The sequence below is a fragment of the Hoplias malabaricus genome, chromosome 3 (assembly GCF_029633855.1).
Source record: "Hoplias malabaricus isolate fHopMal1 chromosome 3, fHopMal1.hap1, whole genome shotgun sequence".
Lineage (NCBI taxonomy): Eukaryota > Metazoa > Chordata > Actinopteri > Characiformes > Erythrinidae > Hoplias > Hoplias malabaricus.
The window spans coordinates 20,551,693-20,676,389 of record NC_089802.1 but is presented as its reverse complement, the minus strand read 5'-3'; the positions used below and the strand labels follow the sequence as shown (position 1 = coordinate 20,676,389).

General features: G+C 40.7%; 2 protein-coding genes, 1 non-coding gene and 1 pseudogene across 5 annotated transcripts; 1 reads left to right on the top strand and 3 right to left on the bottom strand.

The window, feature by feature from the left end:
* The first annotated feature begins 12,912 nt into the window (after positions 1-12,912).
* hectd2 (HECT domain containing 2) lies at positions 12,913-53,324 on the top strand. Its single transcript, XM_066664168.1, has 21 exons — positions 12,913-13,312; positions 14,791-14,917; positions 19,541-19,679; positions 19,769-19,871; positions 20,656-20,745; positions 20,931-20,995; positions 21,106-21,151; positions 22,446-22,555; positions 23,056-23,204; positions 27,894-28,017; positions 28,688-28,784; positions 32,192-32,299; positions 32,626-32,758; positions 34,254-34,342; positions 39,173-39,331; positions 42,589-42,663; positions 42,818-42,905; positions 43,631-43,737; positions 48,793-48,908; positions 50,220-50,363; positions 50,517-53,324. The coding sequence occupies exons 1-21, from the start codon at positions 13,244-13,246 to the stop codon at positions 50,635-50,637; spliced, it is 2,259 nt and encodes a 752-aa protein (XP_066520265.1). The 5' UTR covers positions 12,913-13,243; the 3' UTR covers positions 50,638-53,324.
* A 25,656-nt stretch (positions 53,325-78,980) lies between these two features.
* On the bottom strand, positions 78,981-83,591 carry LOC136693005 (28S ribosomal RNA; annotated as a pseudogene).
* A 413-nt stretch (positions 83,592-84,004) lies between these two features.
* On the bottom strand, positions 84,005-84,158 carry LOC136692987 (5.8S ribosomal RNA). The gene has a single exon (XR_010802025.1). It is a non-coding gene; the product is annotated as a 5.8S ribosomal RNA (ribosomal RNA).
* A 24,412-nt stretch (positions 84,159-108,570) lies between these two features.
* ppp1r3cb (protein phosphatase 1, regulatory subunit 3Cb) lies at positions 108,571-117,791 on the bottom strand. 3 transcript variants are annotated; one of them, XM_066666493.1, is made up of 3 exons: positions 111,810-112,066; positions 111,186-111,334; positions 108,571-111,029 (listed from the first exon to the last, which is right to left on the bottom strand). In XM_066666493.1, the coding sequence occupies exons 2-3, from the start codon at positions 111,230-111,232 to the stop codon at positions 110,090-110,092; spliced, it is 987 nt and encodes a 328-aa protein (XP_066522590.1). In that variant the 5' UTR covers positions 111,233-111,334; positions 111,810-112,066; the 3' UTR covers positions 108,571-110,089. The 3 variants fall into 3 exon arrangements, with proteins under 3 accessions (XP_066522590.1, XP_066522592.1, XP_066522591.1); XM_066666495.1 differs by lacking the exons at positions 111,186-111,334; positions 111,810-112,066 and adding an exon at positions 117,697-117,791; XM_066666494.1 differs by lacking the exon at positions 111,186-111,334 and having other exon boundaries at positions 111,810-112,059.
* Between the last annotated feature and the right edge of the window lie 6,906 nt (positions 117,792-124,697).

Genomic DNA, 124,697 nt, shown 5'->3' with positions numbered 1-124,697 from the left:
TAAAAAAGGAATGTATTAACTGTATTTTCTTATATGCTGTAACATTGGAAGTGACACAAATCCTCTTTTTCCTGCTTCTTGTCAGAGCTAAGATTAGGGAGTTGGAGAAGGAATCTGATCTAAAAATCACTGGAAAAGTACATTTTGTACCCTGAGCCATATTAGCAGAGCCCTGCAGCTTTATAATCCATGCCTCTTCAATGACACAATTACATCTAAATGTTCAGGCTCTGCTGGGCTGCAGAGTGTGGGACTGTTGGCCTCATATTTTCTCTGTGATTTCATCTGTGGTTTATCTGCCAAAGATAGAATTTCTCCTCTGCTGAATCTAAAATCCAAGTGCTTCTGCTGCCCCTACTTTCAGAAGAGAATAAACCCTTTTGGGATTTTGTTGATGTTGGGTATAGGGAAATATAGCTTTGAGTGTATGGGTTTGTTTATGTTTTTTCCTTGTGAAAATTGTTCTATTTTTTGTACGTTTTGTGATATATATATATGTTTAATTTACACACTGTATTTTATATCAATCTTATATAATATAATAATAATAATATAATATAATATAATATAATTCAAATTTGAGTATTCAGTATATATAACCTTTTAAAGGGATCATAGACAATTCTGGAAAACTACTGTTTTCATTCAGAAGCTCTGCATTGTTTAACATAGAAAGGTATGTTTGAGTATGAAACAGGACCTTAGATTGAACATGTCAGAAGTTTAACTTTAGATTTTATTCACTGTGTGAACTACCACAGAAACTTATTTGTAACTAGAGCTGTTTAAAACCTCTGAAAAAAAACAAAGAAATAAACCAGTGGTATTTTGCGAGGGAGGACATAACATTAATCAGGTCAAACACTATAAATATTAAACATTTTCTTTAACATATGTTGTAGATATATTCCACAAACTAAAGACTTCACCACATATTGACTTTATGTAAGTTAGCTAATTACATTTATCTTGCTATTTTTCAAAAACTCCCTCTCTCTGTAAAGCAAGTTTAAAAAGCATTTGAGAAAAACAATGTAAAGCCTAATGTAAGAAAGGGGGATTGATGAAAATCAAAATCTTGAACATGAGATATAGCCTACAACCACACTAGCACCACACTGCTTCTGAAATACATTTGTGTTACAGGAAATTGCTGGGTTTTTCTTTTTAAAAAAGACAGGATTATACAATCATAAGTGACTGTTTATATACAGCTATATTTTATAGTAAAGAGCTGCTGTAAAACAGTATAATACTGTTGAAAATTGGCTGTTAATTTACAGCAATTTTTTTACAGTGTAATGTAACAACAAAAATCAATAATACCCACCTATGGAGCTGGAATAGGGAAAGATCCTCATATATTTTCATGCTTTTTAACATTTGTTGATTTTTTCCCCTTTTATCGGGCTAGGGATTTGTACAATCCCCAGAGCTTTTTCCAAAAAGCAAACAAACCAGAGAGCTAGAAAATGGTGAGAAAACATCCTCTAATTTTTTTATATAGTGTTTTGATTATAATTTTGAACATCATCTTTAAGAAATATCTTCTTTTTTAGAGAAATTGGATATGCCCATGAGAAAAGGTGAACTTATGTCAATGAGTTCTTTGGGAAGTGCTTTTATTAGAATTTTTTTCTTATAAATTAAACCAATGTATGATCTGTGATAGCACAGTACTGTATATATAATTATTAGTCAAAATCTTGAATTTCCCCTGGGGATCAATAAAGTATCTATCTATCTATCTATCTATCTATCTATCTATCTATCTATCTATTACAATGACCATACACTCTCAGAACATTTGTCACTGTGGTGCTACCCTCAAGGGTACACATTTGTACCTTTAGTTAGGGTGCATAATTGTAGTAGATTTTAAAGTTGTGTTGATTCCATATGCACTGTTTCATCTCCACGACTTATATAATTTATTTATATTTTTGGACACAGTTTTATAATGCACCTTTGGAACTTTACACACTGTTGTACCTTTAAAGGTACATTTACAATATTTGTACCTTTTGTGACCAATAATGTACCTCTACCGTACCTTTATTTCTGAGAATGTACATAAAAAAGTAGGTCTTTTTAATGTCTTGGTCCGTGGGTGGACAAACTATTTGGATAATATTTTTATATATAGATTTATATATAGCTCATCAAACTATAAAAATGTGTGTGTGTCTGTGTGTCTGTCCTGTCTACCAGAAGTGAAGGTCAGACAGTACACAGTACACAAAAAAGGCCCTGCCAATGCATGGCTCCCTCAGTTGGTGGTCAGTTTTCTTTCTCAGTTAATCTGCCTCTGAAAAAGTGCTGCTCATTCAGATAGTGGTTGTCTGGGCATTGGGCAGTGTGTTTAGTAAGAGTCCAGTTTTCTCCAGGACAGCCAGGCCAACAGCTCTGAACTCCATCTCTGCATTTCCACTCCACTCTTCACCTCTGCTGTCACATTTTCCAAAGACACTCTCTTCACAAGCAGAGAAAGAAACATGTTGCTGACCTGAGAGAGACTAATTTATTTTCCATCTGGACAAAAAGAGGAACTCTGTCTTCATTATTTCTCTCTCTCTCTCTCTCTCTCTCTCTCTCTCTCTCTCTCTCTCTCTCTCTCTCTCTCTCTCTTATATTCTTGTTAATCATTTACTGTCTCTAAATCTATAATTTTGTCTCACTTTTTTCCATTCTCTGACTCCCGTTCTCTCTCATCTCCCTCATTCTCTCCCCACACCATCATTCACTCTTTCTTTCTCACACTCCCTCTCTCCCTTTCTCCAATTCTCTCTTTCATATTCTTCTCTAACTATAATTTTCTCTTACTTCCTCATTATCTCTATCATTTTCTTCCTTTCTCACATTCCCTCTACCTCAGCCTTTCCATTCTCACTGATTCTTTTTTTGTCTCTCTCTCTCTCTCTGAAGTAAGTTAGTTACGGTTACAAGTAGCAGCACATTTGTAAACCACTGTAAGTGCAGTCTTTATTTACTCAGCTGTTTTGGTTTGTATGTCTGCACTGACTCAGTTCAGTATGGGTCACAGTTTCAGCTGAAGCTCTGAGTCCTGACTTTGTTGAGTAAACATAATCACGGAGGGAAAAATCCTGGCCAATACATGACACACCATCCCGTGTCTGAGATATTCTCAGTGTAATCAGTGCTATTGTCAGAGTTCATTAATAATAAAAATTGCACTCTCAGAAACACAGTGTACAAAACGTGTACCGCAATGGATCATAACGTCCACCGCTATTTCCTGAGGTGGTCCACTCGATGTCAGTACCTTAATATCTGACAAACAAAAAACAGTTTGAAAAAACGGTTTGTAGTATTTAAATAAATACTGCACAGAAAATACAATAATGTTATATTTGAATTTAAAAATATAGATTAAGATATAACCGCGACCCTGAAATTGATTAAGTGGCAAAGAAGAAGAAGATGATGATGATGATGATTAAAATATATGTTCTGCTCTTAGATCAAACCCTGCAACAAAATTAAGATATATTTCATTACCACTGAAAGATATGTCCTTCTTAAATGTTCATCAACCATGCCTTTATTAACATGACAAAGCAAAAAAAAGAGCGCAGTTCTATGATCAGAGTGTGCCAGAGAATCATCATACGTCCTACTGTCCAGTCTCCTTTTAGAAATTATATCTACATCTAATTACATCAGGCCCCACAATTAAATGTTTGAAAAAAGAATTTGAAATTTTCATGCACAGTGTAAGCAGATATTACACATCATTGCATTCAGTTTTTATAAGCACTTCAAATATGTCTCAAGTTCTTTGGAATGAAGCAGGTAGTGCTGCAGTGTCACAGCTCCAGGGACCTGGAGGTTGTGGGTTCAAGTCCCACACTGGGTAACTGTCTGTGAGGAGTTTGGTGTGTTCTCTCTGTGTTGTGTGTGTCAACTATATACCACACATGCTTTAAAGAAGCTCAGGTGGTGGTGTGAAAACCCACCTGTGTGAGATTGTGAGAGTGTGAGAAGAGGAAGGAGAGTCGTGGGGGAATACATTAAAAGCCCGTAGTCGAGGGATCTGTCCAGGGGTCTGGGGGGCGATGCGCCGCATGCGCAGTGTGTATTAACCAGCTGAAACATCATCATTCATTAAAAAAAACTCTTTTCCATCACCCTTTTGCACTTTAGCGATATCAAAATTTCCAAGCTCTATTTGTGATATTTGGGTGGTTTTTTTTTTTGTTTTTTTTTTCGCGAGTTTTGGCCAACTACATTAACCATTTTTGTGTTACATTTAATTCATATTTAAGTTAATTTATATCACCTTTACATTACCTTTTACATTTACCTAACTTTTTCAAACTGAAATATCATAAAAACTGCTGTTAGGAGAAATAATATTTTCCAGAGTGCAGTCTATTTTGGATACTGTTGCCATGGTTACATATATTTGGCAGTTAGAGAAGTTCCTGGAATGTTTTTTTGTAACTTAAAAAAAAAAACTTTCTGAGAACGTTAAAAAAACTGGACAAATTCACTTTGAGGGAACATCAATATAACGTTTCCACTACCAAAATGGAACGTTAGGGGAACATTCTGACAATGTAATTTGTTAGCTGGTGCATGGTGTATCACCCAGAGTCAGTCAGTCGTTGGGTAAAGACCTGACATTTCATGCAACGACCTCCAAATTAAGAAAAAAAAAGTTCTTTCATTTCCAAAATTCATTTAAGAGGATAACTTTGGTGAAAAAGAGCTTGGTCCATATTAACCCATAGTAACACATATTAACACACAGAGCCCAGTTTTCTTTGTATAGAGATACAGTGTGATCCAGCAGTATACAGCACTCTAGAAATTCTTAATGATATTTAGTGTTGTTGTTAATATATTTCTGAACTAGTCTGTATTGTAATTAGTCATAGAATGTAATGTAACATGTATCTGTGCACATTAGAGATGCAATTTATGACCATTTTGTTAACTCTGCTGATTTATTTTTAATGTCTGTTAAAACGATGATTATGACTTTGTAAGAATCCTGAGAATATTGATTGTCTGCAGAATGTTTGTTGACAGACAGAGGACAAATATATGTTCTTGACTGCTATGATGCCCTACCCTTGGTATATATGGATGACAGCAGACTGTTTTGAAAAACAGTATGAAGGACACGTGTTGTCTGTCCCTTTGTTAGACTGACTGCTCTGCATGTCAGTGACAGGCTGTTTTTGCAAAATTTCAACTCTGATTTTCAGAAGCAAAAACATTCTCACCTCAAAAAGAGCTGATCAATCATGGTATCATAGTATACATTTATTCCTTGGGAAATTGAGAGTTTAACCCTTTCAACACTTTGTCCCAGCTGTTTTCTTGCATGTCTATGCTGTTATGTGAAATCTTGAAAGTGTAAACGAATGTATCGGATTTAACAAAATAAATAAATGTTGTTTTTTTTTTTTATAATAACTTCAACACTTGGCTTATTTCAGTGATTCTTTCCTGAACTCAAATGTCGCAAAATCTCTTTGTGCGAGTCGGTGGGGTCATCTATGTTTACTTGACTAATCTGTCCACTGTGCAGCTAATATCAGCCTGGAATGCAATTTTTTTCTCCTTAGTTTAGCCAATGCCAGCTCCATTCATAAGCTAGCTAAGACTCTCTCACCATACAATGATACCCAGCTGTAAGGGTGAGACTAAAACATACTTCCCCTGAGACATGTGAAATTCTAAATGGCCTCTTTTAGGAATGCTGCTAACACATCAGTAAGAGGATTTATTCAAAATAACACCAGGGTCAAACAACACAGCATCGTTTTCTCCTCTCTAAACAGCCCAGTTACAGGACCTGATATTTTAAATGAGAATGAGTCACAGGTTAGTTCAACTCAAGACCCCAGGAGTGAGTAGCGAGGTGCTGGAGCTGTGGATTTTAGCTATTTTTTTTCATTCTCGTACGTTTCTCTTCCTATATTTTGCTGTATATAACATTTAAAAGCTCACTAAACACAGTGTTTTGCACTCACATAAACCTGGGTCCGGCGTTGTCATTGCAGAGTCTCAGTCAAGGAGGTGGGACAATACTGAAGTCTCTGCAATCCATTTAAGTGCAGCATAAAATAAGAATAGCTTGTTTTATTCCATGTTTACTGACATAGGCATGCACAAAAACTCCCGTCTTAGCAGTGGTATTAATACAATACTAACTCTGGATTATTTGGGGAGTTGAAAGCAAGGGGTTACAAAAATGACAGAGGTTACTATATTGTGAATCCTAAAAAATTATATTTTGTTTTCATAATATTGCTGCCCTGCAAAGGACTAGCACCTGCTTCAGGGAGTGTTCCCGCCTTCAATGATTCTGGGTAGGTTCCGGACCCACCACGACCCTGAACTGGATAAGTAGTTACAGACAATGAATGAATTAATGTATGTTTTCAAAATATGTCCTCTTTTATGTAACTTTGGGGGTTTGGAGACCTCTCAGGTTGAAATGTGTAATTGCATTTAAACATGTAGAAAAATAACTTGTAGCATTGGTTGTGCTTCGGCTCTTATCAGTGAATGAATTTGCTGACTGCAAAGGTGTAGGAAGAGCCTTCTAAAGAGAATACGATGAAGGTCTTCAGTGAATGCAGGTGAATGATGTACTACACTCAACATATCTTTGTATATAAGACCCCTAATATACACACGTACACAGCTCATCAAGCCAGACCTTCTTTTAGAGCTGTGTTTGACATTTAGAATCTGAACCAACACAGGACAATAAACACAGCAGATATTAGAAGGAGGAAAATGCTTTCAGGAACAAAACAAAAGAAGAGAGAACATTTCAGTTCAGCTGCTCAGGCTGTGAGAACTGGCCAAGGACAAGGAAAGCCCTGTGATCGGTTGCTCACCAATCACACACACACACACACACACACACATTTTCTGGCCAAGTCTGAACTGACTGGAGCACTGTGTCAATGGACTCTTTATGCTGCACAAATGATAAACAAACAGAATGTGAGATGTGACAATTTACAGATTTGTTCTCTGATACCAGGGTTTAATACAAATTCAAGCAGTGTGTACTTGGGAAATGGAAAGAAATTTTAAAAGATACAAACTGCAATTATTTATTATTTTTCACTATTTTAAAAGAACATTTATTCCATTAAATTTCTTTAAGGAAAACCATATGTCCATAAATGTAACTTTAAATAAACTGTGTTCTGAAACCGTTTAAATAAAAAATATTACATTAGACAGTTTTTATTAGTCTGTAAACAGCTGGCATATTTAAATTTTGTAAAAAAGAGATACAAGGTTTTGTTCTGATTTCTTTGAAAGGAATTATTCTGAAGATTGTAAACTGTTTTGTTTAAAATTTTGACATAGTGTAATCTACTTTAGAATTACAGCAGTAATTTAAAAACAAACAACCAACACAGAAGAAGTTATATGCTTTAGACTTGTGTGTAATTGTTTTAGAAAAGGTGCAGTTTTGGAAACAGAAATGTACATTATGGAACAAGGCAAAGCACCTCATGGAGTTGTCCTGTAACTCACTTACTCACTCACATAGATACATACCAGCTGTTTCTCAGTCTCAGTCTCAGCAGCTGCCTAACTGGGCTGCATTGATCATTGCATTACAGCCTCCTTTTACAGAGATTTGGATGATGTTCCTGGTGTATCCTAAACATGCTTCACTTACCCCAAATTCATTGTCCATGAAGAAAAACAACCCAAAATGCTTCAAACCAAACTCTCAAAATTTTGTCTAAAAAAACCCAAAACAATTTTTATGCTTTTAATCAGGTTCTTTTTTTATTCATTATATGTAACCACTTATCCAATTCAGGGTCACAGTGGGTCCAGAGCCTACCTCGAATCATTGGGCACAAGGTGGGAATACACCATGGAGGGGGCGCCAGTCCTTCACAGGGCAACACACACGCAAACCGGAGCAAACCCACACGGACACGGGGAGAACACATCAACTCCTCACAGACAATCACCCAGAGCGGGAATCGAACCCACAACCTCCAGGTCCCTGGAGCTGTGTGACTGCGACACTACCTGCTGCACCACCGTGCTGCCCTAGTACTCTTATGGTTACAATATTAACATAATCAGGACAAAATACTTTAACAAGACAGTATAAATCCCATTAAAATAATAATAATAATAATAATATTAAGTCATTAATATAATTTTAGGCTTTAAATATCTTTGCCTTTGGACTGGGGTTATATTCTCTGAGCTCAAATTGAACTCACATTGGACAGACCCTTGCAATCACTTGTCAGAATAAGCGTCTCATTCGCATGTTGCTTCAGCCAAGAACATGGAAAGCCTTGCTATGTTGTTAGAAGAAACTGAGTGTCTCTGCACATAAAGTAGAGTTGACTCTCAATAAAACAGGAAAACAGGAGATCTAGACTAAAGAGGACTCCTGATGTTGGCTGTAGACACTGACATTTGCTGACTTTCATGACAACTCTCGTGAGGTTTGTATGGTTAATGAAAATGTTATGATTGGGTTTCATTTACTGCAGAGTGTTAAACCAGTTTTAATGTAAAGCTGAGCATAAGACTCTGTAGGTGATCTTAATGTCAAGCTGACAGATATAGCATGTCCTGAGAGTGTTTCCTGAATTGCAATATCAAATAGCTGATTTGGTGTGAGCATAGTGGTTTGGATTGGCCAGTAAACTCCAGGTGGATGCTCCACATTGGCGAGGATTGATGTTTGAAATGTCTGAAAGACAATAAACTGCTTTGGTTGTATAGAAATGCGCAGTTTAAGTAAACAACAGAATCTTTACAAGTGGAGGCCTTAAACTATAAACAGATCTTCACACTCAGAATTATTCACCGAAACGTTCTTAAGGGAACCAAAATGTGTTCTTCTGTGGCATTCCTCCAAATAATCAATTCTGGCGTATTTATTCTCGGAGACAATGGATTTTGGATTTTAACACTCGACGCAGCTTATAATAAAACATGCTTCCAGCAAGACACGTGAAATCATTCACTGCATCTTTTCAAGTTGCTGCCAACACAAAATTATTGGAACTTAACTTGGAAGTGGAGGAGAACACTAACAGCCCAGTTAGCTGGAACTCATAATCGCCCTATGATAAGCCCTAATATTAGAATAAATACCAACGACATTACTACAATATGTAATGAGAATGTGTTAGTTTAACCCTTTTTCCAAGCCTCTCCTTGTGGCAGTCCAATATTATTTGAGGCTATCATCCAATATCTAGTTTTATTGGGATACCATTTATTGGGATTAATAAATACTAAATTATGTTAAATCAGGTGTGCAACATGTGATATCTGCCAAGCTATACGAACTTTCACAAGATGCTAAAACCTTACAAAAGATGCTACATTTCTGTGCTAATATGACTGCATTCAGCCAAAGGAATATTTGTGAGGTCACATATTGATGTTTGATGATTACTTCTTCATCATAAATGCCACTCCTGTTCCATCACTCCAGGGAATGTGTTTTCACTGCTCCATAACCCAGTGCTGGGTTACTTTATAAGTCTCTGGTCCACACTTGGGCAAGCTGGCTGTGAAGGGGACATCTACAATTGTGGGGAGATGCTGTTTTCTCTGGTCTGTTTACATTCAGAATCTATGCGTCTTTTAAAGTGGAATGGCATGTTTGAGGGGAAAAAAACGACTGTTATTTATACATTGTTGAATTACACAGAAGCTCATTTGTAACTCATCTCTCAAATTTAGAATAGAGGAATAGAGTGCTTTTCAAAGTTTGGAGTTCTCTCCATTGTCTAAAAAACTCCACATGCTCTTTCTTTGCCATGAGCAAAAGCCTAGCATACCAGAACGAGACACTATGTTTTTTATTTTTTTTTTACCCATTTACTGACACTGGGGCTTCATAAATACTGAACTTTACTTCCAATGTCTTGTGCATCCTATTCTATTGGTCAACGCTATTCCATGGATATAATACACGCTACATATTTGAATGCTTAAAATCCTTAAAATAGATCAATTCTATAGGTACATTGAGTATTTGAATACTTTTGAATAGTGTGTGTTAATTTTGCTTGTAATACAGAAACATAACTGCAGGCATACAGACATATATGCAAGACAATGTTTTTGGGACTCTTGGAATGACCTACCCTCCATTGGTTTGAGAGTTTGTGTGGAGCTTTTAACTATGGTCTCTCTCTCCATCTGCTGGCTGAATATGTATAGCAATTATAGAGCAGAGAGTACAGTACTGAATTGTCATTAATTTAGGAAAAAGTGTATGAAAAGCAATCAGTAATTGGGAAATTATTTTTTGATGTTTGCTTATTAATAATAAACAACTTGTATAACATACTGAAGCTCTTTAAATAGAATGGTATGAAATAATAACAACCACACAACAAATTGATGTAATTCCCCATTAAACAGCAATTAGACTTTTGTTGTTATATTTGCTAATAATTCAAACTTATGCTAACTACTGCTAATTAAACTAATTAATACTAACACATTTGTGTTTACTTCCCATGCATTGTAAAATAACAGACGAATATTCCAAAAATAAATAAATAAGACATACAAATTAAAATAATAAGAATAAAACAGGTGGCACTGTGGGACAGATTGCTGTTACACAGCTCCAGGGTCCTGGGGTTTGAGCCCTGTTCCAGGCAACTGTCTGTGAGGAGTTTGGTGTGTTCTCCCTCTGTCTGTGTGGGTTTCCTCGCACGGTAAAAAAAAAACCCATACTTTGGTAGGTTGATTGTCAACTCGAAAGTGTCCATAGGTGAGTGTGTGAGTGAATGTGCGAGTGTGTCACCCTGTGAAGGACTGGTGCCCCCTCCAGGGTGTGTTCCTGCATTGTGCCCAGTGATTCCGGCTAGACTTCAGACTCACCGTGAACCTGAGCTGGATATGTGGTTAAAAGTGGCAATGTATCAAATTGCATGCAAAAATTTGCAATTATTCATAGAAATCAATGATTGGTGCACCACTGTCTTGAATACTGAAAATATTGCTGTTGATTAAAAGTGGTTTATCTTTATTTATAACAATTGTTTATTACATTGTTGTTGGCCTAAATCCTTGCATCACTAATTTTGTGGGTTTTATATAATTATGTTGGTATAAAACAAAACTAATTAGTGCAAAGCAGTTAAAGGAAATGAATTAATGAATTACATGGTATATAATGGCATATAAAAGGTATTAATTTGTCTTTTGTAATTGATCAGTGTCGCTGTGGGTCCAGAACCTACCCAGAATCCTTTTTGTTGTACAAAAATGTTTAAAAATATTTTTGTGCAACATAATATTTTAATTAAAAATTCAAACATTCTCCCATTCATTTTAACTGTTGTGTAGTGTTAAAAATTACATTCAACCAAAAAAAAATCCAAAAAATAAGTATTTTGAAAATGGCAAGTGAAAAAGGAAAAAGTGCTTCACAAATGTGCATCGATTTGTTCGGTTCTTAGGGATGATATTGTATAAAAGTATACGTGTGAGTTTTGGTTTAGAAGTTTTAAAGAAACACTAGGTGGTAGTTTTACCTTAAAATTACAGGTTCAAATCATTGTGATGCTTCATTGACTGTATTAGGGAGAACAGAGCTTCTGTCATCAAATCATACCATTCCTATAAAGATGATGATTTCGATGTTATCAATTGTGAAGGTAGGATAGTCATACTTAATTTTTTAGGGTTTTTTTTTTAATTAAATGACAATGAAAGCACTCACAATCATAAAAACTCTCTGATCATATTTCTCTCTATTTTAATCCTCAAAAGTGTGTCATCAAAGCATTATTTCCTTTGTTTGCCTTAATTACTCACTTCTGTTCCTGTTGTGCACTCATGTATTGGCTCCTCCCTATAATTAGCATTATCTTTTGTAAATGTTTATCTCCATTCTGTCTGAAACTGAAACTGAGCTAGCTTAATTAAGTTGATTTTAAATGCATGCAATGTGTAAGAATATCGTTTTAGTTATAACATAACACATTCAATGTATACACACAGGAGAATTCCACCAGTTCTGTCAAGCCCTGCTTGACTGTGTGATGATACTGATCTCAATCTCCCTTTTGTTATAAGAGAATTGTTAACATGAAATGCAGGGATCAGTAATATTGTATTATTGTATTGTATTATCAGTAATATTGCACTGTAATATTTCCACTGATAATAAATCAAAAAATGAACAGCCATCATAATATAAACAGCATTTAAGCTTTAATCATTAAGAGATAGTCAGACCTAAATCAGCAGGTGTTTATCTGTCCTTCCAATGAGAAGAAAACTCAGCGCTGTAAGTCTGAATAGTTGTGTAGTGGTAAATCAGATGCTTAATGGAAATAGACAAACAAAAAAGGAGAGACCAGGAGCTATTCCACAAAGAAGGATTTCTTAGTTAGCCAGCTAACTTAAGCCCAAAATCAAGCCTGTTCAATAGGAATCGAGCTAAGAGTGATACCTATTGAACAGTTCTTAACTTTGAGCTTAAGGTTGCTGGTTAACTGAGAAATCCTGCTATGTGGTATACCCCTCTGATTATAACATCTTTGCATGACCAAACATCTGATGACTGAAAAATTTCACAAAATGTCACTATGTCACAAAAATGAAAGCTGTTCTATAGACAATGTGTAGTCATATTAAATACTAAAATAAGATACATTTCTGGTACATTGTGCTATACTGTTGCATATATGCAACACACACAAGGGAGAGAGAGAGAGAGAGAGAGAGAGAGAGAGAGAGAGAGAGAGAGAGAGAGAGAGAGAGAGAGAGAGACCAGCCCACACTCACACCCTTACACAGCTTTTACAGTTCCATCCTCCTCACCAACATGGCGCCAGCGTGCAGCTGTCTCTTTCTCCCTCACACACTCTCTGAGGGCAGCTCTGAGTGTCTGAAATGAAGTGAGTGGTAACTGCGTGTTCGTTTTTTTTTTCTTACCGTTGTTTTTATCTCGTTAGTGTTCTCACACGAAGCTGGACTCTCGTGTATTTTTGATGGTGAAAATCACGCAGTTACTTTCGTTCTTCTTCTGGAAATTGTAAAATTCTCACCTGCTAGCTCTCTACTCTCCATCTGTTTACGGTATTCAGAGGGAGAGAAACTAAGTGTTACTGAAGACGGAGCTTTCTACATTTCACTTCAGTATTACCACGGACTTTCCCCCGAGCCGAGCCGTGTGAAGGAGAAGAGAGTTTGAAGAAAAGAAGCTCTTCCAGAAGCAGAGGACATGCGTCTGAAGATGAGCGAGAATAACGAAGAGAGGGACCGGGACAGACTTCCCCCCATTCTCAACCATGTAAGACCCACTTTACCTCAGGTTTTACATCAGTCTTTACCTCAGATTTCCACAAAGTAACTTACAGCGTTAACGTTAGCTAAAACATTGCTCTTCAGTCTCGGTCTTTTCACTGTTTTCTTTTCTAAGTAGATTTTTACAAAGTCCTCAAAAAGGAAGCGAATATAAAAGAGCCACTGTTGGTTTCCTACAAAAAAACGTTATGTGGAGGGTTCTTTAAAAAAACGTTAATAATGAGCCAATGGAAAACTAAACAGTTTCAACTAGTTTTGCTCCAGATAAACATTTTGGCAGTTTCCACTTTTTTTTTAATTCTTATATCAGTCCAAAATGCTGTGTACTATTTTTTCAAAGATTAATTACTAACTGCTGCTATTAAAAGTTGTATATATATCATACTGTTATATTCAAATATGAATGTCTTGTAACTTGGAGGAAATGTCAAGAGTTTAATTAAAAAATGCAAAATATACATTTATGTCAACATTTTGAACATTACACATTAATCTAAATATATGTGTATTTTACCGTATAGACTCCCAATGATTCACTTTTTGGAAGATCAAACCTTTTGAAAAGGTTTTAGAGTTTACATATTTTAAAACAATATTTGCTAACATATATATTATAGTTAAACAAGACATTTCATAGAGGACTGGTCTCAATCTTATAAAATATATATATATATATATAAAATACTGGTCCATGATTTCTGTGCATTTGTAATAATAATACAAGCAAGAATATTAAATGTTCAACACAAAAAAAAAAAATATTTAGAAGAGAGTAATTTTCATACCTGTAGCAGCCCAAAGTGCTATAAGACAGGTGATATAATTTAACAGTACCAAAATAAAATCAATTATTTAACTCTAAGTTTCTCTAAAAGTGTACTACATCACAGCATCTAGAGGTGTTTTGATGTACTAGGTGGTTGTAGTTCCAATACCCTGACTAAATCTTCTAAATACAATTTAAGGCCAGGGTAGATTATACATCACCCATTAAACTGTTGTTTTGCTGCATAAAAACTTGTGTTACTGATTAAACCAAAGGGTGGGACCATCTGGCTAACACTTGATTTATTCTGTTATGTAAGGCAGCGTTGAGAGTATCTGCTTCTGATGAGGGAAATAGGTTTAAGGGTTTTTTGGTGCTCCACTGTATTTGCCTCAGGCATTGCTCTGTTTATCTGCCCTGAACGTGATGCTGAGATTAGAGGCCCTTTGAATTGAATTAACCACTCCTGGTCACGCTCCACATCCCACTCACAGCACTACACTGCTTTCAGGCTTTGAGGTGGTCCTCTGTGCTGCGCTACACAAAGTAAATAAGGGTTTTCCACTCAATTGCTGTGTTCAAGTTCAGTCCCATACTTGTAATTTGTTGAACCTGTTGTTTTTTGTTTTGTCATAATTCAAGTGTATTGTCTCAGCTTGTTTGTGTACATCATTTAATATGGATTTGTCATCTTACAGGGTCTGGATCGCGGGCCAAAGCTACCTTTCTCCTCGTATGGAAGCCTAATCTCTACCCTGAACCACAAGAGAGAATCAGGCAGTCAGAGTCTGTCCACCCAACTCCTCTTACCTGCAGTACGGCAAGGTAAGATTAAAAAGCTTTGGAGAACCTTCCATATCTCGATAGTGGCGATATACTGATTTGTTTACGTTATGATGTCAGGCAGTTATGCACAATATGGCTTACGTTCATTACGTGAGTCATTTAGGCACAGCAACAAGTACAGTGGAAAGTGGCTCTGTGGTTTAAGAGAGGTTTGTACAAGCCATGGTATATGTAAGATATGAAAGAAGCTGGTGGAAATGGGTAGAAATTAGTGTTGGGCAGTATAATGGTAATAAAGTATACAGCGGTATTTAAAAATGTGGATGGTATCTCAAAATGAGGACGGTATTTATGATGTGTGTGTGAGTTGTGTTTCTGTTCTGTGGCTTTAAGTACAAGGCAAAAGAGTGCATTTATGTGCATTTAAGAGAAGCACTGGGAGGGGGGAGCTGTGGGTGCTGCTGATGTCGCACTCTGAAAATGGATTGGGAAAAGACAAGCCCAGTGTGCGTTTCGTGTTGAGTTTGTGTTAAAGGGAGAGGAAGGAAGCTGAAAACAGGCAAATACTCAGAATACCCTTCACTCGACTTTGTGCTCACAGGTATGAGGCTTTATCCTCTAAATATGTGAGATTTGAACTAGAGTTTGCTGGAAAACCCATCTGCTGTGGTGTACTAAATCACAAGTCCCTGTTAGCTGGCCAGCTGTATTTATAAATAGTGTAGAGCCTGTCTTATTTTGCTTATTTCCAAAATGTTCCTCCAGCACCTGTCGCTGCAGTTTGCTCTTAGAAATATTTTTTTTGTCGTCAACACGTGTCGGGCTATGCTGAGCTGAACTACACAGTGCCATTTTGGGGTCTTTACATAAAAAACAAATGGAAATGAAATATATATACCGGTATATATCCAGCATGCACCGCGCGCGGAAGAAAATGAAGTAGGCGGCTGCTTACCGTAGTTGCGAGACCTGGTGTGGCTCAATATTGTTCCATATATAAGGCGCACCGGATTATAAGGCGCACTGTCGACTTTTGAGATAATTTGAGTTTTTTAGGTGCGCCTTATAGTGCGGAAAATACGGTATAAGGTATTACCGTGAGGTGAGGGTAGGGGTGCACTGTCGGGCTGCATGAGCCTCACATTTGAGTGAAGGGACAATATTTCTCTCTCCCTGAGATCAAAGATGCAGTGAGAGACTTGAGGATCAGTGCAACACATAGAGAAGCGGCCTATCAGGTCTTACATGCCCCTTCGTTGCTTAGAAAAGGAAAGGAGTCCAATGCCCTAAATGGTCAACCTTATTTATTCATATGAAACAAAAATGAGATTTTGATACCTATGTTGCATTTATCAATTAAACATTAGGATATTTTCCAATATATCATAGTGATACTGAACGTATTTAGTGCTGGATAAAAATCAGAAACAACCTTATAGGATTTTTCCTGTCGTATCAGCAATTGGAAACTTGTTTTGGAGCTTTTTCTGAGGTTAGATATTAAAAGATTAATAAATAAAAGAAAAAAGTTCATGTATAAAATGAACTCCTGAAAAAAAAGACTCCTGAAAACTGCAAGGCCCATCAGACCACCAAATTAAAATTTTCATCTTTGAGAGACAGTAGAAAAGAAAGATCTACTTTTCCCTCATATCTCAACAAATCTGGGTGTTTATTGTTTGCACTTCCATATGTGAGAAGACAATCTGTTCTTTGTTCTTAACATACATTCTTTGTTTCTTAACATACACTACACATGGTATATCAGTCACAGACTTTGCTTGTTAATTCACTTAGAATTATCAACAGAATATGATATCCTTTCTGTGTCATTGATGGTGAAACAAGTGAAGTGAATGAGAGCAGTCTTTTTGTGTGTAATCTGTGCTCGCTCTTAATGCCAGCATCTTGAACTGAACTTACTTGTCTGCTCTTGAGTTAAGAGGGCAGTTATTTGGGTAGGATGTGTGCTGGAGAACAGAGGGGAACTGTTTCAACTCTGATTTACTATTTGCTTGCAGGGTTTGTTTTTTCTTTGCAAAAATATTTAGCATATTTTTTTATTGTCCACATTTTTGCAATATAAATAACATTCCTTCTGTTCACCCAGTGAAAATGAAGGGAGTAGCAGTAACAAATCCATACACTTGAGTATGAGATGCTGGTGGTACAGTAATTTACTGTAAGTCAATAACAAATAATATCAGCAAATCTATCAGCAATAGCATTTCTTCAGAGATTGAGACCCAGTTCATCCCATCAGGACAGTTACATACTATAGGAACTTACTGCAAAAGTGTGAAGAATGTATGTGAACTTCATAGATTCACAGCAAATTTAATAACATATTGCAATTTATCAAAACAGTGTAAATGTAGTTCTGTAAAATTACAGAAATGTTTAGTAGGGTGCTATCCACATTTTTCATACGTTTCATACGGAGGTGCACTGTCAGGCTTCATGAACCTAATCTGTGAGCACAAATATTAGTGAAGGGTTTTTGCATTGTGCAGTTCAGCTCAGCAGAGCTTGACAGTGCACACCGACTGTCCACTGTTTAGAAGCATAGATGGCCAGACACCGCAGCAGAGGGGTTTTCCAGCAAATTCCAAATATGTGTGTTCAAATCACACATATTTAGAGAATAAAATCAAGTGAAGAGTCTTTTGCCTGTTTTTAGCTGCCTTCCTCTTACTTTTAACCCAAACACAGCACTAAACCTGGAGGGCTACTGGGCTTGTGTTTTTTTCCACACCCGTTTTCAGAGTGTGACATAAGCAGTCAGTGAGCTCCCACTGCGCCCCCTTCCTGTGGTAGTACTTAGACACAGAACAGAAATTTGACACACCACACATACGTCATCATTTTAAAATACTGGCGTTATTTTTTTGTCCACAGTTTGAAATGCCCTACCCTAATGTTTAGAGTGTATATTCAGAAATAGCTATGGACTTCAAAAGTCAACAATAGCGTGGAAATCGTGTTCCCTCTGGTTTGTTTACACTCAGAAGCTTTTAAGATTTTGAAGTTTGCGTCTCTTAAGGTGTAACGGTATGTTTGAGGACATGGTTGAAGTGTAACTTCTCTGTACATTTTTATTCAATGTTTGAATTACCACAGAAACTAATTTGTAACTCAAGTTGTTTAGTTCTGTAGCACTTTCTACAGTTACTTTCTACCGTGTTTACTTTCTTACAGTTAGCTGTTTCCTGAATTTGGAGATATTTCCACATTAAATAATCTAACACAGCAAAAATTCATCAATATTACCCACTTATGGAGTAGACAAAGAGAGAAAGCCTAGCATAGGACAGAGACACTGCAGGTTTCATAAACACATTGGACTGATTTTGAGGAGGCAGAAAGAGTGTAGACCTAGCAAATGGTGAGGAAACGTCCTCTGAGATTTGTACAAAGTGTTTTTGATTTAAATTTTGAACGTTGCATTTAAGAGAGAGAGCATCACATAGGCTGTGGTATAAATGTGTGTATTTATGTATTGATATGGAATGACATACAGTCAGAAAGTATTGAAAGATAATTTCAGAGAATTTATTTTGGGTATTTATTTAATTACAATGGATATGACATACATGTTCACTGGAAATGATGTACATGTTTTGAATTTCATCCGTTCATTGTGTCATCAATGATGTAGAATCCAGGCTGTTCCTCTTGTTGTCGATCCACACTGCATCTGCTCATGACTCAATATGTGTTATTGGACTCTGTCAGAGTCACTGATTAATGTCAGGTGATGTCTTTTGGACCTGTTTTTTTTCCATTGCTGAGTCCTAGCCTGTGTAATATTTTCATTTTGTGGAGGTGGTGGATCATGTTCGGAAGTTTAATGAGTTTCTGCTGAATTAGAGAAAATGTTTAGTGCGTTGGGAAAGCACTTAATTATCACCAGGAGACCAGAATGCGTGACTCCTTTTAGTGGAACCAAAATCCTATAGACTGCTAGCCCTAGCATTAAGACTTGCTTTCTGATTTAGGTAGTGGAAATAAAATTAAATTAACAAGCGCAGGTTTTTTTTATGCTTTCTACAAAAAATATTTTAATATGCTTATAATTAAAATTAAAACTTGTTGAACAATGTGTGTGTGCATTATGGCTTATTGCCATTGTTGACATGATAACGTATGTGATATACCTTAATAATAGAGGAATGAACAAATATTTGTATATGTAAAAATACATGCAGTGATAAGCAATAGATAATGTGAAATAAAATTAATGGCATCATAAGGTGCCATTGCTTTTTGTACTGTTATTGAAATAGTATATATCAGTTGAAAGCCAGTTCACGTGTTCTTTAAAGCTACCCTAGCTTTATAATGGCCTTTTTTTTTACTAACGTACTTAATTCAACATGAGTAGTCTACCTTATCAAGAAAATGTATTCAAAAAGGTGCAATGGATTTTTATATTTGTAATCAAAATATCAATTAGAAACAAGTTATCAGACACCAGGTGGTCTTCAGGGTCTTGCATGTTTGTTTTATCTATAATCTATACATTTATTTAAACACTTTTGGAATTTCCAGTGTTCACTTGATTTTTCAGTTTGTTTACTAGTAGAATATCTATTCACAAATTTGTCATGAAAAAGTTAAAAAACTACCAAATGGCTATTTTGATTTTGTTTTTGTCTACAGTAAGAGAACTCCCCCCAATCTGTCCAGATGTTAGACAGAAGCAGCGGATTTCTATTGACGTTTTGCCTCCGGAGGTTAAAGCTCGTTTCGCCTCAGACCCCATCATACCCATCCGCACCAAAACTGCCAAAGAGTTTCAGTATGGACAGTTCTTTCAGCATCCTCTCATTACACCTCTTTTCATTCTTCTACTATGTCTAACGCTAAATCATGTTTTTCTGAACCCAGGGAAGACATTGAAAAAGCAACTATCTCAGGTGACTGGAAACAAGTCCATGATTTCTACTTGACCACGTTTGAATCCTTCTTGGAACTCAATGCTGCCTTTAAGGTGAATATATGGTCAAAGTGGAATGTTGTCACCAGCGTTATTGTTTATTTATATATATATAAATTTTTGCTTTATTAATTTCATTTATTTTAGTTTATTTAATATTATATTATTTATTTATGCATCAGCCTTCCCAAAGCCAGGTTAAAAAAATCTAAATCACAAATTCTATGTTCTTTTATTTATTGTTATTTATTAATGTATTAATACATGTATTAATTATGGTATTAATGTGCATTACTAAAAAAATGTGCACACTTTTCACATGAAAAAACATCAAAAATAAGTATATTTTATTCATGTGTAAATTATGTACTCGTCCGTATACTGTAAACTCAATAAACATTCTTCAATGTAGTACTTAAATAAGTGATTATTTACACAGAAACTGTTTGATCTTAACAGATCTGCTGAAGTTCAGACCCATGTGTAACAGTAACATTGGGAAAAGGGGAAAACCAAATGTTACTTTTCAGTCTCTGGATGAATGAATGAGCTCATTCAGAGAGAGTTTGGAGTGGAGGGGGGGAAACACCTGCGTATGGTTACTCGAGCGGTGAAATGCTTAGCATCCACTTCATCAATTATTACAGCATTCATAATAAATGAATATATGAAGAGTATAATGAAGATTATACTGTTGATTTTGCTCTGAGACTTGTACACATCTATGGCAAGAGGACTTTTACAGGGAGCATTTAAGGTAATAAATAAGTGAACACTTTATTAAACAGTGAATTATGTGGATTTGAGACTGATTGTGGTGTGTTTTTCTGTTTCTCAGAAAGAAGCAAATGCTCCATTCAACACAATCGAAGACTCAGGAATAAACACCAAATTTGTCAATGCTGTTTATGATGCCTTACTTCATACAGTACGTACACAACATGAGTAAACAGAAGATCTTTGCTAAAAGCTAAAAGTCTTCTGTTTACTACTGTGTTATTGGGATACAATGTGTGCTATTGTGTGTCGTCATTTATATTTTTTACATATTTAGTTCATTACTTCAGTAATGTTTATCTAGAGAATGTCTGTTCAATGTTGTTGTTTTTTAAGCCTCCAGACACCCAGAAATCAGTCCTGAAGGGAATCATTAATAGCTTATTAAGGGAATGGAAAGGGTGAGTGCCGTTTTGTTTTCACTCATTGAACCCATAAAAGAGGACATTAAACCTGCAGAATGCTGTTTTTTAATGGTAAAAATTTAAGCTGGGTAATTTGTGTTTTTTAGGCCTCGGACAAAAGACGACCTGAGGGCGTATTTCATTCTTGCGCAGGTATTGCTCTCTTTTTGGTGCACAAGTATTGTTGTTCAAATTGTTTGACAGTTTCAGTAATGTTAAAATATTAGTTTTGTTTCTGACCAAAAAACAACACTTTTTGCCGAAAGTACTCTATATAATTATGAAAAAACATTTTTGTCCTTTGTAGAACACTAAAAACAAAAGGTTCTTAGAAGATGTTTTTCAATATGGGGAATAGCAATTTAAGCAAACAAAGAACCATTTGTGGATTGCAGTGATTCTTCTTGTGTTCATTACTCTATATAGAAAAACTGCGTTTACTAAAGAACCCCTGAAGAATGACTTTTTTCAATACATTATAGTTTACAGCATGAATCTAGTTGAGCTGTCCTAAAGACCAGAAGAATGCTATGAATAGAAAAGTGCCTCCATTATATAACCTAAGGACATGTGGTACTTTTCAGTAATAGCTGTAATTTCCTGTCTTTAAATCAAGACTCTTATCTTTGCATGCTTATAGACAAGCATATGTGCAGCACAATCGGCCTAATCTGGATTAAACTTGGCCTTTGTGAAAACACAGACTGAATGCAATGCGAGGAAAGGAAGTCAAAGCTGTGCAGGAAACTCTTGATCTCCTCTCTCACCACATGGCCCATTGAGTCCAGCCATAGCCTCAGTCAGTGCGGCTGCAGATATATTATGAGCTAAGTGTTTACTTCACACATGAGCAGCATAGACTGGTTCTAGGTTGTCCAAATAAGGCCACAGCCATCGGGCTTCACGTCTGGGAAATGCTGGCAACAGAAATGAGCAGACGTGAGCGTCGCCAACTTACTAGGTCTTGGATCCATTCAGGGATGTTTTGTGTCGATTTGGTCCATTTATGAGTTATTATTTATTTATCTATTTATTTATTAATTAAGTAGGATTGAGTGTTATGGTTAGGAGATTTGATCGTTTTCATATTCTGAGGTCGGCCTGCTCCCAAATGAGCTTCTGATGCTTGTTGTCCTTAGGCTGTTGATGGGTGTCCTGACCTACATATCTCGCAAAGGCAAGGGGAAATCGAAAGGCGAGCAGCACTTATTTGGATGATGTGTCTGCTGCTGACAAGAGTCAGCCTCTGCTATTATTTTGCCTTTTACTCCGGAGCCGGAGGAACCAATGATGTCATGCTGGAGCAAGGATGGCTGGTTTCCGCTCAGATGCCACTCTTTATTAAAAGCCAGACTTCTTCCTCGGCTCGCGGATGAAAAGTTATATTTCCTTTTTGAAGTGTGTTTTTAAAAAAAAAAAAAATCAAAAAAGACTTTCTTTGTTGCAGAACCCCCAGTACACCAGCACAGCCACATATGTCATCTATGCACACTTACTGAGGCAAATCGCAGCTCTGGCTGAAGCAGACCACCATTTCCTGATGCACTGGTTTAAGAAGTGAGTCTGAAACGTTCCCTTCTGTCACCACAGCAGTCTCAGTCCAGCCTGCTTAAGGAAGTAATTCACTAACTAAAACCATAACTACAAATAGGCCCCTATAATAATGGGATCTTTTATTGGACTGTTTACATTTACTTGCAAAATTAACTTCAGTAGCTATTTATGTAATGAAGTATAATTACCTGTAATAATGGTAATAAAAAGTTTTAAATTTTACATTATTACTTATTTTATATTTGAATATACAAAGGTGTGATGGGATGGGAGTTGTAGAAAGTGTGATCATTGGAGGGGTTTTGCTGAAAATATGTGTAACAGGAAGTTTAACCCCTTATACCCAAGGCCTATTATTCACTTCCAAGACTTATTACTCTGCTGCAGAACTATTATAGCCCTAAGATGGAGAAAATAAAAAGTGTGAGGTTAACTCTATGTGAATGTAAGCCTTGCAGTGTTGTATACCTTTGGTTTGACTGAAGAGATTTGTCGTCTTTCAGACTCTCACAGAAGCGTTTTAAGCAGCTGGTGGAACGCCTACAGCTCTTCATCACCACACGGATGTTCCCTGCCAAACCAGAGGAGCTGCCGCCCATGGCCAAGTGCTCTTGGTGGATCCCGTCTGCCACTAAAGTCCTCTCACTTCTCAGTAAGTCTGAAAGCCTGCATGCACAGTGGCTTCAATAACACTGCAGGAGTGGAGAAGATATAGGGGCATGAAAGATTATATTTGCCTGTTCTAATTCCTTTTATTTTTGTATATAAATCCCACTTAACTGTTTCAGATATTCAAGCTAAATTTAAAATAAGACAAGAGACAGTGGCAATATGAAATATACTTTTTGGCAGTAAGCACCAATCAGTCATAACATTATGACCACCTCCATTTTTCTGCACTCAGTGTCCATTCCACCAGCTCCACTGAACATATAGAAGCATGGGGTGGTAAAGACCACCACAGAGCAGGTATGATTTAGATAGTAAATCGATCTCAGCGCTGTAATGTCACTGACATGATGGTGTGTTGTGGTGGTACCAGTGGATTAGACACAACAGTGCTGTTGGGGTTTTTAAAGCCCTCAGTGTCACTGCTGGACTAAAAATAATCCACCAACCAGAAATATCCAGCCAACAGTGTCTTGTGGGCAGCGTCTAGTGTCCGCTTATGAAGGACTAGAGGACGACCAACAAAAACTATGCATAAACTTTACATCTTTATCTAATCCATAACCAATGAATTACATTTTGTAATTGAGAAAATGATCATTAATATTGAAAGTTATAAAAACAGGTTTGTAACAAGAATATTTCTGTATATCATCATCTATTTTGAGTTTTATATTCTTGAAGAATCTGTTTTTGCTTTCATTCTGCCTTTTCTCACTTGCACTTCTCCCAGTCTCGCTTTCGCCTCCAGAAGTTTCTTGCTTTTGACTTTTGATGGTGTCGGGATCTAGACAGTCATTGGCTGATGAAGTTAAGCCCCGCTTACCCAGTCCATTCTGCACACCTTAACCCTGATTGGAAAAGACTCTAAGCTTCTATGACAAACTGTGCATTACTAAAAGACATAATTGATAAAAATATTTGATATGGTTTACTTGTCTTTGCCGGTCTGTCATTTTCCAATCAGGGTAAGATTGGTGTGCTCTCGCTGATGTAGCGGGGTGTGCAGAATCGGCTGGGGGGCGGGGCTTAACTTCAGCAGCCAATGACTGTCTAGATCCCGATCCCCGTCAAAAGCGAGAAACTTCTGGAGGCGAAAGCGAGACTGAGTGAAGCGCAAGTGAGAAAAGGTGGAATGAAAGCGAAAACGAGTTCTTCAAGAATATTAAACTCAAAACAGACTGTTATATACAGAAATATTCTATTTACCAACCTGTTTTTATAGCTTTCAATACTAATGAGAGTTTTCTCAATTATAAAATGATATTTATTGGTTACGGACCCTGTTTATTGGTTCTCAGAACTTTAGAACCTATTTTCACACCATATAGGTGTGTCTAATATAGTGGAGCGTTTAACATTGTGTGGACAAGTGATTTACAAATTCCAGCAGAGCTGTTCTGTCAGATCCATTCAAACTAAGTGTGCAGAGCAACAGATGGACTACTATCTGTAACTGTAGATGTAGTGTGCTCAGTTGAGTTGAGAGAATGGACACTGACTGTAGAAACTATGAGGTGGTCTTAATGCTATGGCTGATTGGTGTATACATTCTCCAGCAAACCACAATGAGAGCCATCATCTCCAAATGGAGAAAGCTTGGAAAAGTGGTGAACTTTCCTAGAAGTGCCCAGCCAACCAAAATTCCTACAAGAGCAGAGCTTTAATTCATTCAGGAAGTCACAAAAGTACCTAGACAAACATCCAAGGAGCAGTAAACCTCGCTTGCCTCAGATAAGGTTAGTTTTCATAATTCCACCAATAAAAAGAGAAAATGCACCACTGGTGTCCAAGCGAGAACTGCAAGGCAAGCTCAACTGCTAAACAGCTGTTTGTTCCAAAAGCATTTAAAACTTGTCTCATATTTGCCAAAAAATAAACATTGAAGAGCTCATAGCCTTTTTGGATAATGGCCTGTAGGGTTTTGTTTTGAAAGTGGAACTGTTTGTAAAATGGGCCTTAACTTAATGGTGGCCTTAACTTCTAGTGTAAAGCTGTACTATTCCACAGTAAAAACATCATGCCAAGAGTCAAACACGGCTGCAGTTTGATGGGGTGTAGATGCTTTGCTCCTTCATGGTGTTGGTGACTCAATCAGAAGTTTACAAACTGCTGAATGGTCCAAAAGAAACAAAAAACAGATTTGGCAGTACTTGCCACAGGGTTAGCACAGTGAGGTATAGGAACGTCTCAGAACTTCCATAGCGGGTCATAAGGAAATAAAATAATTCCACTTGTGTAGCAGACACAGCAAGGTTCAGTCACTCCATGGAGCTACTGTAGTGGTCCTAGCAAGGTTTAATAACTCCACAGATATAATGAGCATAAGGTTTATGGAATTTACATAGCAGGCATAGTGAGAGTTAATTGCTTTGCAGAGCTTGCATATGATACATAACAATGTTTAATGGTCTCCCATAATGGGCATAACGAGGGTTAATTGGTTTATGGAATTTACTTAGCAGGCGAAGTGAGGGTTAATCCCTTGGCAGAGCTCACAGAGCAAGTATGGAAAGGTTTAATCATTCCACAATATATGAGCAAATCATTCTTTCAAGAATTTTCTTCACACTGAATCAATTGAATGAATACACAAAACAAATTGAATCAGTTTTTTTATGTGGACTTTTTGCAGTGTATAGATCTTTTCTGGTTTAAATAATTCTAATATAATGTGAGTGACTGTTTCACACTGTATCATATACTGTATATTCTTCCTCTTAATTAAAATCTATGGCCTACATTTTCAGGCTTTGGGAAAAAGCCGTGTCCTTTATAACGTATTGTCACATATAGTGATGCTTGGAACATACCAGATGGCACATTTTATGCCATTTTCTGAAACACAGGATGTTACAAAACATATCTGTATTACTGTCAAGGATTAATCAGGATTAGTTCCAACGAGAAGAATGTATATTTTGGACCCACATTAATGACCGCATATCCATTACTGAAATACTCTGTGTGACAAATGTTTTTGTAGCCCATGTTTCTCTAGTGACATTAGGCTTGCCAGCTCTTATGTTCTACGATGCCTGAGATTTCATGATATTTTTGGTCTTGGTTGGAAGTTTACACTTGTTGGCATTTTTTATAGGAAGCACAGCCACTTTAAGTTTTCATGTGCTGACTGTAGCTCACCTGTTATTAAAAAGCTTATCTGTCATCCTGTCCGTTAGTGAAGGGACCAGTGTAGGACAAACACTTATCTTTTGTTGTCTGAGTAGGCCTGTCATCATAGACATTTTTTATTGTGGTCAATATATTGTCCCAGAATAGAATTGCAATAAACCATATTATTGTCATTTTAAGACCATTTTATGACATTGATATAATGATAATATAATAGCATAATAATGCAGTCACTCTCCTTTAAAGAGCAATTAAGTTTTTTATTAAGGATATTCAGACGTTGAATTGGGAATATAAAAACTTATTTAAATGTTCTAAATAAATAAATCATGAATAAAATAATAGCACCACATTAGTACACATTAATAGCACCACATTAGTAGCTAAAATATTAGGGATGTTCATTTTTAGGTAAATACAATACCTCAGGCGATACTGAGGGCAGCAAAAATGATTGCAGTAATGTCCATATATTGAATGATAAATTGATAATATAATTATTGCGACAGGACTATGTAATTTCTCAACACAGTAGTGATAACAAAACTGTTGTAATATCTTAGAGTGAATCAGTACTTTTGAAATTATCGCAGGTTGAAAATGGTGTCTAATCCAAAATGCCCCATCATGATTCTGTAGTTAGAAACTGAGCATTGATGTTAAATACAAACATGATGAAACATGGATGAAAAATATAATTTATAACCTTTAACTGTACATCAGCCAGTGGCCAATAAATGTAAGGATTGCTTAACAGAAGGGTGTCCATGCAGTAACACATGGGACACAATCAGTAACTGTAAAACTACAGTTATAACATTATTATAATCATTATAATATTATAATTATATATACACTTGCGCTACTGTTTGAAGGTCAGAGTCAAAACACCCCTTAGCAATTTCCATTCAAAACAGAAGTCAACAGAAGTTGAAAAATCAATTAAACTGAATTTAACTGAGATTTAAGCATCAAAAACTGAATATAATATCGGATTTTCCATATCTAATATGTTTACTTTTAGATTACAACTTTCATTTTCTTCAAACAGACCTCTTTTTTTCCACATCTTCAAAGATAGCTTCTTCACAGCTTCATCTCCTTTCAGACCCACAGTGTTTTGTTGTCTTCTCACAGTGGAAGGATGGACAGACAAATCTATGGAATTTTTCAGATCCGAAGCAGGAAGAATCTCAGGGTTCTTCTGTTTTTTAAAAGTAAAAACTTAAAGTGCTGTTTTCCAGATGAGATCAATACTGGTAGTCTATCAAGTCTTGCATGCTAAGGTTTTTAAGAATACTGTTTTCTCTTTAAATATTTTTGAAGTCCAGCTTTATAAGCTTTGGGTTTTATCATGTATTTTACTTAGATTTTATTCTCTATATTGTCTCTATATATTTAATCTCTATCAAAAAAAAAAAAAAACAATGACAAAAAGCTTTAATTTTTAACTGAAAGTGAAAAATTAAGGGGGGTCTCAGAGGGTTTACGAAGGGAAACATGAGCTGTTTCAGTTTTTTTCTCTGTCTTTCCTCAGATGCTGCAAACAGCATTTCTTCTCCTCCCATCATCCCCTTCTCCGATTTCTATAATCTGACACTGGACCACATCGACTTCATGGAAGACTACCAGACGTGGCAAGCTCATGGAAATTCCAACAGGTGTGGCACGAAAAATATAATTCTGACCAAGTGCCTTTTTTTTGCAGAATTTTCTCTCTGCCCACACAGTCCCGAGCTCTTTCCGCTCAAGATGTTTTCTTTAGCCTTTAGTCTAAGACACTTGTGGAGAGTAACGAGAATAAGAGCTCCCTCCTGTGTTTACCTTTAGCACTCAAAATAAGATCTGTATAATGTTGGTGTCTTCTACAATGACATTTCAGATTAACTTGTTTTCATCAGACTTCAGCATTTGAGCAGAGGTTGTAGAAATAAATTGTATAACATCCTCAAATTATGTTCAGAAATATTGTCATAATCATCATACAGAAAAAAAGGATTTTAGTATTATAATACTTTTCCACAAAAATCATTGCTGTCCAAATATAGGTTCATAATTTTTTTTAATGCAAGATCATGTTAAAATACTGTTTCAGTTTTGGAGCATTTTTACTGGTCCATCAGTTGTGACATATCTATATGCTTATTGTTCAAATAATGTTGAAAAATTACAACAGAAAACAATGCAGATATTTGTTTATTTTTTTATTTTTTTACTGCAATGATATTTATGATAATGATATATGTATTAACCAGTAACTCGGTGGCATATTATGAATTTTCATATCTTATTTGTCGTATTGTATTGAGTCTAACCTAATGTTGTTTGTAGGTTCACGTTCTGCCAGTTCCCCTTTATACTCTCCACTGTGGTGAAGAAGGCTATCATCCAGAGGGACTCAGAGCAGCAGATGATCAGCATGGCAAGGGTGAGCCTTCAGTTTGTTTGGAGTTATTTCTCAGCTCTTGGCTCATGGCTGCTCTGTGGAGCTGCCAGAATGCACAGGGAACATTACTGTGGAAACTCTGGATTAAGACTATTTGGTGTGTATGGGCCTGGTGGGATGCTTACTCTATGGCCATCTGTATGACTGTCCTGAGACTGAACTGTTTATTTAAGCCTTCTGAGCTTAGAGACTACACAGTGAAGCACGGTGATTCTTGAAAAACACTCTGATCTAAAAAAAAAAAAAAACTAAATCCCATGAATCTCTTGAAAGCAGTGTTACTAAAGCATCAGTCATAGATGGAAAAAACTAATCTATTTAGTTTTAAATTCAGTAGTAACATATATTTTATAGCATATTTGTTTTGTACAATATAATAAATCTAATTTGGGTAGAATTCTGGTGAGTTTTTTTTTAGAAAAAAAAAATACTTACAGTAGCTTGTGAATGGTTTTGTTGGGGCACAGATACAAAAGAACAAATTGTACTCACATACAACTTCTTCATATACAGCATTTGTTTGTACCAAACAGAATATGTGATATGCTCATTTCCTTGAAACTTAACAGAAACTTTTAACATTTTTAACTGTAAAAGCACAAAGAAAAATATCCAATGTTTTGACTGAACAACAAGTTAAATGAATAAATATGAACTAATTAAAAATTTGATGTCTATGTTTGTAGAATATTTAACATACATTTGAATCTTAAATTATTCCATAGTATGCAGCTGAACTGGTTACTGGTGAGAGTATAGTGATTGGGTAGGAGCTTCCACCAAAGGCTCACTCTTTGCAAGCAAAATGGTTTGTGGCTCACCACTTTGTACCAAACCTGGTGACATTTGAACTGTTCATTGCAAAATTTCAGTATATTTTACCATGTACTAGGATGTCCATTCCAAATAATTTGAATATTTGAGGAACAATAACAATTAATGAACAGTTTGTTTAACTGGTAAACCTATAGGTGATCCAATACACGCTCAACAATAAAAACTCGTAGTTCACATTCCTCCAACAAGGGGGTACAAATGCTTAACTGTTTTGTCTTTTGAGCCTCACAGATGCTCTTATGTAATAGGAGCTTAATGTGTAGCGTTGTTATTTCAAACGGAACAAATGCAAAACAAATATTTCCAGTTTCTACTCGTGTGACTGAAATAGAACTCTTCAAACTTTTGTTAGCAAATTTGGTGCTGCACAGCATGCTCAGCACGCTGTTCTTTTCTAAGTCAATATGCTGCCATAAACACCTATTGTCTTAATGTAACAGATACTCAAATAGTGATTTTTAGTATTTGAATACTGACATCTAAATGGTTAACCAAGTACTAGAGTACCAATGCACATCCCTACCATGTGCTGTATATAATATTGTAAAAAGATTGAGATAATCCAGAGAAATAATTTTCTGTGTAGTGCAACAGTGTTGGAAGTGCATGATGCTTGAGCCCTCAGACAGCATTGCTTGGGAAACTGCTACTGTAATGTACAGTCATATGGGCTTGGGAGCAGTTTGGAAATCACTTGCCACATAACACAGTCCACCACAATATTACACAAGGAAAAAGCCACACATTAATTCTATGTACAAACACTAATGACTTCTTGCCCCAGCTCAACTCAGGTGGTTTCAAAGACAGTAGAAACATGTGCTGTGGTCGGTGTCGGTGTTTCAGCTTGTTTTCATTAAAAAATGCATGTGTTTTCCTTGCAAATTATGAAATGGACCATTGACACAGTTCTCAGCAGTTCTAAGTCCAAAAGCTAAACCCAGTTCAGATCTGTCTCCTATGGTGCATCATGAAAAGAAAAAATATCAGGCAATGACAAACTCCGGCTGCATCAAGCAGCAATTCTACATGAAAAACTTTAACAATTGGTATACTCAGTTCAGACATTATTTCGAAGTCCCGTCCCTAATTTTTGAGTGTTTTACAGGCAACAAATTTTTAATTTATTGATATTTTTAAAAAAACGTTTTTCACTGAAAAATTGGATTTATATTCTTTCTGCTTTTATCAGTCAGATCATTCCTCAAGTGAATTAGTAAATTACAGATTCATCTTTTGTTGAATTTTACCATATGAAACGTCTCTGGTAATGTAGTTTGTATATATTCATGGGTAACCGATGTCCACAGTTAAATTCAAAGAACTATTTATTTCAGTGCTGCAGGGAAAGTCTTATGATAGCACCCTTGTGTAGGGTGGGGCTGCATAAATAAGACTTTTTTCTGGTTGGGATCCTGTCAAGCTCCCTCCCAAATGTATGTGAATGGAGAGAGAGGCTAAACAGACACGTGGCTGTCAGATGCAAGACAATTCAGTTTGGCAGCAATGTCCATAGCCATCTCCTTAAAGGCACCATGGGAATAAACACACTCTCCTATGTTCTTCTCATCAGCAGAACCTCACAGAGCCTCACAGATATATCCTAAATCCAAAGGTAGCCAAACAGCAATTTATACATTATCACCAATACCATTAAAACAAGCGAAGCTGAATGTTTATTTTTTTTATACTCAGATGGAGAAAATATACTCAAATCATACTTGGGTAGAACTGTTGCTACTTCATTTAAATAATGACCAAAGTACAAATTACTAACAGTATTAAAAATACATCAGGTAAAAAAACCTTAGGTGGGAACTGGGGTTGTAACTGGAAGGTTGCCTGTTCGATCCCCAGAGCCAGCAGGTCATGACTGAAGTGCCCTTAAGCAAGGCACCTAAGTCCCTGTGCCATGGCTAGGGCTGCCCACCACTCGGGGCATGTGTGCTCACTGCCCCCTAGTGTTCACTAGTGTGTGTGTGTGTGTGTGTGTGTGTGTGTGTGTGTGTGTGTGTTTTGTTGCACGGATTGGGTTAAATGCAGAGAAAAAATTCCTCTGTGTAATTCTGATTCTAATTCTCTAAGCCTAGGAACTGAAGTTTCTTTTTCCATTTTTAAAATACAACTCTAAAGTACAACATTTTAAAATAGTGCTAGCAACAAAGATTCTGAGGTTCTGAACACACAGGATAATGCAACACTAAACACAAGAAGTAATTAAATCCAATATATTAAAGTATACTTGATTAAAATGTAAATTATCTTCCATAGCATTTGAAAATGCAGGTCTATCGGAATAATATGCAGCTGAGTAAATGTGTCTAGTGCCACAAATGTAAGTAAGTAAAAACGTTTAGTAAGATAATCAGGTTCCGTTTGAAAATGGCTTTATTGATACAAAAACAAAATCTTTGTTTTTTGAAAATGCAATAAAAATGTATACTCTCCCTGGCATTTATAAGTAAACACGTGCCATGGTATATCTATGTAAACAAGGTTCTAGCATGTTAACAGTGATTGACTAAACACATCGCTGTCTATTTCGGCTACAGCAAACCCTGGTGGACAAGGTTTCTCGCAGACAGAGGGTGGATATGAGTCTGCTCTTTCTCAACATTAAAGTGAGGCGTCTGCAGCTGGTCAGTGACTCACTGGATGAGGTAATAACACTTGCGCCAAGTATGTGAACACAGCTACATGGACAGCGCCTGTCTGTTCCTTTCAGTTGTTACCGCTCAGTTCTGTAGTATTGAGAAATATTTACAGAACAGAAAGCTAATGTACTATCACTTTTATTTTATTTTTTATTTATTTATGCTTTTAATTGTTAAAACAGTTGTAGTCAGCATTATATTTTCTGAGATTAAAAGACGGTATATTTGACCAAGGGTAAGTATAGTCTAGTCCGGAAAGTTTAAGTCTGGCTATGGCTTAATTTGGAAAAATGGCCCCATATGACCATAAATGTGTTACTTTTTTTAAATAGCTTTCAAGAAAGAGAGCAGACTTGAAGAAAAAGCTGAAAGTGACGTTTGTTGGGGAAGCGGGCTTGGACATGGGTGGACTCACAAAGGAGTGGTTTCTTCTCCTGATTCGACAGATTTTTCACACTGACTACGGTGAGACAGACAGGACAAACAGTTTTGGTCTCAGTGGCTGCCTGCCAAAAGCATGCTTAGATTAAAACCTGCTGCGCATGCGCTTGACCATGATTTGTGTTCATTTAGAAAGCCAAAAGAACAGTACTTCAGCCATAGAAGTATTACTCATTCTTTTCTTACCCAGTGAAACAGACTGCCTTACTATAAAACCACAGAGATTTCATTTCCTATAGTTTTGCCACATTGTATTTCTGATGAGCGTCTATGGCAGAGATTCAAACTACAAAACTGACTCAGCTTGGACCATAACACTTGGGACTCGTGGCTTGATTTGGCCTTGCATGTGATGACAAGAAAATTCAGGGCTCATATCTGCTTATAGTTATATTTTATTGATCCCTCTAATTGTACAGTAGAGAGCCTTTAGATAGAACACTTTGATATTTTTAAACAAAGTATACAGAGCAAAAGAAGGCCAATGTTCTGTTATATTACAACTACAAAGCGTTTCTGTAAGGTCAGTGAGGATGAAAGGGTGGACAGTGAGTGTAGAAGCTAGGAGGCCATCTTAATATGTTTTATTAGATTGCATTATTTTTATCATGCTGAAATATGGATTTAATCTCAAAACTTGTTCTCATTCTTACTTTCTCTCTCTTTTTTCTTTTTAATATGACCCACAACATAGTTAATTTAAACACAGAGACATGTGTTTATTGCCTCTCATAATCTACACGTGTATCTGTTATAAAGTTGTTGAAGCCGGAATATGGAGGTATTTTATTGACTGAGCTGTGATCTGCGCGCTGAAGTTGTCTCAATTTTTGCTTGTGTTTGAGCTTCGATGTGCTTGATGTTAACTGTCTCTCTGAAATATTTACTCCACAAATTGAGAGGTTTTAATTCAAATAATCATAAAAATCTACTCTAAAATATTATAATGAAGTAAAAAGAACTGTTTCCTCTAGCACATTTGTCACGCATATCACTCTACACATTTGTTTGCTTTATCTCCCTTCCAATACTAGCATTTTAATTTGTGATTAATCAAGATGACACCACTAATACACACACACACACTGAAAATACAGTTAGTATATACAGGCTTTGTTACAGCTACATAAATATTGGTCATATATCAGTAAGTCAAATATCCACTTTGGTCCTTTTTGTGTTTGTTTTTCTTTGTTTGTTTGTTTTTTCAGCCATGAAAAAACTTGAGCTGTATAATGGAAACTTGCTAAAATTATGATGTCACATGGTTTGACCTCTAATCAGTGGCTTTTTAAAATGAGCATGCTGTCATGAAGGAAAGAGTCTTTTGGATTATGTTACTATGCTTTTTAGCTTTGAAGATGTTGGCTCATTTTTGTACTGTGCAATTCACTAATGTCACTAATTGCAGTTTGGCATCATCCACTGGCACATTACTGCTATTTTCTATTTTATTTTATTTTTTGTTAAACTTCGACATTCATGCTTAAATAATATGAGTTGTATTTTTCATTTGCAGGCATGTTTACGTATGTGAAGGAATCTCAGTGTCACTGGTTCAGCAGCTGGAAATGTGACAACTGCTCAGAGTTTCGTCTGGTTGGAGCCGTATCCTTTCATTTACTGCATAGGTGGATGCATGTGGCTGCTCAGAGCCGTAAATAACCCATAACCATACTGTTTGCTTCCACTTGGTGGAATCTCACAGGCATTTATTCATGGCGTTTGTGAAGATTTTATCTTTCAACACAGGAAATCACAGAGGCTTATTTTACAGTATCAATCCACTGCATGCGTCTGAGGCAACGAAATGTGGGGCAGTCTTCTAAATCATCAGTATTATCTTTCACACAGAGACACACATTACTATTCAAAAGTTTGAATCACTGTTTTCAGTAACACTTAGCCAGTTTTGTTGCATGCCCATGCATGAAAAGTCTATAATATTTCATAAAGATGTGAAACGTTTAGGAAATTTTAGAAATGTAGTGCCCCTAAAAAGATGAACAAAGATGTTGATTAGATTAAAATGACAGTAAGCTATATAGAATTGATATTGAAGCTTTATTATTTAATATTCATAAAACAACAGAGACTTTATTGACATAATTTAGCTGTTAATGCAGAAAAGAATTTGTTGCATTCAATAAAATATTCAGTGCCACCATTTAGTGTCCACATTGATAATAAGATGCAATAGTATTCCCCACCTCCAATCCAAAGCCAATTATAGTCATACACAAGATAAGATGTAAAATATCCTGTGCCAATCCATTAGAGCTTCACATAGGGCCCACCCCACCCTTTTCCTACCAACAGCCACACAATTTCTATTGTTCCAATTCTACAGCTACATGGTTGCTGTGGCTGTTTATGATCCGATCAGCAACCAGCTACCCATAACATCTACGGTTACTCATTGAGCCCATCACATGAGTACACAAACCACCCACTGCATCACTAGCTCTTCACAGGGATCATCAAGTAGGCATCTCCCCTCGTCAGTGTTTCGCTGAATTAAGCCCACAACAACAGTGAAGTCTGGCGTCCTAGACTCACCCCCTCCAAGCTAGCTTTACAGTCCTACCTTACCCTGTACCTAGCCCTACTGACACCATTTAATGCATGCTTAGTGCCACCATTTCCGTGTGATCTTTACATGCCACAGCACCTCTACAGTGCATTTCTGCAACTAGTCTGTGTTCTCCTCATTCACAACCACTGACTAGACCATTCAGCTGTTTCTGATAACTCCTTCACCACTGCCCTTAGTGTCCGGCCTCTGATGCCGAACTGCACAAGCAGGTATGTGACAGACTTAGCTACAAATCCCCTAGCACCAATCTTTTCTGGTGTTACATGTGCCTGCCACCCGCGTTCCCTTACCTTAGCCGCCAAGTCCGCATAATTAAGCTTTTTCCATTCTACTGCATCTTCAAATGGAACTGTTAACTGTATGAAATAAACTATTTGTTTACTTTCAGAGTACAGCACCATATCAGGCCTTGTGTATTTAACGCAATGCACACTGGGTCCTGCAGTTTTGTTTCTAGGTCCACCAGCAATTTCCAGTCTCGTCCTTCACTCCATCTACCAATATTTATGGCCTGTGCACGCTCTCGAATACATTCCGCCTCATGCACAAACCTAATCACTTTATTACTAAAACCACTCGTCAGTGGTTCTCTAGATTCTCCCAGCAAGGCCACTGGCCTTGTTTTGCCTGTGATGCTGTTGTTGCACACCGTGCCTTCTCTTCCTAATTGCGAATAAATCTAGTCATCATTTGCCTTCACTCTGGTCATGTGGCCTTACTAAAAGCTTTCCACAAATCACCGGACCCAAGGATTGCACTTGGCCAATCATGTCCCTTAGCTCTAATCAGGCCCTTTATACCTGCTCTGCCACTCGTGGGTTACATTTCCTTCCTGCTTTTGTGACTAGCACTGGTGCTTTAACCACTACATCCATCATTCCTGCCAAAATCTTCTCGCAACTCACCTATGCACATTTAAATTCCTCAACTAAACTTATGAGTGGTAGCTCCAGTACCCTTCTCCCCTACCATGCCACACTACTTAAACACTGTGGCACCCCTGGCCACTTCCTTATAGCCTTGTTCATAACCCTTTCCATCCTCTCTAATTCTGTGATCGAACAACATAAATTGTCAACAGCCATCTAATACAAGGCAGTAAGCCAAACTGCAGACACCACAATTTCAACTTCCCTGGCAGACATGATCTATCAATGATATTAATAGCCTTCAATAATTCAGCCTTTATTCCCACAACTTGGTCGGTATCATTTAGCGATGCACCTTAGATTATCATTTATCTTCCCAGCAACCATCGTGTGCAAGGCACAATAGTCGTCAGGGTCATCATGTCGTCCATGTAAGCCCCGATTGGGTTGCATGATGAGTACCATCATGCAACCTCTCCCCACTTACGACCCACTTAGAGGCCCTGATTACTACCTCCATCACCATCGTAAATGCTAATGGTGAAATCGAATATCCAGCCATTATACCTACTTTTAACTGATGTCATGACATAACAAATTCTCCTGAATGTCTTCGAAATATGCTTTAACAAGCCTAATAACCTTATCTGGCATTTGGAAAAATTCAAAAGCTTTCCATATAAGTTTATGTGACACTGAGCCAAATGCATTCGAAAAATCTAGGAAAACGACATGTAGATCTCTACACTCTTATACTTGTACACCTTTATTTTTTATGTATACTTGTACTTTTTTTAATTCTGTGATATGTTTAAGAACATTGAAAATGTGTATTTATAAATATTTACTATTAAATTAAAATTTGAATTGTGTAAGTTATAATTGTTTGTAAAACTAAGAATTTCTTTTGAACAGTTGCATTAAGGCTGGGAAATGTAGACTGTGCTTCAGTGCATAAATAAAGTAGTAGATGTGTATTTGACTGCATTTATCAGTGATGTTAGGCTGTGTGGCCTTGGCCGTTCAGTTGGTGCAGAGCTATGTCCGAGGCAGAAGTGGAGACACAGTGGCAGCCAAACGCTGCCATGTCCTGCCATTACCCTTCTAATCGTTCCTTCTGGCTCTGAAAACTCAGTCCAGCCCACTAATGGCTGCCAGTCCAGCTCTTCTGCACTCAAAAAGAGATTTGTACACCCTTCTTCCAGCAGCCCAAATGCAGTAGTGTCATTTCAGCCAGCGATGTTGAAAGAAAAGTCTCTTTTGTTTTGTCTAGACCTGGAGCTGGTCTTGTGTTGTCTCATTGCTCCAGTCATCCAGTCATTTTTCTCTTCATCCACTAAAAGCCAGCTTCTCCCTCTCACCCTTACTTTTTCCACTGCTTTCTCCCCCCTCTCTGGGCATATGTGGAGCACATGGAGCTCTGCTGTCAGCTGCAGCTGTAAGCACTTAGTGAGCAGCCTCTTCACATTCTCCTCTAAATGTATTATACACCTGTTGGGCGTTCTTTCCCCACATCAGAGAATACTGCTCTAACGTAAGGCTATTGTGTAATCCGCTGAGTAGCTGATCTTTCAGACTGCAAACAAAGGATTCACAGTTGTAGATTTACTGAGATTTACTTTAGTAAAATATGAGAATAAAGGTGAATTTTTATACAAATTTAAACTCACTCTAGACTCTAGAGTTATTTTATTGGCTTGACCAATAAAATAAGTATTAAGTTGCAGCTTTTAAAGGGGTCTCATTAAAATCCTATCAAGTAAAAGATTGATGGCTTATTTGTTTACGTTCACAAGCTCCGTGTCTCCTAAGGTGGAACAGTATGTTTGAGGAGAAAAACAACTGTTGTTTGTACGTGAATGAATTTTAACCAGTTACCACAGAAACTCATTTGTAACTTGAGTTGTTTAGTTTTCTAGAACTTTCTTGGTGCTCACTTTCGTGCAGTTAGTATTCACCTGAATATAGAGTCAGTTAAATTTAAATAATGTGACCCACCTATGGAGTAGGGATAAAGCAACATCCTCATCTCTTATCATAATTTTCAACATTTGGAAATTATGGCGAGAGAGAGTTAGCCTAGCATGTCTGACCAAGCCCCTTTTATTTTTTATATTTTACTCATTTACTGACATTCGGGATTTGTAAATGGATTACTCCCGTTTCTAGTGCACAGACAGACTAGAGAGAGATGGTGAGGAAACATTCTCTGAATTTTATTTTTGAAATAGTGTTGTTTTTTTTTTGTTGTTTTTTTTTTAAATTAAAATGGTGATCATTCCTTTAACATTGCTGTGCTATAATACAGAAGTGTAGCCATGTATCATGATATGTGTTTCGCAGTGCAAAACTGTAACAATATAATTTGGAGAATTTAATAATTATACTATTTAATGCAGTATCATTGTTTAAACCATTTGTTGTTTAAATATTTTCTGCAGCACCTCCCTTCTGTAGATGAGAATGTTTTCAAGGCCTGCCCATTCGGACCCATACAAATCTTTTACTTCCAGATATAATTCATACAAAACTGCAACTTCTTATTGAAGAAAAGAAAAGAAAGCAACAAACCCCTTTTACAGAGTTATTATTACAAGTGACATGCATTATGTATCTCATTCATTTGCTTTGCTGTGCCCCTCTGCAGTAGTTAACATCAATTATAATATTGATCGATTTTTATCATTTTTTTGTGGACTGAATGGCATTATAAATAAACATTGCATCAAGAGAAATATAAATGATCTTTGTATGAAGAGAATTTATTAAATTTGACAATGAGGATTTAAGACAAATACAGATTAAATAAAAAAAGAATTAGCACAACCCCAATGACTACTAAAAAAAACCTACTAAAGCCTGTTTTAAGTTTAAGTGGAGGCCTTATCTAAATATTCAAGCTGAATGTTGTACGCGTAGGAGTTTTGTATGTACACTTAGTGCTTTTACATTGCTTTCTTAACTCTGTGTAAGCTGATGGGTCTGGCTGTGTATAACAGCATCACCCTGGACATCCGATTCCCACCCTGTGTCTACAAGAAGCTGCTGACCCCTCCCATCGTGCCATGTGACCCCGACGCCACCGTTGGCATGGCAACCCTCACCCTGGACGACCTGCTGCAGATCATGCCAGTATGTACACAAGCTGTGACACGCCATTCTGCTTAGCACTCTATCTGTTCTCATTAAGTCCAGTGTGCTGCGTTTCAAGCACAAACACACACACCCTCATCACTCACACATAACAGTGACAGTCAGACCCCTGAGATTACTCCCTCTTCCAATGCAGTATCTAAGTTTTCACTGTCATGCAAAACATTAATCGTCATGTTTTGTTGTGGTTGCCTTCAAGTATTTATTGTTTCCCAGAAACCCCAGTGCAGTACAGTACTTAGAAAACCTTCAAAGTTCAGTCTCAGTTTGGATGCACGTTCTGCTTTATTGTGGTGAGGTCTGGGTTCTGGAGTAGCTGGTTCCTTCTATATTGTCTGTTTTCTTTTTCTTAATAGAAGCGTATTGACAGCCCCTCGTCAGTTCAAATTAACAGTGTTGGATGGATTGAGAGCAACTGTTTTGCAGAAGTGAAGCAAATGTGGAGCCTGATTTTTGTCTAGTCTCGTGTGTGTGTGTGTGTGTGTGTGTGTGTGTGTGTGTGTGTGTGTGTTTGTGTGTGTGTGAATGTGTGTATACTTATCGGGTCAAATCTGGTCTCATTCGAATAAGTCCTATATGGATATGAATTAAATAAAAAGTGATCTCTGAGTTTTGCACTATACATGCACAATATGTGCTGAAATTCTAGTCAACATTTCAAAACCTTGTTTTATTATGTTTGTTGTAATTGACAATTATAGGAATCATTTAAAGTGATTGGAGCTGTCACCATTCCCTTACTTTCACCAAACCAGTGTGAACCATTCGGGTGATGACACCTGTAAATGAATCACGATACATTATTATTTGTTATATGTTAATTCATTATACATTTTTAATATCTAATGGGTTGTATGGTATATGGGCTATAAATGTGCAGACATATATTAAAAGTGCAAAAACAAAATCTCATGAAGAAATGTATCCAGGATTATGTAGCAGTATTTGAGACCGTCTTTGTGAGATATGTTCATATATAATAGTAAGGCAGTGCCTGTGAATATTGTATTGGCCTGAGAGAAACAGCCTGAGTCATGGGCATTTAAAATAGCACCTGCAGTATTGTTTTGGCTCCCCCTGTGTGACTGTGTCACTAGACAGAGCAGCAGTGTGAGATTAATAAGCGTCCACTCCAGATGGTGCATTGTGGCTGCAGCCCTGAAAAACGCATGCTCTTTAGATTGCTGCAGATAAATTGCTGTCCTTTCCTCTTTCATGCTCAAATCACATGATTAACATGAATCACTTTGTTCTGTTTTAGCACTGCAGGTGTGAAATATTGTACACTGTTTTAAGTCACACATTAGGACATATGAATTAGCATTTTTATATTCTAAAAGACAATCTTAAATTAAGGGCTGCATGGTGGTGCAACAGGTAGTATCGCTGTCACACAGATGCAGGGTCCTGGGGTTGTGGGTTCAAGCCCTGCTCTGGGTGTCTGTCCAGGTATAGAGCTTGTTGTGTTCTTCCAGTGTCTGCGTGGGTTTCCTCCTGTGGTCCAAAAAACACATGTTGGTAGGTGGATTGGCGACTCAAAAATGTCCATAGTGACATTTTATATGTGAGAGTGAATATATATATATATATATATATATATATATATATGTGTGTGTGTATGTGTGTGTGTGTGTATGTGTGTATGTGTGTATGTGTGTATGTGTGTGTATGTGTGTGTCTGTGTGTGTCTGTGTGTGTTGGCATCCAGTGATTTTGAGTACACTCCGGACCCACCGCAATCCTGAACTGGACAAGTGGTTACAGACAATAAATTAATCTTAAACTAAAACATCAAATACATCAATCTGATGAATGGAAATATCAATAGTGATGTTGATACAAAGGTGCTAAATTATTTTCGAAGCAAGTACTCACTTGAATATTACAACTTTATTTGATTATTATTATTTACCTATAACTTAAATTCAGCTAAAATATAATTCATATTACTTTAACTTACACATAACCCTGGCCCTAACCATACCGCTTTCACACGTACAATTCCTAATGTCTCAATTCTAAACTTAAACTTAACCCCAACTCTGGTTCTAACCCAATCTGTAAAGTTAAAATGCTATTATAGAAATGAAAAAGTGTTTTTCTATGTAGATCCCTAGTGTATATAATATACCATATAGCGTAATCAGATCAAAGCTTTACCTTATAAAAGAATCTAAATGAAATGTTTTAGGGTTGTGTCTATAGATTTGGCTGGTAGTGTATATTCATTCATGTATCATCTTGGAAATATAGTAAATGAGTTCTGTTAATTAGAGATAAAATTAATTAACTGTATATTATACCATTTTACCATGAATTCAAGTAGCCCAATGTGTTTCTTGTGAATTATTGGAACATAGCTGAGATCTCTTGTGATACCTGTTTTGAAGTTGTCCACTAGAGGGTGCCACATCATTAACTATTATATGACCTTGCTGTATCAAATCACCTTCACACAAGTGATGAAGTGAATACAGCATGCTAATATTGGGTTTTAATGTGCTACCTATTTACATATACGTAAAGGCTGCTGCACAAGGAAAACTGCACAATGGACCCTTCTTATTAATTTCCAGTGGCTTCTGCTGAGTCAGGCTTGAGTGGACCAGATGTTCCATTTTAAAGGAGACTTCTGGCTTTCTCCACACTTATATAACCCACTGCTTTTGGGCGTTGTTTGCTCCCATGTTTTAAACTTTTTCCACAAAGTAATGTGAGGCTGGAACCACTAAAATTGCAGAAGGATTTTTAACGAGCAAACGAGAACACATACATCTGCAGCTTACGTCAAACATCATGTTGTCGTTCACTTTTTCCTCTCAGTCTTTAGTTATGAATGGACTTTATTGGTAGCACAGAGGTGTGGATTAAAATGACTCCATTTCCCTTTGTCGTAAAACAGTGAAAAGTGTTATTATTCCGAACAGCCGTGTATTAGTTTAGCTTTAAAATGGTCACATTTTCCTAATATGTCAAATCCCCAGTGAACATGTGAATACATAATTAGTTTCACTTGCAAATATGAGCCTGTTTGTTTCCTCTTCTTTTTTGCATGCACACAGTACTTACTAAAAATAAAGTACCTACTTAAATTTGACCCCACTCTGCTTTATATTTTCACCTATAGGTTTGGTAGAGGCATATTGCCTGGATTTATTCTTGTTTTCAATGACACATACTCTGAGAAGTGTGCCTCTTTACTTTTGGTTAATATCAATGGCGCGTTTGTATTTCAGGATCTCGCTCATGGCCTTGGGGAGCTGCTCAGTTACGAGGGAAACGTTGAAGAGGACTTTTATACGACCTTTCAGGTGTGCAGCACACACAATGACATGCCTCTGTGCAGAGTATGAATAGTGCTGGGTATCAATAAGAATCATCTTCATTTTATCTTCATCCTCAGTAGTCTGTTGAGGGAAGCTGAAGGCAGAGATTTGTGCCACTGGTTGTATATCTCTTTTCTAGGTTTTCCAGGAAGAACTTGGAGTGGTCAAGTCATATAACCTGAAACCAGGGGGAGATAAGATCCCTGTCAATAACCAGAACAGAAAAGGTATGTTCTCAGCCAAGCTTCCAGCACACACTCTTTTCACAATATATGCACAAAGAAAGTTATTGAGTCAAAAACCAAAAACAGGTACTACCACATTGCTGTGATCATTACCCAATAATAGTACTACTTTAACTACCTAATAGTGTAATACCTTGTACTCTTCTGTCATATTCTAATCCTAATTCAACTCAATTCTAATATATTAAGGTTCATAGCATTGTTGTACCACACCTATTTTTACCCCTGTAACCCACGTTTATATCCCTGCTCTGTTTATTGTCATCTTTTGTGCACTATGTAACACTACAATTTCCATTGGGGTCAATAAAGTCTTATCTTATCTTATAAAGGCCTATGCATGATCATTATCTAAAAATAGGTTTGTACTACAGTCTGTATCTGCAATGTAGTGAAAGACAGGAATAATTTCTTTTGCATCTATTTTCCATATTATAATTCCTTTACCAAAGGAATTCAAACTTCTCTCTCTAGTGAGTGGGGAACAGTGGTGTTATCCACAGTACTATTCATTTTATTGGTTGTTAAAAACTAAAATATTCATGACTATTTATTTTTCCAAATATCAGTGCATATGCAAGCATGTTCCATATTAGACAAATATTTTTTCCATTAATAAAAAAAAATCCCATTAGTCAGCCCCTCCATGTTATGCACAATGTTAGCAATTGTCTATCCTGAATGATTCTCTCTATATCCCTCTGCAGAATATGTCCAGTTGTACATCGATTTCCTGCTGAATAAGTCCATCTACAGACAGTTTGCAGCCTTCTACCATGGATTTCATAGTGTGTGCGCCTCAAATGCTTTGATGGTGAGTTTTTTCCATCGTTTGCAATTTAGGGTTTACATACATATTGTAATTGTCACATATTTAGTGCTAATGTTAATCCAAAAGGCCTCACAAAGCTTGAGAACCCCGTCACTCTCCATCTAATGGACAGTACTTAAAGCGTTCATATTTGAGAGAAGGAATAAAATGGAGCTTAAATTCTGCTTTGTGAGAAGAAAACTCAACACACTGTCTGAAAGGAGGTGTAGCTGTCAAAGAAAATACTGCCCTAGAGCCCACATCTCAACACAGTTTGTGTTCGGATTCGCCTGAATCGTGAGAAGCAGAAACCAAGTTCTAAGGCTGAGCTTTGTAAGTGTAGAAGAATGGCCCAATAAATGTCTTTGCAAAATAGAAAGTCTTGTAAAAAGACTGGATGCTGTTACCAAGGCAAGGTATGTACATTCTGTGCTTCTCTGTCTGGCACACAAAAATAATTATTTCATGGCTGTTTGAATAGAAAGTGTATTTTCTTTTTTACCTTTTTTTTGTTTTTTATTTTATTTTTTTTTTTACAATTAAATAAACAGATAATGCGCCCAGTGATTCTGGGTAGGCTCCGGACCCACCGCAACCCTGATTGGATAGGCAGTATGAATGAATAAATAAATAAAATAAATTAATTATTTAAAGCCAAGAGTCAACAGTTAGTATTAATAACTGTCATGCCTATTGGTGCCATGTACTCTTAGCCACTTGTTAACATTATAGTTGAGGCTGTTATTTTATTGGTACGTTGGTAATTATATTCTCTTTGTTCTGGAAGCGGAAACCAAACTTTTGAATGTTGAGGTTGGAGTCTAGAAAGTTCCACTAGTTGCTGTGAGACAGAAATGGTGTCAGTGGAGAGGCAAAGGGCAACATTGGCTGCTCTGTGTGTGTGTGTGTGTGTGTGTGGGCTGAGCCTATTTTGCACTTCCCCTCCCCCTTCGCTCTTGGCAAAGCTTCATGTAAAAGGGGGTGTGTTGTCTGCTCAGCCTGTTGCGGTATCCAGGATTTTGAGCCAACAGGAAAGAATATGCAACCAAGGCCTGTAGAATGAACACATGCAGAGGCATGCATAGAAAACGGCAACCCCCATGTCCTACCTTGCATTTCAATTAGAGCCTTCACAAAGTAGTTGGTGTTTTTTTGTTTCTTTTTTCCCCTCCCCCACAACTCGTGACATGTATAACTTTTGACGTGCCACCACCATTCAAGGTGTTTACTTTTTCAGTTCAGTTTAATGAAGTGCCAGATCGAATTTTGTGCCAGAGCTGTGCACTGATGGATAGCCAGTACTGTTCCATTACCTTAAGTGGGATGTTAGCAAGGGTGCTTTATCAGTAACCTTCTGCAGCTCAGTACGAGTCAAACCTAGTGTTGGAAATTTCCTTTAGTTTGTCTGTCAGCACCTGGTCATGCTCAGAGATAACAGCACCTGCAAAAGCTGGTTACTAGGTCACATGCATTACATCTACAGACACATCATGAGTGGCCATCTCAGGTCCTTTCCCCTTCCATCATCAAAAACCACAAGCATTGATCGGTATGTTCCTAATTATTGAATGTAATTATTGAGTAATCCAAAGAGGTTGTTGATGATAAATAATTAATTACTTTTTAAGCATTAGCCCACAGTCAAGATTTATCATTACATTATTATAAAATAAGCATTTATTTGATATTATTTACATTGTGTGAAGCAGAAAATGAAACACCTCTGTGTTACATACATTAATTTTGTCTTAAAGGCTGACCTCTGATTATTTATCACTATACTAGATTTGCTTAATATTAAATAAAGATAAAGATAGGATTTTTAATATTTAAAATGAACATGAACATGGGTTTTTCCTAATAATTACATTATAGACTTATTGTACAATGTAATGGACATTTGCTCAATAATTTTTGCTGACCTCAATATCGCCCATGTTGTTTATTTCAAAGGTTTGTTGTCATAAGAGTGAACGTCACCGATATTACAGCCAGTGGCACTGTTCTGTTCTCATGTTTTCTGTGTTCCTTCTATCCTAAGGACCATGTGTTGATTTGTTTGAAATTGTTTTATTTATGTTTTATTTATTTAGGACATTTAAGCATTTTATATTCAAATTCAAATGTCTGAATATTCTTAATAATTCTTACTTGTGGCTAAACGTTAATTTCTCTTTAATGTGATGGAATTGCATTTTAATTCTATTATATTATCATTATATCAGTGGCATTACATGCCCTTAAAGTGATTTTAAAGTGATCTTAAAGTGAAAGACACTACAATAAAACAAAATGGCTGTAGTGACAGGCCTATATGAACGCATGAATGTATCAGATTTTCAGTCATTTTAAAAGTCCATCAAGAGAATACTAAATATGTAATATGTAATTTTGTTTTGCAAACTGCTAAATAATCTGTTTTTGTCAAGATAAATATTATTTGCAGTTATGTTTTTTTTATTCTATTTTCTTTACTAATGCTTGAGCTGCAGCATGTTGGAAACTTAAATCTGCAGGTTGCTCTTTGTGTTTGTCTGCACTTCAAGTGCTTTGGAGAAAAGCTAAATTTGCACACATGTTTATCTTGGCCACGTCAGGCTGAACATTATGCTTCCCAATATGGTAGAGTGCTTCTGCTCTAGGCTCACTTTTCCAAACACAGCTAAACACCAAAAAGAGAGGGAAAGGCAGAAAGGGAGAGTTGTGCAGTTTTCCTGAGCATGTCATGGAACCTTCTGGCCTTTTGAGATATTGTTCTGAGTCATTGTTTATCTGTCAGTCCACTGAATCACCAGTCACTTGTCTCTCAGCTGGCTTTGGACCTTGTGTGTTAAGGACAGCCTCTTGTATGTACACAGCTGCTCACTCCATACGGTCACACAGGCGAAAGTAAGGGAAGAAAAAAGCAAACTTTCAGACTGTGTCTGACCTACTTTCGGTCAGTGCAGTTGGTTCTGAGCCCACCTCCTGCGCCCTTGCTTATGCAACAGTTGTCACCGTCCCTGGATGCTTACATAAGAGGCTTGGGGGCTCTAATAACACTTTAGTGTTGGGAGGGTGTTCAGAGTGCAGGAAAGTCACTGATGGGATTGTACCATCACACTGTCCTTTGCAACTTATTCACTCACTCTCTTTCTGTCTCTGCCTTATCATATCCAGCTCTAGCACTGCCTTCAAGTCAGAGTTTAATCAGCTGTGGTTAGGGTTAGCTCAAACAAGGTACACGTCAGGGTGTGGTAGTAAAATGTTTGATAAGATGTACAGTAAAATAAATAAAAGGCTAAAGTAAGAATGACCAAGCAAATATAATTTTATATAATTTTTTTTGAGCACAGTAGAAAAAACAATGTGGATTTAATCTGTTAACCTAGTGAATTTAAAGGAGCACTCTTGCCAAAAATTAAAAATAGAATCCTTACTGTGTTTGTGATAGTATAGCCTGTTTACCTCCTGCAGTTATATTTCTTAATTTTTTTTTTTGTTTGTTTGTGTATTTAAGTCTAGGAACATTGAATGTGTGGAGTATGGAAAACCTACAAATGCTTTGGGTCGACGCATAAGGGTTGCACAACTTTTATTTTATACTTGTTGACTCGTTATTCAGAAAAGTACTTGACTTGTCGTAATTTCCCTAGCTGTTAGTCCTGGATGCTTAATTTTGAGTTGGATATGCAATGCATAAATATTATGGATTCATACTTGAATTAATCTCTTCTGAAGTATTTCCAGTTTACAAAAGTTTGTTTAACACTGTTTTGTGGAAGAGCTGCTTTCTTTGCTATCTGCCTGCATCCTTGCTATAGTTTGTTTTTTGTTTTGTCATCCTCCCCCAGCCCCCCCCCCCCCCCCCCCAATACTCGGGGTTTATGGCCCATGGCTTTTAAAAAAAAAAATTCAGAGAATGAAGTCAGAATTCTGAGAATATTCTCGGAATAATTCTGTCTGTGTGCCATAGGGTGAGTTGTGAAAGAAGCAGTCAGTGAAGTGAACAGAATTATTTATTAAACGCATCCACACGACATGGCGACCCCGTCAGTGCAGCCCCTGACTGCGATGCATAAGGCTTTAGTTTATTGTATGAGCCGTAATGCGATGGAGCCTCATGGCCACGCCGGAGTTCCACTCACTCCGGATCTATCATTTTCGTGATCATTAATTGTATCATGTGATACAATTACACTGTGGTCCTGATGTGGAAGAGAGCTGAGCGTTTATTCCTGAAATCTATACCATAGCATGACTTAAGTAACACACTGCATTCCACAGTTACACTGTTTGTCTGCTCCATTATCGCAGCGAATTATTCCGAGATTTTTGCTCAGAATTATTCTGAGAATATTCTCAGAATTCTGACTTTATACTTGGAATCTTTTTTTTTTTAATGCCGTGGCCTAAAACTCCATCGTAACTCGACAGCTCCCCACTGCAGCCGACTAGTGGATGTCTTAGTCAGCAAGTCGATTAGTCTACGCAGCCCTTATCAAATAAGGAGTCAAAAGCCAGACATCTGACATTAGTGCTAGGAAGTCAAATAATTTCTCTGTTCTGTTTTCCTTAAAGGTGCATCGGGTGATTTCATACTATTTTGTAATGAGCAAACATGATTTTAATGTAGTTTCGCAAGAGCATTGTTCATTATCTGCCTGAGAAAACCTGTTCTGTGCCAGAATCCATGTTCAAGTTGTTGTGGTTCCCTTGCTTGGCTGCAGGAGATCACATGTCCACATTCTCAGATGGCTAGTTAGGTGAACTACAGTAAAAGATGAACATGCCTCTGAAATAGACTAGTGCACCTTCAGCACCTGGGAATTTTTTTATTGTGTTGTAAAAACATGCAAAAAGAATACAAAATTAAAATCTGTAAAACCGATCAATGCTGAGATCTTGCATATTCCATAACAAGTATAATCTGAAATTCTAGTTGATGATGCCCCTTTGATAACTTGAGATTAAGATTTTGTTTGGTTTAAACTGTCCTAATCTCACTGGTGGCAATGTGAAATAAAACAGGATCACAATGGCTACAAATCTAGTTATTCTGATTCATTTCTATTGTAGCTTTTAAGACCAGAGGAGGTTGAAATCCTGGTTTGTGGGAGTCCCAATCTGGACATGAGCTCTTTACAGAGGGTGGCACAGTATGAAGGATACAGCAAGACTGACCCCACAGTCCGGTAACAATTCTGCAAGCATCCCTGACATTACACTCACTAAATACAGCTACTTCACAAAACTCTTCAGTTTACTTTTAACACCACATTTAATTTTGATTCACTTGATATGTTTATTGACTAGCATTGCATTAGTTTTTTATTTAATTTATTTAAATGCCTTAAAAAAAATAAATAAATAACCACCTGCAGCTGACTGAACACAGCACAAACCTTGTGATTATTCAGGGGATCATTTGCAAATAGCAGCATTATGTGATATGAGTATTACAGAAAAATATATATCACAAAACGAGTTTGTGCAGTTTATGATATACACCATATCACAAGACCCAAGACCTTGTATGTCCAAAAGAATCAAATATCAATTACCAGGGCTGGGTAATTAATCTAAAATTAATCGAAAGCACCATTCAGAACTTTTAATTGACATCATCTTGTCTATATCAATAATATCAATTATTTTTATTCTGTTATGTCCCCACTGTGTGTTCATGTGCTGTTCCTTTAAAACCATGCTACCAAGCTGTAGTCACATGATTCTGCCCCTCTCTGCCACATGGAAGCAACTTAAACACAGAGGCCGACCAAGAGACTTGAGCAACTCGTACCAAAAAGAAAACCACAGCGTCTGTGGTGTGGGCGTGCTGTGTTTTGACTATAATTAAGACAACACTGAACAAAAAGATGTCAAATGTAAACATTGAGAAAAAACGACCAAAGCACAGTCACACGCCAAATATAAACAGTGCTCAAAAAATGAGAAGGAAAATAGAGGAACAAACTCCCAGCAACATTTGGAAAATATCCCATATTTAATACTGGAGCAGATTTACAGTACAAGACTCGTCAGTGTACTATGAGGGTCAAAAATACACAAACAAATAACCGTTCATTAATCATAATGGAGGTAAAATGTACAATTAATCGTGATATTGATTTGTGCTCGTATCACCCAGCACTAAATATAATCATTGTAAAGAGAATTTATTTGAACAAAATTTAGGTCATATATATTGTCAATTCATTGTTGCATTTATTCCTGATTAAAATTTTAATTTTGTGCATGATCAGCCCAGACTGCTGCAGTTTAACACAGGGATCTGAAGTTTGCTTCTTAAGATTTGCACTGGAGGCTTATGTAGACAACAACAAATAGAAATGTATATCATTCAAATTATTATTTTTGCATTATGTAGTGGCTTCATTGTTCCAGTGCCATTTGGGGTTAGAGGTAAAAACTTAAAAACTCAAATCTAAAATGGATTTTTAAGTGAAGTCTTAATTTGATGAATGTGTTGTTTGGTGATGCAGTGCATTCTGGGATGTGGTCCTGGCCTTTTCTCTAGAGCTGCAGAAGAAGCTTCTCCACTTCACTACAGGAAGTGACCGTGTTCCAGTGGGAGGGATGGGTGACCTCAACTTTAAGATCTCCAAGATTGATGTCTCCACGGATTGGTAATGAACTCCCCTAAAGGGAGGGGTCATTAATGTTTGCATGTGTGGGAGTGTGTGGGAATGTGTGCGTGAGAGAGAGGGAGATAGAATGTGAGTGTGTTTAGATTAAGTCTAAGCTGTGGGTCATATTAACTGCGCTTTTCCTCTGTTCAGGTTGCCTGTGTCACATACGTGCTTCAACCAGATCTGCCTACCCCCCTACAAGAGCAAGAAAGAACTAAGGCAAAAGTTAACCATTGCCATTTCAAACGCTGAGGGCTTTGGCTTGGAGTAAATCACAAAGTTCCAGTGGGAAGAGTCATCTTTTTATTACTTTGAATCAGAATCAGATTCTTTTATTCACCAACTACAAAATACACAAGCAGTTTACCAAAAAAAAAAGCAAAAAAAACCCATTAATATTACAATTTTTTTATTTATATTGACAGCTGCACTAAAACCAGCAGGAGCCTTAGACCAAATAAAAAGATTCTGATTCTGATTGAAGTCTTTGAGGAATCATATTTATTTGTTTGTTACAGGAAGTCACAATAGGCCCCAATAAACACATCAATTTCACACTGTAGTTAGGTCTGTCACAATTACAACCTAATTGCCTATTCACAGTTTTTTTTGGAGGCAGATGACTTGGGTGTGTGTTCAGGAGAATAAATGTATAAGGTGCAAAAATTGTTTTAGTTTAATGTATAATTGTAATTACAATTTCAAACATTCTCCTGCTCTTTTTTCATTTTACTGTAACCGTTATCTAGTATTTAACATGACAATTGTCAAATCATTTTTTAAAATATTTAAGTTTAAACACACTACATTCACAATAATTAACATCGGAATCACCCTCTTTAAATTGTCTTAACCAAACCTCACACATACTTTTGGAGACAGTTTTATTCCCAAGAACAGAACAAATCTTTCACAGCACATTTCCTTAAAAGTACTCCTAATGAATGCATAATGAATGTATGAATTTTTTTCAAACTATTTCATTCATTCATTTATGAACATAAAAAAAATAAAAAAAATAAATAAATGTAAGGGCATAAACATTTAAATTAAGTTATTATAATGACAAGGGAAAACTAAATATCAATATACATACACTCATACATATATACATACACATGTATACACATATGTACAGTACATACATATAGGTATAAATTCTCATATAATAGTGCATAGACAAAGCTGGTCAGCTGCTACATTATAAAGATTAGGAATTGGTTGATGTAATAAATGTGCCTAGTTGGAGGGGAGGGAGACTCTTTAATTTCTCAAATTACAGTATTATGGGATCCCAAGTTTTATACAATTTCACAAATTTTATAAAAGTTCCAACATTTTATAAATAAATAAAAAAATAATGAAAACTTAATCTTCTCCTGCTTAAGGAAGCACATAAGATCACAGAGCCACTGTGAAGCTAATGGGGGGTGGATTTCCAGACAATTGTCATATTATATACTACGCTACACAAAAATACTTTAAAACTTATTTATGCACCTAATATTTATTGACACACAAAAATTACAGGAAAATATCTATAGTAGGCAGCTTATTTATTTAATATTTGTTAATAACACATTTAGAGGACAGCAGTGTCCTTGTGCACGACACGTAACCAGTTTAGGCTTTGATTTCAATAGCTACATACACTAAACAACATTAATAGTTATATTTCCACTCGCACCTGTGGACACATTTGAATATACAATCCACCTAACAGTGTGTTTTTGGACTGTGGGAGGGAATCAGAGCAAATGCAGGAAACTTACACAGACACAGTGGGGACACACCAAATTCCTCACAGTCAATCCCCAAGGTTGTCTGTTGTGCCAAGTTACATTTTGAATCGTAATTATTTATATGGCAGTTAAAACCTAAGAAAACCTTCTGATTGTGACAGTCCTAACTGTAGTTGGATCTGTAGATTCTGTAGGACGTAGCCATTACATATGGCTGTGGTGTGATGTGTTGTGATAATGAGCAAAGGTTCTAGGAAGAATCCATGTGAACTGTACCGTATACCTAGAGGCTTTCCGGTATTGGACTCAGCACATAAAGGACCAAACCTTGGGTTAGTATGTTTTGTTCTGTATGAATTACCAGAATATCAGTCTCTGATATGTTCAATATGTAAAACAGTAGCCTACTTGGGAATGGTAGAGACTTGTTTTAATGGTTTGTGAATTTGACAACTCCCACAGTGGTGCAGTGAAGTGGCTCAAAATAGGCCAGAGAGAAGCTTGGTCTGTGTGAAAATAGCTTGGCAAACAGTCTGTCACTAGCAATGCTGTGCTCTGCTCAGGGTGCTTAAAGTGACAGTGCTCCGTCTCTCAGGCCACACTCTACTTGGTATCACAAAGCCTTTTTACCAAATATTCCTCCGTTGTTCCACAGTTTGGCCATTTAAACTGTTAGTGGTTCTGACATTGAATTTTAAATGTATTTTTCTCAGAAGTGGTTTCGTTATGTATATAATTCTGAAAAGTGCTGACGACCCTTTCTTAACTTACCAAGGGAAAATAAACAAGCTAATTTTGTCTGCTTCTGTGACTTTTGCCATAATGAAGACTGAGAGCTAATATCTCTGTGCTAGATGTCCGTTGTACGAGTAGAGATCAGACGCTGAGGTGTATGACAGCAGTGAACAGTGTGGAGAAATATTTATTTTGCAACTGTCTGGCCTTCTTATGACCAGGTTTGTTTCACTGTGTCAGCTAACCATATAAAAAAACAAAAATGAATGACGATATGAACGACAAGGTATTAGTGATAATAGTTTATACTGTTAGTATGATCACATGCGATCTTGCTAATAATTACAGAATATCTTTTTCTAGTGGTGTCTTATGTACTGTTTTAATCACAGTTTTCAACCACAATCTTGCAATGGGTTAATGATTTGTTTGACTGAATACAGTTGTATTTACTATGTATTTATTTGTTTTTGTTTTAGTTTGCTCATGCTTAATGATTAAAGTTATACAGCATCACTGTATAAAACCTGCCATTATTCATGCCTTTCTATTAGTGTGTGTGTGTGTTTATTAATTATTTATTCATTTATATATATATATATATATATATATATATATATATATATATATAATTTTTTAATTTTTTTTGAGACAAGCCCCTTTCCCTTTAGAGCTTATTTACAGACACCCAAGCCTTGAATACACACTGCTGTTATGCAAAGAATGTGAAAGTCACACATGCTTGTATCACCGAGAGACATGTAGTTTATTTGGGGCTCTTGCCAATTTTGTGTGTGTGAATTTTAATCCATTGTCTAATTGTACATTGTATGATTAGCAGGGTTAGACTTCATTAAAAAAACATTAAATGAGGCTTTATGTAAGTTGATTCAGTAGAAGCACACTCAAAGCCTGTCGAGAATTTATTTGGGCCAATTTCTAACGTGGCTGCAATTAAATTTTAAGTCATGCTTTTTCAGTTTTCTGTCATTTTAGCCTTCATTTTGTAAACTGCATCATAAATTTTCATTTAAATTGCTTGCTGAGTTTATTCAAGTGGGAATATAAAAAATTGAAGGGGTGCCAATCATGACTCCAGAGCAATATTACCATTTATTAAAGCAGTGGTTCACAAATTGTGGGGGTGGGGGGTGCAGCCGTACAAAATAATACATGCATAATGTATGTCACATTAAACAAATCACCTCAAATAATAGATACATTTGCAGTATAGTGCAATATACTTATCTACAAATAAGGAGGGGGCGCTCGAGAAAATATTTGGGAACCACTGGATTAGATAGAGCTCCATAGGTATGTTATTTAGATAGCATTATAATTTGACTTGCCATTGACATTTCATGCAAAGCTGTATCACCTCTGCTTTATTTACCGCGTGTCCTGATGCTATTCTGGCATTCTCTGTAATGGCTTTGTAACCAGGCATGGTGCTATAACACATTCCCCCAAAGTGATGATCCGGTTCCAGGGCCACCAGAGCCCTGTCTATATTTACTGAGTCTTTACCCTGTCTATATTTACTGAAGTCTTTTTTGGGATGTGACTCAGGTGACATTGGTCTGAATGCCTGATCTCTAGTCCAGGCTCATGGTAAGCACACTGACATATACAGCAATTTGCCAGTCTCGTTGCCATTTGGCCTCTCTTATCACACACCCCCTGTCCACAGCTGAGGGTGAGACCAGGTCAAGGGGAAAAAAAGTAGGGGCACATGTGGATCAGCCAGTATCTGAATCAGCTGATGTTTGTCAGTGAAAGGTTGTCAAGTATAGGCCAAAATAAAGTAAACTGTCAAGTTATTTATTTATTTTCAATACTTGAGAAATAACATGAGGCAGCAGGTCTGTTTACCAGTGTGTTCAGTAAGTTGGCTCTTTTTAAGATTTAAGAAAGAGCAAATATAAATTGGCCTACTAGCTTTGTGGCTGTTACTTTTTTTCAAAATGGTATGCTGGCTAAACTTGACCTGTCAGTTTGTGCACACACATTGTCATTGATTTGAAGCACTGAAAATACCCCTTGTCCATTTTGCAAACCATGAGTGAGAGTGAATGTGAGGGATTGTGCTAGTAAGAGTGGACCTCAATAAAATAAAGTACAAAAGAAATGTGAAACAGGCATTTTAAGTAAGTTCTAAAAGTATATTGATGGGACATTGCATACACTGAATCAGCAGGAAGTAGGGATATGAAAAATACAGCTGGAGAGGAGCCAGGCCGAGCTGACTGATGTAAAAGCATTGGCTTTAAATGCCCTGCTGTGCAGAAGTGCTGCGCTGATGTTTGGAAGTCAGTGGGGGATCTGGGTAAACAGGTGTTCTCTGTGCATGTGAATATGTTAGAGATTATGCTTTTAGCCTAAAACAAGTTCAAGAGAAAAAACAAAATACACTTTGAAATGATTTATATTTCTTTTAACATTTAATCTGAAATTTTGATGTCATAATAAACACAAAATAAATTTTTCACTTTTCACAGATTTTCACTGAAAATATCAATTGGATCCTCCCTGACTACAGAGCTTTAGACCATTTGCCCTTCCTCCACCATGTTTCACAGCTGGGGTGCTTTATTATCTTTAAAATAGTGCTAAAAGTGCTCAGCCTTTGGCCCAATGATTCTGGGTAGACATTGAACAGGATGAAGTTGTTTCAGAGGGTGAATTAATAAATTCAAAGCTGGCAAAGTTATAGTCAGTATTTGTTTATTTATTTATTTATTTATTTCAATTTTACTGTCTACTGTCTACAATTCTGAAAAATTCCCAGAGCAAACCCCTCCAGTCAGTGCCTCAGAATCTACATCCCCCCAAAAGCCAACTGTATCTTGTTTGTGATTAAAGTTGAAATTCACTGTAAGTTTTAAATTGGTTTTAATTACCACAGAAACTCGTGTGCAACTCCAGCTATTAGTACTAGGTGTGTACTTTTATGCAAAATTGGCCACAGTCGCTCAAATTAATGTAACATGCTGCATTTTTAAAGGTTTTTCTGAGTAAGAAGTCAAGTTGTGAAACAGCAAAAATAATGAATGGAACCAGGAATAGAGCAACATCCTGATCTCTTTAATGCTTTTCAAACTTCTCATTGTCTTCCCCCGTCCCTTTCAGGAATACACCAGCCCCAGTGCCGTATACTGCTATGATGCGAGCTAACATTTAAAACAGCTTTATTGAAAACACTTTTATAGGACTACACATCACTTGGGCAGGTAAAATCTTTAATCTTTCTGTAAGTGGAACAATGATCAGATACGTTAACTAGCTAGCTAGCTACTTTAGCAACCAGGTAGCTGCTATTTTAAATCAAATTCTGTCCTGCTAACTTGTGCTCTGTGGCTATGTTTCAGAGTTAGAAAGTGCTTAAGCTCCTACTGAAACCTAAATAAATGAAAAATAAAGAATGCTAAAAGGCAACACGATATGAAAATGAATTGCTCACAACATGACACGACTAGCTGGAGATTGTATGTGCCTTTTGTATTTACTCAAACCATGTGTGAATAATTTATTGCTATGAATGTGCAATTACCATTTGAATTTGCAGGGCTTTGCTAATTTAAAATTTTATTGTGTGTGGCAACAGCCCAGTAGCTCTTTGGTATTCTTCCATGAATACCACTCTTGTTGAGTGTGGATTCATGAGCTCAGACTTAATCAAGTACAAGAAATGCCTAAAGAATGTGCAGCTCCTTAATTTTCACCCTGGGTTTGTTCATCACTGCCCTTACACTGGTTTAGGACTTTCACTTCAGGAGTGAGCAGCAACATAGCATGCATGATTTAAAGTGGAATTCCACCAAGCTTTCACTATTTTTCATCATTAAATTGTTAAATATACACCTAGACCTAAGCATTCAAATCCAAACCTGAACACGTTAATACCAATGAGCTGATTATCTAGATATTTTCTATTTTCCATTTTGTTCCTGAAACGCTCCGTTCAATAAAAATGTGACCATGCAAAATCTCATGACTTCATTGGGTTATTGTATTGTTTGAAGTTTAGCTCACATTTTTGGGGCTATTTTGAAGTTCTGTAATACTATCATTTAAATAGGAATATTGGATTATTAATGGGTCTGCTCTGAACTGTTTTTTAAAATAATGAGTGAATGGATGAATGCTCTTAACTGAGAGCCATGATCAGTGTTTAGATTTACTATATACTAACATACTAATGTTTTTAATTAAATTTACTGTTACTTCTACAAATATTGTTAGCACTTTAAGTGCATTTTGTGTTGCAACTAATCCACCTAAATAAAAGCAGCTCCAGAGAAGCATTTTCCTGTACCCTATTCTTTAAATTATAAGAGGTATATTTATATCAAATAGCTCCTATGACACATAGGACATTTTTTGAATGTAAACCATTTAAGAAGTTATGAGCACTGTTTAATATGGTGGAAGAGCTTTGAATTAATTCCCTTCCGTATTTCAAGTCTTTGTTGTTCAAAATGACCATCACAGTTTGTACACCCAGTGTTTAACAACCACACTACACAGTTTTTTTTAATGAGTTTACCTTAAATTGCTTTAGTTGATTAAATTAATGGTTGAATGAAACATTCACATGTAAACAAATGCAGTCAAGACTGCAGTCAATTTTAGCCAGACCTCCCAAACAAATAACTAACTAAATATATAACTTATTTCAAGAGGCTTCTTTGGAAGAGGAGTCATTGGATGCTGAAAGCAAGTTAGTGACTGGCAAAGAGTTACACTGCACAATGTTACATTCACCTTTTTCTTGATTAATCATGAAATACTGTTTGAACTTCCAAGGAAATAATCGCATTTCTCTCCTAGCTGTGTCGAGCTAGCTCATGATGGCATGTTAGCAGGAACTGCTTTTTTATTTTAATGGCTTCAAGGAAAAACAGTGCTGTAATTTAATTTGATAGTAAATTAACATGTTGAAGGGATAAATTCCTTCAGGTCATCCATTAATTTCACCAGTGTAACTGTATCAGAATACAGTTTTGTTTGTAATCTAAATACGTAACGCTGTTGAATGTGTTCCCTTCCTCCCAACACATGACATGGTGTTATGACAGGAGCGGCTCCAGATCCAGTAATACAGAGGTATTTCCAGTCATTTCTACTTATCATTGTTCATAGTTGCCAACTGAATAATGTCAGTCTATAATAAGAGCCCTGACCTTTTGCACCTCCTGAATCTCAGAACTAATTCCAATGACATAATATCTGATGTGTGAGTAATGTTTGTCATCACTGCACTGTCATTGAAAGCTTGTCATAGTCTGTTCTATCCATCAAGCTAATAGCAGACATAACTTTGGCATTAATGTTCTGTAGAGGTTTTCTAAATGTTAGTAAAGAATGTTCTCAATTTAAATTCTTACTAGAATCTTGGATAAAGTTCCTACAATCTTAATAAATAATGATATTTGTATAACAATTTTTTTAACTTTGTCCTTTGTTCTTATATGAAATTTGATTAACCTAATTGATGGAATTTATAAAGTTACCTAGCCACTGCGTTGCAATGGCAGTCCCAAAGCCCTGATGAATTGGGAGGGTTGCGTCAGGAAGGGAATCCGGCGTAAAAGCTGTGTCAGATCGATGGTGGCGATCGTGGTTGATCCACTGTGGCGACCCCTGATGGGAGGGAGCAGCTGAAAGCCGAAATTTTTAAAGTTACATTTTAATATGTTTGTCTATTAAAATAAAATTTGGGAGAACATTTCAACGATGATTAGAATTATTTAAGAACAGCCCATAAGTATTTGCAGAAAAACATTTAAATGCAACATTGTCTCTGCAATGGTAACTTTCCTGAGAATTTTCACCTAGCCAAAGACAAACATTATAAATAACCCATTAACATCAAAACCATTAGGTTGGTAAGTAAATTTTTTTGCTTCTCAAAAGTGTCCATAGGTGTGAGTGTGTGAGTGAAAGTGTGAGTGTGTGTTGCCCTGCGAAGGATTAGCGTCCCTCCAGGGTGTGTTCCCGCCTTGCGCCCAGTTATTTCGGGTAAGCTCCTGACCAACTGTGATCCTGAATTGGATGAGCGGTTACAGATGATGAATGAATAAATTAATTAATTTATTTTACTGGATAAGACAAAAAGAAAGGACTTAAAAAGCAGAAACAAAATACATAGATTTTGTTTATATATTCCCATCCATTATACAGACTGGCATTTTTAACAGTTTTTCAGTGGCTGCTTTCATGGCACCACTGATTTTTACAGAGTTCAAAAAGCAGTCAATCATATTTTCTGTAGTTTTTCATCACATCACGAAACTGGCACATATTAGCCAGGATGTAACTGTACTTAATCTATTTTAAAAATGGACGTCCCGTGTGGGGGACCCGCTCTGGGGAACATACATTTTTTCATGCATGGATTACAAAATAACTTGATTTTTGTACTTTATAGAAAAAAATATGACAAATAAACTAATAATACTTCTAATAGTAATGACTTTCACAAATAGTGTTTGCTACTCTATGTGTTAAAACTGACTTACTGCTACTTTAATCCCCCTGTGTGTATGGCGCCAGGACCCGTTGCTGGGCTGCCTGCTCCAACTATTCAGAATGACCTGGTTATGTCTAACTCGCATGGCCTGGCAAGAAAGCTGACTTCAGCTTCCAACTCTTGTGTGTTTCAGTGGTCTGGGGATATAAGCTCAGCTCTTTTAAAACAGGGACTGGATTTAGTTCATTACTGCACGAGGTTGCCCTATCCTTTATCTCTGAAAATAGTTGGCGGGCTGAAAGAGAGCTTTAGTTAAAAGCCATTGGTTATTTAGACAGAAAGTGGCCTCTGGCTCATATATTTAGCTCTGCTTTCTGCTCAGTGTAGGCTTTGTGGCTAAGCTGTCTTCTGGCCTCATCAGATGCACATCTATGAACAGAACTCTTTATGCTGACTCAGCAAGACCTCCAACACAAGCCCAGAAATTCAGTGTATAAATCAATTTAAATGAATGTAGCATGTCAATATTAAGCTATTAGATGAAGCTTGATATCACTGTAGATGTATCTGCTTGTATACTCATAATGTAGAGTACTGTGGGACAATCGTAGTTCGGTAGACGTTGGAACATACCTGTGAAACTGGAAGGTACTCCATCCACATTTATTAATGATTTCACATACTAAATGCCTCACCAACACATTCCAAGCAAAAAAAAAAAATAGTTTGAATTACTACGTTTTCATAAGTATTCCAGAAAATCAACTATGACCATGAAAACTCTGGTTCCCTGAATGTGTGTGATGTAAAATTGATCCTATACCGAGCTGAAAATAACCCAGAGAACAGGCTATGTGCACATTACCAGACTGAAGTTGTTGAAATCTGATTTTTTCCCCCTTTTGCCATGAAGCCATGGTCACACACAAAATTCCATTTATTATAATGAGATTTTAGACAAATTCATGACTAATAGCACTGCTGTTTGGGCTGTATGACCTACGATACGCCCTCTGCTGTTTCTGCTCTTTCTCAGCCAACATGGAGGAAGTGCAAACCATTGCTGTTTGAAAACAGGAAATATTACACCACTCTTTTTGTGCATATAAAATATAACACAACCAAGAGTAACGGTAAAAGCAAAGCTAAAAAACATTTCTCGGAAAACTCCTCATTTTTACTGCTGCTGCTGCTGGAACACCAGTGCTCTTCAGCTCTGAAAAAGCTAAACCAAAATGGAGGACTGTTTAGAGTGTTGATTTCTGGCCCCACTTTTAGTTACACCCATTTCACAAGGTGAAATGCAAAAAAAAAAAAAAAAAAATAAAAAAAAAAAAACAGTAACAAGGCCTTTAATATGAAACAGATGTGATTTTTTTCAGGGTTGTGTGGACGTGTTAAATCTGACCTTTCCAAATCAGATATGTGTCACTTTCATGTGTGGCCCTTGACTGGGTACGTATCTGATTTTGTGCCTGTATTCATGTGCCAGTATCGGCAGAGACATGCAGGTTGTGTCTCAAACTGGTCTGGAAAAATCTGAATTGATTAATGAGGCTTGTTATGTGATCACTGCCTATGTCCAGAAGTTGATAGGTACACCTTATAATGATTAATCTCCAAATCTTGAATAATCTCCAAAGAAATGTATGAAATGAAATGGGAACAGTTCTATATCCGTGTAAGCTCACCACTTTCAATGTGATATATTATTAGAAGGGTATAAATCCATCCAGCACTAGGATGTAGAGCAGTGGAGCTGTGTTCTCTAGAGTGATGAAGCACCATTATGTACTACAGGAATAAAATATAGTAGTGTTTCAATCCAAATGAGTAATCCAGTATCAGTACCTGGCTTCATTAGTGTTCTCATGGCTGGAGGTTATGCACTCACAGAAATGTTCCACCTAAACTAAAGAAGGAAGAGAAGAGGCAAACACTGCAGCAAGAAGGTCAGGTTCCCTACTGATTCACGTGGATTTCAAAAGTAATGTTAGATGAGTAGGTGTCCACCAATTTTGACCACAAAATGTAGGACTCTGGGAAGTTAGAACCCTGGGAATATGGGACCCTGGGAACCTATATTTCTCTTGAGCTATGATAACCCTACTCCATTGAGCTCTTATGTAGTGAACACCCCCACCGCTATTCTGTCTCTATATTTAGTGTGGTCTTGACAGGCCTTTACTAGCGCATGCCTTCTGCTGCTGGAAAGGTCAGACTTGTGGGCTGCACATGAAGACATGATGCACATATAGCAAGGTGAGGGAGGCACAGGAGAGGCACATAACTCCATATACTCATTAAATACACTGACCACTCATATGTACTGTGTGTCTCTTGAGCAAGCAGAGGACTCAACTATTGTCCAGAACCGTGTTGTTTGTAATATGTAAGTAACGTTTGCAAGGGACTATACAATACGTGTTCGAATAGATCAAATAAGACTTAACAGATTGCAATTTGAATTTACTTTATAAATAAGCACGTTTTAAGTGGGTTACTAGTGTTGTCTATTTGCTGCATTTAGAAGAGAGGTGATGGAAAAGAACCTCCGTAGGCACGGTTAAAGGTGTAAATACATCTTTATTTACAGAAACGGCGTCTTACAGGTTCATTAGGATCCCGTGAGAGAGGTGTCCGTTATAGCGCGCGCTCAGCTCTCTGTCCCATTCTCTCCTTTCTCTATTTTAACTCTCCCCTCTCTATTTTCTCTCTCCCAGCTCTTGGCTAGGACCCCAATCTATATGGTTCTTTCTCCTTTCCAAATATGGTGAACTTAAAGGTTGGTCTACATTTGCATGTTTAAGGGACTAAGGGAGGGGTAACATTTATAGTCTCCTATCCTCACTGACAGCTTATCCTAAACATTTCTCTCTTTGGAGCACAGACACAGAGCATACGTCTAATCATATAGAACAGTGAACATTTGTTAATACTGCACTTAAGGCCTTATGTTTAAATATACGTCACTAGCAAATAGTGATTGGATGATCGTGACTGGTCAGCACACACTGGGAGATTTTCAAATACAGCACCATAAATCAGTAAAGGTCCACCTAAACCTCTTTGGTTTGCCTGTTCTGACTGTTTTTTTATGCTAATGTTTTACAAAAATGCCTCTGCTTAATTACATTTGTGCTGCCTCCAGAACCAGTAGTGTTTTTGCACACAAGCATTTTGCCAGTATCCACTCATTGGTTAAGACTTTCAGGAGCTGCACAGAAGATCTTATTATGTACCATCGTAACCACTCATTTTGGGTGTGCTTAATTTATGTTGCTCTTTCACTTTTTATTTTTATTCAGCAAGCATGGCTCTGACTTGAAATGTAGCATGGTCTGTATAAATATAAAAAGACAAATATTATGTCATGCTTCAGTAGCTATACGTATTGAGGACATAAAGTCACTAAATAGCAGTGATTTGACATGTTTTCCCACATCACATTTGTTATGCTTTCTCAGTGAGTATGGCCAGACTGGATATTTTCATGATTGGGCCAGCTTGACTTAAGTTCAATGAATCCATAAAAAGACATTGTCGTTGGTTCATTTTCCAAAAAATCTTCATTAAGTCATCGTTCCAGTAGCCATCAAAGAATAATTTTGTGGGATTTCCATGTTGTAAAGAGGCATCTTGTATATAACATTGAATTTCTTCATGAAAAGACGTATTCAGTATTGTCATTTTCAGCCCAAATCATCTGCTTCTCATTTTAAACACTTGTTTTCACTGTGAGGACACATCCTTGCTATACAGCAGACTGTATACTGACACCTAGTGTCTTGGATGTATAAGAAATTCTGTACTGAATGTATTTTAAAAATAGGTGAGTCATTTGTGGAGCAGAAGCTGGTTCATCCAGGGACTACTTTACAATTTTTTATCTCATGTGAGTGCTAATTTATTGATAAAAAATAAGAATAATAAAGGGTAAAACTTTAAATTACAGCATGCTAATTACTGGGTAAGTACGGAGTAAGTAAGCCTATATGTGTTAAGACTTATTATATGTATATAGCTGACTAATGATGAATGGGTGTTTCTCTTCTGCTCTTCTTCCTTATTTGTAAAATCTGTGTAAAATACCAGTAATAACCACATATTTCAACTATCATACCCTTTACTTACTCAGTACTTATTTTATCTTACGGCTTAATTAACAGGTACTTACTCTGTACTTACCCAGTAATTAGCAGGCTGTAATTTAAAGTGTTACCTGATAAAGAATTACTCTCATTAATGTTGTTTGTTATTATCTGATGTCAAAAATGATTTATTTCTCTTTAACAAGATACTTCATACTCTGTGCAGTAGGTTATTCTCAGCACTTGTCGTTCTGGTCTTAATCTTAAGTAACTGCAGTGAGCACCCTCTTTAAAGAAGCTTATTAATCAGGTTGCTCAAATCCAACTGGCTCACTTTAAATGGTCCTGACATCTCCGTCAGAAAAGAGAAAAATTCACTCCACCCTTCTTTCTAGAGAAAATTCATTCCTGTGAATCAACATCCTGAGGAAAGCACTAAAAAATGTTTGCAATCTGCCTGCAGCGAGGTGGAGATTATGAGCGGATATCCAGGTTACATGAATGCAGATGCTTGAAGACTTCTGGGAAAATACTGTAATATCAAGGAATACTGAAGAAATACTTTGTGATGGTTAAATTCTTCCAAATTTTTCTCATTTGGGACCACATTTGCTATGTTAATTACAAGACATTTTCAGCACAAATAATCATTATGATGCACTGGATATATGCAGTAGCCCGTAGGAAAACAGAAGTGTTATTTGATGCTGGTACAAATCCTTGTATCACTTTTTTTCTTTCTTTTTTTTTTTTTTTAAATAACATAAACTGGCAGATTAATGGGCAAAAAAATCTGGCTGTTTCACCCCCTCACGGGTTCAGCCAATAGTGGAGCGACAACTTTTCACAAACCAGATTAATAAAATGATTCAGACTAATAAAAGTACAAAGACCAGTTTTTAATTCCCCATCCAGGTAAATGTTCCAGTTTCTGAGCAAGTTCTGAGCAAGACTCCTAAGACTACGACTGCCTAGCAAGGAATGTTTTCCTTCTGCAAAACCTTGCTCTAAATAGCAGTGACTCAGTTATAAAGCATCTGTTGGCTTGTTCATTGCAATGCCATTCAGTCCATTTAACATGTACATCTTGTTGTTTTCAATCACCAGCTTGGGTGAAGTAGTAGTAAATATGTAGTCTGGTTTGTTCTTTCTTTGTCTGCATGGGTTTCCACCACTTGTTCAAGTCTCCAATAAAATAAATGAATTAATTAAAAAAAAACGCACGTAGATGTTGGCTGAATAAAAAATTCCCAGATGTGAATGTGTGATGCACTGCAATGGGCTTGTACCCTTCTGTAGTGTGTGATACTGCCTTGCATCCAAAGATTCTGGGTATAGGCTCCTGACCCACTGTGACCCTGAACAGGATGATTTATGGATGAATGAATGAATCTTGTTCTTACATTTTAGGGGGTTTGCAATGGCCTAAAGTCCATCAGGTTGACAACTTATACTAAACATACAATAGAAGACTTTGAAAAGTGACACCCTCTCACATCTAAAGACAATGTGAAGTTTTTAGTCACAAGCTATGATTTTGCAAAGACTGAGAGTCTTGCAGCATCTCTAATTACAAGCCTTTAATTGCAACTAGATTCCTCAGTCTTAGAAAAAAAACTCTGGTCTGGAAAAATCTGAATTGATTAAGAAGTTAAGAAGTTAATTAGAAGTTGATAGGTACACCTTATAATGATTAATCTCCAAATCTTGAATAATCTCCAAAGAAATGTATGAAATGAAATGGGAACAGTTCTATATCCGTGTAAGCTCACCACTTTCAATGTGATATATTATTAGAAGGGTATAAATCCATCCAGCACTAGGATGTAGAGCAGTGGAGCTGTGTTCTCTAGAGTGATGAAGCACCATTATGTACTACAGGAATAAAATATAGTAGTAAAATAGTAAAATAATAGTAAAATAACTCTCACTGTGGTGGGATAGTCAAGGGTACATATTTAGTACTTTTAGATAGGGAACATAATTGTACCATATTGTGCATTCAATTTTTAAGGGTGTTGATTAAAAACTCCCTATTTCATCTCCATGACTTATATATAACTTTAATTTACACAGTATTATAATGAAATCTTGCAAATATCTTCCTTCTGGAGAGGAGAATGTAATGAACCTTTAGGGAACAGAACTGGACTTTAACCCCACTGTTGTACCTTTAAAAGCACATTTATACTCTTTGTTCCTGTAGTCTGTCTTCACTTTCTGTGAAGGCTTGCTTCTCTTCTGAAGTCTGTAAAATGGTGTAAAAATAGGCAGTAATGAGAGTTTGTGAACCATTTTGGTGTGCCTCATTTTCCGAAGGTGGAGTCTCAGAAAATTGCTGTGTCATCCCTCATTCATCAGAGGCTCTGGGTGTGATCCAGGCTCAGTGAGAGTTTGTGGGCTGCAGTCAGATCTGATTATGTGTGACAGCTCTCCGGAGCAGAAGAGCTGAGGAACAAAACCGTCTCGTGGCCTTGGGCAGTGGCTGTGCTCAGTCACAATAAGCCTTGAGAACCAATGCTTGGCTTCTGTCAAAGCCGCTCAGCCTTCAGTGTGTGTCCACTATCAGTGAGCTTCCACCATCAGTGTGTATCTGTTATTATTGTTTATTCCTGCTGTTAATGTGTATTTTGTTTGTCTGGGTGTATTCTGCTTTTGGCTGTTACTGGTGTGTACCTGCTGACAGTACGTAACTTTCACCAGTGTGTATCTGCATTCTGTGTATATTTAATGTAAGTGTGTAAGAACTAACAGTGTGTATATATTCCTGGTGTGTCTGCAACAAGTGTGTATATGCCACCAGTATTTGTCTGCCACCAGGGTGTACCTGCCATCAGTGTGTATCTACCACAATGCAATGGGTGTGTGTCTGCAACCAGTGTGTCTGCCACCAGAGTGTACCGGCCATCGGTGTATATCTACTACCAGTGTGTATTTGCAACCGCTCTGTATCTGCCACTAGTCTGTATCTACCACCAGTGTATGTCTGCAATCAGTGGCTATATGCCATACGTGTGTATCAACCACACATCTGTGTCTGCCACCATTATGTGCCTACAACCAGTGTGTGTCTGCAACAAGTCTGTGTCTTACACCAGTGTTTCTGCAACCAGTGTATCTGTCACCAGTGTGTGTTTGCAACCACTCTGTATCTGCTGTCAGTCTGTACCTACCATCAGTGTGTCTGCAACCAATATGTAGCTGCCATCAGTGTGTATCTAACACACATTTGGGTCTGCAACCACTGTGTGTCCGCAAACACTGTGTGTATGCAACCACTGTGTATCTACCACACGTCTGTGTCTGCAACCAATGTGTAACTGCCATCGGGGTGCTACCAGTGTGTATTTGCAAGCACTCTGTATCTGCCACCAGCATGTATGTCTGCAAGCAGCGGGTATCTACCACACATCTGTGTCTGCCACCAGTGTGTGTCGGCAACCAGTGTGTTCCCGGAATTCAGAAGGCTTCAGCTGGGGGAAGAGTTTTTTCTTATAAAGCCCTGCAACATTAGAATGATCTTCCAGAAAATGTTCGGGACCCAGACACAATCAAATCTTCAAATCTAGGCAGAAAACTCATTTGTTCAGTTTAGCGTTTTGGTAGTTAATGTTCCCGCTTAGATAAAGGCGGCACATCCAGGAGTCTATGGACACAGGGAATTATAGTAAACTGAGAAGGGATGAATGGGAGGATGCCAATGTTTCAGGATGCTCCCGCATTTGTGTGTCCTTCTGGTTCTCTCCTTTTAGTTAAAGCTGTTATAGTCAGATCTGACAGAGCCATTAGCCTCACATTTTCTGCTTTACATACACCCAAACAGATCAAAACGAATTCCATTTCTCTAACTTTTTCAGAGTAAATGACCACACACTTGTCCAGCTGGACACTGATGGATGACTGACTGCTGAGCTCCTGTTCCACACTTCAGACCAGCTGCCCACGCTCCAGCCACCGCCACTTGCCTTGGACTAGCTGTCCACCCTATACTGAAGTTTTCATGGACTCCTAACTATTACTAGCAATAATATTAACAATAATAATAACATCATCATCAATGCTTATAATGTAATACTATAATTATATCAGTACACATGAGCATAATGGCAGACCACTGTGTGTCTGCAACCACTGTGTGTCTGCAACCAGTGTGTGTCTGCCGTCAGTGTGTATCTACCACACATTTGTGTCTGCAACCAGTGTGTTCCTGAAACAAGTGTGTGCCTGCAACCTCTGTGTGTCTGCAACCAGTGTGTCTCCAACCAGTTTGTGCCTGCAACCAGTGTGTGTCTGCAACCACTGTGTGTCTGCAACCAGTGTGTGCCTTCAACCAGTGTGTGTCTGCAACCACTGTGTGTCTGCAACCAGTGTGTGCCTGCAACCACTGTGTGTCTCCAACCAGTGTGTGTCTCCAACCAGTGTGTGTCTGCAACCACTGTGTGTCTGCAACCAATGTGTCTCCAACCAGTGTGTGTCTCCAACCACTGTGTGTCTGCAACCACTGTGTGTCTCCAACCAGTGTGTGTCTGCAACCACTGTGTGTCTGCAACCACTGTGTGCCTGCAACCAGTGTGTGCCTGCAACCAGTCTGTGTCTGCAACCACTGTGTGTCTGCAACCAGTGTTTGTCTTCAACCAGTGTGTGTCTGCAACCACTGTGTGTCTGCAACCAGTGTGTCTCCAACCAGTGTGTGCCTGCAACCACTGTGTGTCTGCAACCAGTGTGTCTCCAACCAGTGTGTGCCTGCAACCACTGTGTGTCTGCAACCAGTGTGTCTGCAACCAGTGTGTGTCTGCAACCAGTGTGTGTCTGCAACCACTGTGTGTCTGCAACCAGTGTGTCTCCAACCAGTGTGTGCCTGCAACCACTGTGTGTCTGCAACCAGTGTGTCTCCAACCAGTGTGTGTCTGCAACCACTGTGTGTCTGCAACCAGTGTGTCTCCAACCAGTGTGTGTCTCCAACCACTGTGTGTCTGCAACCACTGTGTGTCTCTAACCACTGTGTGTCTGCAACCACTGTGTGTCTCCAACCAGTGTGTGTCTGCAACCACTGTGTGTCTGCAACTACTGTGTGCCAGCAACCAGTGTGTGCCTGCAACCAGTGTGTGTCTGTAACCACTGTGTGTCTGCAACCAGTGTGTGCCTTCAACCAGTGTGTGTCTGCAACCAGTGTGTCTCCAACCAGTGTGTGCCTGCAACCACTGTGTGTCTGCAACCAGTATGTCTCCAACCAGTGTTTGTCTGCAACCACTGTGTGTCTGCAACCAGTGTGTCTCCAACCAGTGTGTGCCTGCAACCACTGTGTGTCTGCAACCAGTGTGTCTCCAACCAGTGTGTGTCTGCAACCACTGTGTGTCTGCAACCAGTGTGTCTCTGCAACCAGTGTGTCTCCAACCAGTGTGTGTCTGCAACCACTGTGTGTCTGCAACCAGTGTGTGTCTCCAACCAGTGTGTGTCTGCAACCACTGTGTGCCTGCAACCAGTGTGTGCCTGCAACCAGTGTGTGTCTGCAACCACTGTGTGTCTGCAACCAGTGTGTGCCTTCAACCAGTGTGTGTTTGCAACCACTGTGTGTCTGCAACCAGTGTGTCTCCAACCAGTGTGTGTCTCCAACCAGTGTGTGTCTGCAACCACTGTGTGTCTGCAACCACTGTGTGTCTGCAACCAGTGTGTCTCTGCAACCAGTGTGTCTCCAACCAGTGTGTGTCTGCAACCACTGTGTGCCTGCAACCAGTGTGTGCCTGCAACCAGTGTTTGTCTGCAACCACTGTGTGCCTTCAACCAGTGTGTGCCTGCAACCACTGTGTGCCTTCAACCAGTGTGTGTCTGCAACCACTGTGTGTCTGCAACCAGTGTGTCTGCAACCAGTGTGTGCCTGCAACCACTGTGTGTCTGCAACCAGTGTGTCTGCAACCAGTGTGTGCCTGCAACCACTGTGTGTCTGCAACCAGTGTGTCTCCAACCAGTGTGTGCCTGCAACCACTGTGTGTCTGCAACCAGTGTGTCTCCAACCAGTGTGTGTCTGCAACCACTGTGTGTCTGCAACCAGTGTGCTTCTGCAACCAGTGTGTCTCCAACCAGTGTGTGTCTGCAACCACTGTGTGTTTGCAACCAGTGTGTGTCTGCAAACAATGTGTGCCTGGAACCACTGTGTGTCTGCAACCAGTGTGTGTCTGCATGCAGTGTGTATGTAATGTCAGTGTGTAACTACTAACAGTGTGCATATATCCATGGTGTGTCTACCACCACTCTGTGTCTGTCACCAGGGTATACCTGCCATCAGTGTGTATCTACCACACATCTGTGGGGGATGTAATTATAGTTTTACAAACTAAATGAAACTGGGCCAAATTTAGATGGGTTACATGGAAAGAAAATTTCCCCTCGTCCTTTGTTTTATGGTCAATGTAAAACAAATTCCATGTAATGTCTTTCCAAAACATTAACCATATACTTCTTTAACCATTCTATGGTTGAACAACTTGTGTGCTTAATGTCAGCAATGAATGAAAGCCATTCGGGACCAGGTAAAACAAGCCCAAACTCTGAGACTACCACCACCATGTTTCACTGACGGGATGAGATTTTTATACTGGAATGCAGTGTTTTCCTTCTTATTTCTGTGTAAATTCCTGTGCTTGTCTGGGTAATATTTAGAAAATTGCAAGTGGGGAGTAATGTTCTTTATGGAGAACAGTGTCTTTTTCCTTGCAACACTGCTACCAATGTTTTTAACTGTTCTTCTGATTTTGGACTCTTGAACATTATACACATTTTCCAGAGTTGCTTGGGCCTTATTTAAATATCTGTGGCATGCTTTGAAACAAAACAAGCACTTTTGTAACCAGCCCTGTAATGACTGTTTTCCATGCTTTACACTTTAAATGAGAATGTGTCTCTGTTTTACTCCAAATGCCAGAATGCCCAGCAGTGAGGATTAGAAACACTGGCTTTTTTTTTTACTGATTTTTGCATTGGCTTTTTAATGTCTATTCCTGTTTTACTCACGTTCTTGTGAATGAGATTTAACCACGTCCCTTTATTTTTGATGTGTTCCCTTTTTTCTTGTCTGTGATCTCTTATTTAAACATCGGTCCAGCTATGTGATTAGAGATCATCAGACTGCTCCAGCTCTGTGATAGAAGCAACTCAGACATAGAGGCTGGAAAACTCTGACGTGCCTGTAACAAATGCAAGACTCGGTGCAACATCAGAATGACTCATTTTATCCCATGCTTTCAGACACAGATTGAAAAAAAATGACTGGGTTTATTATTTCACAGTTTATGGGTTGGAAGGAGCAACAGGTCCACAAATATATGTACTCTTAAACTGAATATTTTTTTTCTAAATAATATTCCCCAGTTTAATATCAACCAATGTGAAAGAATGCTTAGAATTCACCCACAGTTCTTTTATGACCTTACAGACTATTTAACACCTTGGTAGACCACCCCTGGTGAGGGTAACAATAATACTGAATTGCCTCCATTTGTCCTCAATCTAACGCTTTGGGCCCAGCTTCCCAAAAACATACTAATGTTAAAGTCCTCTTAACATGGAGAGAGAGATAGTGTTCATTGTGATGCTCAGCCTACCACTTAAGAATCTTCATGTGTTAAGATGCTTTTGTTAAACCCAGACCTGTTCTTTTATTCCAACATGGCATCCATTCACACTTGATTTTGATGTTATAGTGGGAAGCACCTTATTCTAATATTATGTTCACATCAACTGCTCATTCTAGAGATTCATATACTTTTTGCCAGTCATATATCTGCAATATTGGATCATTTTCCTGAATAAATGAAATGAAAACTTTTGTCTTTGGTTGTTTGTGTTCTTTTTATTTCATTTTTTTTTTACTTTTGTGAAGATGGTGATGTTTTAAACAATTTTTTCATCTACAGAAATTTAGAAAATTCTTCAGGGTTCACAAACTTTCAAGCACCACTCAATGTAATGGTCCTTCATTGATCATCCCCCAACCCCCTATCTAGTAATTTACATAAACTATTTTACACTAATTTACAGTCCCAGGGGCTGTATTAGTCTTTCCTGAATTTGTCTTTCATGTGCTAATAAGACCAAATGCCCCCCTCCTGACTGAAGGGAAGACATCCTGGTTGGGGACCTTTTATTGTGTTATTAGTGTCATTGAGTGCAGCATGTAAGAAAATTACATTTGGGGGGCATACAATGATTCCTAAACTGCTGTTAATATATGTACCTGCACTCAGGGTCTTTGTCTATTATTATTATTATAAATGATTTCCAGTATATTCACTTACCATATTTATTTTATTTTCTAAATATGAACACATTTGTTGAACAAAGTTGATGTCTATAACATACTCTGAAAAATTGGGTCATAGGCATGTTTACCACTGTGCTACATCAATTTTGCTTATAATAACACTTTTAAATCTGTATAGAAATGAGTGTACAAACTATTAACAGCAGTTTTGCAAGAGGAAACGCAGGCCAGTCTAGTACAACTGCTCTGTGCCTACAAAGCCATGCTATTGTTGCATATGTAAGAGGCCTGGTTTGCCTTACTGAAATAACCATGGATTTCCCATGTAATAATATAATGTTTATGGCAGCATATGGCAGCATCTCTAAGATCCCAGTATACACCTCCAAGAAAATTGTACTCTTTCCCACATGCTGTGAACCCTCAAACCATGACAGATGCTGGGTTTGCACCTTTTTCGCTCTATGAACATTCTGAATGGTCCCTTTACTCAAGACAATCTGGAACATTGACAGACCACCACACCATTTTCTACTTTCAGACAATATGAGATGAGCTTGGACCAAAAGAACTGAGCAGTGTTTCGGCAAATAATTTATGTATGGACTTATGTACTTATTTAATAATATTTTAAGTTGAATTTATTGAAGTAGCTGTGTGCTGTGTTAAGATACATTTTCAAATGTGTTTCAAAATACTCCCAAGTTTCTATGGTTATATTTTTGTTACAGTAGCAACAGTAGAATTTTTTTCATGCAATGATTTCTGAGGACTTGAAATACTCACACATTCACCTGTAGTGTTTGGCCTTGACCTGTATGGAATACATTTACATCTACATTTACAGCGTTTAGCAGACACTCTTATCCAGAGTGGAGTTACAAAGGTGCTTAGTGTTCAGACAGAGGTGGTCTGTCAGTGTTCCAGCTTGTCTTAACAAAAGGGACCATTCAGAGTGTTCAGAGAGTGAAAAAGGTGAAAAAGCCAACATCTGTCATAGTTTGGGGCTGCATGGCATGTGTAAACTGCATATGCGAATATTAGAGACATCCCATACTGGGATTTTAGAGACATATGCTGCCATCAAGATAATATTATATTATTAAATGGGAAGTCCATGGTTATTTCAGTGAGGCAAACCAGGCCTCTGCACATGCAATAACAGCATGGCTATGTAGACACAGAGCAAATGTGAGGACTACAAGTTCTCCAGATTTCCTGAATTGTTTCATAATAGTATACACATTATCTGGGATACAGCCTGCCACGCCTTGGTCTTGTCATATGTCTGTTTTTCCCACCATATGCTCTTGCACATGGTTCTATTTATTATGGTTCATGCCTCCGCCCCAGTCCCACCTTAGTTCCACCCCCTTGTCAGTGTCCCCTTTGTAATCCTGCCTCCTCGTTATCTGTTCCAGGTGTCCCTTGTCTGTGTTATATATTTAAGTTCCTTTGTGTGACTTCTTGGTTGTTGGACATTCTACTTTCACTCATCTATCACTAGTCTCTTCCTTGCTTTTTGCTTTGCGTCCCTTTGTTTGTCAGTCTGGTCTGTCTGTTCCTTCATTGTGCTTCATGTTCTCACTTGGTTTGTCTGTTTGTACCTTTCTTGTCTATTAGTCTGTTCAGCTCTCCCTCTGTATGTGTCTGTCTCCCTGTCTAGGACTGTATGTATCTGTCTGTCTGTCTAGGTCTGTATCTGTCCCTAACTAGGATGACGTAAAGATCCGGGGACTTTAAAAGACGGAAGACCGGCTAGGTTCATTACTCTCACCCCGGGGGTAAACAACAATGGCTCGGCGGCGTTGCTCTCTCTGCGAACAGGCGGTTTATGGCTACCGGGATCATTTACGATCGTTCCATCGACTAACTGCGGATGAGGTACAGTTTATTACTGCTCTTGATCGTTCCGGGGACGGTCGGAAAGGCACGGACTGTCCGATATGCAACGAAAAAATGCCGGTTAGCTTAGCGGCTCACCTACGCTCTAAGCACTCGCTCGAAGGCCTGGCCTTGAATGTGGCTTTATCTGCGGCAAAACGCACCAGAACTCTGTCTCTCTTGGACACATTTCGGGGGACTGGCCCTACCGATACTGACGAACACCCATCCACCTCTGGCCTCGACACCGGTGATCGCCGCATTGCGACCCCGACCCAAGTGTCTTCCAAATCCGCCACGGACGCACCGCTGCTAACCAATGTTCCCCCTAAGGGGCGATTGATACTCCCAAGCCGATTTAAGGACACCTTTGTCGGTAAGTCAATCGCTGAGTTTGCTTCATATCACCTTAGGGCCAATCCGACCGCTAAGGACATTGTGAACGGAAAGCAACGGGAGTCGCATGCGGTCAGGTTCCTAATTCACTGTGCCCCAAAACTGTGCGCATATTCGGACGTTAGTTTTGTGAACCACCGTAAGGTTCGGAGCTGGCTGGAACAATTAACCTCTCTCGGTTACGCTGACACCTCGATTAAAATGCTGCTATACGACGCGAAGGCGTACATGGGGTATCTGTCCGCATTTAAACCCAACAGTGCCGGACTGACGGCCAAGGAATTTGAACGCATTAAGTTAAGTTTCACCAAGGCGAACCGTGACATAGCTAGGAACATAACCGGCCATCGGCAGCGCTTTAAGCGGTTCAAATTGGGAATCATTCCGCCCTGCGATCATTTCAGAATTTTCTTAGCGAAGGCCGACAAGATTATACCAAGACTATTGGCTAAGGAAACGCCGCTACGCCATTCCACCATGAACCTATTGCAGGGCTTTCTGATGGGAACCATAGCCGTTATTAGCGGCCACAGATCAGTTGTGATTACCAACATGTTAGTGGAAGAACTGGAAAATGTGGAAATGTTGGATTCGGGGTGCATCATTTATGTAAGGACCCACAAAACTAACGCTGCATTCGGGGATGCACCTGTGGCTCTGTCGCCTAAGGAGATTTCGTGGTTGAACTGTTTGGTACAAGCCTACGAGGTCAAGCCTCGCTACGTTTTCGAAACCCGGGGGCGGCAAATACGACGACCGAACACCATGCTGAGAGCAGCCTGGCGGAGGGCAAGGCTCAATGGCCCAATTGGTTTCAATTTGATTAGGACCGCCGTTTCGAATCAGGTAATGTATCTTAAATGGCTATTCGAATCTCAGTTTCAGTTCCTGGGGCTAAATTTGCTTATATTTCCCCCACAGATTTCGTCACTACCGCTAGACCAACGGACCAATATCACCACTGCCATGTGCCATGATCCCGCAACGGCCCAAAGGTTCTACCGCGATGGATTGACCGGCTCTCAACTGTTGGAAGCACGGATGAACCGGCTGTCTGCACTCGATTCAAGCCGGACTTGACACCCCATTGAACCGCAATCATTTTCAATAAAATGCCGTTTAACCAAATTGTGTATTCATTCATTCTTTACCGCAGAAATGTATCAATCCATTGCCTAGGAATGAACCACTCTCATTGGGCATGAATTTCGCCTCGCACCGGGGTCTACGAGGGGTAAGTCGTACTATAACTTACAAAATTTCACCCGAAGGATCGCCACTTCCTTCGGGCTTCAGATGTAAGATCGTTCCGTCCCATACCCCCATCTCGGTTCCAAGTACCTCTTTCGATTTTCACTTAGCCCAGAAGGCACCACTCTTCGGGCATGTCACTTCGCATCACCGGGGTCTACGGAGGTCTCCACTTGGAAACATCCGAGGGTATGTCGTACTATAACTTACAAAATTTCACCCGAAGGATCGCCACTTCCTTCGGGCTTCAGATGTAAGATCGTTCCGTCCCATACCCCCATCTCGGTTCCAAGTACCTCTTTCGATATTCACTTAGCCCAGAAGGCACCACTCTTCGGGCATGTCACTTCGCATCACCGGGGTCTACGGAGGTCTCCACTTGGAAACATCCGAGGGTATGTCATACTATAACTTACAAAATTTCACCCGAAGGATCGCCACTTCCTTCGGGCTTCAGATGTAAGATCGTTCCGTCCCATACCCCCATCTCGGTTCCAAGTACCTCTTTCGATTTTCACTTAGCCCAGAAGGCACCACTCTTCGGGCATGTCACTTCGCATCACCGGGGTCCATGGATGTCATTTTAGACCTCCAGAGAGTGGGGCCAGTCTTACCACCACCCTTAGCCCAGAGGTGTGTCACTCCTCGGGCATGTCACTTCGCATCACCGGGGTCTATGGAAGTCATTTTAGACCTCCAGAGAGTGGGGCCGGTCTTACCACCACCCTTAAGCCCAGAGGGCGTCACTCCTCGGGCATGAAATTCGGATTACCGGGGTCTACGGATGTCTCAACTTAGGTTTTGAACACATCCAGAGAGTGGGGCCGGTCTTACCACCACCCTTAAGCCCAGAGGGCGTCACTCCTCGGGCATGAAATTCGGATTACCGGGGTCTACGGATGTCTCAACTTAGGTTTTGAACACATCCAGAGGGGGTGGCCTCACTTACCACCACCCTAGCCCAGAGGGCGTCACTCCTCGGGCATGAAATTCGCATCACCGGGGTCCATGGAAGTCATTTTAGGCTTCCAGAGAGTGGGGCCGGTCTTACCACCACCCTTAGCCCAGAGGGCGTCACTCCTCGGGCATGAAATTCGCATCACCGGGGTCCATGGAAGTCTCGACTTAGGTTTTGGAAACCTCCAGAGAGTGGGGCCGGTCTTACCACCACCCTTAGCCCAGAGGGCACCACTCCTTGGGCTTTAAATTCGGATAACCGGGGTCCATGGAAGTCTCGACTTAGTTTTTGAACACTTCCAGAGGGGGGGCCGGGCTTACCACCACCCTTAAGCCCAGAGGTGTGTCACTCCTCGGGCATGGAATTCGCATCAACGGGGTCTACGGATGTCTCGACTTAGGTTTTGAACACATCCAGGGAAGCAGAGCAGACATTCCCATTATTTCAAGCCCATCGGGAAGCCACTCCCTTGGGCATAGCGTTTCGCATCGCTGTTACCCAAACTTGTGTCTGATTTAATGCCTCCCTAATATCCCGACGGCACCAGGCTGAAAAACCATATGCCCACAGGATTCGAGGCATCTGAACCCCTTTCGCATAGCCGACAACGATGAACCTCCCTCGGACTCGCTACAAGGCTCGAGGAGGGTCCTGATTTTCTTAAAATCTCAGGTGCGGGACTTAGAAAAATTTCACTTTAAAACCACAGACCTCCAGAGGAGAGACCGGGCTTATCACCTCCTTAGCCCAGAAGGCACCACTCTTCGGGCATGTCACTTCGCATCACCGGGGTCCATGGAAGTCTCGACTTAGGTTTTGGAAACCTCCAGAGGGGGGGCCAAGCATACCACCACCCTTAGCCCAGAGGTTCATCACTCCTCGGGCATGAAATTCGGATAACCGGGGTCCATGGAAGTCTCGACTTAGGTTTTGAACACTTCCAGAGGGGGGGGTCGGGCTTACCACCACCCTTAGCCCAGAGGGCGTCACTCCTCGGGCTTCAAACTCCCATCGCCGGGGTCCCATGGAAGTCTCGACTTAGGTTTTGAACCGTTCCGGGGGTCACCTCCAGTGAGATAACGCGGAAATCTCACTATATTCATGCCCACAGGCGAACCAGAGCCTTGGGCTTGTCATAGTTACATACGGTGTACCCAAACTTTCGTCTTTTCTAAAGGAACCCTAATGTCCTGACGGCACCGCACTGGAAACCCCCATGCCCTCTGAATTTTTACCTCTCCGAGGTGCTCCGTTTTGGGCTTGCTACCTAGGGCGAAGAGGGTCAGAAATTTTTCTAAGTCCTACTTTAAAACGTCACACTGGGAGACCACTAGGGTTAGCACTTTGCCAAAAAATCACGGCTGAATTGATATTTCACTCCTCGCACCCTTTGTCCGTTTACATTTAACAAAAAAATCAACCGAACCCCCTTTTTAACAACGCTTTGCCGAATTTAGCTCACTTTTCCCGGCCTGGAATATCTCACGCTTGCCCCCCACGGTACTTACCTCCGGGGAAGACACCCCCGTCGCTCCCCGGGCTCGGAGCACTTTTCTCGGCCATGGGACCTCCAGGGGGGGCCCTTCATGGCTCCGTCAATATTCCTTTAAGTCTCACTCCGCCCACTGGAAGACCCGAGCCCCAAACCCGCGCGCTTTACGGTTCTCTATCTCCCCGGGCTCGGAGCACTTTTCTCGGCCATGGGACCTCCAGGGGGGGCCCTTCATGGCTCCGTCAATATTCCTTCAAGTCTCACTCCGCCCACTGGAAGACCCGAGCCCCAAACCCGCGCGCTTTACGGTTCTCTATCTCCCCGGGCTCGGGGCACTTTTCTCGGCCATGGGACCTCCAGGGGGGGCCCCTCATGGCTCCGTCAACATTCCTCTAAGTCTCATTCCGCCCACTGCGATACCCGAGGTCTTTAACCGCGGCGTTCACGGTTCTCTATCACCCCGGGCTCGGAGCACTTTTCTCGGCCATGGGACCTCCAGGGGAAGCCCCTCTTGGCTCCGTCATCATTTCTCTAAGTCTCACTCCGCCCACTGGAAGACCCGAGCCCCAAACCCGCGCGCTTTACGGTTCTCTATCACCCCGGGCTCGGGGCACTTTTCTCGGCCACGGGACCTCCAGGGGAGGCCCCTCTTGGCTCCGTCAATATTCCTTTAAGTCTCATTCCGCCCACTGCCATACCCGAGGTCTTCAACCGCGGCGTTCACGGTTCTCTATCACCCCGGGCTCGGAGCACTTTTCTCGGCCATGGGACCTCCAGGGGGGGCCCCTCATGGCTCCGTCAACATTCCTCTAAGTCTCATTCCGCCCACTGCCATACCCGGGCTCGGAGCATGTACTTCGGCCATGGGACCACAAGAGGGCGCCCTTCTTAAGAAATTGCTGACATCCAGGACCATTCAAGGGAGCGACCTGCCTCCCTATGCCCGCCACCGGCTCCCTCTAACCGGTGTACGGACTCTCGGGGCCCGCGCCCCCAGAGAACCAGAGTTTCGGAAATTGCACTAAGTCCAGACATCCAGGACCATTCAAGGGAGCGACCTGCCTCCCTATGCCCGCCACCGGCTCCCTCTAACCGGTGTACGGACTCTCGGGGCCCGCGCCCCCAGAGAACCAGAGTTTCGGAAATTGCACTGTCCGATTTTCGCCCACTACGAGACCTAAAACCGTCATCCAGGATTTCACAGGGGAGTACCCACCTCCCCTATGCCCGCCACCGGCTCCCTCTAACCGGTGTACGGAGTCTCCGGGGCCCGCGCCCCAGAGAACCAGACCTGGACCGCTCCGGAGGGCCGGGGGTTTGCTTTCGCCTTCCCCCGACAAATGTTTGAGTGGACGGGATGACTTTCAATGGATCGCGGTATATGCACCCGCTCTGCCACTTATGACACCCGCACTCAGAATCAGGTCGTTTACGAGTCATTTCGCACCCCGGATCAAGGGACATGCGCTTAGGGACGGAAGGGTGGACCGAGGTGTTCATTAGCCCCGGCCCTGGTTCCAGTCTCGTGCGGTTCTGGTCACCGGCGGAGTGTGGCGAATCCCCCGCGGCTATCCCAGACCAACCGTATCGAACCTTGGGCACGGACGTATCGCTCCTTCTAGGCGGGATTCCGACTTAGAGGCGTTCAGTCGTAAGCCCTCGGATGGTAGCCTTGCACCATTGGCTCCACAGCCAAGCGCGAATACCAAGTATCCGAACCCGCGGTTCCTCTCGTACTGAGCGGGATTTCTATCGGAGCAACGGCACATCAGTAGGGTAAAACTAACCTGTCTCACGACGGTCTAAACCCAGCTCACGTTCCCTGTTAGTGGGTGAACAATCCAACGCTTTGCGAATTCTGCTTCGCAATGATAGGAAGAGCCGACATCGAAGGATCAAACAGCGGCGTCGCTATGAACGCTTGGCCGCCACAAGCCAGTTATCCCTGTGGTAACTTTTCTGACACCTCCCGCTTAAAACCCGTAAAGCAGACAGAAGGATCGTTAGGCCCCGCTTTCGCGGTCCGTATTCATACTGAAAATCAGGATCAAGCGGGCTTTTGCCCTTATGCTCTACGGGAGGTTTCCGTCCGTCCCTGAGCCCGCCTTAGGACACCTGCGTTACTCTTTGACAGGTGTACCGCCCCAGTCAAACTCCCCACCTGTCACTGTCCCCGGAGGAACTCGCCCCAGGGAGAGGAAGGGCCAGCCCCGCGCGAGCTTGCCTCCGACCCCCCCCGCGAGGGGGGGAAGGAGGACTCAGCGCCGAGCGACCCCCCCACCCGGGGCTTAGCACCTTTGAACAAGGAACCCCCAGCAAGGCAAAGGTTCCCACCGACACCCTCACCGGGTTAGTGAGGTAACGTGTAAGAGTAGTGGTATTTCATGGACGGCCCGCTCCGGTGCTGGCGAGCGGCGGGCCTCCCACTTATTCTACACCCCTTAAGTCGCCTCACAGTGACAGACTAGAGTCAAGCTCAACAGGGTCTTCTTTCCCCGCTGATTCCGCCAAGCCCGTTCCCTTGGCTGTGGTTTCGCTAGATAGTAGGTAGGGACAGTGGGAATCTCGTTCATCCATTCATGCTGGTCACCAATTAAATGACGAGGCATTTCGCTACCTTAAGAGAGTCATAGTTACTCCCGCCGTTAACCCGCGCTTCGATGAATTTCTTCACTTTGACATTCAGAGCACTGGGCAGAATTCACATCGTGTCAACACCCGGTCCAAGAGCCTTCACGATGCTGTGTTTTAATTAAACAGTCGGATTCCCCTTGTCCGCAGCAGTTCTAATTCGGCTGTTAGGTGCCGGCCGAGAGACCCGGCCCCGGAGGTCTCCCCCCGAGGCGAGACTCATAAGCCCGAGAGATCCACGGAGCCTAGGCTCGGCGCGCGAGGCTCCAGGGACACCGCCCCGACCCACCGAAGCCCCACCACCGGCGGCCTGCTACGAGTCCACACACGCACGAGAGACCGCACCCCCCACGCGGACCTACGTTCCATTGCGTCCCTCCGCGTCCCATCGGGGGAGAGCGAAGGGCCGGACGCTCGAGCTTAGCCGGGGGCGGCCCACCCGGCGACGGGCGTCGGGAGCCCGGCCCGGCTTAGGTAGGGAGAGGAGGCCGAAGGCGGTCATCCGACGGAGGTTAGTCCCGAAGGACGCTCCCCCGCCGGCATCCCACCGACGACCGGCTCCCTACCGTCGACCTGACCGAGGCCCCCTAAGCGCCGCCGCCGAGGGGGGACACGCACCGGGGCTTAAGGTCTCGCTCGCCGCGACCCACTCTCATCGACCCCGACAGACAGACGGAGCCTTGTTCACGGGGGTTTGGATACTGGGGGGCAATCTCTCGCCGTGCGCTTCCTCGCGCGCAGGACCCAGTGGGGGGGGCCCGAAGGTGGACCGGGAACAGCTCCCCGTCGCACGGGCAGCACCGGGCTTTCGGACCCCGCATCAGCAGACACGGGCCCGACCGAGCTCAGCCATTAGAGCCAATCCTTATCCCGAAGTTACGGATCCGTCTTGCCGACTTCCCTTACCTACATTGTTCCAACACGCCAGAGGCTGTTCACCTTGGAGACCTGATGCGGATATGGGTACGGCCTGGGGGGAAATTCACTATACCTCCCCCGGATTTTCAAGGGCCGATGGGAAACGTCCCGGCCGTCGCATAGTGCATGCGACGCCTTTCAGAGCGTTGAGCCCCTATCTCGGGGTCGAACCCATTCCAGGGCGCTCCAGCTCTTTAGCAAGGAGAGAGAATCCTCCCCGGGGTCCCCACCGGCGTCTCCGGGTTCGTTTGCGTTACCGCCACGGGAGCGCCTCTCGGCGGCTCGATCTCCACCAATCCCAGGTACGGGGATATTGGCCCGATCCCCTTTCGGTCAGCGCGAGGCAGACGAGACCATCGCCCCAGCATTTTCCGAACGGCGCTCGCCTATCCCTTAGGACCGACTAACCCACGGCCAAGCGCTGTCGGCGTGGAACCCTTCTCCACTTCGGCCTTCAAAGTTCTCATCTGAATATTTGCTACTACCACCAAGATCTGCACCCGCGGCGGCTCGACCCAGGCTCGCGCCAAAGGCTTCTGCGCCACCGCGGCGCCCCTCCTACTCGTCGCGGCATACGGTCCCATGAGTCTCGGTTCTCTCTCATTCTCGCTGGCTTTTGGGGGGGTGGGAGACAAGTACCGCCAGCGACGGCCGGGTATGGGCCCGACGCTCCAGCGCCATCCATTTTCAGGGCCAGTTGATTCGGCAGGTGAGTTGTTACACACTCCTTAGCGGATGCCGACTTCCATGGCCACCGCCCCGCTGTCTATATCAACCGACACCTTTCTTGGGGTCTGATGAGCGTCTGCGTCGGGCGCCTTAACCCGCGCGTTCGGTTCATCCCGCAGCACCAGTTCTGCTTACCAAAAGTGGCCCACTCGGCACCGTCAATTCCATGCCCGGCTCCAAGCCTGCGAGCCGGGCCTCTTACCCATTTAAAGTTTGAGAGTAGGGCGAGGCCCGTTTCGGCCCCGCGGCCTCCAGTCATTTCTTTACCGGATAAAACTTGAAGTTTCGGCGCCGGCTATCCTGAGGGAAACTTCGGAGGGAACCAGCTACTAGATGGTTCGATTAGTCTTTCGCCCCTATACCCAGGTCGGACGACCGATTTGCACGTCAGGACCGCTGCGGGCCTCCACTCAGGGTTTCCCCTGGCTTCGCCCTGCCCAGGCATAGTTCACCATCTTTCGGGTACCACCGCGTATGCTCTGGCTCCGCTCTCCGCACGTGGGAAGAGCAGGCCGGTGGTGCGCCGCCCGCCCCCTCGAAGGGTTAGGACGGATCCCACCTCAGCCGACGCGCGCCGGCCTTCACCTTCGTTGCGCCTCCGGGGTTCTGGGCCCCTTCGACTCGCATACGCGTTAGACTCCTTGGTCCGTGTTTCAAGACGGGTCGTTCGGGGTCCGAACTTAGCCGCTGACCTTAGGCGTTCGGGTGCTGTGGGCCTGGATCGCCCCCCGCATCGCCGTAGCGGGCCTAGCCCGGGGCTGAGGACAGCCCAGCCGGCCCGCTTCGACCGAACGATCGGGGGGGGCCCCCATCCCCATCCCGGAGGAGGGGAGAACGCGGAAAGGACATTGCTCCGCGGCCCCGGCGTTATCGGCGAAGTCGGAGCGAGGGGCTGTAGCGGAACGCCCGTGTCCGGGGGCCGCGTGGGGCTCCCTTCTCCGGACGGACCTACCTTCACCCTCGGGCCCTTCCAAGCCTAACCGGAGCCGGTCGCGACTCACCACCACGCGGGGAAAGTACACCGGGCGGGGCCGGACCTCCGTACGCCCGACAGGCCCGAAGTCCAGAGGCGAAGCGCAGAGCCGAAGCGGGGAGCGGTGGAGTCGGCACCCCACCCCTCTCGCCCGGATACGCTCGCACCCCCGGCCTCGGAACCCGACGAGCGCGGGGCTGTCCGCCCGGCTGAATCCCCCGGGGCAGTCTTCTCGGTCCCCGTACGTTTACCTCTCAACGGTTTCACGCTCTGTTGAACTCTCTCTTCAAAGTCCTGTTTCAACTTTCCCTCACGGTACTCGGTTCGCTATCGGTCTCGTGCCGGTATTTAGCCTTAGATGGAGTTTACCACCCGCTTTGGGCTGCATTCCCAAGCAACCCGACTCCGAGAAGCCCGACCTACCCGGGCGGGAACGCGGGACTCGCTACCGGGCTTTCACCGTCTATGGGAAGAAGCCACGTTCGCGAGGACTTGGTCCCGCGTCCGCACCGAGACGGATCTTACGGACTTCCGTACGCTACATTTCCCGGCCAACCCCGGTCAGGGGAAAGTGGGATTCAGCGCTGGGCTCTTCCCTGTTCGCTCGCCGCTACTAAGGGAATCCTTGTTAGTTTCTTTTCCTCCGCTTACTGATATGCTTAAGTTCAGCGGGTCGTCTCGTCTGATCTGAGGCCGCACACAGAGGTTTCTTATGCGGGGGCGAGGGCGGAGGCGGAGGGCCGAAGGCTAGGGGCGAGGGGCGAGAGCCCGGCCTGAGGCCGAACTCCGCGACACCCTCCCCCCACCCCGGCCGCTCGCCCGCCCGCCCGCTCACTCGCCCGCTCGCTGGGTTTAATCGGCACTCGCCACCCCGCGTCCGACTGCGCGGAGCCCCGCTCGGGACTCGGGGAGAGACCGTAACGGACGTGGACCCGGACCTACTCGGCTCTCCCTCCGTCCCTGTACGGAGCTCTCTCGCAACACGGGCCGCGTGGACTGGCTCGGAACCGAGTCTTCGTTTGGGAAGACGAAGGGCCGTTTTCAGGCCCTGCGAGCTTCCAGCCGCGGTCTCTCTCAGCGGGGGCGCGGAGACCGATCGATGGGTAAAGCGACCCTCAGACAGGCGTGGCCGCGGGATGGACCCCCGCGGCCGCAATATGCGTTCGAAATTTCGATGATCTGTGTCCTGCAATTCACATTAGTTAACGCAGATGGCTGCGTTCTTCATCGAAGCACGAGCCGAGTGATCCACCGCTAAGAGTCGTATTGGGTTTGTGCCCGGCCCGTTACAGGCCGGGCGAAGGAAGCCATTCGAACAAGAGACAATTTTTGCCAATATATTTCAAGCCGGGTGCCTTCCACCCCCGTGCAGGGGGGAAGGTCATTGAACCTGGGCGTCACCACCGGACCGAGGAGTTACGGCCCGGGGGACGATCGCCCGAGTAGGTGCCCGAGACTTACGTGGTTTAGGAGACCGGGGTCTAGGCACCCGCCGTTCCCGGCGAGGCCCAGGGTTTGGTTCGCTGCGTTACGGGTCCCGGTCTAAGGCATTCAGGCGTGCGCTCAAAGCCAAGCTCTCCACCCCGGAGGGTATGAGCGAGGCCCGGTGGTACGCTCCCAAGTCCCCGCTTAGGGGAAGCGCTGGGTAGATCCCACCTAGTCAGGACCGGCGGGCACCGGCCGTCTCCTTCGGATGTTTAAACGCATCCGGGGTTCGTGAGGCCCCTTCAACTCGCGCACCGGCCTTAGACTATTATACGGTCCGTCTCTGCGAAGCCAACTTTGGGGTATTTGCATGCGCTCTTAAGCTCCGCTCTAACCCCGTGAGGGGAAAGAGTTTCGCCCGGCGGTACGCTCCCGTCCACCACCACCCCCTGTGCCGGGGGGATGGGTTCAGGGAGATCCCACCGAGGCCGGCGAGCACCGGCCAACGCCCTGGGGGTGAGTAAGCCCCTTTGACTCGCGCACGCACAATCAAGCCTTCAACGATCAATGGTTTTTTGGGTTTAACTACCCGGCGGGCGGCTCCGGCGCCACTCTTCCCCCCGCGAACGGGAGGGGCGGACCGGGGTACCTATGCACCTAAGGCGGTCCTCGCATAACCCCGAGTTCCGAAGCCGGCTCGCTACGTCCACCCACCCGGAGGGGGGAGAGACTCACGTCGGCCGACAACGAGGCTTCTGCGGTCCATACCTTGAAGGTACCCGCCGGGGGGGAGGTTCGGCCTCTCGAGTCCGACTCGACAACCGGCACGGACGGCGGGCGCCGACCGCGGCCAGGTCACCGTTATTGATCCTTCCGCAGGTTCCCCTACGAAAACCTTGTTACGACTTTTACTCCCTCTAGATGTCCGGGTTCGATCGACTTCCCATCGCCCGGAGGCGACCCCCGTTCGAGGGCCGCCCCGGGGACGGTCCGAGGACCTCACCGAGGCATCCGATCGGTAGTAGCGACGGGCGGTGTGTACAAAGGGCAGGGACTTAATCGACGCGGGCTGGTGACCCGCGCCTACTTGGAATTCCTCGTTCGAGGGGAATAGTTGCAATCCCCTGTCCCCAGCGGGGAATGGCGTTCATAGGATTGCCCGCACCTCTCGGCGTAGGGTAACTTACATGTTGAACCAGCCATTGTAGCTCACGTGCGACCCCGGACTTCTAAGGGCATCACAGACCTGTTATTGCTCCATTTCTCAAGTGGCTTCTGTGCCACAAATCGCTCTAAGAAGTTTAGCCACCGACCGCTGATTCCCACCGGGCGAACCCCAACCTTCAGGCCCGCGGTAAGCGGGAGGGCACCGGGGAGGGGAGAGGGAAGGCGAAGGACGGACAACCCACACCCGGAGAGCGGAACGAGGTGCGGACGGCATCGGGGAGGGAACCGAACGCGAAGGGGAGAGGCCGGAGCCACCCACTCGACGCAGAACTGAACCCCCGTCAACCGCATCACCCCCCGAACCGATCCGGGGTAGAACCGGACCCCCGCCAAAACCCCCACACCCCCACCCCGATGGGGACCCCCCGCGAACGGGGACCTTCGGGGATAGAGTCCGACCCAGGAGAGGGGCCGTGTAACTACTTAAAGGATGGGATCTCGTTCGTTACCGGAATTGACCAGACGAATCGCTCCACGAACTACCAACGGCCATGCACCACCACCCACAGAATCGAGAAAGAGCCGTCAATCTGTCAATCCTTACCGTGTCCGGGCCGGGTTAGGTTCCCCGCGTTGAGTCAAATTAAGCCGCAAGCTCCACTCCTGGTGGTGCCCTTCCGTCAATTCCTTTAAGTTTCAGCTTTGCAACCGTACTCCCCCCAGAGCCCAAAGACTCGTGGTTTCCCGGACGCTGCCCGGCGGGTCATAGTCGTTAACCCAACGCCGCCGGATCGCGGGTCGGCATAGTTTACGGTCGGAACTACGACGGTACCTGATCGTCTTCGATCCTCCGACTTTCGTTCTTGATTAATGAAAACATTCTTGGCAAATGCCTTCGCTTTTGTCCGTCCCGCACCCGTCTACGAATTTCACCTCTCTCGGTGCGGTACGAATGCCCCCGGCCGTCCCTCTTAATCATGACCTTTGGTCCGTCAAACCCACGAAATAGGACCAAGAGAGCGGTCGGATACCCCCCCGGCTCGGGGAACCGTGCGGCGGCCAGAAACGCCGGGCGTCACACCCGGACGCCCCCGGCCCCACCCGGCCGCCTCGCCGAAGAGCTCCGACTCGCCCCCCATGGGAAGGCCTTATTCCATTATTCCTAGCTCAGTCCATTCAAGGCACGCTTCGGCCTGCTTTGAGCACTCTGTTTTGTTCAAAGTAAACGCACCGGACCCTTCCGCCCCCCACGTATTCACCGCGGCGGACGACCCAGCTAAGGGCCTCTCCGCGGAGGAAGGGAGCAGAGGACACCGGATGAGTAGGGACAAGGTCCCGCGACCTCCACCCAGAGACCCGCGGGGGGTCCCCACCCCGGAGAGGGGCAGCTTCCCACCGCGAAGTCCGGACGGGCAGAGGCCCGGCAGCCGGGACCCGTCCCCGGATCCAACTACGAGCTTTTTAACTGCAGCAACGTTAACATACGCTATTGGAGCTGGAATTACCGCGGCTGCTGGCACCAGACTTGCCCTCCAATGGGTCCTCACCCACGGACGTAGATTGAGTTCATTTCGGTCCCGAAACCTTCAAACGGGGCCTCGCACCGATATTTTTCGTCACTACCTCCCCGTGTCGGGAATGGGTAATTTGCGCGCCTGCTGCCTTCCTTGGATGTGGTAGCCGTTTCTCAGGCTCCCTCTCCGGAATCGAACCCAGATTCCCCGTTACCCGTGGTCACCACACGTAGTCCCGTAGACTACCGTCGAAAGTTGATAGGGCAGACACTCGAATGAGACGTCGCCGCCCCGAAGGGCTCTGCGATCGGCCAAAGGTTATCTAGAGTCACCAAAGCGGACCCGACCGGAGTCGGGAGGGGGTTTTTTGGTTCTGATAAATGCACGTATCCGTGGGGGGCGCCGAGGGGAAGGTGAACCAGTCACCGACCACCTCGAAACGGCACCCCCACTTCCAACGCTTCGTTTGCATGTATTAGCTCTGGAATTACCACAGTTATACCAAGTAACGTGTGGAGCGATCAAAGGAACCATAACTGATTTAATGAGCCATTCGCAGTTTCACTGTACCAACGCCCGTGTGTACTTAGACTTGCATGGCTTAATCTTTGAGACAAGCATATGATACTGGCAGGATCAACCAGGCCGATCCTCTGGTACTCAAACCCGGCTTGGGGAAAGAGAGAGAGTCGGTGGCGCGTGGAACTCGACCCCCACGAAGGAGGAAGAGACACGCACCGCGGAAAGGCTTTTCGAATGAGACCCCCCGGAGGTGGGTCTGCAATCGGGGGTTTGACAACTTGGAAAATGTACGATTCAAGGCCCGGACGGTGCAGGCTAGGGGCCGGTTCCTTCCCTCAATAGGATCCCGACCCTAAGGCACCACCGACTCGGACCTTTTAACGGACCCAAACTGTGGTGGAAATTAGACCGACGGATCGGCTAAGTCTCCCTCGGAACGATTCTGGGACAAGCGGACCCCCTATTACGGGGGGTCCCCGAGCCATAGAGGCTGGAGCACGTGGCGGGGAGGATCGTTCTAAAAGCCGGTATATTTCGGATTAGAAGCCTGCCCCTGGTGCTCCGGGTATGCCGCATTTCGAACGGGCGTAAAGGACGTCCGTTTAAGGGAAGAGAATGGAAGAGAATTTCCTGGCCCCCTCAAAGCGCGAGGAGGTCGGCATAGGTTTTACGGTACGCCCCCCCGGAGCCGTCTGATGTTCAGAAGACGAAGGGTTTTGCCCCCAATCTCGTAAGGTCGAGGGCTCACCACCGAACTTCCAGCCGCGGTCCTTGGTAGGACCGATACGCGGACAAGCCGCAAATCCTGGCCCCCTCGCAGTGCGAGGAGGTCGGCAAAGGTTTTACGATTCGCCCCCCGGAGCCTACGGTTAGTTTTCTCAATTTAAGAAGACGAAGGGGGTCGGGCCCGGGAACCGTAGACCGAGCGCCTCTTCCCCTGCGAACTTCCAGCCGCGGTCCGTTTAAAAAGACCGATCCATGACACCTCTAATGCGCTCTTTGCCTCCGGCCGTTTCCAGCGCGGGGGCCCGGTGGTGCGCTCCCAAGTCCCCGCGGAGGGGAAAATCTGGGAGATCCCACATTAGACCAAGCGGAACGCCGGTCTTCGCCTCAGGGGTTTGTATGCCCCTTTCGACTCGCGCACGGGCAAGAGTTAGGTTAGAACGGGGACAACTGCCGGCGGGCGGCCCGTCACACCCACCCCGCAAGTGGGCAGGTGGTCGGTGGCCTGTGGACCCGCCGCTCGGATTCGTTTAGTAGGAACCATACGGGGTACAACCCTCATACGCTCGACCCCCTCACGCCCAGGGAAGTGCTCACCTCCCTGGGCATATATCGAACGAATCATCGGGATTGAAGGGGAGGCCACCCAAACCATCCCCTTAGCCCAGAGGGGTGCCAGTCCTCGGGCTTCGGTATTCGCATCACCGGGGTCTACGGAGGTCTCGACTTAGGTTTTAAACACATCCAGAATGGGGGGGCCGGATTAACCACCACCCTAGCCCAGAGGGGTGCCAGTCCTCGGGCATGTCACTTCGCATCACCGGGGTCTACGGAGGTCTCGACTTAGGTTTTGAAAACCTCCAGAGGGTGGGGACATATCTTATCCCCACCCTAGCCCAGAGGGGTGCCAGTCCTCGGGCATGTCAATTCACATCACCGGGGTCTACGGAGGTCTCGACTTAGGTTTTGAAAACCTCCAGAGGGTGGGGCCTGACTTACCACCACCCTTAGCCCAGAGGTGTGCCACTCCTCGGGCATGGAATTCGCATCAACGGGGTCTACGGATGTCTCGACTTAGGTTTTGAACACATCCAGGGAAGCAGAGCGGACATTCCCATTATTTCAAGCCCATCGGGAAGCCACTCCCTTGGGCATAGCGTTTCGCATCGCTGTTACCCAAACTTACGTCTGATTTAATGCCTCCCTAATATCCCGACGGCACCAGGCTGAGAAACCATATGCCCACAGGATTCAAGGCGTTGGAACCTCGTTCGCATAGCCGACAACGATGAACCTCCCTCGGACTCGCTACAAGGCTTGAAGGAGGTCCTGATTTTCTTAAAATCTCAGGTGCGGGACTTAGAAAATTTTCACTTTAAAACCACAGACCTCCAGAGGAGAGACCGGGCTTATCACAAACTTAGCCCAGAGGGCGTCACTCCTCGGGCTTGAAACTTCGCATCACCGGGGTGTATGGAAGTCTTTGGTCCAGTTCTGCCAGTGCTCGTTGTCGAACTTAGAAATATTTCTAATTTTTTTAGACTTCCAGAGGGGAGGCCGAGCATACCAACCCCTTAGCCCAGAGGACGTCACTCCTCGGGCTTGTGTATTCGCATCAACGGGGTCCATGGAAGTCATTTTAGACCTCCAGAGGGGAGGCAACCCAAACCATCCCCTTAGCCCAGAGGTGTGCCACTCCTCGGGCTTGTGTATCCGCATCAACGGGGTCCATGGAAGTCATTTTAGACCTCCAGAGGGGAGGCAACCCAAACCATCCCCTTAGCCCAGAGGTGTGCCAGTCCTCGGGCTTTAAATACGCATCACCGGGGTCCATGGAAGTCATTTTTGACCTCCAGAGGGGAGGCAACCCAAACCATCCCCTTAGCCCAGAGGTGTGCCACTCCTCGGGCTTGTGTATTCGCATCAACGGGGTCCATGGAAGTCATTTTTGACCTCCAGAGAGTGGGGCCGGTCTTACCACCACCCTTAGCCCAGAGGGGTGCCAATCCTCAGGCATGTCACTTTAAATCACCGGGGTCTACGGAGGTCTCGACTTAGGTTTTGAAAACCTCCAGAAGGGGGGGCCTCTCTTACCACCACCCTAGCCCAGAGGGGTGCCAGTCCTCGGGCTTCAGTATTCGCATCACCGGGGTCTACGGAGGTCTTCACTTAGGTTTTGAAAACCTCCAGAAGGTGGGGCCACTCTTACCACCACCCTAGCCCAGAGGGGTGCCAGTCCTCGGGCTTCGGTATTCGCATCACCGGGGTCTACGGAGGTCTCGACTTAGGTTTTGAAAACCTCCAGAAGGGGGGGGGTCCGCTCTTACCACCACCCTAGCCCAGAGGGGTGCCAGTCCTCGGGCTTCGGTATTCGCATCACCGGGGTCTACGGAGGTCTCGACTTAGGTTTTGAAAACCTCCAGAAGGGGGGGCCTCTCTTACCACCACCCTAGCCCAGAGGGGTGCCAGTCCTCGGGCTTCAGTATTCGCATCACCGGGGTCTACGGAGGTCTTCACTTAGGTTTTGAAAACCTCCAGAAGGTGGGGCCACTCTTACCACCACCCTAGCCCAGAGGGGTGCCAGTCCTCGGGCTTCGGTATTCGCATCACCGGGGTCTACGGAGGTCTCGACTTAGGTTTTGAAAACCTCCAGAAGGGGGGGGGTCCGCTCTTACCACCACCCTAGCCCAGAGGGGTGCCAGTCCTCGGGCTTCGGTATTCGCATCACCGGGGTCTACGGAGGTCTCGACTTAGGTTTTGAAAACCTCCAGAAGGGGGGGCCTCTCTTACCACCACCCTAGCCCAGAGGGGTGCCAGTCCTCGGGCTTCAGTATTCGCATCACCGGGGTCTACGGAGGTCTTCACTTAGGTTTTGAAAACCTCCAGAAGGTGGGGCCACTCTTACCACCACCCTAGCCCAGAGGGGTGCCAGTCCTCGGGCTTCGGTATTCGCATCACCGGGGTCTACGGAGGTCTCGACTTAGGTTTTGAAAACCTCCAGAAGGGGGGGGGTCCGCTCTTACCACCACCCTAGCCCAGAGGGGTGCCAGTCCTCGGGCTTCGGTATTCGCATCACCGGGGTCTACGGAGGTCTCGACTTAGGTTTTGAAAACCTCCAGAAGGGGGGGCCTCTCTTACCACCACCCTAGCCCAGAGGGGTGCCAGTCCTCGGGCTTCAGTATTCGCATCACCGGGGTCTACGGAGGTCTTCACTTAGGTTTTGAAAACCTCCAGAAGGTGGGGCCACTCTTACCACCACCCTTAGCCCAGAGGGGTGCCAGTCCTCGGGCTTCGGTATTCGCATCACCGGGGTCTACGGAGGTCTCGACTTAGGTTTTGAAAACCTCCAGAAGGGGGGGCCTCTCTTACCACCACCCTAGCCCAGAGGGGTGCCAGTCCTCGGGCTTCAGTATTCGCATCACCGGGGTCTACGGAGGTCTTCACTTAGGTTTTGAAAACCTCCAGAAGGTGGGGCCACTCTTACCACCACCCTAGCCCAGAGGGGTGCCAGTCCTCGGGCTTCGGTATTCGCATCACCGGGGTCTACGGAGGTCTCGACTTAGGTTTTGAAAACCTCCAGAAGGGGGGGGGTCCGCTCTTACCACCACCCTAGCCCAGAGGGGTGCCAGTCCTCGGGCTTCGGTATTCGCATCACCGGGGTCTACGGAGGTCTCGACTTAGGTTTTGAAAACCTCCAGAAGGGGGGGCCTCTCTTACCACCACCCTAGCCCAGAGGGGTGCCAGTCCTCGGGCTTCGGTATTCGCATCACCGGGGTCTACGGAGGTCTCGACTTAGGTTTTGAAAACCTCCAGAAGGGGGGGGGTCCGCTCTTACCACCACCCTAGCCCAGAGGGGTGCCAGTCCTCTGGGCTTGAAACCCATCACCGGGGGTCCTCCGGATCACATTTGACCTCCAGAATTGGAAGGCCGAGCTTGTCACCATCTTAGCCCAGAGGTTAGTCACTCCTCTGGGCTTGAATATCGCATCACCGGGGTCTATGGAAGTCTTTTCAAGGAGATCGGAACCAGCTAGAGCGCACCCCGCTCAGAGCGCACCTTCCTCGGCTACGGGTCCTTTAAGAGGCCGCAAGAGCATACTTACAAATAGGGCCCTTTAAATTTGCAGATTGAAACCGGGCCCGCCCTATCCCTAGTTTAGGTCTCTGTTTAGCTCTCTTTTTCCAGATTAGTCTCTTTAGCTTTCTGTCTGTTTAGCTCCCTCTGTCTAGGTTTCTCTGTCCGGTTACCTCTCTAAGTCTCTGTTCAGGTCTTTTGTTTGAAGTTTTGTTATCTTTTGTATAACTAAAAGTCTGCTGTGTTAAAGCATGTGCGTTTGCCTCCGTCAGTCCACCCGGTCCTGCCACAGCCAAAATGTATAGGATTCTTGCATTGAAAAATTCTTTTTCATTCTTAAAGTTTGACACATCTCTTACTAAGTTTTTCAAAACATGGAGAGCCTTGACCAATATTTTCTCACAGAAATGGTTGTGACTGTGGTGGATGCTCATTTCATAGCTGTTTCTTTCACTTGCTTGTTACATTCACTAATTCATTACTTGTGGAATTTTTTGTGTCATTTTAATTTTTTTATTAAACTTTTCACTATTTTTAGACATTGAAATATAAAATTAGTAAAATTATGATATAGTCAAGTTTGTCAGTTAGAAATATTTTCTTTGTGCTTTTCTTGGTTAAAAAGATTTAAGAGTACTGCATTATACACATGTCTGGACATTGGGTTTATCTATTAGTGTAGTTATTAGTGTGCATTTTACTACCTGTGTGTGTATGTGTCATCACTACCTACCATTATTGTGTATCTGAAGTTAAGGTGTACTTACTATGCATGTGTCAATCTGCTACCAGGTTGTATGTGTGCTCAGTATATATCTGCCATCAGATTGTGTGTACTATCAGGGTTTATTTGCCACCAGTGTTTATTTGCTACACTATATGTGTCTATGTGGGGAAGCACAGTGGCACCACAGGTTGTGTTTTTGCCTAGAGCTGGAACCCTGGAGCTGTGGGTTCCAATCCTGCCTTAGGTGAGAATCTTGGTGTGTCCTCCTTGTCTCTGCTGGGGTTTCCTCAGGGTGCACCATTTTCCTCCAACTATCCCCAAACAGTTGGCTACAAAAGCATCCTTAGGTGTGTGTGTGTGTGTGTGGTGGACTGGCTCCTTGTGTTCCTGCCAAGCACTCAGTTATTCTGTGAAAGCTCTGGATAAACTTTGACTCTGAACAGAATGAAACAGTTACAGAAATTAAATGAATGCGTGATTGACTGTATATTAGTTTGAATATTTTAGTGTGTATTTATTCTCAGAGTATATCTGCTGTTGGTGTGTGTATCTGCCATGAGTGTTTATGTGCTTTCACAGTTTATGTGCCATCTTTAAATATCTAACATCAGAGTGTGTCTACCTTTAGTATTCATCTGCCATCTGAGAATATTTGCTCTCTGGATCTATCTGTAACTGCTGTTGGTGATCTGCAGCCAAGGTGTATCTTCTATTGGTGTGCTTTTCAAATGAGTTGTCCAGGATATATTTACATTTTTGTGTAGTTTGTACCTGTCATTTTGGTGTTTGGTGTTTTAATTGTTATCAATCCTAATTTCACAAGGTATATGACTAAGGGTTTTGCAGCGTTGTCAGTTTTGAGCTAACTGTAGTTTGTGTTTGTTGTTCCACATGAGACTGAGACATCTAAAACTAGTAAGAGAAGGTTGCATGTGTCTGGGTTTTGACTGGAATTTGATGCTGTTCTCAAATAGTGTAAATAAACAATTATTATTAAAAAAAACTTGTATCTTTATATTTTTTGGGAGAATGAAAACATACCTCTTGCTGATTGGTGGGGGAATGACCCCGTTGGTAGTTAACAGCCCATACGTAATCTGCAGTTAAATTTTAACATGTAGTTTTTCCTTTTCTTGCACTTTGGCAATGAATGAAGCAACTTTCTGTAACACAAACTCTTGGAAATATCTGGTGTTGCTTTCAGATAAATACACTCTGTCAGCGTTTGCTTTCATTTTGACAAATTTAATATTACCCTGGTGCTAAATATATGTATGTGTGAGAAGGAGTATGTGAGACTAACCAAAAGCACCGAAGCAGCACAAGCTTCACATAAAGGACCAAGGAACATTTTTGGTGAGAATGTATCATGCGGAAGAAGCCAAACATGGCACTTATACTTTTTCCATTGTGATTTTACTTTATGTAAGCAGAAAGATTCCTACAGTGCAGTCACTGTTGTAATTTTAGTCAAATTACTTGGTAAAATTAACTAATGCTATGTACAATGCAAAAATACTTTAGAATACTTCAGAACATTCCTGCTCTTTTAACTGCCTGTCTAGCTTGGATCTGGACATAAGAGTCCTTGAGTGGTTTGAGATTGGTCACGCCCGTTAAAGTGACATGTGTTGCTAACTTTCTAAAACATAAATCAACATTCTGTAACTGCTTTGAGAATAATTATAAATTGTTACTGTCCAATGAAAAAAATGTATCTCCTTATTTTTTATTTTGTGGATTTATAGTTTACTACAACATTTGAACACAGCAGCTGTTCTTCACATTGTGTGGAAAAAAAATGCTTTAAAATTACTTGGAATGATATTTTTTTAAACTGACTTCCACTGAAAATTGAACACTAATGATGCATCATAGAAAAACTTGCCAGGTTTTGCTTTCATTTCTTCTTCCTTTTTTAATTTTTTTTTTTCTGAATCAGATTTAATAAGATTTTTTTCCCTTCCAAACTGTTTTGACAGTTCTTATTTGGCTTGACACATGGCATTTTCATAAGTGGGTGAATCTTAGAAGTAGGAGCTTAACTTAAATCATAATTGACCAACTGAGTTTGGAGTTGCAGGTTCTCTGGATTGTAACCACATACGTTTTTAACTATGAAAACATATTTACATTGGAAAAATTTGGGTCAGAGTTTTTAAAATGTGGCTGGAAGGAATATAGATCAATTTAACTAACCTTTAACCAACTCACCTTTACAGAGATATGTGGACTAGAATGTTAAAAGATTACTGCTTTTAAATAAACTTATACTGTAGCCTGTAATTAATCTTATCCTGTAAGACTACTACTAAAAGTTAACCCTATATATACATAAAAGTTAACCAACATAATGTTGACCAATACTCTTGAAAATGAAACTTACCACATTTGATACATTTTGCTAGTGTGCTAGTTAGTCAATCATGTTGAAAGCACAGCAGCATTAGGTTGGCTGTTCAGTAGAAGTTGTGAAAATATGAGAGAAACCATACACTGTCAAAATGTGTTACAAAATGGCTTACAGACAAAAATGGCTTACACCCTGCTAATGTGGGCTAAAGTATCACTAGCTACTGACAACACAACCTCTGGGGTGTGTTAGCATTGTGTATAAAGCTAATTGGTGGCATTTCTATCTTTGTAATTCAATGAAATAAGCAGCAGCTCTTGGGTTAAACTCTTCCTTCAAATATATAGCTGAACTTTATCAAAATAACCTTTGCCATGGCATATGTGTGTGTGTGTGTGTGTGAGACACAGTGACACAGCCTACATTCCTTTATGGCTATAAGTGGCAGATTGGTGGGTGTTAAGGGTGATTGCTTTTGGCCGCTAGGCCAATGAACAATAAGCAGCCTTCAGAGACTGACCTTATGCCTGACCTTCCCCACAGGGACTCGCCTTGTCTAAGTACAGCACAGTCCGGTTTCCCTGCTCTTTTAACTGCCGGTCTAGCTTGGATCTGACACAGAGTCCTTGAGCGGCTTGAAAAGAAACATACCGTCTTATGTTGAAATTTGGTCACTCCCAGTCAAGTGAGGTGTTGCTGACTTTCTAAAACATAAATCTAAAACATTATTTACCCGTTCATGTCATTTTTAATACACATTTTTCTACACATGTTTGACATGAAGAAGATGGGTTTTAATTTATTAATTTCCTCTAAAATCTTTATTCTGATGAGGGTTGCAGTGGATCCAGAGCCTACCTGGAATCACTGAATAAAAGCAGGAAGGCCCCCTAAATAGTCCATTCCCACTCCACTCAGTCATTCTCTCTCTCTCTCTTTCTCAAACACACATACACATACACACAGTCCACAAACCAACATGTGCTTTTGTGTTGAGGAAGGAAAGCAGAAGACGTGAGGAAACCCACACAAATGCAACAAAGAAACTAACGTAGGGTTGAACAATATAACGATAATACCGTATACTGGTATTTAAAAATGTGGATGTTATCTCATAGTGAGTGTGGAATTTATGATGTGTATGTGTCATAAGTATGATGGTATAAAAAATGTGGCTACTGCCCATCCCTACATAGAAGACAAAATCACTATTCAAAGTGGTTCTGGAGGCAGCACTGCCTTTAAGTGAAACAAATGGAATTGGTTACCAACCAACAGGTGGGAATGAGCATGCCCCATAAACCAGTAAAGTTCCACCTAGACCTTTGTGTTTGTGTGATATTTCTGCCAGAAACCACTCTGGATTAAATAAGTGTGTGCAATAAAATTGTCCTTTTCTTTTTACTTGACTTAGTTCTGTTCCGTTTTTTGTTGGCAGTGGTAAAAAGGAATCTAAGTATTTGTTTTGCTTGAATGGATGATAATGTAACTCTGAGGATAACTCAGAATGTTATAAAGCTCTGCTGTCTCAAGAAGTATTTTCCTGCACATTTGAGTTCTGAGTGCTGCCTCTGAGGTCCCTGGAACTCTGTTTCCTAACATTTTACATTAACCATTATTTTTTTTACATTATTTCTGTAAAGGAGGTGTACATATTTATTTTAAAAATTACAGGACCTTACCAATGCAGGAGTCATTTAGCTGACAGAATTGGGCAGTTAGTGGTGTCCTCCAATCATGTTTATCTGTCCAGTGATATTTTATTAGTGTCCGTTCATAAAGAACCAGTAGCTGGTTTCACTTGTCTTGTAGTAAGCATGTTATTTTGGAAACCAATTTAGTGGTTGTTATCGGAAATAACTAAAGTGGGTGGGGGGTGGGGGTGGGGGGGGGTGGGGGGGTTGGGGGGTTGGGGGGTGGGGGGGTCTGGGGTGGATCAACAAATATGGTAGCTGACCAGGGCCCATACGACTTTCCTTGCAGATCTCCCAGTTATAAGTGAGGGAAGGTCTATGGAATGTCTTTCTCAGTGTGCCAGGATGATAGAAACGTGCTTGAATGTAATAAAGCTCAGCACTCTATAACCTGAAGGGTAACCCTTGACCTCTCTTGCCTTTGAAGATACCTGGATTCCCTCAGCCACAGCTCCGAGGTTGTTGTTAGTGTTGGTATGATTGTTTGATATTGCCTCTAAGCCTGTGGTTAGCTTGACAGGGAGAGATTCTTGCACCCTCATATTTCCATAAGCGTAAAAATCCAGCAAGGTCTGGCCAGGCCGTAGCCGAGCGTGCCACTACAAAGAGGAGGAATAAGGGATGACTTTTTCTGGTGAGCTTTTTAATTTCCGTCTCCATCTGTTGAAGTTTAACCCTAGCTCGCTTCTGCTTCTGTTTCTTGGCAGATGAATCCAACTCAAATAACTGGATCTCCAAGCTGTACTACTGCTATTCTGCCATAACCTCTTCACCCCACCTCTCAGGATAAAGCTATATTAATGTCTCACTTGGATTTCACAGAGCAGGGCTGCAGCTGCATTCCATCAGCCTTTTTTAAATTTATTTATTTTTTAAATTACGGTACATATATCACAAATCCAATTTACAAGGCTTTGTCTGAGTTTTTCTATAAGAATAGAGCTTATTTAGGTTACAATTTAGGCATCCGAACTTAAGTGCGATCTATAAGATCTTCTAAAACTAAACAAACAGACTTAACACTTCGGAAGTTAAACTGAGTGGCATAGCAAGGTCTATCCTGCATGCAATATTGAATTATACTCCCTGAATCCCAGCCAGAGATGTAATCCCCAATATACACAGGTAAAATATGAGTATGAGGTTATGTAATACTATAGTACACGGCTGGTACACTAGTAAGTGTTTTCCCAGTGGCTGTATCTGAACTGTATGACTGTATGCATTCACAGATGGGCACGTTGTAAAAATGGCTGGGTTTTTATATATAGTGACAGTTATTTTTAACTTTGCTATAAGTGTTCAGAATGAGGGTGAAAAAATAGATATAACAGCACAGCATTTCTCACTAATTAAATTGTTCACTAATCTAATTGTATAGATTATAGGAGCGTTATGAAGCCACAGAAATGCACTGATTGATTTTCACTAATCCATAAGACTGTGGAAAAGGCCTGGGGTTGTGGTGCACCGAATATAAGCTGGGATGAAATAGCCCATATACATAGAAACATAGTAGTATGAGATTATGCAATCACTATTTCAAAAGCTGATACAGAATGTAAGTCAGAATTTACATTTACGGCATTTAGCAGATGCTCTTATGCACAGCGACAGTTTGTATCCTAGCTAATATAAATAGGTTGGAGACTAAAACATGCTTGAGCTCAGACACTGTCAGAACAGGGCTAGAGCTGATACCTAGAAAGAAACATAAAGAATTAAACACAGCATAAATACAATGTCTAGCAAAACCTACTGAGTGTTTACTCCTATGTGTTCACACCTAGAAAGAAAATAGATGTTCTTATTTTGTGGAGGTCTAGCACATTTTATTAGAGCATTGTTTCATTTTTGGTCCCTGTTAAGATGTAGGGCAAGACTGACTACAGCCACTGGCAATCAGTCCTTGTTAGAGAAGTGGTGCACTTTATATATATCTGATAAAGTGCTAAATCTCAAAGATAAATCTTTCTGTTTTTTCATGGTTGACTCCTCTCTGTTCACTTAATTGTAAACTCTGCAGTGGAACAACTGCTGGTGGGAGGGGCAGTCACACTTTGCCCTATCAGAGGCTCACAGTAACTGGGTATCTAATATATATTTATATATATATATATATATATATATATATATATATATATATATATATATATATATATATATATATTATATCCAATATATATGTATCTAAAGTTATTCACTAGGAAGCAACTTTTGTTCTTCACACTAGTACACAACACATTTTACAAAAGTAAAATTCATTCATTCATTATCTGTAACCGCTTATCCAATTCAGGGTCGCGGTGGGTCCAGAGCCTACCTGGAATCATTGGGCGCAAGGCAGGAATACACCCTGGAGGGGGCGCCAGTCCTTCACAGGGTGACACACACACACATTCACTCACACCTACGGACACTTTTGAGTCGCCAATCCACCTACCAATGTGTGTTTTTGGACTGTGGGAGGAAACTGGAGCACCCGGGGGAAACCCACGCGGACACGGGGAGAACACTCCTCACAGACAGTCACCCAGAGCGGGAATTGAACCCACAACCTCAAGGTCCCTGGAGCTGTGTGACACTACCTGCTGCGCCACCGTGCCGCCCCTAAAGTAAAATACTACTATAATTCTGTATTTGTTTTGTATTTAATGTACATATATAATATCATTCTAGACAAGCACCGCACTTACTGAGAGCATAAATTATTTTACAACTCCAGTTGGGACACTGTGTATAATATTAATAAATGTAAATAATGACACTGAACTGGATAAGCGATTACAGGCAATGAATTAATAAATGACTAAATGATTGAATGTAAAATAGATATGACAATGCTTAGGCACCTCAGAGCAAACATATGTTTTTATTGATTTTTTTATTTATTTATTTATTTTATTGGAAATAAATAAATGTTCTCTACAGAAAACAGAACACTGTACTTCTGCAGGTATTATTGTTTACTTAAATTTACTTAAATTTCACGTTGGAGTAAAATAAAAGTATTAGAACAGTTAAAAGAAAACCATGTAATTCTATTCATTCATTCATTCATTATCTGTAACCCTTATCCAGTTCAGGGTCGCGGTAGGTCCAGAGCCTACCTGGAATCATTGGGCGCAATGTGGGAATACACCCTGGAGGGGGCGCCAGTCCTTCACAGGGCAACACAGACACACACACACACACACACACGTGTGTTTTTGGACTGTGGGAGGAAACCGGAGCACCCAGAGCAAATCCACACAGACACGGGGAGAACACATCAACTCCTCACAGACAGTCACCTGGAGCGGGAATAGAACCCACAACCTCCAGGTCCCTGGAGCTGTGTGACTGCGACACTACCTGCTGCACCACCGTAATGCTGTAACATGTGACCAATAGAACTGCTCCAAAATTAATTGAAAAAACCTTTGCATTTAAAGTAAGTTTAGTAAGATTGATACCTTCCTCTGTAAAGTTTACCATTTTGGAGAGAGGATTTTAAGTGATGATTAAATATTGTATTTTTCACCTGTATTTTAAACAAAAATAAACAGAAATAGCAAGAATTTGCAGAAAAGTGCCAGTTTTAAATTTGTGGTGACGTCTCATAGTTTCACCTGTTTATTTCTTCACAATTTTTATCTGACTCTGTAAGGCCTGTAGTTAGTGTTTAAACAAGTCAGATTGTGTTATTTATAATAACGGAAAAATAACATAAACGACAGGAGCTGTATAATCTCAGCGTACATGAACAATCTGGAATCTCTGCCTGAGCCACAGGAGTAAACAGCACTGGATTGACTTTGGCTAATCCATAAGGCTGTGACGCACTCCAGGCCACGTGGCTGGGCCTGTGCTGGACCTCTGAGCCTATAGCAGCACTGCTAATGACAGTGATATCCGCTGTTACAAGAGCAGGACTCCTGCATCCTCTCTTAATCCCCCCCTGGGCGTCCCACTTTAGCCCTGCCCCTCCTAAGCTGTTATCCACTGCATCATTCCATGGTAAACAACACAAGGGGACGCGATCCAGCTCTGCGGTTATACTCGCACTGACATAGCAGCTATGTCATTATAAACAATGGGAGGCCTTTGTGTTGTTGTTAATAGTTCAAAGTTATAGCAAAAGTTTTCTGTGGTTATTTTGTAAACTGTTCATATACAGCTGAACACCTCTCTTTTAGCATTGGGGCACCTTAAAGTAGCCAACATCACTAGTTACAATGCATCTTTACAGTTTTAAATATACAGTGTATCCGGGCTGTGTTATGGTTACTGACACAATTATTGGAGGAATATAGGGTAATTGTTGTTTTCAAAAAATGTTTTTACAGCATTTTTGAATAAAAATCTTCATATTGTATCCAAAATGTTTTTAAAGTTTAATGTGAATTAATGTAAGGAGGGTGAAGGGTAGTTAAAGTGCAGTGGATGGGTGAAAAAAAAAAAAGAAACCAGAAACAATGGAAATACATAATTTTTTTTGACCATGTATAAAGCACTGTAAGGCAACTAGCCTTTTCAAAACTAGAGGCATGTTAAAATAGATGATGACTAAATAAACAAACAAGAAAGCAAAAAACAAAAAAAGACTTATTTATCATGTGGAATAATGTTGCATATGTGCTCTTTATTACAGCACAATATCAGTGAGCACTTGTCATGTTTACATCACTGCAATGCCAAGTCACATTGAGAGAGAGAGAGAGAGAGAGAGACAAAGTAAAAGAAGAAAATGTCAGTATTGTTGTTAGTGGTGTGCTGTGTGAGAGTGAGAGAGAGAGAGAGAAAGAGAGAGCGAGAGAGACGTGCTGTTTGTATGTTGGGAAATGGCTGACTCACTACACAAACACACACACACACAGACACACACAGATCACTGTGGGATGGGAAGAGTGACATATCTGCTCATGCTCAGGGCTGCATCTGCTCTGATATTAACACTTCTGACACCTAATGCTGAGATCAATGCACAGAGCATGTCACTGCGATCTCTTACATTATACTCCCATTAGCCACAAAATGCTGTGATAAAATCAGGGAAATTAACCATTGCACACATAACTGAACACTCTCCACCACACACACTTTCTCACACTCAAAGTCTGCAATGTCCTGCTTAAGCTGTGGGGCACCATTGTGACCCAGGCATCAGCACCTGACTGTTGGTTTTCCTGGTTTTTCCTCCCTGTGTTCACTCTTGTTTTCATCATCCTTTTTTAAGAAGACAGAACACTATTAGAAATGGGGATAAAATATGGATTTTTCTCATTACAGCACATCTAAGCCTGCATAATTGATATATTTTATTATATAATACAAATAAAATCTTTTGTTTACTTATTTTCTAGTGAAAAAACTAGAAATTCTTTTATTTTACTCTTCTTTTATTTTCAAAATCTTGCTTTAAGTTTTTTTTTTTTTTAATTTTGTGTTTATACACACTTCCAAAGTTCAGTCTCAGAATTTGTTTACATTTACTGATTCTCACTATCAAAACAATATCAAACACATTCACTAAATTTGAGATCTGGAGTGAACCCTCCATTGTTCTGAGAACACCAGCATTTCTCCTTTTCTCAGTAATGGCATTATGACTGCTACACAATCTTTCAGATCCACAGTGTTGAACTGATATATCCCAAGGTTTTTTTTTCCAGATCTGAAGCAAGAGTGGAGCCTGATTTACTCCTGTCTCTCAAAGATGAGCGCTGGAGATACTAGCATTGCTCTATAATACAAGCACAATTACCTGTCAGTATGGAAAGCTTATGAACTAGCTTATAACGAGGAAAAATGCCTATAAAATGACCAAATAATCTTGTAATATACTTACAACAATCTTGCTTTCAGTTGCCAGGGGATCATTAAAACCCTCTGTTATGTAGAGCTGTATTATTTATATCATAGTGAGCTGCGGTTAGTTTTGCTTGATGTTTAAAGCAGTTGCCACTGTGCCAGGGATTTCTGTTATGAGCCAAGGAATGAAAGTGTTTGTGAGGAGGTTAAATCTGCTGAGGAACCGCACAGTGCAGCTGAGTTCAGCTCGAGCCAGACAGCTGCTGACGTAAGTCTGAAGATGCTGACAAATGTGGACTTTGTGTCATGGACTAGAGGCCATTATATTTCTTCTGACCCATGAGGTTCTAATGAACTGGAATTCACTAGCTTAGACTGTATAACTGTGCACTGATATTGGTCAGTGTGTAATAACAGAAAAAATGACCTTGTAAAAAACCACTTTTCAGACAAGGTTAAAGGCAAAATAGACGATTCTGGGGTACTATAATTCTTAAAGCAAAACAAATTTCCCTTGTGTTTGTGTTTATTCATAATACCTGCCTCCCTTAAGGTGGAACAGTATGTTTGCATAAGAAACCGACTGTAGCGTGCATGTGACTGAAAATAACACGTCTTATTATAATAAGATTTGTTTAAATCACTAAAGAAACTCATCTGTAAATTGAGCTAGTTAGTTTTGTAACACTTTGGGTATGCATTTACTTTCATGCAGTAAGTAGTTTCCCAATTTGGAGTCTGTTCCACCTTAAGTAATCTTTAACAGAAATAAATAGCCAATGTTACTCACCTGTGAAGCAGAAATAGAACAGTATCCTCATCTCTTTTCATGTTTTTCAACATTCTGAACTATCTTCATCATCAAAATGTCTCAAGATGTCATTTCTCGCGGCTCAGCCAGCGATGGACAGGGAAATTGTGAGCCATTTTGGACCGAAACCATTTGTTTTCCCCATTTACTGTTAGGTCTGTGTACAAACAACAGATCTTTTTTCCAGAAATCTAGCAAATGTACAGAAAACAGGCTCAGAGTTTTATAAAAAGTGTTTTTTAATTAAAATTCTGTACATTGCCTTTAAGCCTGTTACTGTAGGCCTTATCCATTTTTTTAGCAGATGGTGCCAACCAACAATATCTAAAGTAAAACAATGCTGTAACTTTACTGTAAAACACAGCATAAACTTGACAATAACGTGCAACATGCTGTTTCGTACGTTACATTGTGTTATGGTGTTTGCTATGAATTCTGAAGCTGGAACTTCACATATATTTTTAACAGTTTCCTGTAAAATTTACAGTAAGTACCTTGAACAAAAGCAGCTACATGCTCTATAAGTTTAAGGTCACCATGTTCAGTGCCAAGTATGGGCTGCATGGGTATAAAATCGCAGCATTGAGCCATCCAATACCTTTGGGATGAGTTGGAATGGTGTTTGTAATCCAGAACTAATTATCCAACATCACTATCTGATTTCAATAATGTTTCTAATATAGATACTATTATTATTATTATCATTGTTGCAGGTCTTATGCCTTAATATGTATAAGCTAGGCACTTTCCTTGCATAACCGACCAGGATACTCAGCATCGCTACTTCTGGCTACATCGATATTTGCGTTAATTGGAAATTCAACTCATGTTAATGTATTTGCTCCACGGGATCCCTTTTGGGGTTCATGCTGAGTCATTGGGAACTTCTGATTTGGGAGTTATGCTCACTTTTAAGCATTTGCACAGTCCCTCAGGTTCTGGTTGGAGGAACATACACGGGTTTTATGCGGGTGGGTTACATTTTCTCTTTGTTTTTTTTTTTTTTTCTCCTTCTCTCCTTTTCCCCTCATCAGTTGGCACAGTTTGAATATTATTGAATATTATTTAACACATATTGAATGAATAATTCTAAATTCGCTCCTGGTGCTAATCTTAATTTTTTGACATGGAATGTTAAAGGGATAAATAATCCAATTAAACGCTCTAAAGTATTTGCTCACCTTAAACGTTTAAATGCTGATATTATATTTCTACAGGAAACGCATCTCCAGAACAAAGATCACTACAAATTAAAATGCTCTTGGATTGACCACATTTTCCATTCAACATTTAATTACAAAACTAGAGGAGTGGCCATATTGATCAGGAGAGCGGTCAAATTTACCTTAGAAGATACTATTTCGGATGTGAATGGCAGATATCTGATCACGCGTGGTACCTAATATCAAATTACCTGGTAATTACGTGGTACCTAATACCAAAATTAACTACTACCAAAGTAATATTGGTAAATATCTATGTTCCAAATTTTGACAACCCAGAATTCGCCCACAAGTAACTCCAATCAATTCCCTCATTACACACTCACCTTTTAATACTAGGAGGAGATCTAAACTGCACAATGGACCCAAATCTTGATAGATCAGACTCTTGCTCAATGCCCTGCTCTTTAATATCACAAGCTATCGCTGACTTTATGTCAAAAAACGGTTTTGTTGACCCTTGGAGATTTTATAATCCCTCTGCCAAAGTGCTTTCTTTTTATTCATATCCGCACAAATTATATTCACGTATTAATTATTTTTTTTATTAACAGTTCTCTTATTTCAAAGGTTAATAATATTAGCTATCATCCAATAGTTATCTCAGACCATGCCCCTGTAGCTGTTAACATTACTTTTCCAAATTGTCACAGGTTCATAGTTCCTTGGAAGTTTAATCATCTTCTTCTTTCTGACGATGCTTTTAACTACTTTATTTCTTCTTCTATTGATGAGTATATAACCCTCAAAAAAAAATGATTCCATCTCCTACTCTCTTTTATGGGAATCACTCAAAGCTTATCTACATGGACAAATAATATTTTATACGGCCCGTCTTAACAAAACTCATAAGCTTAAACTACAAAGTCTGCTCACTGAAATTACTAAAGTAGATGAACTCAATTCAACTAGTCCATCACCTCAGCTATTAAAAAAACCATTGGAGTTACTAACTGAATTTGACTTAAACACTACAGCTGAAGGTGAGAAGTTGTTTCTTCGTACGCGTAGCACTTATTTTGAGCAGGGGGAAAAACCATCAACACTTCTGGCTCATCAGTTAAAAAGACAAATAACATCCCGGTCAATATTTCACATCACAGACTCTAATGGCACACTCTCCTCTGACCCCCTATTTATTAATTCCAGTTTTAAAACATTCTATTCCTTACTATATCAATCTGAATCTCCGACTGATGATACAGAGATGTCCTCCTTTGCTGATAATTTGGAACTTCCCTCCATAAATTCCCTTATTGCAGATGATCTTGACTTCCCTTTGACCTTAGAGGAGATATTTCGCTCCATAAGCTCCATGCCAACCAATAAAGCACCTGGTCCTGATGGTTTTACAATAGAATTCTTTAAAAAATTCAATTATGAGGAATCTTTGTTATCAGGCTCCCTCCCTCCAACACTGCAAGGGGCATCCATTTCTGTTCTTTTGAAAAAAGATAAAGACCCCACTACATGTTCTTCATACAGACCTTTATCTCTCTTAAACGTAGATCTCACAATCTTGGCCAAAGTCTTAGCTTTTTTTTTAGAATATGTCCTTCCAGACATAATATCACAGGACTAAACTAATCCACAGCAGCAAACATGGAGAAGGAGATACAGTGAGAGAGAGAGAAAAACAATTCAGTGTATTTACAATGCTTTACATTTATATAAAAAAAAAAAAAAAAAAAAAAAAAAAAAACCACTGAAGAGATGTATGAAAATGTGCATGAACGGAGAAATTTTCATTTAATGGCCAGCAGTGTTTTTTCTATTGGTTTCAGTAATGCCTAAGTTTCAGATTATTGCTTCATCTGGAAAGTGGCTGATAAAATGGTACCACAAAAATAAATTAAACTTCAATGTGAAGCATCTTCCTGTTGTACCAAATTATCCCACTTTCACATTCTTTGATTAAGAAAAGGCATCTTAATCAAAAGGACCCAAATGGTTTTGTTAAAGGTCGGCATCTTTTCTTTAATGTTCGAACCCTTTTAAATGTAATTCATTCAAACCATTCCCGTTTTTTTCCTGAAGTCATTATCTCATTGGATGCTGAAAAGGCGTTTGACTGAGTGGAGTGGAAGTATCTGTTTGCAGTTTTGTGTCGATTTGGATTTGGTGACAAATTTATCTCTTGGATAAAATTAATTTATACCTGCCCTAGAGCGAGTATATACACCAATGGTATCAGCTCAGAACATTTTCCACTGTCTCTAGGGACTAGACAGGGTTGCCCCTTGTCCCCATTATTATTCGCTTTGGCCATCGAACCCGTGTCTGTCTCCTTAGAAAGGTTTCAAGCATACAAACAGACTGGTGAGCTAGCAACAGATGAGGAAACATCCATGAAAATTTTTTTTTTTAAATCTCGAACGTCACCTTTAATGACCAGATAATGAAAAGTCTCCAAAATAATTGGAACCACCTCTATAAATGAGTGTATCGCACTTCGTCTCATTGCATTAGAAGAATAACAGTTCTTTATCTGATCACTGGCAGACATTTTGTAAACAGCAATATAATAGCAGGAATTTTAATCAGCATTTTGTCTGCCAGTGTGTCATGTTTAATCAGAGTGAGCCATAAAACAGGTTTTTTTTAAAGATATACAAAATGTGGGGGAGTGTGGGAGAGTCCGTTTGAACTCCTTAAAAACAGGTGCTGTGACTGCCAAGACAGAAATTACCCATAATACTCTTTTACAAAAGAAAATGTACTCTTTTAGCAAACAAAATAACCTTCAAACTAACCTTAAACATGACTGACTCGTTGGTGGGGTAAATGCAGCTTTATGACTGTTGGCAGGTCAGTGATACCACATGATCACCTTTTTTTTCCGCTGGTGTCAAATATTTGGGAAGTAAATATTGGCAAGCCGATTGTTTTGAAAGAAACATAATCTATGTCAGTAAATGTGGTTAGAAGGGAAGAAAGTTTTCTAAACACTGACTAGCTACATGTGTTTGAAACATCCTGTTAGGCCTAGATATTACACAGCATAAGTGAAATCCGAATTAAACAGGTCGTGTAGGTTCTGACTTCACATTCACGGCTGCAATGACCTTAAATATCCTCTGTGCAGCTGGAAGTTTTCCCAAAATAAACCATCCACTGCCTGATTATTTCTGTGTTCAGTGGCCTGTAATGAGAGGAAGAGGCTGAGGGGAGTTGGGAGATTTTTCCTTTTTTGCCTGTTCTTTTTTTTTTTATCAAACTCCCAAAGGAAAAACAGTACCCCTCCCCCTCTGATTCAAATCAGGGGATTCACTAAAAGCACTGCACCAAGTCAGTTCTACTGAATATCCCCAAGCCATGTAAACATTACCAACTCAGTCATGAGGTATGCTTTAATCAGGCCAGTCTAGGCCAAAAGACAAAATAAACCTCCTTATGTCTTACACCGTGTAAATATTGGTGTTACCAGAGGTGCTCTAATTTACAATAATAATAAAAAGACTAATAATTCAGCAGTTGGAATGTGATGTTATTCTTGGCATGTAAAAAGCTGTATTTAATCAGATTTAGCCTCATGTCTGAACATGCAACAACTGACAAAATGTCAAATGATATTATGTACATCTAAGTGAGCATCATCACCAATATTCATGCAGGGTATATTCCATAATCAAGACATGAGCCTTTTTACAGTACAAACATTAGGTTTTATTTCTAAAAAGGAACATGGGAATCTGTAAATTATTTCAGATGACCTTCTGTAAAAAACATACCAGGCATGCACCACAGTGCGTGCAGCCTTTTTATACATTCAACATACATAATCCATCTCTGGAATAAACAGCATTTCCAACAACATCATTCGAAAGTTTATCAACCAGACCATTTTCTTTCTCCATTAGAAGACAGGGAGGAAACAAGCATGAGAAAGGCAAAAACTAATCTCATTCAGTAGCTGACTCCACACAGACTTCTGTCTGGATAACTACACTTACTATCATTACCATTAAATAACATTCATTTTTCCCCCTCATAATTCATCTCAAGTGCCAGGAGGGTTCTTCACATGCCACAGGCCTATAAAACAAAGCAGCGAAACACTGACAAACTAATCCACAGCAGCAAACATGAAGAAGGAGATACAGTGAGAGAGAGAGAAAAACAATTCAGTGTATTTACAATGCTTTACATTTATATAAAAAAAAAAAAAAAAACCCACTGAAAAGATGTATGAAAATGTGCATGAACGGAGAAATTTTCATTTAATGGCCAGCAGTGTTTTTTCTATTGGTTTCAGTAATGCATAAGTTTCAGATTATTGCTTCATCTGGAAAGTGGCTGATAAAATGGTACCACAAAAATAAATTAAACTTCAATGTGAAGCATCTTCCTGTTGTACCAAATTATCCCACTTTCACATTCTTTGATTAAGAAAAGGCATCTTAAAGTGCAAAATCCCCTCCACTGGATCAGTCACAATCCACAAGCAGGAGATAGATCCTCCTTAAATAAACGCAGTGTTTCAGAGTAGCCATAGGGCAAGATTGATGATTTTTCTCAAATGTTGTATACTGATCTTCAAGTTAAGCATTTAAAACGAGAAAAAAAAAATCTATTAAAAAGAAACAATTGCACAATAGTCTTGTTTCCAAAAAGGAAAGAAAATTGCCCTTGTCAAAAGATGGAAATTTTCAAATAGCTAATGCCTTTATAGCACAAAAAATTTGACTAACAATCAGAATTACAAAGGAAGGCAATATGTTATAACATTTATCAGTTTAGAACACATTAAATTTTGTAATTTCTTTAGTGCACAGTACAACTAGGAGAAATTAAACCATTACCTATTATCTCAAGTCCTGCAGCTGGCTAAATTGCATGTAGTTTTAAGTGTAGCTTGTGAAAAATGTTCATTTTTGGAACTGTTTAAAAATATATTTTATTCCTAAATTTGCCAATAAATTATGCCCCCAATTAGACATTTTCACACTTGAATCAGGAGTACAGCCATTAAAGGACACAGGTTTTGAAGGGCTTGAGAGACAAATTAATGGCTTATTTTTAAACTTTAACTTCTACTTATTTTAGTATGTATTTATTAGTACAACCTTATATCTGACAATTCTGAAATCGAGCCAGGATCTTCATTTTCAATACTTCCTCACATTACAGATATTACCCATAGAACTTCCTGTGGCCTTGATGGGCCTCACCAGTAGGGGGTATTGTTCTCGATGTGACCCCAGCTTTGCCACTCAGGAAAAAAGCCACTGGATGTCCTTGGGCTCCCAAACTGATCAAACTCCATCTCTGGCCTTTTGCCTGCACTCTTTATTTCAGATGGTGTCTGAGTGACATGGTTGGGATGATCACTCTCTGTGTCTTCATTTATCAGCCTGTAGTTCTTGCCATCATTATTATCCCAGTATATCTGGTTGTGTGTTTTGTAGGATATGCAGAACTCCACTTTATCTCCAATGGGCACATGGCTAGGCAGGTCGATGGCAAAGGAGAAGGTGTCAATGTCCGCACAACCATAAACATTGTTCATGTAGGCACAGGGAAAGTCTGTGTAACTTTTCCAAGAGTCAAATGTTATCCGGACCTGAACTGACTTTTCGAAACTTATATTGCTGACTTTCACCGTGCCACTGAGAGCTTTATCTTGGATCACACAGTGCTCTAAACACACCATGTTCTTTTTGAGTCGATTCCGGAAGTCCAGGTAGTCGGCAGCAGGCTGATGGAAGTCCAAAATGAAACTCTTCTCCTTCTCCACCTTCAGGCCCACAATGGCATTCTCCAAGTCTGACAGCTCAAACTGCAAGTCAGAGAGAGGGTCCTCTTCAAACTCCTTGAATACATGGATGGCTGTGAGGGACATTCCCTTGGAGTCGGCAAAGACAACCCTTTTCTTGGCTTTGCCTTTAGGATTCTTCCATCCTCGGTTGGAGGGGTCAACCTCCGGCTTGGAACTGATGCACGGCCTCAGTGGTTTGTACTGGTTGAGCAGGTTCCTAGACTTGCAGTCCTCATATGAACTGAGGAAGCTGCGGAGGGGGGGAGAGTGCGCCAAGCAGATTCTCATGGCCACGTCCACAGGCATGATCGGAGAGGGCATCGGCCTGGGATTCAAGATGTGCAAAACCCTGTTGTTGGAGAAAGAATGCATCATTGATGAAGTCTGCACAAGTTGTTAAATGTAGATGCATACATTTTCATACATAATGGATTACAGCGATTTTTTTAATATAAAAATATAGGCAAAGAGAGCACATATTGATGTTGATACAATAAATACATGCCTGAATATAGTGTGATGAATGTATGCTGAATATACTGAAATGACCATTTTTTTCCGTCATATACAAATGCTGATTCTGCCTTGTGAAATTACATGCCTGGTGAAGTTAGACGATCTGTAGCTTTTCCAAGTGAAAGAAAGTTAACAAGTCTACTGGGAACATAAGTACATATAAAGTTAGCCTCCCCCAATATTTTAACTGCATGAATATAAAAAGTACACAATATTCCAGATATAATAAATATATAATCCCCTGCAGATGAAGTGGTCACTAAAATTTACTTATAAAAAGTCTACAAAACATGTCATTCGACCAAAGGTTCTGAACTGAATTGAAGGCTTTGAATTGCAGTGAGCGAAGGCTAACGTTAGGTCCTTAAATGGATTTGGAAGCTAAATGACCAAGAGAAATAAACAAAGGCGAAGGGAACAAGGGCAGTGATAAACTGTCGAACCTAACAAGTCACAGTAACTGAAGAAAAATCCAAAACAAGTCAATTAAACCACGCTAAAGCTTCGGTTAAACAGAACGTTTCGTCTTCCCAAACTCCCATCGTCCCTCCAGCTCCACTTTTTCCAGTTTAGTTAATGACGCACTAAACTCCAAACCTAACGTAACTCTCACCTGGTGCAGTTCATTCGTAAACGCAGTGATACCCAAAATCAGCGGCAAAATACCAACAGAGTTCGCCGTGAAAACAAGCAAATTCCACACGAGTTAAAAAGGAATCACTTTTTTCCTTCTTTCCACGGTGTGTTTGCTCATGTCTGGCCGCTCTCTGTGAACGTTTCTCCGCTGGCACACCCCCCGCAGTCCCACAGCATTAGAATGGCACAGCGGATTTTTACCACAGCTCCTCAGCCATAGGACTGCCCCCTCAATGTCTCCACCAATTAAAGAACAGAAACAGGACCTAGCAGCCAATCAGAGGGCACACACATAACAATGTGCCTTATCAGACGGAAGATATGAAACAGAATGGACAATTAAATTATAGGCTCTGCTCACTGTGACCAATCAAGTTACAATCACAAAACAAAATGACCAATCAGCGGCCGGACTAGGATTATTGGCTAGGGCGCGGAAAGAGCCAGAAGGGGCGGAGCTACGGACGACTGTTGAACAGAGCTGTTTACTGAGACAAGAGAAGCGCAGCGCTGATTTCCCGTGGAAGGCCTTCTTGACAAACTCGGGAGAAAATACTGTTAACTTGTTCGTTTCGGTTTGGTACATCAAAATAGTGGCTAATATTCTTGAAATATTAACTGACAAAATCACCAAGTATCATGAAACAATTACAATATGTATCTAAGGCAGTTATTGAATATACCGACTCATGTAGCAAATAGACGTATATAGCTAACTTATTTATCAAAAATAGGTTTATATATAAAACATTCTGCCTTATCTTCTGTAAGTATTAATGTATTATCTGACATATCTGCTATTTATCTGTCTTACATCCCTTTCAAACATACATAACCCAGATATTACCTGTAGGAGCTGTATGTGTGAATGCCAATTAGGGCTGTGCCATATCGTATCGTTCGCAATAATATCATTTTTAAAACGATTTAAAAAATAAGTATCCTGATATTAGTGATATTCTGACTTAATGACGTCATGCAGTTACCATAATACAGCATACGTTTTATACATGAGTCATTTAGCTACAGTGAAATACAGTGGAATGTGACTCAGACAGGAATTTGTCCAAAAAAGGGGAGAGAATTGTGGAGGTGGTTTGGTTACAAAATATCAGATGAACCATGTTATGTTAGAAAAAAAGAAGCCTTTAATATTGTAATTGTACATTAAATGCATTTAATTAAATATGTTTCAAATTAATATATAATTTATTTTCTTGCAATAGTCTGTTCTTGAAATCGATGAAAGTACTTTTCAGTGTGTTTTCATATCACTAAGAATATCTTCATCCCCAAAATACTTTGTATGTTACATGGACTTTATCCTGTCAGCCTCCTAGTACACAGTCTGGGTGATGTCAGAGTGAGTCCATGTGTGAATATAGAAAGTAATATTCCAAAGAATTCAGTGAATGCTTGCCATGCCTCCTGCACACCATACAGAGATGCATAACCTTGCCTAATCCATTTCCAGCCGAGAGACCCGAGATTCGAGATTGTGAGATGACTTTCTTACATATAATGTAAATATAACGTAAAATAAAGTTAGGGTTTCTTTAAGTATTAGTTTAAATACAGCTAATTTTTACATTTTTGAGAAATTAAGTCATCCAGACATTAAGAGACACCATTCTGACATACTTAGTCACAAATCCAATACGCTGCTACCAAAAACAGAACAGAGCAACAATATACAGTTGAGAATTGATTTCAGTTCTTTCCTTGGCTCTGTAATTTCGAGAAGGTCAGTGTGGCCTCTGTCCACAGCTGAAAGTCCACGATAATGGATGTTGTGCAGACAATATCATTTTCCATTGCCTGCACACTGGGAATATGTTTCTGAAGCTGTAAACATGGAAATTAAATTTGCTCTAGTTGCATGTGTTTCAACCTTTGTGGGGTATAATCTGTGCTTAAGTAAGTCAAGTTGGCTAGAGTTGTGTTATAATCTTATAATCTTTAATGATTATGCCATAAATCCAGTCACCTTGACTTACTACAATAAGACAATTCAGTGACCTGTTTAATTTGACACATTTGCAGACAGCTTGCTTTCAATTGCTACAATGATAAAGGCCTTTTTATTCCCAAACAAAAAATAGGCCCATTACCCAACTAGTAATGTTTATTTTGTGAGAAAAGGGCATGGAGTATATTACTCATGCAGCTGTTTGAAGGGTTGCATGGTTTCACACACTTGCACTGGACATGCAGTACATGACTTATATTTGCTGCATTAACAGCAGTCCTGTTTATTTTTTTCCCCAATTCTGGAATTTACATATTAAGGCCAAATATTTGTGGACACCTGCTTATTCAGCATTTCTTCTGAAATAAAGAGTTTTGTTCTTCTTTCAGTAACTGCTAGTACACTTCTGGGAAGACTTTAAAATAGATTACAATAGATTTTGAATGGAACATTCTTGTGAGGATTTAATGGCATTAAGTCAGTAGAGCGTTATAAATCACTCCAGCTCATCCCAGAGGTAGTGGATGGTGCTTCAAAAATAAGAAAATTCAATGTAACTGTTTCATAGTCCAATACTGTGGGACTTTATACCCAACTAATGTTATGGATTGTGATGATTTTAAAATCATGTGCAGTTGCTTTCAGCACACCGAATGACTGGTGACATTTTATCAAAAGTATAAGCACTGTATTGTGTTATTTTGGTTTTATTTCATTAGCATATTTTCATGATCTTATTTTCATTAGATTATGGGTGGATTACTATCAATGGCAATATATCAATGAACTATTCATTGAGTTTCTGGGCATATGGCACCAAATCTGAAATGCCCCAGGCACCAAACTAATTTAATCTGGCCCTGTTTGGTCCAAGCACATGCATTTACTACAATGCACTAAGGTGTGGTTTCCATTAATTTTTCACATTACGAAACATAATACTGAGGCTAGTGACCTAGATGTATCAGAGATTTTGTACAAAATATGGCATGGTGGTGCAGCAGGTAGTGTCGCAGTCACACAGCTCCAGGGACCTGGAGACCGTGGGTTCAAGTCCCACTCCTGGCGACTGTCTGTGAGGAGTTGGTGTGTTCTCCCTGTGTTTGCGTGGGTTGCCTCCGGGTGCTCCGGTTTCCTCCCACAGTCTGAAAAACACACGTCAGTAGGTGGATTGGAGACTCAAAAGTGTCCATAGGTTTGTGAATGAATGTGTGAGTGTGTGTCACCCTGCGAAGGACTAGCGCCCCCTCCAGGGTGTATTCCTGACTTGCGCCCAGTGATTCTGGGTGGGCTCTGGACCAAGACTTCACAGTGCAATAAAACAGAAAATGAAATCAATAAACTTTTGTATGATCAATATGTTTTTTTTATATTAGGCTTCAGTTTTTACACCATGGCTATTTAAGTGGGCTCAGAGACCCTGGTGGTAAAGTGTTAACATCACATACTGGTACACTGGATGCCTAAGGAGTCAACCATCACTCAGAAAACGTGACCTGCCCCATTTATCAGCAGAGTTTAAAATGGGAAGATATTCCGGCAAGCAGAAGTTGTTCATAGTGTAATGCAATAAATGCCTTTCATTAACTCCTACGTGTTTCTCACATCATTGCTGCCTTACACTAAATAACACCTCTCAGCATACAGGGAATGATTTGCTCTGTGACAATACTAAGTTTATAAAAGCAAGACTTTTAAAAAGAAGTAAATGGTGTGTGTCTGCTTGAGTATACAAGTAAACTTTTACAAGTAATAGTGCTTTGCTTGGGTTAAGTTTAAATAAGTCACTTTTAAGACCAACAAACACTACATGTGCATTACTTCAGCCTAAAATAATAAGAGAAGTACAGGCTGTTACTAAATAAAAACTAATAAAAAATCACACTTTATCCTTCATTTCAGAAGAAATGTTGGACCAGTCACTCTCCAAAAAGTTGGCTATGTATTATGGTTACAGTTACAGGCATTTTGTTTTGTACAGGTGTTTTGTTTCTGTGTGACTAGTTTTAGTGGAGCATATTTTCATCTGATCGTGCTTCTTGTTTTAAGTTTATGGTACACCAGTGTTGTGGTTTACAGCTCTTAGGCAAAGGGAAACAGCTTGCAAAATATGGTGGCCACATTCATTATTACAGCAAGAGTTCTAATGCATAAAAATAACCTACTGACCCAGTGTGTACTATTGCTTACACTGGTTCAAATAAGACTGTGTTGTATGCTTAATTTTACTGAACCAAGCTTTATTTTTATTTTATTAATGTCTAAATATCTAATGTTTAAGATACGTAATTTGGGGAACGGGTGGCACAGTGGTGCATCCGGTAGTGTCGCAGTCACACAGCTCCAGGGACCTGGGTGTTGTGTGCTCAAAAAAAGAAAGTTTAATTGAAGACATTACAAACATGATACAGTAATACCTTGACTTATAAGTGTAACTCGTTCTGTAAACTAGCTTGTAACTCGGTTTGCTCGTATATCAAATTATATTTCCTCTTTAAAATGAATTGAAATGCCATTAATCCCCCCCATACACACACACATTTGTAAATAAGAAAAAATTACAAATTTAGAAAAAAACACATAATACAAGAGAATGTAATGAAATAACCTGGTTCAATTAAGTGTTTTTAGCTTGAAGATCAGACAAAGATGCTGGCGGAGGTAGAGGATGCTGGGAGAGTTTTATCTTTTTCTGCTTAACTAGAGATGCATGGCAGGATAACCAAGTGAACTGAACATTCGCTGGAAAATGCAACGCCCTTGGGCTCAAAACGTGTTGGCTTCTCAGAGTGTTCAGTTCCATTGGTTATCCTTCTGTGCATCTCTAGTTGAGCACACAACAGCGACAGAGCAGAAAAAGATCAAACTAAGCTAAGATGTTAACACGTTAACGCGTTTTGTGTTACCATGTTTTGAGCCTTGTAGCGAGTGTCCTAAGCTTGCTCAGATCTCAGCTGGCATCATAAAGCAAAACGTCGAACGAGTGACGGCTCGTATCTTGGAACAATTGTAAGTTGATTGACTCATAAGTCAAGGTTTTAAATGTTATTGTTTTTTTTATGGCAATTAAAAAAATAAATTACATAGATACTGTTACACTACTGCTGTTTTCAGTGTTTCAGCCTAAACAACACAGGCATGAAATGTAATGTATAAAAACCACACAAATAGATAGAAACAATAGAATATAAACTTGTTGCACCATCCAACCCTCAATGGATTTTTGTCAGCCACCATTAGTAATTCTTCAAACTCCATGGCATAATATTATGAGCTGCCATTGTCAATCAGTTAGATTTACAAATGCCTACTTTCTCTGAGTCAAATTAGCACCCTGTAAACTTTGTATGTGCCATTTTAGTACTTGGCTCACTTGGAATCACAAGTAAGCAGGTATTAAAAATACTCAAAAACACTCAGTACCAGGTTCCAGATATAATGGAAAAGCAAAAAAAGCCAAGTAGAGTAGTGTAGGTAGTAGGTACCATGCAGCCATGTAAGATTTGCACACATAAAATGTATTAACATTATTGTATGTTATGATGGAATGTATAATTAAAATTTTGAATATGGCACGCTTTTCAATTTGCAATTTTTATATGATATTGGATTGTTCAGACTAAACGCAATCTTTAAAAGTCTATAAAACGTGAGATATATTTTCTTAAATGTTTTCCTGTTTTGATTTGCGTCAGGTTTGAAAGACATAAATAAAAATCGGTGGCTTTAATGCTAGAAAGGAATAGCATTTTGATTTAACTTCCGAAGACCATCAACAACCTTAGAATATCACCTTTTTGGATCTTATTTCAAACATAACAATAGCAAGGAAAACAGTTTCAGCAACAGCCAGAGAGATGAAAGATGCTAAAAGCAAATTTAATATCTGAATTACCTTTATAGAAACCGCTATGCTGTTTTTCTGCGGTTGAGGTTTAAGTGTGCCGTATTTCAAAGTGTCTCGCTTGTAAACATGCCTCCTAAGCTACACTACTCAGTATATTAACAGTTCCGCAAACTTTCAAAACAGGAAGTTTACTATCAGATTGTCTTCTTTGTGCATTTGCCTGCAACAGTATTCTCAAGTTTCACTCTCACATTTACTGCCAACACCTTTCAACCATGAAAAATGTGAAATTTCTGTTGATGCTGTTAAAAAACTGTCCAATTGTTTTTAGAGTGCAGAACAAAAGTTCATCTGTTAGACACAGTGCAAAGTGTCTGGTCTAACAGATACCCCTGGTTGAATGCCATGTTCTGTTAATCTAGTTTTTGTTGGAAGCATAGATCTTCTTAGTCCTGTCCAGAACAAAGCACAATTTTAAAATCGTCCAACTGATGACAGATGTAATAATAATATGTTTAATTTATATAGCTTTCTCAAACTCAAGGACACTTTCCATAGAATAAACAGGGGGAAAAAAAAGATGTAGCATTAGGAGTCTAGTCCAAGGGGATTCCAATCTCAGTCTGCCAAATAGAATACAGTGGTGTTATTCAATTCACTATATCAGCTGAACTTTATACATCCATCCATCCATTATCTGTAACCGCTTATCCAATTTAGGGTCGCGGGGGGTCCAGAGCCTACCTGGAATCATCGGGCGCAAGGCGGGAATACACCCTGGAGGGGACGCCAGTCCTTCACAGGGCAACACAGAAACACACACATTCACTCACACCTACGGACACTTTCGAGTCGCCAATCCACCTGCAACGTGTGTTTTTGGACTGTGGGAGGAAACCGGGAACTTTATACAGTAGTACACAATTTCAACAGGATGACATTTTTAGGCATTTGAAGGACCAACTACTTGTTATTTGCTAAGTTAAAATACTGGGAAAACACACTATTTCAAAGGTTCCTTAACTTTTTGTACAGACCGAGTTTCATGTTTTATTCCCCCAGTATGTTAATATCAGCCCAAACATTTATTCATTAATTAATTCATTCATTATCTGTAACTGCTTATCCAGTTCAGGGTCGTGGTGGGTCCAGAGCCTACACAGATTCATTGGGCGCAAGGCAGGAATACACCCTGGAGGCGGCGCCAGTCCTTCACAGGGCAACACACACACACACACACACACACACACACACACACACACACACACACACACTCACACCTACGGACACTTTTGAGTTGCCAATCCACCTACCAACGTGTTTTTGGATATAAGGAGGAAACCGGAGCACCTGGAGGAAACCCACACCCATATGGGGAGAACACACCAAACTCCTCACAGAGCCCAAACATTGTGTATTAAAATATGCTCTGTAGAGGAAGTGGTCTTATTTCCTTAGAAAACCAACAAAGTATGTAATTAAGTTTGGGGGTGGGGGGATTAAAAAAATCCACATTGAACCTTTGATAAGACGCTTTATAAATCATGTGTTTACTAACAAAACTGAATATTTTTCTGAATTCTAAAGACTGGTAAAGAGGGTGATAAGTACTACTACAGCTTCTGCACACAGCCATACAAACTGTGGAACTGAATCCAAGTATGAAAGCACAGTGTATTGTTTTCAGTTGTCGTTTTATGGATGTTTTCCTGTGTGCAGAGAACAATGCAGGGTTGGAGTTCTTTTCATAACTTATCACTCCACCTGTTTACCACAGAAAGTAAATATAAAGAGTATAAAGCAAGCTGCAACTTGCCTAGTGTCTAGCGCTGACAATATTCTCTCATAATAGCCCTTGGCTCTCATATACACGTGAACACATGGAAAAATACTGGAGGAAACTGGAACAATCTTTAAAAGCACAGATTATTACAGTCAAAGCATGCTACTTGCCATAGTGTACAAGGGTGCTACAGAGTACTGCCTTAGGAGAACAACTTTTGATTCCCTGTAGAACCATGTCTGTAAAATGTTTAATTGCTATAGCCTTAGTCACTAATTTTTACCAACAAAAATGCAGCAAACTATACTCTCAAGAGGGTGATACAGTGGTGCAACAGGGTGTCAGTTTTACACAACTCCAGGTTTCTGGACTTCAAACCTCTCCTTTATTCACTGTGAGGTGTTTGATGTGTTCTCCCTGTGTATGAAGGGGGTTCCTTTGGTGCTATGGTTTCTAAAAACATATCGGTAGGTAAATTGGTTATTCTCAAGTGTCCATATGTTTGTGTGTGTGTGTGTGTGATAGTGAATATGTGAGTGTGTGAGGCCCGGTGATAGACTAGCACCCCGTCTAGAGTGTATTCCTGACTTGAACCCTGTGATTCTGCCCTAGACCACCCCAATCCTGAACAGGATAATGTGATTACAGGATTTAATTGAATGAATAAACAACTCATGTGATATGAAATATCAAATTGCATTGTAGTCCCTGAGGGAAGAATTTTAAGATCCACGGAGTATGGTGGCGTTGATTCATTCATTCATTCATTATCTGTAACCCTTATCCAGTTCAGGGTCACGTTGGGTCCAGAGCCTACCTGGAATCATTGGGCACAAGGCGGGAATACACCCTGGAGGGGGCACCAGTCCTGCACAGGGCGACACACACACTCAAACATTCACTCGCACACGCACACCTACGGACACTTTTGAGTCGCCAATCCACCTACCAATGTGTGTTTTTTGGACTGTGGGAGGAAACCGGAGCACCCGGAGGAAACCCACACAGACACAGGGAGAAAACACCAACTCCTCACAGACAGTCACCCGGAGCAGGAATCGAACCACAACCTCCAGGTCCCTGGAGCTGTGTGACTGCGACACTACCTGCTGCCACATGGTGGCAGCTATATTTAAAATATTTTGAATAGCTTTTTAGGCATGCACTGATAAGGGATTCTGGGCCAGTGCAGATCTCTGATATTATATGTGTACATATCTGCCAATGTCGATACTGATGATGATGTATATTTATAAAATACAGAAAGAAAAGATACCCTGGCTAGACAAATGTAACCATTTATTTGCAAATTTTTGCTTTCGAACAACTGTATGCAAAAAATAAAACAAAAGGTTTCTCTTGAGAAAATTGTTACCGACATTCAGTTTTCATGTTCGTCCGTCCTTTGTTTGAAGGAAAAACAAAGTCCAGTTTTCTTCCAGCATAAAATAAATGTGTCAGCAATTATTGGTTTGAAACATCAGCAAAATTAAAAAAATCAGGATGATGAAGATAATCTGTAAAATAACAATTTTTTGCTGATACCAATAAATCCAAAATGTTCATGCATCACAATTTTTTTGTATAACATTTAAAATGTTAAAATGAGTCACAGACACATCAAAGCCATTAGGTGTCAATGTAATGGCCTTTTCATCACATGAAGAACAATCACTAAATAATGTACCAGATCTTTACCAATTTAAGGGCCTTCTTTCAACTTTGAATTATGTGGAGGTTCTTTAAACTCCCAAATGTTTTAAAGGAGTGCAATAATTCTAATTTGATCTTTATTTTACAGCATTCATTCTGTTTTGTGTGTGTGAGTAGATGGAAAATACATGAAAAAAGTTGTTCCTATCCCACAGATCTGTCTGTAACAAAAAAAAAGTCACATGCCTTTGGATAAAATCAATGAATTTCTGATACTCCTTAAAAAAAAAAAAAAAAAATAAAAAAAAAATATATATATATATATATATATATATGTATGTGTGTGTGTGTGTGCCCTCACTAATAAGGAGTATACTTCCTTCTTTTTCCTATAACTGGAGGTCAACTCTTCAACTTAACACTGAATAAACAAAGGCAGCAGCAAAACATGACTTTGCACCTGTCATCACTGTTTAATACTGCAAAGCCTTGACTAGATCATACTGTACTAGTTTTATAAATATTTCATCACATTTTCATAGACAATTCTTCTATAAAATAAAGACATAGCACAGGTATTTCACAACATTTATGAAAACAATTTTTTTTGCCATAAATAATGTTAAATAATGTACTTCTCCCACTTGTTTATTATTTATTTATTTATTTTTTGGGGAGTAATCGATTGGTCATATTACTACATTGCTGTCATCTGAACATTTACACTCTAAATTTTAAATATGCTGTACTGTCTGGACTTTTCAGAGTTTTTTTTTTACAATTTGACAAAAGAAATAGTCCAACAGTAATTCAGTTACATTACCATGCATTAAGAGACTTATATCTGTCATTTTGCTTTTGCATATTATTTTATTCTGATATTTGTATGTCTTTATTTGTGTCTCTCTTAATCACAAACAATTAAATCCTATGTTTGTCAGCGTGCTTTTAAGACTGATATATGTAAATAATCTCTCCTCTGATTAGCTACTATATATTGTTCCTAAAAAAGCATCCCAGGCTGAAGTGCATTCAACTCCATCCAGCCTGAATATGCTGGGCTTAAACTGATGAATGTAGGATAGATGGATATATGTCAATATCCTGGTTTGTATGATATCTCAGAAATGTAATTTCAAAATAATGCTAGTCTGTACATGCCACCAGGCTTTCAGTGTTGCAGCTAAAACTGTTTCAATCTGATTTTAAAAAATCCACCAAGGTACAAGCTTTTATTTTTAATATTTTTCTGAATGCCTCATGGAAGACTGAGCAGTTGTTCACTCCATATCAGAACACTCTTCTTCTGAGGAGAGGAAATGTGCCCCCCTCATGTCGTTGGGATGAATGACTAAGCATGGACGACAAAGCTATTTTTAACATTGCCTTCTCCAATTACTTTGGTCAATTTTCAAGTTTTTTCCACAGCCAGACGATTGTGTAAGTCACTTGACACTTCACTCATCAGTAGATACCCGCTCAACCCCCAATAGCCCCACACTGGAATCTTCTTATCCAAGACCACCTGTTAAAGAGCCAAGAGAAAGCGTTGTGGAGCACATTTGTAGCAGGGCTACAAAATGCTTGGCATTTTGTGGGCAGCCAGAGGCACTGACCTGAAGTGGACCCGTCTTTGGCCAGTGAACTGTGGTTGTGCTGCATGATTAGACAATATTTACTTAGCTATTGCCAGGACAAAGCAGCATTTAAAATGCAATGCACTGCTCCTGTGCTGTCAGTCTTTATAAAAAATAATATATAATTTTTGATCAAATAAATTTTTTGAATAATTACCTGTAGTGTAGTCCATGGGAAACTAGAATAATCAGATGTATGTTGCAAAATGCATACTAAATTAATAAATTAAAATATATTGGAAAATATAATTGTTGTCCAATTAAAAACAAGTATCTCAAATTTTGTTGATTCTTAGTTTCCTACATCATTCGATCACAGCAGGTGTACTTCATATTGTGAATTTTTTTATGATGCCTGAACTGGTAGAAATTCTCCAAATTACTTGGGAGTAAAATCTCCAATCTATAATAGTGTTTTGTTTTATTTTGTCTGAACTAGTGTAGCACCTGGACTCTTATAAATAGCAGGGCGGTGGCCATAACAAACTATGGTCACAGACAGTGGTTTTTGGGAGTGTTTCTGAGCCCATGCAGTGATTTGCCTTACAGAATCATGTGCCGTGAAGGCAGGAAGGCCACAGCCAGCCAATACTGGTTACTAGCCATGCATGTAGAGATTTCTCCAGATTCTCTGATTGCGTATTTTAGATGAAGAAATTACCCCCCAGGTTTTGTACTGTTTTAAGGTGAGAATTTGTTTTCTTTTTTATTGTTGTGCTATTTGCCTGTAGGTGTGGGAAATAGCTATAGCTGGGGGAAATATCGAAACATTTCATAGTATTTTTGAAAATGACCATATTCGTTATATCGCATGTACACTGAGGTTTTCATGTGAGTACATTAAAAACAGTGCACAAATGTCTCATTCAGCTGTTTTTCTCTCTCGCACACACAGACACACGCCACGCTGTCCTGCCATTGTTCGTGTATGCCTCTGCAGCGGTTCTCAGCACATGTATCGCAGAGGATTACCTCTCTGATAACTGTCAACAATGGACAAAAAGTGTAACCAGTGACGAAGCTTTAATTCCAAAAAAAGACCACGTTAAAATATTGACTTGTTTGAGAGACGCTGCTCCAGGTAGGATCTGGACCCACCGCATCCCTGAAGTGGATAAGCGGTTACAGATAATGAATGAATGAATGAATGAATGAATGAATGAATGCTCTCCCTCAGCCGGAAGGAGGATCATATACTTCATGGCTCCTAAAGAGAATGCGCTTTTCATTGGTCGTCACTTTTATTTAGCCAATCAGCAGCCAGAGATAGCTGTCCATCATTCAGTGCTGCAGCCAATGGAGTCACAGTCCCTCCTACAGCGGTTTGTTGGTTTTATGGCTGCGCTGAGAGAAAAGGTTCAGTGCTTTAAAAAATATGTATTATATTTGTACGGTGTCTTGAAGAAGCTACATTTAACTTTTCCTTCAACACTTATGTGATAGCAAGAAAAACGGACTAAGTTTTAGAATTAAAATAATTATTTATACATAAAATCACATTTAGATAATTTCATATAAGATTAAAATATACAATTATTTATATGACTTTTTGTGAAGACACCATTGTTTACTTTGTTATGAAAAAAAAAAAATAGAATAAGGCAGCATCTTGGACACAGGCAGTTTGTTTCTTAATGTGAGATATTCTTTGTGAAGCAGATACACTGGGCTGAGTATATTCGAAGTGTGCACAGTGTAACACTAAATATTGGGACTCAGTATCGGCAGATACTCAATATTAAAATACTCAAATCAAGGATCGGGGCATCACTATTTCTTAGACATACAGTTTGATTATTACAGTTAGATAATGCAGCATGTTCTTTTTGGTGTTAAAAATAAACACTAATACTTTGATATTATATTTTGTTATGGTTTTCATAATATCGTATTGTGTTGTATATCGCCATTTCTTTTAGGCATATCAAGATATGAGTTTTTGGTCATATCGCCCAGCCCTATCTTCCTGTCTTTCA

What these genes read in the sequence shown, in the direction of transcription:
- hectd2 (XM_066664168.1), top strand. Translation starts at nt 13,244, where the DNA reads ATGCGTCTGAAGATGAGCGAGAATAACGAAGAGAGGGACCGGGACAGA. An exon ending in TTCCCCCCATTCTCAACCAT is followed by an intron (nt 13,313 to 14,790) that starts GTAAGACCCACT and finishes GTCATCTTACAG; the next exon opens with GGTCTGGATCGCGGGCCAAA. An exon ending in ACTTTTATACGACCTTTCAG is followed by an intron (nt 42,664 to 42,817) that starts GTGTGCAGCACA and finishes TCTCTTTTCTAG; the next exon opens with GTTTTCCAGGAAGAACTTGG.
- ppp1r3cb (XM_066666493.1), bottom strand. Translation starts at nt 111,232, where the DNA reads ATGGTCATTTCAGTATATTCAGCATACATTCATCACACTATATTCAG. An exon ending in ATTCATCACACTATATTCAG is followed by an intron (nt 111,030 to 111,185) that starts GCATGTATTTAT and finishes CTCCAACAACAG; the next exon opens with GGTTTTGCACATCTTGAATC.